Genomic DNA, 118,613 nt, shown 5'->3' on the forward strand with positions numbered 1-118,613 from the left:
GGGGGGGGCAGGATCCGGCAGCTGTGGCTTGCAAGGGAATGGACCAATCAGATGCAGATGTAGGGGAGGGACCAATCAGGAAGCAGTCCAATTGGGGCCAGCTTGTCTGGTCTGCAAAAACCCTGGACTTTGCCTGTTATTTTTAAAATCCCTCCCATACCCCCACCTCCACCCCCCGCCCTGGACAGAGAAAGGTGGCTACGAAAAGAGGCTGTGTCTGGGAAAACCCAGATGTATGATAACCCTATGTGTGACACAAGAATACCAAGAATCACAGCAATTCAGGTTACTCATAGACTCATAGACTCATAGACTTTAAGGTCAGAAGGGACCAATATGGTCATCTAGTCTGACCCCCCGCATGATGCAGGCCACAAAAGCTGACCCCCCCACTTTCCCTTAACTCTGCTGTTGAAGTCTCCAGATTGTGATCTAAAGACTTCAAGTCGCAGAGAATCTTCCAGCTTGCGACCCCTGCCCTATGCTGCGGAGGAAGGCGAAAAACCTCCAGGGCCACTGCCAATCTACCCTGGAGGAAAATTCTACTCATAATCCTAAGGACCAGTTACAGGTCAACTGTGTTTTAGTCTCACACCAAAGATGACAGCGGTAGCCAATCCTATAGTAAATAACATGAAAACTTATTAAATAGGAAAAGAAAATTAAAGAGTTATTTATAAGGTTAAAGCAAGCAGACCCACAAATACATTACCATCTTAGGGCATGTCTACACTGTCAGAGTTACATTGCCAGCAGTTACAGTGCCGCTCAGAAAGCGCTGAAGGGAAACTGCTGTTGTGTGTTCACACTGTCAACTGCCTGTGCAATAGCGAGCTCACACTTCCGGCACTTGCAGCGGTATTCAGAGCTTTCCCACAGAGCATTTCTTCCTTGTCTGCTGCTAACAGTTGTGGGAAGACGGACGGGGGTCGCAGGGCATCCTGGGTCCTGTCCCAATGCCCCATGATGCATTGCTTTGCATCCCAGCAATCCCTGTGCGTCCATCCACATTTGGCGCCATCTTTCAACGGTTTGTGTACTGCACGCCCTGCCTCTTTGGGCTGCAAGAATGGATCTTGAACTGTTGACCAGTATGCTGCTCGCTCTGACCAACACTTCACGAGTGGCAGTGGAATTATTCCTTAAACTACAAAGGCAAGAGGAGTGTGACATTGATCTCGCCACACATAGTAGCTGTGACACGAGGTTGCTTGTGGCATTCACGGAGGTGTTGACCACAGTGGAACGCTGCTTTTGGGCTCGGGAAACAAGCACTGAGTGGTGGGATCACATAGTGATGCACATCTGGGATGACTAGCGGCTGCAGAACGTTTGGATGAGGAAAGCCACATTCATGGGACTGTGTGTTGAGCTCGCCCCAGCCCTGCGGCACAAGGACACGAGAATGAGAGCTGCCCTGCCGTTGGAGAAGCGCATGGCGATTGCACTGTGGAAGCTGGCTACTCCAGACTGCTACCGATCAGTCGCTAACCAGTTCAGAGTGGGAAAGTCAACCATTGGACTCGTGTTGATGGAAGTGTGCAGGGCCATTAACCGCATCCTGTTCCGAAAGACCGTGACTCTGGGCAACATGCGTGACATTGTGGATGGCTTTGCACAAATGGGCGTCCCTAACTGCGGAGGGGCATGCACATTCCAATTCTAGCACCAGACCACCTAGCCACCGAGTACATTAATCGGAAGGGGTATTTCTCTATGGTTCTCCAGGCACTTTTGGATCACTGTGGGCATTTCACAGACATTAATATAGGCTGATCCAGAAAGGTGCATGACACATGCATTTTTCGGAACACTGGCCTGTTCAGGAAGCTACAAGCAGGGACTTTCTTCCCGGAACAGAAGATCACTGAGGGGAAGTTATAATGCCCATTGTGATCCTGGGAGACACCGCCTACCCCTTAATGCCGTCACTTATGAAGCCATACATGGGGCAACTTGATAGCAGCAAGGAGCAGTTCAACAACAGGCTGTGCAAGTGAAGAATGATTGTTGAGTGTGCTTTTGGCCATTTAAAGGCCCTATGGCATTGCCTCTATGGGAAGCTGGACCTGGCCAATGACAATATTCCTATGCTTATAGCCACGTGCTGTACGCTCCATAATATTTGTGAAGGGAAGGGTGAAAGCTTCACTCAGGGCTGGACCACAGAGGCTCAGCGCCTGGAGGCTGAGTTTGAACAGCCAGAGACCAGGGCTATTAGAGGGGCACAGTGCAGGGCCATAAGGATCAGGGATGTCTTGAGGCAGCCATTTGACGCTGAAAGCCACTAATATTTGTTGCTATGCTTGGGAGTGCAGTCCTTGTAATGCTAGGAGGTGATTGTGATTGGTGCAGACGATGCAATATGAAGGTTTAACATAATTGTCTGTTGCTTTGCAGGGCTCTGTTTGCTTTCAATTAGTAGAATAAAGATTGCTTTCAAACCCACACAATTCTTTTATTAAAAAACAACAACCGGAGGAGAGAGTCAAACAAACAAAAAACCATCAGCAGTGAGGGGGATGGGGGAAGGGAATGTCCCAGGAGGAGGTGAGGTCCCGGGATGGCTAAAGATTTGTGTATGTCCAGGGATCATATCCAACCTTCTCCTTTGGAGTACAATGCAGCAGGTGCTGTACTTCACCAGGGCCAAACTTCAGAGGGATGGGTGTTGAGTGTAGTGGGAGTCCACAGTGCTGGACTGTGAGGGGGAGAAGTGGAATGCCGCAGGTATAGACTGGAGCCAGGAGGTTGATAAGAGTGTGTTGGTGGTGGGGGGGGGGGGGGGGGGCAGGGGAAAGAGTTTTGCAACAGCAGCTGCAGGGGAGGGCGGGTGTGGAGCTGCTCGGTTTGCAGAGCTAGTATCACCTAGAGCATGTCTGCTTGGCACTCCATAACCTTTAAGAGACGCTCCGTGGCTTCATTCTGGTGTGCCGCGTTCTCCTTTCAGTCCCTCTTCTCATTGTCCTGCCACTTCTTCAATTCCTGTTTCTTGGCGGCGGAATGCATCATAACATAACATAACGCAGAAAGTCCTCCTTAGTTCTTCCTGGCCGCTTTCTAATTCTGCGCAGCCATTCAGCCGCTGATAAAGAGGGAGGCAGGGCTCCCAAGGTCATCTCTGTGAAGTTTAAACACAACCTTTTTTCAGAAGCAGTATTGTTTGCAACACAGAGAACAGTGATTCAGTGATTTAAAACACAGCCAGTACTCACACACCTGTCACTAACTGGCAGACCCCAGACAAGCACACATGAGCCACAAGCAGGGCTGGCTCCAGGGTTTTTGCTGCCCCAAGCAGCCCCCCCCCCCCAAAAAAAGCCGCGATCGCGATCTGCGGCGGCAATTCAGCGGGAGATCCTTCGCTCCAAGCGGGAGTTAGGGGAGTGAGAGACCCTCCGCCAAATTGCCGCCGAATAGCTGGACGTGCCGCCCCTCTCTGGACTGGCCGCCCCAAGAACCTGCTTGCCAAGCTGGTGCCTGGAGCCGGCCCTGGCCACAAGACCCCTAAAATGGTGAGTAGCCGCAGGGGCAGGGAAAATCACTCTTCCCAGACCCTGCTGTACACTGGGCACGTGGCTGTTGGGGAGAGCCAGCACTGTAGGGGCAGCCTAATAATCATTCCTGTCCCCACACTTTCCACAGGATGTGATCATTATGGAAGATATCTCGCTGCTGAGGGTGATCAGTGAATCAAGGGAGGGTCTTCTCCGAGACTGCGGCTTCCGCCCTGGCCCCTATGCGGCTCGACCTTGTGCAGCAATGGTCCCCGCCCCCGTGACAGCACAGTGGAGCAGGAAAGTTACCGTTAATGGGGCAAGAAACAAAGCAGCTCTGCCAAAGAACCTGCAGCAGCAGATTCTCCTGGAGATACTGGGCAGTTTCCTGGAGATCTCTGAGGGAGATTCCCATGAAGTGAGGGAGTCAATCAACAGCTTGTTCCACTGCTCAGACTAGGCATGCAGTGGGAGACAAGCCTGCTTCCTGCAACCCTCCTTCCCCCAACAACTCGCTTCAGCGATTCCCAAAATCAAATCCACTTACCAGAGGCCTTCTCTCCTTTTTGCGCTTCGCCAACATCCGACAGCTGTGACTGGCTAACCTCCTCTGGGGTAGAAAAGAGCTCCTGCTGCATGCATCTCTGACCTTTGAGTCATCCTCTGCCTCTGGGTTCCCCTCCCCCTCCACATCCTCATCCAAGATTTCCTCTTCCTGGCTCGGTCCACTCTCGACTGGCATATGAGCCACCGAAATATCCACAGCGGTCTTTGCAGTGGAGGTGGGGTCGCCGCCGAGTATTGCATCCAGCTCTTTGTAGAACCGGCGGGCGCAGCACCAGAGCGGCGGTTTGCCTCCCGTGCCTTGTGGTAGGCATTCCGCAGCGCCTTCACTTTGACCCTGCACTGCAGTGTGTCCCCGTCATGGCCCCTTTCTGTCATACATCGTTAAATCTGTCCATAGGTATCATAATTCCTACGGCTGGAGCGCAGCTGGGACTGGACAGCCTCCTCTCTCCAAATGCTGATGAGGTCCAGCAGCTCAGCATTGCTTCAAGCAGGGACTTGCCTGGTGCATGGAGCAGGCATGGCCACCTGGAAAGATGCGCTGACACCACTGCATGCATTACTGAGCAAACAGGAAGGGGACTTTCAAAATTCTAAAGGAATTTATGGGGTTGGGATGACAGTTGGTCACCTGAGGGCAGGGCAGTAGAGTTCAAACCAATGACCAGAAAGGCAAGAACTGGCATTGTGGGACACCTCCTGGAGGCCAATCGCAGCACTGTAATGGACCATGGTGTCTACATTGGCACTGCAGTGCTGTAGCCCCTACGCAGAAAGCTGTACACCTCTCATTGGGGTGGTTTTTTTAAAGCGTTGCAACTGCGCAGTTTCTCTGCACTAAGTAGCTTGGCAGTGTGTACACCTCGGGAGTTACAGTGCAGAAAGCTGCTTTACTGCACAGAAACTTGCCAGTGTAGACAAGGCCATAGGCTTCAAAAGGTAATATAACTTCTTTAATCAGACAGCTCTATTAAAGCAGCTGGGGACCTCTTGCTTATGCCTAGAAACACCTTGCCTCCCCCCACCCCGAGTCCAAGCAGCACAGAGATCCTTAGTTCCTTTGGTTTCAGGTTTTTATCCCCCTCCTGCCATTCATGTGCTCTCAGCTGACTGTAGGAGTCCACTTGCATGACTCATCTTCAGAGGGAGGAGAGCAGACCAATAATAAGAATCTTAATTCTTTTGTTGATGGTTTCTCAATCCAGATGCAGGGAGTTTCCAGTTGAAAGATCCAGCCATAGCCTGGTATTGATAGGTCTCCTCTTTCAGGGCAGGTGTGTGTGTGTGTAACAATTTCTGTAGAAGAGCAGCTCTTCACACTAATTAATCTCCCTCTCCTGTGCGGCAATTCATACAGTCGCAGAGGCTCACAATACAATCACTCAAATATTACATTACAATATGGAACACAGAAGTTACAAGTAAGATCAATGCATGCAATTCACAAGCATTCAGAGTCTCAACAATAAACACTTTCTTGTAATTCAAATACCTATTTTATCAATATTAACCCACAAGTTAGCCAGACAAACTCCAACTATGTGTCTGTTAGTGTCCAGCTGAGACTTGGGGACCTTGGCATGAGCTGGCACCTGGTCTGCCAGTGTCACAATTTTGAAGTGCTTTCTCCTCATTTAAATTGTCTCAATCGTATCCAGGTTAAGAATGAGCCAGCTACTTTCCAGTTTATTGTCTATTACAGATATTGGGGCAATTGTGTCATGATATTGTGTGCTCCTGATGAGAAAGATATATATGGCTGGCAGGGCCGGTGCAACCATTAAGGCAAACTAGGCGGTTGCCTAGGGCGCCAAGATTTGGGGGTGCCAAAAAGCGGTGCCCCCAATTTTTTTTTACAGCGTTCCTATGCCCCCTCCCCCAGCGCGCAGTCGCCACTCCACTTCTCCCGCCTCCCAGACTTGCAGCGCCAATCAGCTGTTTGGCTCCACAAGCCTGGGAGGGGAGGAGAATTAGCGCGGGGGCGGCGTTCTCGTGGAGGAGGCGGAGCAGAGGTGAGCTGGGGTGGGGAGCTGCCGCATGGCTCCCCGGGCCGGGGGGGTGGGGAGCTGCCGTGGGGGTACCTCAGGACGGGGGGAGGAGCTGCCGCAGGGCTCCCCACCCCAGCTCACCTCTGCTACGCCCCCTCCCCAAGCACGCTGTCGCTGCTCCACTTCTCCTGCCTCCCAGGCTTGTGGCGTCAATCAGCTGTTTGGCTCCACAAGCCTGGGAGGGGAGGAGAATTAGAGCGGGGGTAGCGGCGGAGCAGAGGTGAGCTGGGGTGGGGAGCTGCCACACTGCTCCCCGGGGGGGGGGGGGGCGGCGGGGGGGGGGCGCCTGGGGGGGGGGGGGGACGGGGAGCTGCCGCAGGTCTGGGGCGGGGGCACGAGGTGGAGGTTTCACCTAGGGCATGAAACTTCCTTGCACCGGCCCTGATGGCTGGACACCATTCATAGCCTATTGGCATTTGAGCTCATGATCTGATAGTTTCCCCTGCTAGTCTGTCTTGGATGTGAATAGCCAAAAAGCTATGTTTAGGCTTGGAAGGATTAGATTTTTAATCGGTAAATGTCAATTTCACTGTACACACACAAACTGATCAAAAATATTTCCATTGATGATCATCAACATTTACAGCTAAGCAAAGTAAGAAAAATGCTGCTTGAAAACTTAGCGTTTGATTTAAGGCTATTAACGTTGCATATTTTGACATATTATGACTATTTACTTTAATAGTTATAAAGCTTTAACTTTCTGAATCTCAGTATATACTGTAATTAAATAATTAGTCTGACCTCTTTCCATTATTTCCCACACCTGTCAAAATTTAAATTGATAATAAAAAATGCTTAAAACCCATAATTTTTCACAGTGAAAATTTAAATTGATAAAAATTTAAAAAATGCTTTAAAATCATCATCAAATTAACTGTCAAAATTATAAAAAAAATAATAAATGAATTCTGCCAAACCTACGTACATTCAAGCCTTGTGGGACTCCACATGTAAGAACGTTCAAAGTGAAGAAGCAGCTTCCAGTCAAAGCCTTTGGGATTTGTCAAAAAGGAATAAACAGAATCAGTTTAACTTCATCCATCCCTGCCATATAGCACAGGGATTGGCGGTGTTAAAAGAGGTTGAAAAGTCTAGTAATATCACCATGAGATTTTGGTGGAGGGAGGGGTTGCCTTCCCTCCATGGCTTGAGGTCATTGCTAGCACATATTCTGCATGGCACAATCTGTAAGGGCATCCAGCATAAGGAAATGATCAATGAGCTTTTCTGATCACTTTGCCATCTGAGATAAAGCTTGCATGCCCTTACCATTTATGAAATGGCTCCTGGATGTTGAGAGAGCTCCTGAAATATTATGGTCAAGTTGCAGCTGGTCCTTTGCTAGTGAACAAGTGTGGAAGAGGTCATCAGGGGTCCTCATGACCCTGTCCCTTGTGCTGGCACAGATCAAGAATAAGGGGCAGTGTTAGTATTGCCAGATGCTCCAAAAGAGGTATGGGCATGGCCCCAACTTTTTCTACAATAGCTGATGGACTCAAGGGGAGGAGCACACAGTACTCCTCAAAAAGTTGTAGGAGCAGCCTATTAGAACACTGTGGTGGAGGGCACAGTGGTGCATAAGAGTTACAGGGCTCCTCTGCGTCTGCTATTTACATACTTGCTCACCAAAGAGTCTCATGTAAGGTCTTTATTGTAAGTCTGTGTTGCACTGGTCATTGTAATCTTTGCAAAATGTACATGCAGATAATATGTAAGGAGATTATATATATAGGAAATTATGTTCTTAAATCCTTGAAGTTAAAGGCAGGTCACCCAGAGGTTCCACCAGACAGGAGGAAGGAGACACTTATATATTATGTGTATAGTATGTATCTTAGAGTGGAAGTCTATTTGCATACTGAGTCAAATGCAAATAAAGAGATTGTGGGACTCCATGAGAATAAATTAACAGGAAGAGGAAAGAGGTGACCAGCCAGGACGGGAGGAGGACAGTTTATAGGTGAAGAACAAAAAACTGGTCTAATATAGCTAGGGGGGTGCAGAGCAATGCCTTGGCTTCCTTCTTCTGGGGAGACAAGCTGCCAGTGGGCTTGGTTTTATGAAAGGATGGTCTCAGCCATCTTGTTGAAAACATTATGAGATGGCCTTTGTGTAAGCAGTATTTTATTAGACAAAAGGGCATCTTGTTAGATAAGTTTAGATTCTAGAGTGCATGTTATGATTTTGTTTTATATGTAACCATTTGTTTCCAGTATTTCTACTTGCTATCACTAGTATCTCTGAACTTTGTTCAATAAACTTATTCTTGTTTTTGCTATAAACAAATCTAAGTGCTGTGTGTTAAGCGGAGCTCTGTCCTTTGGTGTAACTGGTAAACTGTGGTGTACTGTTCCTTTGGGAACAGAGGATCTGGAAATTCTGAGTATCTAGTGCAACAGGGGCTGGGCACTTTAGGGAGACACTCAGAGAACTCAGGTGTTGGAGTGTGCCAATTGCTTAACTGCAGCACTGCCTGGGCAGTGTTTGTGTAGATTGTAGATGATATAGTCATCCATATGGATTACTTGAGATTCTAAAGTGACCAGGGTGTCAGTCTCTCTCATTAAGCTCCACAAACATGATAAAAGACTTCTTCCACCCACATAATGCTCCATTACAAAGCTTTTTAATCTGAGCACAACCATCCTTGTGTCAACACTTCAGCATATTATATTAGCCACCTCATATCTTTACTCTCATTAGTACACTCCCACCTTCCCATTCATTTTCTATTTGTATAGTGCCTATGTTATCATACCAGAGTCCTGCCAGTTACATAGATTGGGTTTTTTTTGTTTGTTTTTTTAATGGGCCAAATGTTCTCATGGCTTGTGTACTGAAAACTGTAGTAATTAATTTAAAACATGCCTCTAAATTCTTCACAGAAGCCCAAACCACCTGGTTAGTATATTATTTATAACACAAAGAAGGTCCCTCTCAGAAGAACTGAAAATTTACTGTAAAATGAGGATAATGATACTACTTCCTTTGTAAAGCACTTTGTGATCTACTAATGAAAAGAGCCATAACAGCTGGGTAGTAGTAGTAGTATGTATTTATTTTCATTGCAAGAATGTTTAAATCTTGAACAGTATTAAATAAGTAACAATTCTAGAGGTTATCATCTCAAGAAAAAGAACTGCAGGCTTGTAAAAAGATTAGTGGTTGAGCAGTGAAGCATGTGTCTTACATGTTTGCTATTCTGGAAAAATAATACAAGAGATTACAGGAAGTAGAGCCCGTTCCTATAGCTGTTACACACATTGAACTCTTGTTGACTTCAGTGAGGACTTTGTACACGTAACAGCTACAAAAGGAGGACCCAAGCAACATTAACCTCCTATCAACCGAAATCCACCTTGGGTGTGGCAAAATAGAGTTTGATTGTGGCTGTCTGAGTCAGAGCTGTGCTGGGGGGGAAGACAGTAGAAGAGCCACTGTACTACTGGTAGTTCCTGAGAACAGGCAGAGTATTTTTGCTAGCAGGGGGATGTGTGCGCATGTGTGTTTGTGTGTGATGCTTTCCAGGGATACCCAGGGCTGAGAGGCACCTCACCACCACTTGCCCTTGGCATGATTCCTTGTCTGCATGCCAGGGATCAGCTCCCTGACTATATTTCATCTTGAAATTGCACTGTCTCTTCTAATCTTTTATTGTATTCTGCAATCTGTAGGTACAATTAACACAGCACTTTTCTGTTTTCTTTTTTTTTTTTTTAAATCAGGAGAGAATCTTGCTCAGATCATCTTTGGAATTTAATGAGACTACAATCAGGCCATGAAAAACCTTGAGATCTACTATTAACAGTTGAAACTATCTTGCAGAATAGATAAAAGTTATGCTGTATGGAATGCAGAGAGTTGTGGGTTTGTAAGTTGTTTGGTGAGGTTTGAGTGGAACAGGTTTTTGAAAAGCCTGGGAAGGGTGTGTAAAACTGTATGATAAGACATCTAAAAATGTATTGTTGTATATGTGTTCCTAGAGAAGGAAATGGAAGGAGTGAATTAGGGTAGATTTCAATATGAAGAGAGAGTGATATTTTCTTGGGAGTATAACAGATACAGTAGAACCTCAGAGTTATGAACACCAGAGTTACAAACTGACCAGTCAACCACACACCTCATTTGGAACTGGAAGTACACAATCAGGCAGCAGCAGAGACGACAAAAAACAAACAAAGATATACAGTACAGTACTGTGTTAAACGTAAAAGATTAAAAAAATAAAGGGAAAGCAGCATTTTTCTTCTGCATAGTAAAGTTTCAAAGCTGTATTAAGTCAATGTTCAGTTGTCAACTTTTGAAAGAACAACCATGACGTTTTGTTCAGTGTTACAAACATTTCAGAGTTATGAATAGCCTCCATTCCCGAGGTGTTCATAACTCTGAGGTTCTACCGTAACAGCACAAGGTCTGGTATGCATAGTTCTGTATGCATTTATTTATACATAATTATACTTTTCCTTCAGACTGTCTCACAGAACACCTGCTTTAAAAATTTGCTGTGATCATGCAATGAGTTAAATGGAGGTTTTCTTCACATCTTAATGCAGTAAGAGAGAGATCATTTGATTCTATATGGTTGGCTCTGCTGGTAAAAAAGATGAAATAATACCAACTGCTCCATTGCAGAGGAGCCTGAAAGGGGCATGTATGGAACCTCACAAACTATTATTGCTTGGACAATGTGGAACTCAAATGGAGAGTTTTTCTTTGCATTTCCCCACCGTAAATGATTATCCAAGGAAAGTGTATGCTGTGGAGGGACAGACGGACAATTTCTACCTGAAGGCCTATTTACATCAAGGGGAGCAAAGTTAGGCCAATGCTGAGCCCTCTTTACAATCCCATCCTACACATGCTGTGCCTTAAGATTGAAGTTTTTTTGAGGCAGGACCTATAAAACACAACAAGCATATTGTCTCAGGGTAGGTCTACACTACTAGCGCTACAGCGGCACAACCACTGTAGTGTAGACACTACACTACTAGTGTAGCGTAGACACTACAGTGACAATGTGTTTTTCCATTCTTGTAGTAAATGCACCCCTGCAAGAGGGGATAGCTAGGTCAACAGAAGATTTCTTCCATTACTCTAGCAGCATCTACAGTGGGAGTTAGTCGATCCAACTACATCACACAGTGTGAGACATTTTTCACAGCCCTGAGTGATGTAGCTAAGTCAACCTGGGTTTTAGGTGTAGACCAGGTCTCAGTAATGTAAAGTATAAATCGTTTAAAAAATATAAAGTACTGCACATTAAGATCAAGATCAATCCATATTAGGCAATAATGGACAGGGTTTTATCCCAGCAGTGTCTGGGTTCATTCTGGGACTCCTATTTTACAGATGGGGAGCTGAGGCACAGAGAGGCTCAGTCACACATGATGTCCCTGGTGGAGTAGAGAACTGAACCCAGGTCTCTCACATCCCCGTCTCTGGATCAGAGACCAATAATACCTTTCTCAAATTATTGCTCCCCTTGGCTAATTGTATTGAATTAACTTCCCATAACTTCCAACTTTTTTGCTACAAAACTATTCTAATGTCTTCTGTAGATTTTTACTTTGGTATTGTTCACTTCCATTTACATCTGTAGTATTCCACTGGCCCATTTCTGCACTCCTTGAACACTGAAATGCCCACTGACGTCAATGAGAGTTTTGGAAGCAAAAGGAATGCAGGATTAGTAAAATGCTACCATCTACATCTAGGGTTATAAAACTTGACAGGAATAGACTAATCTCAGAGTTTATTTGAAGAACCCACACAGAAAAGTTTAAGCACCACCTCATGAAATTTCATTTGATGTCAAATTGTTTGTTTAGCTCTTGGATGCAGTAGACTCCACCTCCTCTCAAAAATCCCTTTAGCCCCTGTAGAAAATTTATAACACAGAGAGATGACAACAAAATACCATCACTCCTACCAGAGTCTTTGTATTTCTATCATTCTCTAATATCAAGGATTCACTTTTCAGAACCAGAAGGATTTCCATTTGGATTAGAACTTTTTATGATTTGACACTTTACTTTTTTTTTTTACCTCTGAAAATCTAAAGAAAGAGATTCTCAACCACAGGTCTGGAATTGTTAAAAAATACAAAAGGATCTCAAATCACCATGGACTTTTTTTTTTATATATCTTTTCAAATATGTCATAAATTAAAGGGCTGGATAGGAGGTATTTCATATATAACATTTCCTCTTGGAACTATATTATATTACTTGTAAAACAGGGCAAAAGGATGTTGTGTTTTGAATTCTGATACATTTTGTTAATTACTTCTAATTATTACCTAAATAAGGAATTCAGAACACCAATGTCTATTGTAAGAAATCATCAAATGCTAAACAGGTTTTCTACATTTAGTTGAATAAAGAAATGAGCACAGCTTCCTTTTTAAACTTTAACAATATTTCGCTGGCTGACTCTCCTGAGGATGATGGCAATTGGACTGCAACAACGTTTACCCAGCCTGGATGGCAAATAGCCCTTTGGGCTATCACTTATTCTTTCGTAGTTACTGCATCAATTATTGGCAATGTGACTGTCATCTGGATTATTGTAGCACACAAAAGAATGAGGACTGTTACCAATTATTTTATTGTTAATTTGGCTCTTTCTGATCTACTTATAGCTGCTTTCAATACACTTTTCAATTTTATTTATGCCAGCCACAACGTCTGGTATTTTGGCAAGGAATTCTGCAGGTTTCAGAACTTTTTTCCTATAACTGCAATGTTTGTGAGTATTTATTCTATGACTGCGATTGCTGCTGACAGGTAAGAGATGCAATGGAAAGGTAAATAAAAAAATTAAAGATAAAGGAAGATTATTTTATTGCAAGACTTTGATTATGGAACAGTTTCACAACTGGCCACTTCAGTGGTTTATTAACAAAAAGGATTAATATCTACATATTTACTGAGGGATTGGATGGTTTAGGAGATTGGTAATGGGATATAGACCCTTTCACCTCGAGGTCACTGATCTGACTCAAACCTGGGTTAATGTAATGAATGAAAGTGGCTTGTACAGTATTTCTGAGTTTTGCTTTGTTTTAAATGTTAAATATCACAGGAGGTTCCTAAATCTTCATGTAAATATAAATACTTTTTTCACCCCGAAAGACCCATCATTTGTTTGGAGGTGGAATTTATATGATCTCTTACTGAAAATGTCATAATCCACAATGCTATTTCTGAATCAAGATGCAACTACAAAGAAAAGGCAAAGAAATGTACTTCAGATACAAGACTTAGCATCCACAAATTGTTAGGATTTATTTAGGATTTAGGATTATTCAAGAACAAACCTTAGATTATATTCATTGTGATTTTGAATGTCTCTGATAAGTAAGAGGCAATTTAATATTTTCAAAATGCTCCATTAGATTTGCAAAATTTATTTCACAACAGGAGCAACTTGCAAGGTTTGGGTACATTCATGGTCCACATGCTAAATGAGTTAACATTTTTCTTTACTAGGAAGTAGTCTAAATTCAATTGAAGTTATTTTTCATTGTCTGTAAGAAAGGAAAAGGAGTGAAAGCGGGCTAAACGGACTCCCAAACTCTCCAGTTCCTTCCAGGCCTTCTCCAGACCTATTTGATCTTCTCCTTGATCCTTTTTTGATCAATCTTCTCCCCAACCTCCTCCATTCTCCACCAGGCACTAGAAACACCTTTAATCTTTCCCCTCCTACCTTCTCTGAGTCTCCGATCTTCCCCAAGTCATCTCACGGCAGTGACTCAGAGTCCACAGTTCAGGAAATATCTGGGTTTCACTGATTCTTCTCAATGGAACTGCGGTGTCTGACAGAATTTTTCCGCCTATCAAAGAAGGGCAACATATAAGTTTCCTGCCAACTGTCTCTGTCAGAAACATTGTTTATCTGCAAGGGTAAGACATGCTTCCCTCTGGAACCCTTCCAAAGGCATTATTTAATTAATCACCAGGAGCTGCTTTTATAGCAGCTTCTGCTGTTAGCAGTCCTGTTCAGAAGTGAGAGCAACTGTTGTGACACACTCAGTCCCTGCCAACCTCGTGATAGAAAAATCAAGTTCAGGATAAACAGATTTGCTTGCATAATATCCTGCAAAATAAGTCATTATGCCCTTGCAGAACATTACACATGCAATGTATGCTGAAAATTGTACTTGAAAATAGAAACATGTCCTGATTAAGAGTTACCAAATTTTAACACAGAATGGTGCTGTTGATAATTAGCCCGTAGTTAGTACAAATAGAAGTAAATATGATTTAAGAGGGAACAGTATTTTGATTTTAGAATTCAGATACAGGTTGCTTTTCTGGCTTTAAATCAAAGATTTTTGATAACTCTTATGTACATTCTTAGAACTTGTCAAAGAACATTTAAAAAAATCCATTCCACCTTAGCCCATTCTCATCTGTATCTACTTTTACTCCTTAGGGATTCTTGGTAAAAATATTTATAAAGCTAAAAACCTTTTTAGTCATACGGTAAGGTTCAAAAACAAAACTTGGCAGCTCTGCCTAACCATGTTTAGCTATCCTTTACTTGACCTTAAATAGATCCTGACACTGTCGCCTGGAAACTGAAAGATTCTGTTTCCGTTTATTGTTATAGATGTTAATGTCTGCTCAAGCTCAGTTGTCTCACCTCGATGAAACACACTAATTTAAAACAGTTCATCCTAAAGTAGCAAGCTAAAAGTGGCATGTCTAAAAGTCACTTACCATACTGTTAGTCATTACTATGGGGGAAGATTCCAGTCATTTTGCCTTTGTCACAATGATTAGCATTGAGCTGTTTCTTTCTTGCCAGCCAAAGGATCTGCTAATATTTCCAGCTGCACTGTATATTATAATACCTGTAGAACCTGCACAGTATCACTAATGCAGACAAGCTACACGTAGGCCTCCAGACAGAGGTGTATGAGTAGCTGGAGATTCAAATTCCAGATAACAAGGCCCTCCAGGCTCCCTTGGAAAAGTTCATAAGCACATAATGTTCATACTACAGTTTGTGCAATTGATCCAGTTGTTTTGTCTGAGTAGGGAGGAAGTCACATCGAGTGGGGCATGATGGAAGCCTGTAGGGAGTGGGGGAAGAGAAAGAGAAGGGGAGCTCAGGGACATAGCAAGGAGGGAGGGAGAAGAAATCTCTGGATTTGAATGAGTGTCCAAACTTGTTGGTGCTTATCTAAAACCATCGTCTCACTAATCTGCTCTGCATTGCTGTAATACCTTCCTTAGCTCCAACAGTTGGTTCAATTTCAATTCCTCATTGACAGCTCAGTCAGTGCATTAATTGACAGTTATATTTCAGAGTTGCTTTTCATCATGAGAAATGGAATAGAACACAGATAGATTCATAAACTTCTGTAAGCAAACACTTAGGGGATTGTTTACTGTTTTACTCTTTCCTGGCTAGGTTCTAGCAAAGTATAACTTAATATACTGTAGATTAAAGAAAAAGTATCACAGGAATTGTACATTACTTCTCGCTAAATAAGGCTCTACAGATATGCAATACTTATGGTGCTTGTGTTCATGTATACTTTATCATGTCTATATTATATGAAGACCTGGACAGAATTCTCTTCAATAGCTACAGTCTTCCTTTGCTATGAAAACAAGGAAGTAATTGGCGTTTTCCACTCTGGCTGGACTTTGAAACAACCATGATAAAGAATAAGCCAGATATGAATAATTGATTATATAGTCTCTAGGATACAACTGCATTTTTTACAGAGAAGTTAAAAACAAGGCATTGCTCTTCCAAGTAATTTTACAGTCAGCTAGATACCGGACATGATTGTTCTGAACAGGTGTGGGAGAAAAGGATCAACACTATACCACTTAAACTGCTAACACAAGTGCTAGAGTGGTTACAGAAAGAGGAGGAGGGTGACACAAGGAGTTTCCAATGCTAAAATCAACAATTCAGATCCATGGCAAATGACTTGCAAGACCACGATCTGCGGTTGAGAATAAAATAGGAGGCTTTGGTGGAGACCCTGCTTTAATTTAATCCTCCCCTGATAGCGGGAAATAGATTCCATGCAACAAAGCAGTATGTAACTCAAAGCTTTAATAGGAATAATATATATACACATCTGCTACTGAAAATGTTAATGCAATTCATGCTACCAAGATTCAGACCGAATACATATCACAGTTTCAGTACTTTTTTCTAGCTTCAGTGAGAGACAGCTGCAACGATGTAGCAAATCATTCTTGTGGACTGAGCTGGCTTTGCAATTATTCAGCTGGGCCTAACATCAGTTCCACAACAGCAGCACATTCAGCTGTCTTCGTTATTTAAGGTGGACTGTGTTCATTCAAGTACAATAGTTTGTGTTAGTCTTTGCAGAAAGTTTTTTATCTTAGTTCATTCAAGCTTTCCAAATTAGTAAATTATAACATACAGCGAGGAAGCAGTAATTAAGATTAGAAGGAAGAAGGATCACTGCAAACCTATTATGCATGAACTCTTACACAAAAGGATTGCTCTCTCTCTATGAATGTTATTATACTAACTAAGACCCTGTTGATACAAGGTATAAGAAGTTTCACACACAATAGTGCATTCCCTTGGGATAAACTAGCAGTGACTTGTTATAAAATGTTTTAATTTTTCCTTCCAGTGGAAGATACTAAACCAAAGCAAAACTAACAAACAAAAAAACCCTGCACCAATTGAAATATGTAGTTTTGGTTATTTATTGATAAATGATTTGGGATGTTTTTGCCCTCATAATTTTTGACTAGTTTATTGGTAAAACAATAAAAATGATGTTACCCCATTTTTCTCCTAGGTACATGGCTATAATTTATCCCTTTAAGCCCAAACTTTCTGCTGTGAGCACCAAAGTAATTATAGGAATAATATGGTTGGTGGCTTTTGGACTCGCCTTCCCACAGTGCTTTTATGCTGAGATCATGATTGATAATGGAATGACTAAATGTATTGTTGCCTGGCCAGATGATGTTGGACGGAAGCATCAGCTCATGTAAGAACTCCTCAATTGTATAAAATAGAAATGAGAAATCTATGCAGCATCACTTGAAAGTTTACTGAACATTTTTCTAATTTCAGTACCCTTGGTTACAAGAGCTATAAACAATGAGGAAGTAATATCCTTCTGACTCCATGAGGCGAAGGGGAGGACAACTGTAACCTTAAGCACCCCTTGTTAGCCAGAAATAAAACAGCATTGCAACCTAGGAGAAGGTTATTCATCTCCTTGATCAGAGAATTTGTGCTGTAACCCAGCTGATGTTGCAGAGGGAGACAATCAAGGGGATGGAAATGGGGGTTATATTGTGTGAATGTGAGAAGAGAAAACTGAATGTAAAGTCTGCTAAATAGACAATAAATCTTGGTTCCAGTGAATCCCCTGCACCCCCTACTTCAGGCAGGAAGAACCCAAGTATTTTTATAATCTGAGGACCATATAATTAGCTAAACATGTAATCTACTTTGATGTAGCAAATAAGTACATAATGTCATCATTCTGAGAAGACACACATACGTAGCCTTTTGTGGTTAATGCCAGAAGCGTGTGCCAAAGGCTTCACGCATAATCCTCCTTTTACAGAGTTTATCTGAAAATGACATCTGCTGTAACTGAGTAAATCAGTTGTTCCCTCCCCATAAATGGTGGTTGCTTAAAATAATCATACCAAGCATAACATTTATATTTTCCTTACATGAGATGAAGCTTGTTGGATAACATTAGATAGTGTTCTCATATACAATCGAAGCAGATGCTATTGGTTTGGGTAGTAGCGACAGCTGGGTAGCCTGCTTTGACAGTTGGTTTAAGTATTTATTTTTGTGTTTGTAAATCAAAAAACAATATATATAATAATATATTCACTTAACAAAACTTTACAAAGAAATATTCCTGGTTATCTTTCTTAAAAATCCAGCCACACTTGCTTCCAATACATTGAAATTTGAAGTACTTAATCCAACAAAATTCCCATTGACTTCAACAGGAGTTTGTAGGATTAAGAACCTCAGAATTCAGCCCAGTGTCCTTGTGTACTGGAAGGTACTTTATGATTTTATAGCATTTTGATTTTATATCTTCCATAATTTGTGGCTAACTTTTTTATAGCCACAAATGCTATAAATCCCTCTGTCATGACCCAAGTAAGGCAGTGAACCCTGAACAAGATGACATGAAATCTAAGTCACTGTTAAAAAGATAAATAATGTTGTCCTTAAAAAGAGCCAAGACTTCAGTTCAAGGAAAGATCACTGGAACATGAAAGAAATGCATTTTTACAGTTTGTGGAAGTTCCTTCCATCTGCATTGAGGCTTTAAGGTGAAATTCTGTTCTCAGATGCAGGTGCACAGCTCCCATTGACATTAATGGAAACCATGCAGACACATCCACGGCAAGTATTTGACACTTGGACAAAAGCTCTTTGAGACACACATTAAATGTGAAGATGTATCTGTTTTTCTTTTTCAGGTATCAAATCATAGTGATTGCCTTGATTTACCTGCTGCCTTTAATAGTGATGTTTGTCGCATATAGCATTATAGGAATTACTCTTTGGAGTAGTACAGTCCCCGGAGACCACACTAATAGGATCTATTATCACCGTCAAGTTACTGCCAAAAAAAAGGTTAGAAGTGAAACTTAATAATTATCTTTTATCTTGCCAGTGGTTCTGATTTTAAGGATGTATGAAAAAGTGGCAAAATATTTTAGAAGGAGGGTGTGACGTTCCCCTCTGGTGTTATCTGGACCGGTGATCTGCTAGGTCACTCTAATCCTTGACTCTGGGAGCCAGCCTTACCCTGCTCTGCTGTGAGAAGCCCCACTCCTGGGCTGTTCATGCACAGCCTCTAACATGTAAGCTGCTCCTTGGATTTTCAACTGAATGACACTAGCCAATATCCCATACACAACCCTAGGAACCTCTGTTTTGCAGTGTCCAGTTATGCCCGCTGGATGCTGCAAGCTTATATGAGTTCGTCAATTTAACAATGAAATTAATATGTACCAGCTTGTTATTCCAAAGGGAGTCTCTGACATGCTTCAAACCAAATGCACTGCTCCAGGTAGAATAAACAAACAGATTTATTAACTATAAAGATAGATTTTAAGTGATTATAAGTCAAAACATAAGTCAGATTTGGTCAAATGAAATAAAAGCAAAACGTATTCTAAGCTGATCTTGATTGTAATGTCCTTACAAACTTAGATGCTTCTCACCACAGGCTGGCTGGTTGCTCTTCAGCCAGGCTCTCCCCTTTGATCAGCGCTTCAGTCGCTTGGTGTGGTGTCTGTAGATGTAGGTGGAAGAGAGAGGAAGAGCATGGCAAATGTCTCTCCCTTTTATCATGTCCTTTCTTCCCTCTTGGCTTTGCCCCTCCCACCCTTCAGAGTCAGGTGAGCATTACCTCGTTGCAGTCCCAAACTGACCAAAGGAAGGGGGGTGACTCCCTCCAGAGTCTAACAGATCCTTTTGTTGCTGCCTAGGCCAGTGTCCTTTGTTCCTGTGAGGCTGGGCTGGGTTTGTCCCATACCTGCCCTGATGAGGTGTGAACTGCCCCTCTGTTACTGGAGAGTTTTTGCCTGCACTTGCTTTAAGCCATGAGGGTACATTGTCAGCCTCATAACCATACACATGAAATTATAACCTATACAATTACTATAACAATTACTATAACATCACTATAACAACCATGCTCAGTGCATCATGAGCCTTCCGAAGACAACCAACATGACAAACTTTTCATTGGATACCACACAATCATTTTATAAAGATGAACATGGGGGTGTAGGGTGTTCCCCCGAGATACAGAGTGTCACAGAAGGGGTGAGGTGCTCTTTTCACAGACCTCCTAACGAGTGTGAAATGCAATAATTTGTCATAAGACAATCTCTACAGGAGAGAACTTCCAATCAGGAGAATGTACTGATTTGCCCAAGGCTACATTGAGTGGAGGCGGTAGCGTCCAATGGATTCATGCTTCAAGGAATAGATCTATGTATGCTGCAGACAGGAAGAAATTTCTCTTCCCATTATACACCACCACCAGTTCAATTGATGGTCTCATTACCTACCTTTCCCTAATATTTCCAATTTGACTGTAAACAATTCCGATGGAGCAGGCTACCTTCATATGCTAAAATGTATTAATGCAAAGAAACATATAAAATCTACAGTCACTATATGCCCTTGCACTTTCTGCGCTCAGAACTCCTATCAGCATCAATAGTGTAAGAGTTCTTCTCATTGATCTAAGGCATAATAAGGCCCCTAATATATGATAAAAATATGCACTGACTTAATAATTCAGGAGGAAGAACAGTATTGTTTTAAATCAGTTAAACATGAAACTTCAGATAATTGCACAGAGGCAATGAAGTAAAATATTCCTTTTATTTTTCTAGTTTGTGAGGACCATGGTCATTGTTGTGATAACTTTTGCTGTCTGTTGGTTACCTTATCACCTCTACTTCATCCTGGGGAGCTTCAGGGAAGACATCTATCAGCAAAAGTATATTCAGCAAGTATATCTTGCAGTCTTTCTGCTTGCTATGAGTTCTACGATGTACAATCCAGTTATTTACTGCTGCCTTAACCAAAGGTTAGTAGCAAAAAAATATATATATATATATATCCCACCATCCTATAGACAACTGGCTAAATTCTCTAGTTGTGAATGGGAGGAATTTAGACCCACAGAGAATTTAGTCTGTTGTTCTCTGAACACGCTTTGCATGTTACTAGCCATTTTAAATCAGCTTTAAAACGTTTTGCCCTCGGGAAAGTTCAGAAAGTTACTATGTGATCAAATGATCAGAACTTGCATCCACTTCCGGGGTGCAGGATCATTCCATAATAGAGTAACAAAAGGCATTTCTATTATCTGCCTCTTGTTTGCCTACCTGATGCAGTAACACTTGACATTGGCGTGTCTAGCTGTGGGCTGCCTACAGCATAAATCACAAACAATTAATTCGATAACAAAGCTCTTCACGTTTAAAATTAATTATTCGTTTCTTCTGACTAGCAAAAAAAGAAAACAGGCAAGGGCACAGAAGCGGTAGTCACTCTGATTGCTTATTCAGGTACCCACGTAAGCAGGCTTGCAAAATAAAGACCTAATGAATTAATAACAACTCTTCTTTATTCAAAGCAGCTCCTCTAATGTACTGGCTGTAACTGGAATTTTCTTAATACAGCTCATGGTCATTTAGCATTTATTAAGAGTGACTATATTAAACACACAACGGACCTACATGAACATCCCATCTGTAAATGTCAGAATGAAAAACTAGCTAACAAGTACAATCTTGCCACAGCCCAAACTTGTAGGGGTTTTTAGGGGCTTCTGTGTCGGGAGGAACACTCACTTTTAGGCTCTGATAGTGCATTGCGTAAAATAGAAAGAGACCTGATCACTGCCTCATACTGCTTTGTCCATCTGAGCAGTGAAAGTGTCTCTCTCTTTTTATGCATTCAATCCCCCAACTGCCAAATTCTTCCCTCAGACAAGTGCACAGGGCTCTCATGGACTTCAATGGAAGCCTTTCATATCCCCATGCTCATTCAAGGGTGGAACACGCCCCATCTCTCTCTCTCTCTTTGCAGTTTGCATGATCATTGTAGCATTTAATTTCCTTTTCGTATTTGTGCACGTTTGCAGGTTTCGTTCTGGCTTCAGATTAGCTTTCCAATGGTGCCCATGTATAAAAGCAACGGAGGGAGACAAACTTAAACTTATTTACCCATCAACTTCACAGCTGATCCGCAACCAGCCAGCCAAACAAAGCTAATTGAAAAACAGACACACACTGAAATGAGAAACAGAAGACATCATTAACCTGCATGCATTTAACACTTGGATTTTTATTTTGATGCTCTGGAATATTGTTCAAAATATAGTTTCTAAAAAATAGTGTCGGTGATTTTAGAAGCCTGAGATCGATTCTTAATTGATTATTTTGTGCCATGCTGTGCCAGGTGCCATCAACATTGAAAATAGGATAAGAGTAGTCGGTATTTATCGGTTTCAGAGCTGGGTGGACTTTTTCAGCCAACCCTTTCCTCCTCCTTCCCACCAAAAAATGCAGGTTTGAGTCAATCAAAATATATCAGAAAATTATGTGGCTTTTGTCAAATTGTTTGAGCTGAAACAAACCAAAAAATATGTTGGAAATGTCTAAATAGGTTGTTTCAGCAATAGTGAAACAGAGGGGATTTAGGCATCATTCACAAAATGGAGATGATGGCAGGGGCAATGGTACCCTTATGCTCACTAGTTAGGGCACTCACCTGGGATGTGGGAGATCCCACGTTTGAATCCCAGCTCTAGAGAAGGGATTTGAACCCAGGTCTCTCCCACCAACATGTGAGTAGCTACCAGGCTATACAATCATTCTCTTGTGTTCTCTCACTCTCTCTCTCTGGCTAGTCAAGTATTTCATACAAAGTGGGCAACCAGTTGCCTGGTGTTTAGCTGGGAGAAAGCAAACCTGGGTTCAAGTCCCTGTTCCAGAGTAGGGATTCAAACCTGGGTCCCTAGGTAAGTGCCCTAGCCACCTCCTCCTCTCTTTTGTGAATCTAGCCCCTCGCTTTCTTTGCCTTTATCCAAATAAAATAAATAAATAAATGGTTAAAATGTCTGAAATCAAAACGAAAATTTCATTTTGTGTCAAACAAAACATCTCCTTTGCCCCAAAACAATTTTTCTGACTTTTTCCATTCACCAAAAATTCTAAAAAAAGTCAGTCTTGGTTTGACCCAAACTGAATTTGTTTTTTATATTTTTAAACTCCCAGTGTTACTGAAAAATCCATTATTCACACAACTCTACTTGCACCATGATACAGTGTCCGTAAGCTGTACAGGCACGTATTTTCCAAATACCATCATCAACTTAAGAATTTATATCAGCCCATCCCAGGATTGAAAATCATAATAGGAAGAATTCAATAAAAAAAAATGAAAAAAAATAAATAAATTGGGTTAACAAAAGGGTTAAATAAAAAAATCCTGATGGAAATGTCCTTCCTTTTTCTGTTCTTTAAGAAACTTTTCTATGGAAAAGAACCAACCTACAGCCTTCGGTCCGTTCCACAATCAGATCCATTCAGCAGGACCCTCACTCACACAGATCAGGAGTACACCCACACAGATGAGATTGCAGGATTGGGCCATAGGAGGTATTTATAACTAAAACAAATTATAAACCATAAATTAGAGCTTGACCCAGGCTGCAAAGTTTGGCTTTGAACTTTTCCAGAGATCTGGGGTGTTTGGGCTTTTGTTCTGATATGGCCTTATAGTTTATCAATAAAAATTGGGAAGCCATTCCTTAAAGAATCTTTATTGGTGGAATTCTTATTTATAAGAAGTAGGACCAAAATCTCAGCATCATTTCTTTATAAACTTATCACAGAAATTAAACCTTTAATAGACATTATTACACAAGCAAAACATAAGTTATCAACATGGACATTAATTAACACCCATGTTAACAGAATAAAATACCTGAGCCTCTGAGATCCTCTATAGATCTAAAAGCATTTTGCAAATGAAAATATAATTATCCCCAATTTACAGGTGAAGACATTGTGGCACAAGAAGGTTTTACCCACAGGCACACAGCAGGTTCAGTGGCAATGCTGGATACAGATCACAGATCTCCTAACCCCCTGTCCAGTGCCCTGTGTATTGGCCATGCTGTCTCCCATGCAAATGTCATATGGGCTTGTAACAGTACTTGTGCATTGAAGGAAGCAGATGAAGCCTGAGTGACATTGGCTGTTATCTTTCAGTTTAACACTTCTCAGGAGCACAATAGTTCTGTCTGAGGCCTTCACAACTAGAGGAAGAAACCTCTCTAAGCAGAATCTGTACAGTTAGATCATCTCCCTCCTTACTAGCAGTTATTTCAAATGTATTTCATCTGATTCATTGGCTGATAATTGCTTGTTAGTATGATTAACAACATTTAGTAGGGATGGTATGTTCCCAGCCCATGCCTCAAGCTAACACATACATGCAAATGCAGCCACTGCTAGAAGCTAGGTTTAATATAAAATGAATAGACCATGCAGAGAACTGTTTTAATCCTTCTAACCCAACATGGCACTGTGACAACTGACAGTTTTCTACAGTATCCTGAATGAACTTTATTAGGTTAAACCTTATTGAATTAGGGTTCATACCTTTGAAGTCCATTGAATTAAAAATACAATTGTGTATGTACTATTGTGGCATTGTATGTACCTGCTCTAGTAGGAGGGGGAAACTAACCAGAGAAATTACATTTTGGCCCTTTAAAGCCAGCCCCCTGGAGAGATTTGCACATACACCTCTACCCCGATATAACGCGACCCAATATAACATGAATTCGGATATAACGCAGTAAAGCAGTGCTCTGGGGGGGCGGGGCTGTGCACTCCTGCGGATCAAAGCAAGTTCGATATAACGCGGTTTCACTTATAATGCAGTAAGATTTTTTGACTCCCGAGGACAGCGTTATATCGGGGTAGAGGTGTACTAGGTTAAACTTGATTCTCCAGCGACCAACACACAGAGAAAGGATTTTTAGACAAATAGCCTGGTTTTAAACAGGCTAAGGAGCTTTTTCCTGATCTACCCAATGGACAGGACCCCTATCCACAGAGATCCCCAATCCTTAGGGAAGGTGTGGCACGACTTGGCCAACTGAGGCCCCATTAGACTGTGTGCTTCTTCTGACTCCAAGCTGTAATAAACTTGGAACCACAAGGATGCCCCTTGCGTGGGGCGTTGAAGGTCTGCTGCTGCCAGCGTCCGTGTTAGGGTTGGGGTGATCTCTGGTAAGCTTATTAGCATGTGTGTAGGTTCTTTTTACTGTTTTTAACCTTTGCTCTGTAATCTTTTTACCTTAAGAATAAAGTAGGCTTGCATAGGAAGTGCTGTATGGTAACTTGTAACTGTAGCAATTACACCTGTTAACTGTCTCTGAAGAGAAAGCAAGCAGTTCTATCTGTCTGTCTCTGCTGGGAATAACACAGTGAAGGCAGGGACCTGTGGGGCCTGGAAATATCCCAGTCAGAAGAGAGACAGACGTGTATCTCTACCCAAGAAAGGCACGGCTGCAGGAGCAGGAAGCCTGAGAGTGGGTGCCCATGCTGGACCACTGAGGGGAAATGCATGTGTGGTTGCCCTGAATTGGCACAGCCACTTTGATCATCCAAGCGCCCTGACTGCCTAACTCATTTACTCCCACCCTTACACACATCTCAGCTCCCTTCCCACGTTAGTTATCCACACCATTTCTCCTCCCCCATATTAAAAATAAAAGCAAGGGTGAATAGGGGAATGATGCTGTGTTAAAAGTTTGAGAAATTAAGCACAATAAATTGAAGACATACAAACATGGTGAGTGACTGATCAGGGTTTAGAATAGACGCACCTTCTCCATCATAAGCACAGCGTTCTACAATATTAAAGAGCCTTACCGTGCCTGTAGATGGAACACCTGGTGAGACTTAGCTCCTTTTCTATTACACCCTCCATTTTGTCAGTCATTTGGAAATATTCCACCTTTGCTCTAAGAGCTTGGTAGCTATGAAGTGTTGGGCTGGATGGGCATTAGAGGACTAGCACTTCCCCTTCCTCCTCTGCTCAACTAGAGCAATGGGAAGAGAGAAAGGAGGAGAAAGAAAACTTCAAGGCTTAGTGCAACTGAAAATATGAAGATATATTTCCTGAAGCCCCTATAAGCAGTGGAAATAGGACACATACCTAGCTGGAGTCCCTGAATGTGTGGGGAGCAAAGAAAAGATTTCTGATGTACTGCCAGGTCCCCAACATTCACAGTGACAAAAGGTGACATCAGAGATGCTCGCTTGCAAGCAGTGTTTGAAGAGCAGTTTGAAAACAAGGTAGTTCCAGGAGGAGGGTTGAAAATCCACATCCTCAAACAGTAGGCTAGTGAAATACTTAGACTTCACTATACATTTCATCACACACTACATTAATCTGTAGTTTCATTGCCTGTTTATAAAAGTCAATATATGCAACTGTCTTGAGTAATGTTCAGATTTTCAGTTACTTGTCCAATCACCATTTTAGAAATTTCGTGAAATATCAAACATTTGAACAAATGACTAAATGTTTCATCATTTAATCAAAAGACTAGTTTGAGAGTGAATGTTATACAGATATATATTGTTTATATTTATATAGACACGTCCAGTTACATGCATGATATTTTTTGGGTGTTTGTTTCGGTTTGCTTATATCATGTGCAATGAATGGATGGATGTTAACTTTGGAAAATAAAAAATAAGAAAGGGGAAAAACAATCTCATTTGCTACTTCAGTTTGTGTTACCTCCAAGTTTTACCAATCTCTTCATTCCGCAAAAACAGAATTACTAAGGCCTCATCCAAAACCCATTTGAGTCAATGGGATTTCTTTCTATTGACTTTAGTGGGCTATAATCAGGCCCATGAATAAAGAGTAATAAAGCCATGTTTGTAAATAAAATTGAAAGAGTAACAGGGACAATTTTCCTTCCCAGTTTTGTTTTAGGCAGGGGAATGGATGGTACCTCTTCAATATCTGCCTAATAATCCCACTTATGCACCCTGTAGAAAATTCTGCTCAAAATTACACTGGTGTGACCCCATAGTTCTGTGGGTTCCCATCACTGTAATGCAGTTTGGCACTGTCTCTTTCATCTTTCAAAGGTTCAGCTTTGTTTTTAAAGATTTCAAAAAATTACCAAAAGCTGTTCCTAGTCCTGACACTAGTCAACTATCCCTTGACTGTACAGCTTGATTTTTCCAGAGACAGCATTTCTGATCCACATGTGGCAGTCAGGGCTATTTCTGGTGGCATTAATTCCCAGAAGACTGTAGCACATGATGGGTAACTGCAGTAAGGAACAGGGTTTTTAAACAGTACAGTACTATTCAGATGTTTAATCTGGACATTATTTAGCAGGTTTTGGGGGGCATGCAAGGGTTTACCATTATTTTAAGAAAATGAATGGGAGTTGGAAAAAGAAGCCACCTATAGTGATGCTACTAAATATAGTACAACAGATAAAAAAAATGAAAGCTCATTTTCTCTTACACACACACACACACACCTTGATAAGCAGTCTCTGAAAGAAACTGAAATGAAGACAGCTTTGTTTAATAAGAACCACCATAATTCCTTCTGCTACAGGAAATAAAAGCAATTTAGGAGAGATTCTCTGCTAAAGAAATTTGTCCAGTGTTCCTAGTCACTGTAAGCCTGAGTTACACATCATTATGGGTCTATCCCTAGATGATGCAAAAAGGTGCTTTTTTCAACTAAGTTAGATTAACACTACTGGAAAGCCCCATTAACACCCTATAACCCCTTTACAACTGTGTTATAGTTGTCCATTCCTCAGCTACAATATGACCCAGCTAACTTAACTGGAATGATGTTAAAGTGTCTACACGGATGTTAAGGACACCTTAACCTGAATTGATAAAAGCAACTAAACGGAGAGCACTAGTTCACTTACTGTGCCTGCCAACCATTTCAGATTTCAAGGCCAGAAGGGACCATTGTGATCCAAAATAATTCCTAGAATATATCTTTTAGAAAAACATCCAATCTTGATTTTAAAATGGTCAGTGATGGAGAATCCACCATGACCTGTGTCCATTCTTCCAGAAAGCTAGTTCATCTTCCATCTCTTCTTGACACACAACCAGATTGTTTGCACTTTTGGTGACTACCTTGAGTTCTCCTCCCACTAAACAGCTCTACAATACCTTAGTAAGGAACTGAAGGGTTGCTGTATTGAGGGAGTGGGATATAGATTACCCTTCTGGGCGTCAGGTTGTTCTTTTTCTTGAAGGGCTGGGATAGCATGTTGCAGAGCTAGCATCACCATCCTTCCTTGAACTGTATGGCTATGAAGGTTGCAACTATTTTCTGATGGATCAGATCACTGATGTTTTTTGTTAGTCTGTTTCTGGTTCATATTCGGAGAATGTCTTCTAAAACTGAAGAAATAATCGCTAAATTTCTATGCAGGAATCAGAATATGATCTCTGATAAGATCTGTCATGTCACTGATGCCGTAGTTGAAAGTGGAGACTCTTTCCCCATCGTTCAGTCGGCACAGCAATAAGACGGTGGAGTGTAAGGCAGGTTGCATTATTTATAGCAATTCATGAGGTAACAAGAAGATGGCTCTCCATAATAATAAATAAAATCCTTCATAATATATAGATATAGAAATGATTAAATATTAAACTGCAATTAAAATATCCAGTTACTGAGAACTGCCATTTAAAGTTATTTTTGTTTTTAAATACCAAAAAAAGGAGTCCCTTGTATTCATTAAAGAAAAATTGTCTGAAGAATTTCATCATTCCAACAAAAAGAAGAAACAAAAAGCACAAAATAGTTTCAGAAATTAGGAAACTCTTTATTTTTACCTTCTGCTAATTTAAAATGAACAAAAATTGCTTGTTTTAAAACATTAAAATGCCGATGAGACCATTGTAAGAGAAACACTAAAGGACCCTCAAATCAGTATGAGCAGATGACAGCATAACATGGGGATGTAAATGACACTTTTCCCATGAAATAAGGTTTATATGATCATTTTTAAATAACAAACATCTTACAAAGTAAGGATCATAGTTTTATTCTTCAAGCCACAAACCTTTAAATAATGCACTGTAAGACATCTCAATTACTGCTTGGTCAACATGGAATTTAAGACATTTTTAAAAATACAATCAAGACTTGCACTTCACTCTTAACACACTTCTTATGGGTAAGAAGCAGTTTAGAGATTAAAGTTCTGCATACATCTATCTTCTGCTTAGAAAAGAACTAGGGCTTCTCATCTCACATCAACTATCCTCCATTACAGCGAAAGTTCCACTGTTATAAACACAAAGCCACCTCCATGCTTATTGTCATCTCCTTTTTGTTTATTATAAATTATGAAGATTGGCCCAACCAAACATCCACATATCCAAGCACCTCCAAATTTAGTGGGAAGAGGTTTCACAATCTAAACTTTGATCCAGATTTGAATTTTGCTGCCATTCAGCCTCTCTTTATTGAACCAAATTCTCAGATTCAAACAGACCCAAATTTACTAGTGCTCAAAAGTCAGATCCAAATTTTATGGCTCAAGCCATCTCCAAAAAATTGCTGACATCATAAATAAGATTCATGCAATTAAAATGATAGAAAATGTAACTTACACTAACAAGCAAATAAAAACCTTGTTCAGCATAGCAAGCTTCTCACTTTATTTTGTCTATCATTTTGGATTACAGATGCATATCTGGGCCTTGGCAGGCTGACAGCTGTGCAGAGATTATGAGTTGTAGTTTCAACTAGAGGCACAATTGGCACACCTGCGAGAGCACAACATTTGTGCACACAAACTGACATTTCAACATACAAATCAGGTAACTGCATATGCAAACCAGTGGATGTGTGTAGTTACCCGACATATGTGGGTGTACAAATGTCAGATGGTGCGCACAAACAAACAAGGAGGTTGTGGACTCCATAAGAGTATGTGCAGTTTTGCAGAGGTGCATCTATCATATCCTGGACTGAACAGCTGGCCAAATGTATTTCTAAGCAGGTTTGCTTTAGTACAATAGGCCAAGTCTTTGTCATGCCTGTGGACTCCTCCTTAGTAATAGAGTACATAGGAATATAAAAACCCCTGACATTGCTGTGATTAGGTTTTATACCTTTATAAAACAGAAGAGCTTGGCAAAGTACCAAGCCATCATCCAACAGAGCCTCTTCCAGAAAGAATCACGGGACACCAGTTAACACACATCAAAAAAAGTTTAATATTTTCACAAATATCACTTAACACTAGTATAACTATTACTAGTGTGCAAAGTAAAAAGACTTTCTACCTTTGCAAAACCAGTTAGGCATGCAATTCTTCAGGTAGACACACACACACTTACTTAAAGCTGCAAGTACTGTTTGTGACTCACATGTTACCTTACAACATTCAATCACAGTGCATCATAATGCATACTGAAATGTTATCAATAACTAGGGCAATCCAAATCTTGGGGGTGACACAAGAAGAGGGAAGAGCAAGCTGCATATCCAGATTTTCTGCAGGAAAAAAACCATGCAGAGACCTCAATTCATTTCTGGTAGAAAAGGAGGAATTAACTACAAAGAATGCTCCTTTTTTTGCAGGAAAAAAAGTGTGACATGCAAAAGTTATTTAATGTAGGCTGGCTTAACTTGCTTCTGGGTTTAAAAAAATAGATGTGCTAAATACTTACACTGACAGAATCGATTCAACATAGGAAGGGATACTCAGTATGTATATCATCTTTGTCGTTGTTGTTTTAGTCCATGGAATAACTGGGCCTGGCATTGTTTTTGTGGTTTATTTGTTTTACGCACCTGGGTCCTTAACGTCCAAACCAAAGCCAGACCCTGGTATTTCCTTAGGATCATTAACTTTAGCTGGGTGTTTGTGTTTTGAGAAGATGTTTAAACATTAAAACTTGCTTTGAAGCGCAAAAAACAAACAAACAAAAAAAACCTCTAAAGTAAGAGAGGGAATTTTACACTTCTGTATGATGCTGTTTCAGTCTGTTTAGCTACAGACTCAGCAAAACAGCAGCAGTGTGCTGATTTATTTAGTTAAAAAAAGGATAGAAAACTTTTACAAGAAATCTTAGACTCTGAAAAATACAGCAAAATCTGCTAAAGACCACAGATTTCCCATGTCCAGAGATTTGGATTACCCCAATCAATCACTTGATTTTACTAGTAAAGATTTTCCTCTTTAAACAATACATATTGTAGTTGGTAACACAACACTATTCACAGAAGCAATGGGAAATGCCAGTGATACCAGATTTGTGGGACAGAGCCATTACTTTTACTGTAATAAAACATGAACGGAGGAGGCAAATAAGTCATATTCTAAGTCCCACTATAGAGTTACATAAGCACCCAGTGCTGACACACTGTAATATTTCCAGAGTCATTTTAAGTGAAACAACATTAGACAGAAATGCAGGAGGGAATTATTACTTCTGCTTCTATAAGCATAAACACCTTGATTTTATGTTCAGCATAGCAGTGGTGCATTTAACATGGACGTAGTATCTGCTGGAGAGAATACATTTCATACAAACTAACAGTAGCTCTCATTAATGTATATCGTTTGGCTGTAATTTTATCTCAAACAATAACTTATTTTGACAGCTGCATAAATAATAAACTGATTTTCATGACCTAGAGATGGGGAATGTATGTACCAACCAGGTGGGAAAAAAACATGCAGATTGGGGGTCCAGAGATGGGTGATATTATCAACAGCACACACTCTATTTTGTATCCTATTTTTTATGTCATTAGTTGTATTTTTCAATAAAGCAGTGAATTCTGGTCTTCTACCAGTTCAGACTACAGAGTCGCAGCTTTGTAAGAAAGTGCTCGAAAGGCAGAATTAAAGCCAGTGTTCTGGAGTTTAGTTTTGCTCAGCATCACGCAGTCTACATCCCACAGCAGTAATGAGAGCTGCCCCTTTCCCACTGCCATCTTCCGAAAGGAGGAATGTCACATTGCATTTTGGTGCGAGATCCTTTACTGTTTGGTGCATGATCCTTGAAAAGCTACAAAACAAACAGATAGGGATGTAAGTGTAATCCAGTAGCATCGCTACAGGATTCTGCCATGAGGAACATAGTCCCAACAAAATTCTGAACACTGGCTAGGCACATAAAGAGAGATGAAGAACATTGCTGGAGAGTGCAAATGATTGGGAGACAATATAACAATGGTTGTTATGAAAGGAAAAAGCTGTTTAAATGATAACTATTTAGTTCTACCCCGTAGCTGTAGGCGCATGGTTGCCTGAACCTATACTACCTTTGCCCTTCCCTCCTACCATCATTAATGCGAGACTGAGACTCAGGAGTTTATCCTACCTCTCCACACACTCACTGGCTCTGGGAAGTCTATGGGGAAGCTCTCTTAAGCCCCACAGCTGATGAAGAGTTGTCTTTACCACCTGGACTGCTTGCTCCTGCCTCCCACCACTGCTGCTACGAGGTAACTGTACCAAATGCACCCCTGCAGTCACACCCTACACACTACTATAATAAGCTTTGTACAAAATATGCCTTATGCGGTATCATTTGAAAACTTATAACTCACTGGTCATTAATATCATGATGAAATGTGTGTAGTAACATTATGTGCAAAGTTATAAACAGAAGCTGAAATTAGGTCTGAAATGTGTTTACCAGACAAGTCTGAGTAAACCAGTATCTCAAAAAGAGAAAGAACAAGCTGACGTCTCTAGCCAGGTGTCATCCAAGTTGATGAGCAATCACCTATCAAGTGGCCATTTTTTGGCAAGGAGGGGAGTTCAGGAACAAATGGGTCTGCATGAAACCTCTTACCACAATACTCCATGACTTCAACCTCACAGCGGGAATGAGCTTTATCTAGGGGTAACCCTTGGAAAAATGCATTTCAAAGGAGCACTGGACTATAAAAGGGGGGGGGACGGACACCCCAAGGTATCTCTCCCTATCCATCTCTCTCTCTTTCACCTAAGGCGACAAAACAAACAGCCACTGGACTTTGGGAGCAGGTCCTGGCCTGAGAGTTTTGTCAGCAACGTTACTGGAAGCATGTGGTATTAGACTTCACCTTGAAACCAAGTCTAGTTTGTTAAGTTTTAGTCCTAGGAAGAGTGTTCTCTATTTCTCTGGTAAGCATTTCTGAATTTAATGCCTTACACTTGTACTACCTTAAAATCTCTCTCTTTGTAGTTAAATAAATTTATTTTATTCTTTAATCAAAACGAATCCACTGTTGTGACCTGTGTGGGTAACTCCATTTAGAGACACAAACTGTTGTATATGGATCCCCTTAGAGAGGCAATAACCTAATATGTCTGGACTGCCGAGGAGAGGGCTGGACAGTGCAGAACACACATTTTGGGGGAAAACCCGGACTGGGAGTATGTTCGGGTCACCCTGCAAGTGGTAACCAAGGCTGGTGGAAGCCAGAGTGTGACTGATGTGTGGCTGGCAGGCTGCAGCTATACACACTCAGGGTGTTACCTGCATGCTGGAAGGCTGTTTGTGGACAGCTCAGGTGGGAGCTACAAAGCATTGTGAGGCACCCAAGTTTGCAGGGCAGGGGTGACAGCCCCTCATTGGTCTGGACTGCACCCCGGAATGTCACAGTAATCCTAGGAGCTCTCCTCTCTGATGTCACAGCAGGGAGTGGGGGGATGGAAGCAGGGGATTTGGGAAACCCATAAATGTATATATATTTTCAAAAGTATACAAGTTATGGGAAATATATGACCTAGACCAGGGGTAGGCAACCTATGGCACGCGTGCCGAAGGCGGCAAACGAGCTGATTTTCAATGGCACTCACACTGCCCGGGTCCTGGCCACCGGTCCAGGGGGCTCTGCATTTTAATTAAATTTTAAATGATGCTTCTTAAACATTTTTAAAACCTTATTTACTTTACATACAACAATAGTTTAGTTATATATTATAGACTTATAGAGAGAGACCTTCTAAAAACGTTAACATGTATTACTGGCACGCGAAACCTTAAATTAGAGTGAATAAATGAAGACTCGGCACACCACTTCTGAAAGGTTGCCAATCCCTGACCTAGACCCTAAACTACATGTTTACATAAAACATGGGTTGAGAATCACTAGCATTTTACTAATTTATTATCTACCCCCATTATTAGATACTTCATATGATAATCTGTCAGGCCCACATTTGACTGTTGAGATATACTGAATCTACTCGTTCCTCACAGCCCTGCAAAAGTCATGACATTTTCCAACACAATTTATCTTTCGCAAATCCACAGTGACTTACACACTATTATCTCTAAACCTTTTCCTAATATATACATTAGACTTGCAATGTGCAATGTTTAGCTTCTTTTAAATATTGGAACTATATTTACCATTTTCCAGTCACCTGGAATATTCTCAATATCAAATGATTACTTAAAAGGCTCTTTGGAGCAGGGACCGTCTCTTCATTCCATATGTGTGGACAACGCCTAGCACAATGGTGTTCCAAACCCTGACTGAGGCATCTAGACACAACTGCAACACCATTATTAACTTAGCAGCAGTTAATGGTTGAGTTATTTGATAGCTTATGCCATATCTTTCATGGAAGTAACCTGATTTGTATTCCTTTATTTTTGCCTACCACTGTTTCATTAATGTCAGTCTCTACAGTTCTTCCTCACTACTACACACAAACACCCTCCAAAGTTGCAATATCAAACTCTGATGCAAAGAAACCATTTAATTCTTCTGTCATTTCTTTTTCAGGAAGCAATAATTCTTTGCTTTTCTCCCCTATTTAATGGCCCTATTGCTCTCGCCTGTATTTCTGACCTCCAACTTATTTAATGAGTTTCATTACTTTTTATTTGGCATTGTAGCAGGGTGGTTACCTGCTCCTGCCCTGAGGGGTTTAAAGACAGCCCTGAGGGAGGGCTGTAGGAAGGGAAAAAGCTGCTAGGCTGATTGGGGAAGTAGCCGCAGCTGGGCCATGCTCCAATCAGGCCTCAGCTGGGCCTATATAAGAGGCTGGGAGCCAGGAGTGTAACAGTCTCTCTCTGTTTGTAGAGGGAGATGGGCCAAGGTGCAGGGAGCTAGAGACAGGGTACCTGAGTGGAGCAGGGCTGGGGAAAGGCAGAGGAGACGGGGAGCTCCAGCCTGGAAAGCCCCAGGCTGCGGCCTAGCAAAAGGCAAATAGGTACTGGGGGTTGCAGAGGGCAGCCCAGGGGTAGGCAAAGGCAGCAGGTCCAAACCCAACCTTGCCGATGATGAGTGGCTTATACTGCAGTCTGCCCCAGGGAGCGGGGGCTAGTTGGTGACTGGCAGTGGCCTTATTCTGAGGCAAGGTGGGGATAGTGGGTGGGGGTTCCCCGGGGAGGAGAGACCCAAAGAGAAAGGGGTTACTGCCAAGGGGCAGCCCCCCAGATAAAGGGGCACTGGGTCCTGGGAGGGACACAGGGGCCAAGAGGCAGTGGGACACCAGCCTGCAGAGGGCGCTCCGGAGCTGGGACAAGCTAATTCCCATGGATGACCAGCAGGAGGCGCTGCAGGGGTGAGTCTGTACCCTTACAGGCATACTACTGCTAACTATTTGTGCTTTATTATTCCTTTTACAGTCTCTTATTCCCCTTATAAAGCTCCAACCATAATTGTTTTTCAAGCTCTGTTTTTGCTTGCTATTAATTTAAATGACTATTCTTCCTCTAACAGAGAGCAGTATCTGACACTTCAGAGAAAGGCCAAACCTACAGCAATGTAGCACTCATTACAAACAAATGCAGAAAAAAATAATACTTACTGTGGATGTAGTTTATACAGAGTCCCATCTACACCAACTGTTATATCCAGGTGGTCTAATCCTCTGTTCTCTCTTATTTTATCTACAACCGCAGCCATTCCAGCTCCACACACCTGAGCTCCTCTTCTCGATACTGCTCCACAAACCATCTTTACAATTATACTGTCATCACAGGTACAGTTCAAGCCCAGCTGCTGGAGGATTGTTCGTACCTGAAGCAATGCTAACCTGTCACTGAAAAGAAAGGAGAACAAGATGTTTGACCAGGTCACTGAATGAAGCCTTTAACAATATTTAGTATTTATACCACAATTAACACCTAATAAATTCTCACAACCCCTCTGTGAGGCACAGTGAGCTTAGGAGCCCATGAATGTCAACGGGCAGAGGGCACACCATACCATGACTTACATTAGGCCTGACACACTCATTGCCCCAACACACTATTGTCATAATCTGTATCTAAAAGATGTTGTGGAAAGTATCATATGCAAACTGGTGACACATTGGTCCCAAAACCACTGTGTGATGTATGTATGGGGTGAGTACAATGAGTTATAAATGTAGGATGAAACTATGTCCTTAAAATGTGTTTGACAGGCAGCCCATAAATCCCAGCCTGCCCTAAACAAAGGAACATGTATTTACTTGTCTGACCCGCTTGATCGCAGAGGACAATGAAAAGAACATTTACATGTAAGGTAAACAAAGCCACCAAACTAGAAAGTGGGGGAGATGACAATAGGAGATAGAGTCCATACACCCAGGAAGCCTTCCTGGCTCTTGAAAGAGAGACAAGGAACTTTGGGGTAATATAAGGGGGGGAAGAAACATTTGAATAATCCATCACCTGAGAAAACAAAGAAGTCAGTGCTTTGTATCTGTAAAAGCTAGATCCTCCTGTTAAAACAGGTCTGAGAATGCTGGCAGTTTGGAGTGAGCAGGAAACTACATAAGGCAGCGCTATTTCTTGCTAGAATTAGGTGTTATTTTTGTTTTGTTTATAACCCTTTGCTATCTTTCGCTCTTACTTGAAAGCACTTAAATCCATGTTCTTCGTTAATAAACTTATTCTCAGTTTTACTACAAGCTATCTCAGTGTGTGTATAAACCCAGCTCGGCTAACAAGCTGTTGTGTGTACTGGCTCTTCAGAGGCCGCAAACTTTGTGTTACCTTTGTGAGCACCCAGTAAGAGGGACAGGACACTGCGGGGGAGACAGTTTTGGGGAGACTCAGGACCAGAAGAATTGTTGGTGTCACTCTGCAAAGAGTAACTGGGCCGGTGGAAGCCAGGATGAGACCACTGTGCTATGGGCATGCTGCTGGTGTCAAGGCTCTGAATCATAGCTACATTAATACAGAGGTATCCAAGGTTACAGAGCAGGGACGACAGAGCTGGTCTGGGTGAATCCCCAAATCATCATAGGCACATCTAGCAAATATTTGCTGTTGGAGCCAGGTTAGGACTCACGAGAGTGTCTCACAATCTTGAGCTCATTTCTCCACCCTATGCTGCTGCATTCAAGCATCAATCATCATATAAAGAGTCACGGCAAACACTGAAACATGTTCTATTTAGAAGTAATATTGGTTCAACAGACTGGATTTTTTTTGCATGTCTCTTCCCTCATCATTTGTTCTAAAGGATATTTCCATGAGAAAAGTATTTATAAGTCTCTATTATACTAGGAAAAAGAACAGGAGTACTTGTGGCACCTTAGAGACTAACAAATTTATTAGAGCATAAGCTTTCGTGGGCTACACCAATACATATGCATCCGAAGAAGTGGGCTATAGCCCACGAAAGCTTATGCTCTAATAAATTTGTTAGTCTCTAAGGTGCCACAAGTACTCCTGTTCTTTTTGCGGATACAGACTAACACGGCTGCTACTCTGAAACCTGTTATTATACTAGGCTTTTCCTTGAAACATCAAATGGCCTTTAAATTACTTTACAATATACTATCTTGGTACTAATAGTACAATACAAATAATCAATGAGTAGCTATTGCTAGTGTAGCTTAATAATTATCTCTCTACTACTACATACTACTGTATGTATTCAATAAGAACAAGGAAATTGTTTGTTTTTGTTTTTAAACATACAAACAATAAAATTAAACAGCAAAAACATCTTTGATTACTATCACTATGACTCAGGCTATGTCTAAACTGGAGAGCTTACAGCGGCAGCTGTACCGATGCTGCTGCACCACTGTAAGATCTCTCGTGTAGCCATACTATGCCGACTAGAGAGCACTCCAGTCAACATAGTTACAGCATCTCCTACGAGCAGCAATAGCTATATCAGCGAGAGAAGTTCTCCTGGGCCGACATAGCGCTGTGCACACTACCATTTATGCTGGCGTAACTTACATCGCTCAGGACAGTGTGTTTTTCACATCCCTGAGCAACATATGTTTTGCCGACATAAGGGGTAGTGTTGACATGGCCTTAGTTGGAAATACTCCTATGAACTGAGAAGACATTCTAAAGAATTCTTCTTGCAGCCTTTATAGGCCTCCGGTACAGATAAAAACAAAATATTTTCCCTCGTATTTACAGAAGTATTTGAGCACAAAATCATTTTTCTGTTTCCTGATTTCTGATCCCATTATTTCCCTACGTAAGTCATATAGTTCTAAGTGAACTTCCCATTTCATTATTGTGCTCTATAAATAGTTTTGCTAATCTGGCATGAATCTTTTTTTTCCTTCCGGGTTATCATGTGCACATTCAGTTGGACAGGTAAAACTACTGTATGACACTTAAAAAGGAAAATGTTGCATTTTATAAATGTTAGAATTCCTAAATTCCTAGAGGATCTTACTTTCAGAAAAGGTAAAAGAAGCCAAAACACATGATTAAGCTTTAAACGTATGTTATAAGGGCAAGTTAAACAGTTTAAAATTTTGCGAGCTGAGGCAATTAGCCTGAATCTCACTAGAGTACAAAAAGGAAAATAGTAACATCTACCTTACATCAATATTCACAAAAGATATAGGTCAAATATGTAAGGCTATCCACGACCACTGACATTTGTGCCATTTAACAGTTACCAATGTGTATAAGTTTTGACATCAAAGAATCTGAGAGCTACACAATTTAGGCCTTGATCCTGCAAACACTTGCCTAGGGGTCAATTTTACTCATGCAAGATGGGATACTGAATTCAGTAAGGCTACTCAAATAAAATTAAACACACACGTGAATGTTTGCAAAAGCAGGGCCTTACAGTTTACAAACCAGTGTGTGCTTCAATAAGAATTGAATGCCAAGCAGTTGCTCAGATTTAGTTAATGAGGACACGTGTTGTATAATCTATCACAGTTTAATTCTAGAAAAATTCGATCTGCTGATATTCATCGCTCTTTAATGAAGATCATGGTACAGGTACCTTCCAATGACAAGCAGAGTTGAACTGCACTCCTAGATGTTTCCTCCCTTCAAACACCAGTACTAAATTAGACATGCACTATTTCAACTGGAGCAATTCTACCGGGCGTCAATCTTACCTCTCAATCTGTGAAAGGAACTTGGTTTCAAAGATACCTCTGGTCTTCAGCGACTCTGAAATTTGACCTCTAAACAGGAATCCCCTTTTAGTGAAGTCAATCAGAATATTGCGAACGATTTCTCCCAGGTACATTCCACTAATCATTTTCTCATACCTGGAATTAAAGACAATGGTACAGTTCAGACGGAATGTTATTTATAAATAATCCAGCTTGTTTACATGGATATGCCGAACAGTAGTGAAGAGTTTGGTCACTGTCTCATAACTGGAGTCTTAGAACATTAAATGGAGCTGCCTCGGTGTTGGTAGGTTACACAGACAATGTGCGTTTAGAGCTGAGTTTCAGTCCCTGGAGCTTGACCTTTTTTCATAGAGGAGTTCTACAAAGAGCAGAAACTACTGGGTAACACACTGAAAAAAGTAAGTGCATGAACAGTGGTAAAAGTAATATTACGTGTTCATAAGTATTTCCAGGAGTATAGCTTACTTACCCATTACTTATTGGTTTCATTTTGGATGAATTCATCAGTACAGAGAGTAGGGCTATTTATATTGTATCACTGAAGATTTTATTTCAATGTCTTGCTGCACTTAATCTGTTGCATGTGTCCAGATGTGGAGGCAACAGTAAATGTGCCAAAATGCATAACAAATCATTGAGTTAAAAGAAACCCAACACATCTTGATCCAAACATTGCATGTTGGGACTTGCAATTTCTTAAGGACATGCCTCTATACTAAAGATTATGGAAAATGCAATGTGTTCCATTTTATCCATATCTTTGCCGCCTTAGAATTCAGGCCAAGTTGCTAAGATCATGCTCAACTGGGCAGAGTTTGAGCATCTCTGTCCTAAACTAGCTCTTTAATAATATCTTAGCTGTTTACAATAAACAGTTGTGATAGACCTTGAAAAGGAATAACTGAATTCTCTGAGGAAACTTTTGTATTAAATTTGATCCCCCTTTCTTTGGATATACACACAGCCAGAGCAGTATTTAATTTATCCTCATCCTTCACACGGGTGTTGTGAAGTGTAATTAGGCGTACTCAAATCATGTTAGGTTCTTGAGATGAAAGGTGTTATACAAACTCAAATACTGTATACTATTGGAATCTATGCTTACCAACCCTCTTTGCCCAGCTCCTGTAACTAGCTGTCAATTTTGCCCCCAGACGTGAGTACGACAATTCCTGTTAGCTCTCCTAGCTATTGTTGAATTGCTAACATGATTCTCAAACGTTTAATATATTTGACAATTACTAATTTGTTAGAATTTTGCTAATTCACACTTTGTTCAAATACAAACACAGAAGTCGGTGGTCAATTCCCATTTCTCAGCAGTAATACAGTAACAGAGACAATGGAGTACTGAGGTCCCATATTAATAAACTTTTCTTTTAAAATGCAGGGGATCTGATATACATCTCTCGATTTGTAACATCATTTTTATTGCTATCAGGTGCTCAGTGATGGACATTGATAAACATTTCTAAATGAACATTTATTGGTTTAGGATGAAGTATTATTTTAATAATTAAAACTAAACATAGGAACACAGGACATAGCACTGGATGGGACCTCCTGGAAGGCCACTCCCATGCTATCTCAGCATATAATCCCATTCATAAATTTATCAAGCTCTCCCTCAAAACTAGTTATGTTATTTGCCCGCACTAGTCCTATTGGGAGGCTGTTCCAGAACCTCATTCTTCTCATAGTTAGAAACCATCTTCAAATTTCCAGTCTACATTTGTTCATGGCCAATTTATACCCATTTGTTTTTGTGCCAACATTGGCCTTTAGCTTAAATAGCTCTTCTCCCTCCTTGGTGTTTACCCCCTACCCCTTGTGTATTTATAGAGAGCAATCATATCCTCTCTCTCAGCCTTTGTTGTACTTGGCTAAACAAGCCAACCTCTTACAGGGTAAGTCTACACAGCAAACAAAGGTGTGATGGGGTGTGAGTATACCGACGCTACCTTTACTCCAGCTATTATCAGTAACAACAGTAGTGAAGCCATGGCAGCACAGGCCTCAGCATGGGTTAGCTACCACAGCACCAGTGCACTGGGGACCCTGGGTATGTACTCAGGTTGCTAGCCCATGCAGAAGCCTGTGCCACCAAGTCTTCACTATGATTGTTACCCATGCTAGCTAGATTAGCACTGGTATATTTATTTGTGCTACAATCACACTTTCATTTGCTTTATAAACATACTGCCCAGTCTCCTCTTGTAGAATACTCTCCATTCCCATGATCATCCTAGCAGCCCTTCTCTGCAGCTGTTCTAGTCTGAATTTATCTTTCTTTAACATGGGTGACCAGAATTATACACAGTACTCCAGGCTCCACATCTGTTAATTCACTGCAAGGTACATTTCGCTTTTTTTTTTTGTTTAATCAATAATTCACTACATTATAGTGTCTTTCTCAGTCCTTTGTGCAAATCTGAGATTTTACTGGCTTCTCTATCCAACCTAGGTACAAAGTAATATTTCACATTGGAAGGGGGCCGTATAGTCCAATTAGGTCCATGAACAGTCTTGTATCCTATAAATGGCCTAAGTGCCTAACTCTCTCTGAATTATATACTCCTTTGGAAGTTCATTCCATGCTCACTTTGCTGTCATTGCAAAAAAGCGTCTCCCAGCTTCCTCAGTGCCTGATCCTTTATGGACTTCAAATTGTACCCTCACATTTTGGAGCTTCCCAAGCAGTCTGCCACCTTCTCTGTATTCCTCGTGTGTTTTTACACTTCAATCATTATTTTTATAAATATATTTATATGATGGCTTGTGTACACAGCAAGTTAATGTGCAGCAAGCTGCAGCGTGAATCGCAAGCGCACTAGCTTGCCACGTGTTAACTCATTGTGCAGACTCTGCTACCATGCACTAAGAGTTTCAAAGCCTACTCTCCCTTCCAAGTTCTCACCAAAACCTTTAATTTAAACTGGTCACAAATAAGAGGCCAGTACAGCATTCTGAGCTGATGTTCTGGACACGTAACAGCTCACCGCACTTAAAAAGCAGACAGCTGCATTCTCAGGTAGCTGAAATTTCCAGATGATCGTGAGAAGGTAGTCCCAAGCAAAGTGCGGTGCGGTTTAACAGCTTGGAGGTGACAAAGACAAGGATGACCACCGCAGAGCTGACATTAGAGAAAAGACTGCAACCACTTGATCTGTCAGAGATGGAGAAAGTCATCCATCTGGGAAATCAGGAACAAGGGAGCTCCAACAGGGGACAGTGATGGTGCAAACTATTATGTCCTCTTAATCCCTCCATTTTCCGTAAATGGAGATCTAATTACACCACTTTTAAAATCAGTTGAAGGCAATATCACTTATTCCTAGCACATCAGTATTCCATAAATTTTGCATCAGATTTCTTGCTAGATTTCAGTATTAAATACCTTTGTTTTCCAGCATTTAACGAATAATCATCGACAGCTTTGTCATAAATTGTCCTGATGTCATCCAGGCATCCATTGTCTCCAAACGCACCCCATTCCATGTTCACACACATTCGTCCTTGATCTCCCTCTACCATCTCTACATTTCTCATTTCCTCCATGTAACATGCATTGCTGCCAGTGCCTAAAACAAGTGAATAAACAGATTTAGAAAAAAATAAAAAAAATACCAGAACAAGCATGAGAACCCCTTATGGGCTTTTTCACCTGTTTTTTCATATTTATAAAATAATTTCATATTGTAATAATGATAAATCTTCAGTACTTATAAAGACATGGAACTAAATAATCCGCTCGCTGGTACAGTGAGGTGCAGGGATATTACCCATGCAGTGCCTCCTCTGCAAGAAGTCTCCGGCTGGCCAGGGCTGAATTGCATATGGGAAGGCGGAGAGGAGCACACTTTGTTCAGTACAGGGCACAGTTAGCAGCAGATGAACCTGGGCTCTTCAATTCCAATTGGGCTAGTACTTCCTAAGAATTTTTAATACAAGAGGGAAGCAGCACAATACCTGACAGAAGATTATCATGCAACTCTAATTAATGTGCATCTGAAACCAAAATCGCAATCCTGAAGTTATTAGTTAGCTTTGATTCACTAAGCCAAAACTCCCACTGGGTTCAATAAGAATCTTGCCTGAATAAGGACCTCAGTATTCGGCCTAATATTAGGATATTTTTCCAAAGTTCTGACATCCATCTAAATTTAAAAACAAAAGAAAAATACAGGGATTGTACACCTGCCAATGTTAATGGCTAACTGTTCAATTATTCTGTAGCTGCAACCCCTCCATATTGCTGTCCAATTCTAATTTGAGAAAGAAGAGAAAAAGCCATATTTTCAAAAAAAGCCCACTGCTCAGCGAAACAAAAAAGAAACCCATTTCACATGTGGTAATGTTTTACTGATGCTCATAGAATACAATATGCCATAAATCCCATACAAGAGAACGCCATGGTGTTAATGTTTCCATTTTCTCTCTAGTTAGCCTGCCAAAATCACAATATTAAACTTGACCTGCATAACTCTAAATATATTAATAATTTGTCTCTGATTCATCTAAACAATCTTTCTATGGGTCTGCATGACCCACTGAGATTTTATAGTTCTCCTAGCCTCATTGCACTCTTTTATTGTGTGAATCATCTTTTTTTCCTCTATCATATTACTGACCATTTCTTGATTTTTTTTTTTTTTTTTTTTAAGAAAAACAATCGTAGTTCCAAAAGCAATTGAGAGGCAGTTCCACCCTATTCTCCCATAAAGCTCCACTCTCCAAAAGCTTCCACCTGCAAAGAGTATCTATCTTGCGATTGCAACCCATATTAGTTTCCATATTAAACAATCAAATTGGCAACACCAGACATATATGGAAGCTCAAAAGGTCATATCAATATTGAAAGAAACCTGCCCTATAGGTCTGTCCATTTCTAGTTCTGGAAACCACACATTTTACTATACATTCAACCACATATTTTACTATACATTACAGAATGACTTGACAGAGGAAGTAATCTGATTGGCAGATGGGACTGTATTAACACAGATGGAATGAGTTAATTACATTATGCTGCCCCATAGTCCAACCAACACTGAAGAAACCCATCCTGGATACTAATTCTAATCAGTTCTAGCCTACTAATGTCCAGTATCAAACCTCCCCTTCCTGAGCAAGCTAATAGAGATGCTAGATAAAGGCCAACTGCAAGCCCATTTAACTTAATCTGATATTTTAGACCTGGCACAATCTGGATTCACACAAGGATATAGGATTGAAACCATTTAGTGGCATTTAGGGGAAAAGGCGGGGGACGGGGAAGACAGCTAGTGTGTGTGGGGGGTTATTAGTGGGTTATAGATTATTGTTATAAACCATAATTCCAGTGTCTTTATTCAGTCCATGATTTTTAGTGTCTAGCAAAGTTGTGAATTTAAGCTCCCAGGCTCATCTTTTGAAGGTGTTTTGCAGGTTTCATTTGGTGTGCTTTGCTTTACAAGTCTGTCTTGGGCAGACCACATGATCAAGGCAAGATGCGGGTCATCATACTAGTGAATTAGGGATACATATTACAGAATAAACTAATGGGTAACCAGATACTGGCAACTTTATATGCTCACTTTTGCATTAATTCTGTGAAACAGATTGATTTTCAAGTTAAAATATTCAGTATTGGTTCATATTTATTAGACAATATTTCTAATGATCAAACAAAAAAGAATATATATGTTGATTTTTTCCCACCTGACTTAAATAGATGGCTCTGGGGAATGTCTATTAGTCAAATGCTATATTTCACTTGAGTATTCTCTGTATCAAAATGAAACTGGCAAAAAATAGTAATGGGGGAAACAGCACATTTCTCCTGTTAAAATAAAAACAGGAGAAATGTGCTGTTTCCCCCATATATATATATATATATATCCAGGTCTAGGTTTTAAAACTATCGGATGGATTCAGATTACACTTTTCAAGGAAACTATTATCCTATTCATCATAAGAAGAAACGTTAAGTCAGGTTTGAAGAAACTCCACAAACATCCCAAATACAGGCTTAGTTAACAATAGGAATTAGAGGAAACACAGCCGATCGTGTGTCCTAATAGTCTTAATTGAACAAAATTATTTGTTTATAAGGATATACTACAGTTGAAATAAAATAAAAAGTAATTAATACCTACCCACAATGAGTCCTATTTCACAATTTGGCTCTTCATATGCACAAGTCATCATAGTGCCAACTGTATCATTCACCACTGCCACAACATCTAAGTCAAATTCCTTTGAAGAAAAAAAAATATTTCTATAGAAAAAGTATTGCTTTGTTTGCAATATATCAAACCAACCCTTGCAATGTTTGTTAGACTGCAAGGAATTAACCAACTGTCTAAAACGTGTTGAGTACAAATGAATAGAAATACAAACTTAATATTCAAGAGTCAAAAGTTTTTTTCTTTTAAAACAAGAAGTAATATAATTTGCATGCAGGTATCATGACTTACTGGTATACTGTGCTGGAGCTGTACATTATACTACTTTATTGCAGTGCAAATACCAATTTAGGTTAGGACATTTTTAATATTAACTTCTTATATAGGGATAACACTCACTATTCATACACACTCACTCACACACTCTATAGGCAGTCATATAGTGAATGTTGCTCAAGGCTTTTCATTATAAGACTCTCTTTTCAGTTGTTTGTAACTGTGTCAAGCTTAAAGCATGCAGGCTGAAACTTTCCATGCCTGCCGGTTGTCTCAGGCTGAATTGTTCTGGAAAATTTTTCCTAGAAAAGTTCTGCCATTTCCAAGAATACAATAGGGGAAAATATGTTGTTTTGCCTAGTAAAAAAACAAAAAAACTCTTACAAGCATTTTGTTGAGAAACTCTAGTATCTCCATTCTTTGGAGCAGAGACCTGAAATTTGACAGGGGTATTGCCTTGGTGTCAGGGATGTGCCTTTTATCATCCCAATGAAAACTCACCTAAATTTGGCCAAAGTACAAGCCTCTGAAAAATGTCAGTTCACACATGCTCAGTAGAGATGTGTTGAAGTTTGACAAATAAATTCCCTGAAGATTCCATCTGCACTGAGCATCCTCCATCCCCTCATAGCTACTACATACCAACTGGACTCCACATACGCTATCCCCACACAGCAACCAAGCATGGAGAAACAAGTGGTTTTGTTTGGCAAGAATCTTTCTTTTGTGTATTTCCTAGCCCCTTTGTAAGATGTGTACCATTTGTGTAAATACAAAAGCAAAGTGCATCCAAATTCAGTGACAGAATGCCAGAGGCATAAGAATTCTATCACACACAATCAAGTTAACAAATACATTCAAGAAAATAATGAAATGTCACCTCTCGCCTTCTAATTCCTTCCCTAAGCAAATACACGACATCCTCTCCTTCACAATCTGTCGCTTTAAAGCCTTTGGTCCAGTTGAGGAGGATACCCTAAAAAGAAGAAATTTTCATTACTACATTTCTGAGTATGTCTTTCATTAGAACGTAAGAGAGTTTTTAAAAACCCATTCTGAAACACGTACACAGGTTTAAAAGACTGAATGCAGACACATACATAAAAGCACATACATTTCAAACTGCAGTTAAACCCATGGCTCAAAACAACAGTGTTCCACTGTGAGAGGTTGTACATTCTAACCCTGATGCCACATTATATGCAGATGGCAGTGGTGATCTCACAGACATGACCATGACTCTTACAGATTGGAACCCAGTTGTTGGATTGTACACCTGTGAACCACAGATATGGAGCGCTGAAACAAGGAAGAGCATCTCCAGCGTTCTCTGGGAAAATACAACACAAGTATAGGAATGTACCACAACCCTCTACTGAACAGCATATACTGTGTATTTCAGTCATGCTCAGGTTCCCTCTCCTGGCTGGAACAGCTCTTTTAAACTCATTTGGTAAAAGGACCATTTTTCAAGCTGAAGGTGATTAATTCTATTTCCTGATACTGTAGGTGGTTCACCCTCAACCATAGTTTCTGGACAGAGCTCACCATGTTATGGTTTTGTTTTTAATGTTAAAAATGCCTACCTGACATAGACAAATACTCACTTTACAAACTGTAAAGTATGCACTTTAAAGTCAAAGATTCAAAAGGAGTCATGGGGCACCTATTATTGGTGCGCTCCTTTACATATGAATATTACTCTTATTTTCAATAGGAATGTTATATATATTTTCTACTTATTCCAAATTTCAAATATTTTACTGTGAAGCTACATTTAGAGAGAAGGTCTCTTTGTGTCTTCAAAATTTGCATCGGCTTTTTAATTTGGACTAAAGCAACGAATTCTAATTGAATGACAAAATCTCCAGAATTAAAAAGCAACTCTGCTAATTAAATCATTCCATATTCTGCTCAACTCTGAAAATGCAAGACAAAAAGTGAAATAGGGGGTGCCATTGGCCCAGAGAAAGGACCATTTGCACTTTGAAGATGCTACAACCTTAGCCAAAGAAAAATCACATTACAGGGAAAGAATGCTACTGCCCAGAATGTAACCACAAGCGGTAGATGTTGAATTCTAGATGAAAATGTGGTAGAGAAAGCCATCTTTCTAAAACAGTGTTGAATAGAAAAAGGTTACCCTACTATAGAAGTCAATATTACATTCAAGGCACATAATTCTGCAACTCTTTCCACAGACTTACTCACACAACCTTTAATAGAACTACTCATGTGAGTAAGTATTATGTAGCCTGTGTGAGGGTGGAGAATCAGGCCCAGAAGAAGCACTAAAGGACAGATTCAAAAGATACAAGATATTATAAAAAACTTACAGCATCTAAACTGGTCTGCTTGCAAGGGAAGGAAAATGTAAAGCCAAGGGGAAGTCGTGCGCCTTTTATTCCCATGTAATCCAGGAAGTCTGAGATACAGCTAACAATGTGATCAAACAGCTTAAAAAAGAAATATATAAACATTATTACAATTAGTCATATTCATTTAAATATATATTTATACATTCTTTGAAAATAAGTGATAACGCTAAAAAGAAATAGAAATGCTCACTTCTTCTCCAGTACCCTGCATGACCTCTATAGGAATAGCGTATATTTTATTGTGCATTTCAACTGTTCTCCTTTTACCACTACGGATCTTCACAAGCAAAACTCTGAAGTTTGTTCCTCCCAGATCGAGAGCCAGAAAATCTCCATTCTCTGTAACAAAATATTTATACATTTTAGGAACACAGAAACAAAGTGTAGGCAGGTGTCCATTTTTCAAGCAGGCGTTTTGGCATAATGCTCTGAAAGTTCTCTCTATCATCTGAAGGCTTTAAAGATTTTTCATGTTCATTCTAAGCCTTCTCCCTGCTTATTGAAAAGAACAGAAGAAATACATTGCCACATAGCTGCCGCTCCTTCAAAAGACAACAACGACTGGGTGGTCTTTGCCACTGCACGTGCTCAACTCAACTACACATTCTCTAAAAAGGGAAGGATTCTCCAGGAAGCCAGCAGATGGTGCTATGTTCCTGCTTCAGCAACTGCAGAGTGTGGTCTTAAGCAGTACCCGTGCTTGAGACAGGCATTGGGAGGTGAGGGAAGAAGAAAAGGGAGTGGCCATTCTCTCTCTGCTATGTATGGAAGACAAGAGAAAGCATGAGGCTGCCTCTACTGGTTGAGGTATCTATTCCTATATATAGGGTGACCAGATGTCCTGTTTTTAGAGGGACAGTCCCGTTTTTGGGGACTTTTTCTTATATAGGCGCCTATTACCCCCCACCCCCCGTCCTGTTTTTTCACAGTTACTATCTGGTAACCCTACCTATATAGGAGCGATGAGAATGGAACCAGCCACTTTTCATGAACTGAATTCAAAGCTCTCTGAAACACTCCCACTGACTTACAGATTTTGCACCAAGTACTAGATGAGGCAAAGGCACCTGTAAGCTCTCAACTAGTGGAAAGCAGTGGGGCAGGGAGCTGCATTTATATTTATGTATAGACTCACAACTGCCACTCTAACTTACAGAAGATGTGTTAAAAGAGGAATTATAGCCTTGACTCAGAATTTCCTCTTTTTGGTGGTTTAAGAGTTTTGTAGTGAACACAGACTCTACTCCAGACACAAATCCATTAGCTGGATCCAATTCATTAAATTACAAACTAGCATTTCAGCTCCAAGTTTATATTTTTTATTTTCTTGCACCACAGCATCCTGCTTGGCTGGAAGTACAGTCTGCTATGTAGGGCTTTACTAGGGCTGTCAAGCGATTAAAAAAATTAATTATGTGATTAATTGCACTGTTAAATAATAATAGAATACCATTTATTTAAATAGTTTTGGTTATTTTCTACATTTTCAAATATATTGATTTCAATTACAACACAAAATACAGTGTACAGTGCGCACTTTATATTTATTTTTACTATAAATATTTGCACTGTAAAAACCAAAAGAAATAATATTTTTCAATTTTACAAGTACTGTAGTGCAATCTCTTTATTATGAAAGTTGAACTTACAAATGTAGAATTATGTACAAAAAAAAACTTCATTCAAAAATAAAACAATGTAAAACTTTAAAGCCTACAAGTTCACTCAGTCCTATTTCTTGTTCAACCAATCGCTCAGACAAACAAGTTTGTTTACATGTGCAGGTGATAATGCTGCCCGCTTCTTGTTTGCAATGTCACCTGAAAGTGAGAACAGGTATTCGCATGGCACTGTTGTAGCCGGTGTTGCAAGATATTTATGTGCCAGATGCACTAAAGATTCATATGTCTCTTCGTGCTTCAACCACCATTCCAGAGGACATGCATCCATGCTGATAACGGATTCTGCTCGATAACCATCCAAAGCAGTGCAGACCGACGCATGTTTATTTTCATCATCTGAGTCAGATGCCACCAGCAGAAGGTTGATTTTCTTTTTTGGTGGTTCGGGTTCTGTAATTTCTGCATCAGTGTGTTGCTCTTTTAAGACTTCTGAAAGTATGCTCTGCACCTCATCCCTCTCAGATTTGGAAGGCACTTCAGATTCTAAAACCTTGGGTCGAGTGATGTAGCTATCTTTAGAAATCTCGCATCGGTACCTTCTTTGTGTTTTGTCAAATCTGCAGTGAAAGTGTTCTTAAAACAAACAATATGTGCTGGGTCATCATCCGAGACTGCTATAACATGAAATATATGGCAGAATGCAGGTAAAACAGAGGCGAAGACATACAATTCTCCCCCAAGGAGTTCAGTCACAAATTTAATTAACGCATTATTTTTTTAATGAGCGTCATCAGCATGGAAGCACGTCCTCTGGAATGGTGGCCGAAGCATGAAGGGGCATACGAATGTTTAGCATATCTGGCACGTAAATACCTTGCAATGCCGGCTACAAAAGTGCCATGCGAACACCTGTTCTCACTGTCAGGTGACATGTAAACAAGAAGCTGGCAACAATCTCTCCCGTAAATGTAAACAAACTTGTTTGTCTTAGCGATTGGCTGAACAAGAAGTAGGACTGAGTGGACTTGTAGACTCTAAAGTTTTACATTGTTTTGTTTTTGAGTGCAGTTATGTAACAAAAAAAAACCCCTACATTTGTAAGTTGCACTTTCACGATAAAGAGATTGCACTACAGTACTTGTATGAGGTGAACTGAAAAATACTATCTTTTTGTTTGCCATTTTTACAGTACAAACATTTGTAATAAAAATAATAATATAAAGTGAGCACTGTCAACTTTGTATATTGTGGTCTAACTGAAATCAATATATTTAAAAATGTAGAAAAACATCAAAAACATGTAATACATTTCAAATGGTATTCTACTGGTTTTTTTTTAAATCGTGATTATTTTTTGTGAGTTAACTGCAATTAATCAACAGCCCTAGTATTTACCATGCTGCTCTTGCATCAGTTATAATGAAACTACCTGTTCCATCTGGTGTGCTGCGAACAAAGGTAGGCAGCATTTTTACTTTTGCATTTTCATGAGTTTTCTTCCTCAGCCCAGCTTCTATTTCTGATCGCATCCTTTTTTTAATCTGCAACAGCTGCTCATGAGTAAGCTTGAATTCAGCCAGAGTCTCATCTATCAGCCTGTGCTGCTCAGACAACCTGTACGCTACTGCTGTGACCATTGCAGCACCCTTTCCACTGCCACTCTCAGACAGAAGGAATCGCACGTCAGAGTCAGGAACTAATCGCCTCGTTGTTTTCTGTAAGCGTCTGGCATATCTGTAAGAGAAAATTGTAAAACCGTAATCTCTCTCGGGTCAGCTCAAAAATCTGCACTGGTCATCACTGGCTATAAAACATGAAAGGAGCATGGGAAATAGGTTAGCTTTTCTGTCTTTGAAATTGTCCAGTCCCTGTTTTCTGCTGCACAATGAGTTTTTCCTTGCAAGTGTCCCAACCAAGCATGCACCAGCCCCAAACCTCCTTGGGCAGTGCTTTCCTCATATCACACAAGCTGAAGTATGTCTTCCCATGTAAAAGGAATCATCATGACGAAAGGGTAGAGTGGAAAAGTATTCATCTGACAGACAGATTTTTTCCCTGAATTCAGATAAAATCCTAGCAAAAGCCATGGGAAAAAAACTCTCAGAATATCATCCTCTTAAGAGGACATATCAGGGTCAAACTGGATCACCCTACAGTGTGAACCACTATGGCATCTCTTATGTTATTGCAGATTCCTTTTAGCTGGAATCACAATATTCTTGATTTTTCTTTTTAATACTTAAGGGGAAACATATAAAAATTAATTTAAAAGCTCAAAATATCAGCTTACAAATTAAAAACAACAGAATAAACAAACAGCATGCACTAGATACCTGATATCTAGTAGAGGTGATAAAAATAATGGTGTTTTTCCCATAAACATTTTCAGGGAATATTTTCATTTTGAACAAAAAAAATTAAAAAAATATTCACCAAAATACCAGAAAATTTCCACAAAAAGATTTAAGAAATGCAAAAATTTTTTGTTTCTTCCAAAAATACTCCACACAAAATATTTATTCTTCTCCTTTATGTTCCATCTACAATATATCTATATTATATGCTCCACCCCCAAAGCAGTATCAAAATATTTTAAGTAACTAACTTTTCCAACTAGATACTGTTCATTAGAGGTAGTACACGCTTCCAGCTTTTGTGTACACCAAAATTCTGATGTGTGACAACAATGGTACTACAGAGTAGAGTAAAACCATTTGTTAGGACTAATTTTGAACTAATTTATGAAACAGATCACCTCATTATGAAAAACATTCTAGCCTCTGCACATGAAGGAAACTAAAGAAATCATGCCTGTACCCTTGTTATTTCTGTCAGTTTTGTGGTTTTGGTGCTGATCCTGCAAACACTTATGCACATGCTTAACTCTAACCCAATGACTTCACAGGTAAGTGTCTGCAGGACCAAAGCCTTTGGTCATTGGTTTAATTGTTAGAACTAGAATATCTTCAAGTGACTGTAAACAAGCTACATGGTAACTTTGATACACATTAAAAAAATAAGACTGCCTCCTCTATGAAGTTTACATCAATCTGAACTAGTACATTATAAAAATGCAGTTTAGAAACAGAGAAACAAATAAGCTGCTTTTATAAGGACAAGGAAAGGCAGACACTATTTTTTCCTTCTAACTTCCAAGTATAAGCAAGGGAAGACTGGAGAAACGGGGTTATCAAAGTCATTTTCAAAACAATTCAGTTTAAACGGGTAATAAGGAATAACATTCTATTACTGGGGTTTCCTCCTCAGACCCCAGTCCATAGGCACAAAAGTACAGTCTTTGGATATTTAACTGTATTGTTGAGCAAATAAATTGTCCTTTACAGCTGGGACTTTCAAAGGCACATAAGGGAGTCAGGCATCCAAACCCCAATTACTTTCGATGAGAGTTGGTTACCTACTTCCCTTAGGCTCCTTTGAATTACCAATGTAGTCCTACAGTTATAGGCAACCACATTTCTCCATAGAGATTTTTACTTCTCAATATACATATGCGTGCACACAACTTCTGTTTCCTTATCTCATTCGTGACTGCATGTCAAGATGCTGGCCTCATATTACATGTCTGACCTTTGCAAAAGATGAATCCTAACAGATGCCAAATGTTAATTATAGAAACAGCAGGACTTACTGTGGATGCATCTTGTAAAGGGAACCATCCACACCCACCGTGGTGCGCAGCCTGGTTACGCCTTTATTATCACGCAATTGATTCAGAATCGCGCCCAGAGTACTAGCCACCAGATTAGCAGAACGGAATGAAACAATTGTACAGACGTGCTGGACAGCAATGCAGTCTTCATGGGATGGTTCTACCCCAAGACGTGTCAAAATTTCTTTGGCTTTATTCAGACCTTCTTTGCTTCTACAGACAGGAATTTAAACAGTGAACTCTTTAATATTAAATTATAAAATGCATAATTAAGTAACATGATTTGATGTCAGGTGCTTTGCCATATGACAATGTTCTGAGAGTCTGAGAAGGGTCTTAGAAAAAGCAGTTGAGGGCAATATCAGCCCACGTCAATCTCTCTATTAACTGGACTACAAAATCACAAAGTACAAAACAAGGGAGAGTAAAGCCAAAATAATGTTTGCTAAGAATATAGAGCTTTTCAGTAAAGCCCAATGGAAATATACAGTCTATGAAATCATTTCTATCAGTGGTACAATGTAGTTTCAACAATTCTGTTAGCACCAGTTCTGTCAGTACTATTCTACTCACGTATATATATTTAAAATGCTGTTCATCACCTCAAAATTTGTTTGCCATTGGGCATCAAGTACATTTTTTGACAAAGTGTATCATGTCTTAATTAACATGAGTTTATAAGATTCACCTCCAACAGGGAGCAATTTTGTTCACTGTGCCAGATTGTCTGAGCAAGTCTACTTTCCAGTGACTTTGCCATAATTCAAACAGGTGTGAAGCCAAACCAAAACTGCGGACAATAATATTTATATTGCTATTGCCAAGTGTTACCTGATAACATGGCATATACATGTAAGAGCAGGATGGTAAAAAGACATGGAGAAGCCTGTGGAAGCCAGTCATTTGTAACCTCCAAAGCAAAAAGAGAGCAGCAATGCCATTAAAGTTCCTTTGGTTAATTGCCCCAGGGAACTAGTAAGCATCTCAGCTGTACATCTCTACACGCCTGGAGAAATTAAATTTCTTTATGCCTTGTTGACTTTTTTAAATTATAAACTAATTCACAATTTTGAATGATAAGCAGAGGCCACCATTCAGCAAGCTACTTAAGCATGTGCCTAACTTTGAACACACGAGTAATTCCATACTCACATGCTTTAAATGTCACCTGAATTAGCGCCAGGGTAAACAGAGATGGCTATAGCTAAAGGTGTCTAAGCATTTTTCATTCTAAAGCATGTTTTTCAGATTTTTATAACTTTGTCAAACTTTTACCTTTTTTGCTGAAATTTTCTACAGTGGTTCTCACTGATGGTTTTTAAACACCACAATACCTTAATTCTCTTCACTCACCTTTCTATTGACTATACATGCATGTGAATGTAAGTTGGATCCATTTTCACTTTTAATGTGGAGTTGCTTATGGAATAGGATGTAGGGAGATGTGTAGGGAAAGAGGGTTGGCTCCACAGAAGTTGCAGAAATTACTGACTGTTCCCACAATATTGCACCAAAAATTGTAGACCCAAAAATCAAACAGATTTTTAAAAATTTGGCTCAAGGAGAGTATTATACAGTAATACAAATTCTAAAAATCAGTAGTGAAAGCCGTAAGTATCGACTGAAAAGGTGCTGACATTGTCATATTCAACACCTCATATTTTACAGGTCAGTGTAATATTTATTGTTGTTTACTGGATGGGATGCTCTGTATACTTTTCACATTTATTTATTTTCTACATGACAGTAATATGGAGATGGGAGAGGGTGTCACAGAAACATTTACTGGTATGCACTAAGCAACACTTAACAGGTTTAATTACATGGTAGGAGAATATGTTTCTGGTACACCACGGTGGAATACATGGTAGTTGCAACGTTCTAGATAGTAAAGATTGGTGTTTCTACTGAAACCTATCACCTGCCAGGACTTGATAGCACTTCAAAAATATTCACACCTCCACAGGCATGCCGACAGACCATGCGTCACTATCATTCCTACCCCAGAAAGCACAGTGGTTTAGAATGGCAAAGTGCATCAGCACATCGGTATTTCTAGTTTCTATTTTTGACCTCTCATTCCTGAAAGGATGACAGTAAGCAAACTGCCAGGAATGCTGTCAAAAATGCACGATGCCAACACAAACAAGAGGAGGCACTGGTAGCAAACCACTCACTCGGGTAGTCAGGTCTGGGAAAAGGCTCTGTTTGGAAATAGAGGAGTGCACAAGGCAACAATAGCTATTGATGGCAGTGGTGCTTGAACTCCCAATGAGATTAATAAATGCCCTTTGAGTTAACAAAGTATGTTAGTAAACTGGAGCTCCCATATTAAGTTGGTGAACAGATTTGAAGTCTGATTCCCATTTACACTAAGGTCCCCTTTACACCATTCTGGCAACGTAAATGGATTTTAAAGTGGATGTGAATATAATTACCTTTAAACCAACTTTAAGGTCCCTTCACACTGCCCAGAGTGGTGTAAAGGGGGCCCTCGTGTAAATAAGAATCAGGTCCTGGATCTAAGTTTATACTTAAGTTTTAGGTTCATTTGAAATCAATGTCCCAGCTTCACTTTACACATTTGGCAATTGCGACCCAGAATTCTGTAAGTGTAGGAACATTAGCCAATAGGTTGGGGGATGCAAGACTAAGTACATTTATAGTCCACTGCTATTGGACACACTACTTGTTCACACTGCAGTCAGAAAGCGGCTGTTTGCAACAGGCCATCTAAGAGCCCGCCCTGAAACTCCTTGTTCACACAGCAGCCACCAAGATTATTTTATCCCACTTTCCTAGCCACTGCCAAATAAGAAAGGGGCAGCAAAGAATTAAAAAAAGAAGAGGTGGCCACAAAACTGCACATGTGCTGATGCCTTTACAAATCACAGAAAGAAAGAAAGAAAAAAAGAGAAAGAAAGCAAGAAATGAATTGCTCACTTTTCTATGGCAGACACATGTTTCGTTTCAAATTTTCCTTTGGTTAAAAGCTCTGGAGTGATTCTCCCCTCAAACAGTAGCCCCTCTTTGGCCATCTTTACAAGGATAAGCCTGACCAGCTCACCCATGTACTGTCCGCTGACCATCTTCTCGAACCTGTAACAACAACAACAAAAACACACAAGTTAAAAGTTTTCACAGTGAACTCTCAGATTTAGACTTTTTAATCTAAAGTTCAGAAGTAAGTCACCTTGGATGCTTTTCGACCTCCCATCTTTTCTACTAAGAGGGGAAACCATATTCTGCTATTTGCTACAACTCTGGCAATATCATTTATTGAATTAAGATCATTCAAATATGCAACAGACACAGGATCAGGGTTATGAATGGAAAGTGCCCTCATTATACAGAGAAACCTCAGAGAGGCCAAAAACACATCTGCAAATAATGGTGGGTGAAATTCTGTCACTTAGATGTCACTAAGTACAGTACCTGATTTGCATCTATAAGTCACCTACTTGATTTATAATGCTTAGTGGTATGGTCTGCACCTGCAAATACATGCAAGAGTAGAACTGGTCTTGCTAGAAGAGAAGCTGGGCTAAGGCCTGGCTGAAAATCTGGACCGTTATTTACATAAATGCCCCCACCATATGACAATGAGAATTTCAGAGTCATCAAGTAATAGTTCTGAAAATAGCACTAATCATGTCACTGGAGAACATTCAAAAAGGAAACTCAATAATTTCTTACATACAAATATTAGTTTCAGGCCTTTATCCACTTGTCTGCTCTGCAACAGACCAAGCAGGAAAAGCCAAAAGACTGACAGTGCTGCCTAACATACTAGTTTCTTTCCTTTTCAAATAAGAATGCCACTTTTCAAGAAAAGTGACAAGTGCCACTGCTACACAGAGGTTGCAGCAGCCGTCAGGGCAAAGTAATAAATGTAACCAAATACCCCATTTTACATATAAACTTAATCTCCCCTTCTTACTGAAATGCACAAAAACAGTTCAGAATGTAAATCTGAAGATGCTTCAGTAACATGACATGTTGACTGTGAACTTTCCACTGTGCTCTTGTATTTATGCTAGTCTATGGAAGGGACATGTCCCCCACCGCAACTTGGTAAAATCTTACTGACGCCCAACTCAGTGCACTCGTGCATACTCGTCACCTGATCCCACCTAACTTTTGGATGCAGTTGCATATATGATCCAGTGTGTGTACACTGTACAAGACAAAAATGTCAAGCACCACCAAGAGCAGAAGTTCCAAAGGCAACATCCGAACACATCAGCAGAACAGACAAGGAGGATCAGGATTCAGGATAGGCAGTGCTGGCTAACTATGGACTCTAAATGCAGGAAATAATACTAAATTAGAGCTGACAAGAAACAGTCAGCACAACATGGTAACATCTGATGATATTGAGGATAAGAAGCACTGGAAGCAAAGCTGCGACAAAAGCAAGTGTAGGATTCAGACAAGATTCAGGGTAAAGTAGCAGCAGTGGGTGCTAACAGAACCTCACAAAATCGTCATGAAAAGGTACCTGCTCAGGCATAGTGTCTACTCATCCACCCTTACCAGCATGATAATTAAGATAATGAACAAGCTAATATGATTTTATTTTAAATTAGCTGCCTCAGACAAGACGGGGCAAACAGAATTTCACAAGGTTGTGATACAGGCTGAATGCAGGAAATTAGACTGAACTGAAACGGACAAGTAAATTCAACATCAGCAACAATGATATCCATAACTCATGCTACGTCTCCACTTCAAACGCTACAGCTGCACTGCTGCAGCTGCGCCACTGAAGTGCTTCAGCGTAGATGCTTACTACAGTGACGGGAGGAGTTCTCCTGCTGCTGCAGGTAATCCACCTCCTCGAGAGGCGGCAGAATTCTTCCACTGACCTAGCGCCATTTACACTGGGGGTTAGGTTGACTTAACTACATCTCTCAGGGGTGTGGATTTTTCACAGCCATGAGAGATGTAACTGTGCCGATGTAACTTTGCAGAGCAGACCAGCCCTCAGACAAAATCCTGCACCTCAGACTCACTGGGAAGTTATCCTTTTCAATGGCCTACAGGATAGTTTTGAAGTAAAGAGAAAACTAACTGGGTTTTATGTGATCCAGTTCAAATACTGATCTGAGTAGCTTTAAACAAAATGACAGAGGCAGAATTTACTGAACTGTCACTGTACTCTTCTAGCAAAGAGACAAGTGCTTCTTCGTTCCCCTTTTTAACTGTTGTTTAAACCCTTCCAAGTGCATGGCAGTATGCAAAATGTTTCTCTAACCTCTTAAGCCTAGACTAAGTGCCAACTACCAAAAAGAATTTATAAATATCATTCTTCCATATTAAACCAAATAACTTAAGTGTCATTCTGGTTAACTTTAGCACATTAGCCAGCGTTCTATACCAAGTATTGTACTGTAATAGGGCTGTTTAATACTGTAAAAGGGACTCCTTCAGTGATCACTGAGACAAGCCTGGAGAATGAGCATGCCAAGACAGAAATAAAGTACTATAACCATTACTATTTATCAAGGACCAACCCTGACAATATTGCTATTACCAAGGTGGTAGTAAAATGAATGAATAGTCTATTCCAGTAATAAACTCTCGAACAATCAGGCTGGATGGGGTGCTGTAACCACACCCATCTAGTAAAGCTACTTGGGTGGGTGTACGCACGCTTGTTTACAAGGAAAAATCTCAAGCAATAGGATTCTATCTGGACCAAACCATGATCAATACTGAGAACCAAAAGACTTAGAGACCATACAGTAATGAAAGAGAGGAAAGGCATGGCTTTGTGGTAGGGGGTTTCCAGGCTACAGTACAGGGGAATCAGAGATATTCCTGACTAAAAATGATGCTGAATACAATGGTGTCTCAGGCAGTGATTTCACAAGTGCTAACGAAACTTCAGTGGATGGAGTGTCCCCTCCTCCTTTTCTATGGTTCACAAACATGCAGTGCTAAACCTCCCTTAGCCCCCCTACTCAATGGGTATATTATCAGCATAGATAGCTCCAGTGCCTCCACCTACTGCAGTCCCCATCTTAACAAATTAATTACCAGGTAGTAAAACAGAGCTATCTTGCTTCCCTCTGCCCAGTTCAGACAGCCCACATTTGTTTTACGAACCATGACCCAAATCCTCTGCTGCACCCAGTCTCTCCTGGGAGTCATAACCAGCTGGGCAAGTTTAGAGCAGCCAGCAGGCAGCAATAAATTCCAGCAGGAAAGCTGTAAATCCAGCCCGAAGATCAGAGAGACATCAAAAGCTAAAAGACCTTAGAGTCAGACAACGTACAACTCGATTTGTTCTCCTTCACCAACCTTAGACTCACCGAAATTCTCACATCCTGCTGCAGAGAGGTGATTTACATGGGACAAAGGTCCAAGAGCCTGCTGAAGGTGCAGGAAGTTTGAAAGGGAAAAAACAGTTATGTGAGATAAGCCATATACCTGAGAGAAGAGAGGTGGTGTGGGGGATGGAGAAGAAGAAAAAAAAAAAATCACTGGTTTCACTGAGATCTCACAGTACACGATATTTAAATTCATTGGAGTCAAAGCACAGCAGCAAGTGTCTGAGTTTTTGGGCCTGTAAACCAAACTTTAACAGGTTAAGGGTGTGGTGAGGTGGGAATTTGGGCCTATTGAAGTATTAAGGGAAGAAAGGAGTCAAGACCTGTTGGAAGTTCACAGCGAGGGAAGAGGAAAAAAGGGGAATTTGCTTGGAAACTTCTGGACTGGAAAAGAATGAGGCCCAATCTTACTGAAGACCTGTGATGGTGGGGACAGCCAGTGTAAGAGCAGAACTTTAGAATAAAAAGGCTTTGGATCAATTCACTTGAGCCACGGGCAAGAGTCCAGGGGCGGCGGGAGGGGGGTTATATTTCATTTTGTCCATCCCTTAGTAAGATCTCAAAGCTTCCCCTGGCCTATGGTTTGTAGACCACAAGGTGGAATAGTTTTAAATGTGACAGACTTCACAGGGCTGCTTCCTATAATTGCCTCACTAAATTGCCTAATCCTGAGATTGCTCTACTATGAGTTTATAGATTAATCTCAATCATTTTGTGCCACTAAATAAGCAAATGAAAGTCTCACTTACAGTTGTTTTCCAGGATTGAGGGATCCACGGTCAATCTCCTTGTCAAACTCAGTTCTGATGTCTTCTAGTGACCCATCATCTCCAAAGGCTCCCCACTCAGTGTTAATGCACATCCTCCCCTCATCACCTTCCACCAGATCAATATGCCTCAATTCTTCCATGTAGCAGGCATTCGTGCCAGTACCTTTAGGAACAGATACCAGCAGATATTAACAAAACAAGCCAACAAAAAACAAAATGCAATATGTCCACTGTAGCAGAGGAATGAATGTCACCTATAATCAAGCCAACTTCACAACGCTGGTCATCAAACCCACAGGTCATCATTGTTCCTACTGTGTCATTTACAACAGCCATGATGTCTGCATCATAGTCCTGAAGGACAAAACAGAATTTTACTTATATCACACACTTAAAAAAAATTAATATCAATACGTCAATGTAAAACGTCACTGACCATAGAACTTTGAAAAACATTATATTTAAAGACAACTCTGCTTATACCAATCAATTTCTCTATTACTACAGATACAGTATTTGCTTGTAAACAGGAATTTTGTTCTTAAGAAATCACCCCTACTCTTCCTATTGTCCATCTGAAGTCACAATCTTGCGTTGGTAATAAAGTTTATTTGGAGAAGATTGCAAGAGCGCTAGAAGCAGATTAATGTTCCAGGTGAAGAATAAGTAACAGTAAGAGTAATTCCTAAGGAATCAAGATTCTGTCTTTATATAAAGTCTCCAATAACAGAAAAGCAGAGATCAAATTGTCTTACAATAGAATGTTTTGCTAAGGTTTTCTTGAGGAGTCCATGAGTCTCCAAGTGTCCTTTTGAATGTCTGATGTAAAGATTTCTTTAATTAATATTAATTGAAAACTTTGAGTAAAGATTTTAATGTATGCATGTAATCAGTAAATAATAAAATAAAAAGAATTTACCAAAATTACATAAAAATCAAAGCATTTCCATTAATCAGTTAATTTGGTGTGTTATTTATCTTTCCCAAAGTCTGAAAAAGTAACTGATTACATACTGGCATGTCTTGGTGAAGATAAAATCAGCTTATCAAAGGTTTTCCTGCTGCTGAAATAGAACAAAAAGTGTCCAGTTTCAACAGAGAGTCCCATTTTCAGACCAAGTCACACTTTATGACATCAACAGGCTCACCTGATTGTAATAGTCATATGATTTGTAAGTAGTTGCTCAGGAAGAGAATTTACTGAGCTACAGGGTGACATTGCTAGAGAACTAGCACGGTGATACACATAATTTCACATTTAATGAGAATGATAAAATTGCTTGAGCTTTCAGGTTAACTATTGTGAGAGACAGTAACTTAATTTTGCTTCATGGGACAAATGGTGTTATGATGAGATGTGTAATTTTATTAAAGTTATTGTAAATTTTCACATAGTAACTATGAAATTATTCTGTTTCCCCACTGCATATCACATTATGGGCTCTAGACAATCTCTCTCTCTCTGTGTATATGGGGGAGGGGGGGGAAGAGAGAGAGAGAGATTGTCTAGAGCCCATAATGTGATATGCATATGTGCATATGTGCGTGTGTGTGTGTGTGTACATATGTATGTACTTATGTATGTAAAAGACTCAACAAATTTACCCCACGTTTCTTGATTGCCTTGTTGAGCAGCTTTACTACATCTGCTCCCTCAACTCCACTTGCTTTGAAGCGTTTTGTCCAGGTTATCAGAATACCCTAATAAAAAAGGAGAGTAACATTAAGTACAATATTAAACCAAACACAAAAAGATTATCTTTTTCTCTAAAACAAAACATTAGCACTCCAAATGAATCTACAAATCCCTGGGTTTGGATGGTCAATCTTTTCCCCCACAATGCCATCTTAATCTGACGTGACTGGCAGTCTTTGTTTCTTACTATAGCTGGTTGAAAAATGGGGAAAGTTTTCATCAAAGATTTTGTGTGAGAGAAAGAGTGAGAGAGCTTGCTGAAGTTTCAAATTTTCTATAAGCGCCACTGATTATTATTGTTCCTGAATGGTTTCCTTCTCTAAGATCCAGTCCAGTTTCCCATTTCTCCCGTTAAGGAACTGGGACCCTGCAGTTCCCAGAGGGGGTTCACCATGCAGACATGACTGAAAGAGGAATGACAGTAAACTCATGTGGAGGGAAAGAAAAAGACTTGATCAGTGGAGATGGTGCCAGGAATCAGACTGGTCTGCATCCGTCATCACTGATTCGCATCAGGAGGGAGAGAGGAGGATGGGCATCTTGCAACTGTAAAGAAAATGTTCTTCAAGGGTTGAAATAAACTGAAATGTTAGAAATGTGGCAAGGGTTAAAAACAATTTTTAAAAAGGTAATGGGCTAAAATAGTTTCAGAAAGCTAAGTATGCAAGGATCAATTATAAATTTTTTTAAAAAATCACAAATGACTATGCTAAAAAAATCATTTAGAAACATAACATGCAAGGATTAATTAGAAAGAAAAGCCTTAAAACAAATAGGGTTAAAATAATTTACACACTGAAAAGGAATGGACTCAAAAGGAATAAAAAAAATAAGAAAAAAGGCAAGGGTTAAAATAAAAAAAATATTAAACAAAATTAAGCAAAAATAATGTATAAAATAAACAGATACATTTGAATAAATGTTAGGGTTAAATTACTTAATGTACAATTGTCTAGGCTCACTAAATAATCAAGGCGGTGATGGCTAAGTATGGGATAAAGTAACAAAAGTGGGAATGAAGCAAGAATCAAATAATAATAAATAAATAAATATATAAACCCTCCCTTGTATTGCATTCCATAACCCATCACCTTGTCTGCAATTGCGTTAGACTGTAAGCTCTCCTGGGTAAGAACCATGTCTAATTTTTTGCATCTGCATGGCGCCTAGCTCACTTTGGGGCATTCAATGAATAAATAATAAATAATAATGAAAGGAAGGAAGGAGACAAGAGCTGCTGATCAACAAAAGAGAAAAGGAGATACAAACTAGCACCATTTATTTTCTCTCTCTCTCTCTCTCTCTCTCACTCACTCACTCACACACACACACACACACACACACCCACCCACCCACCCCCAAGCTATCCACCCATCCAGGCTTTTATAACAGCACTCACCACAGCAGAGTCTGAGTGCCTTCCAAAGAGTTAAAATACAAATCTACAAATGGCCTCTGATCTAATACTCCTGCATGTCTGCAAGGTTCTCCTCTTAAAAGCTGGCTACCACTTCTTCCTATAAATTCTTTCAGAAGGTTAATTTTTCTCCCCTCAAAATTGGACAGTATTTATTTCAGTGGATACAGGAGAAAGGTTTGTCATGGCGGCTCTGCTTACATCAGTGCTCTTTTCACAGAAAGATGTATAAAGTCTGTCTCTAACTCCTAAATAATTGCTCTTGCCCACAAGTCATTAAGGAACCTGTGTGCCAACAGGCAGAGGGCACAGGGATGCATAAGGGTTACAGGGATCAGTAGCGAGGTGTCTCAGAACCCTAAGAAGCATCACAACCTGCGACAAAATCCCCCAGAACCGAAGTCAATAGGCCGCCATGTGAGTGCAGGGGTCCAGCCTTGCATATTCCAATGCAAGACCACAGCCTGCAAGTATACGATCTTCAGTACAGGTACTCTGTTCTTGGACTAGTCCATTTTGCCTGTTATACAGCACCATGTACATGTACGACACTATGTAAAAATAATTTCACCACCCTCTGCCCTTGTGTTGTCTCTCATGGGTTATACATTCCTACTATCCATTTTATTCAGTCTCTTGCCGTGGGAAGCACTGATATACAGTTGACATTTCTGAAGCTCAGATACTATCGATGGGACTCTTCAGTCACATGCCTGCTTCTAATTCTCATTTGATGATTGACATAGGATACAGCTTGATGCAGTTGCTTCTTTTATTGACGGGCTTCCAGCTGCTGTTTGAACTCTATAAATGCCCTGAAGACTGCTCTCATTACAAGGACATTATCTGGTAAAGTATATTCCTTCTGAACCTTCTAATTATACCTAAACTCAGAGACTAAATGATCCTCTGCCTGCAAGCACAGGCCCCATTCTGTGATGTGAAATGCACTATGAATATTAAAAGTAGATGCTTTACATTGCTAGGGCAACTTCCATCCAAAGATCTCTTAAAAACATTAGTGAATAACCTTCACAACAACACTGAGAGATAAATATTATCCCCATTTTACAGATGGGGACATACACAGGAAGAGTAAATTACTTGCCTAAGGTCACACATTGAGACCAGGTCTACACTACAAACTTCTGCTGGAACCTCTACGTCCATGAGGGATATGACAAGGTGTGTGATTTGTTGTATTCTCCATAACATTTAGCCCCTTAGAACTAGTACTGATGTCATGTTTAGAATATTGAAGGCCTATCAATATGTGCACTCTCATTGCTTCTAAGTACATCAGCATTAGTACACGGTTTCTATAGCAATACTGTATTAGCAAGTCGCTGAGTCATTCTACTTATCTGAAGTAAAAGATGGGAAATAATGCAGAAATACAATACTGCAGAGCACTCTGTGGTTCAGGGAATCACATAATCATTATGCATTCAGAGTAACAACACAGCCAGACAGATTTCATTTTGTAGCCATGTTTGTTTTCAAACCATCTCAAATAGGTTTTTTTTCAATCTAGTGGTCTGATTCTAGGCGGTGCTGAGCACCTTACACTCCAGTTTTTGCTCAATGAGAGCTAAGGGTGCTCACTACCTCTCAAGATTAGGTCCTAAATTAGGACCAGTTTCTGCAATTTTTACTCACAATGAGTAAGTGCTAGTCACTATGAGCAAGCATTGGTGAATTGGGTCCTCAAAATTATAACCTGTATACTATACTTTACTTTAAATTAAAACATCATCATTCAACCAAAATGTTAACACAAAATAGTAGAAACTGTTCATTTGTTAAAAAGCATTTTTAAATAATTTTGAGATGAAGTACTACAATGAAATAGGCAATAATTGATTCTTACACTGAAAGTCAGGCCAGCTGGAATACTGCTTGTTTGCTGACACGGAGGAGAGGAGGGAAGGGTTAATAGCACAGTGTCTCTGCTGTACATTAATAAAATTCTGAAATATTCTTACCTCATCTAGCTTGGATTGTCTACATGGGAAAGAAAATGTAAACCCAACTGGCAATTTCTTGTCCTTGATTTGTTGCTTCTCCATGAAATCTCCCAGGCATTCAGCAACATGATCAAAGAGCTGTAAGAAAAATAGGAACATAAAATGACAATAGTCAGAAAGACAGTTTTAAGAAAAAAATATGCCTTGACCCTCACAGGAAACATTGGAAAGAATTAAAGTGACTATTATAAACAACCAATTCCAAATTTAAAGAGACATTTTCCATGTGTCATTTAGAATTGATAACACGTTAAAATTAAGGCAACATAGATAAATACTTCAATATTTAATAAGGAAAACATTGTTCTTTTAGCAAATTCTACTTAACTTTTTTTTCACCGCTCTTTAAAAAATGCAAAACCTAAAATGATGGTAAGTGCTACTTTAGTATATTATAACACATCTATTAATAATTTGATGAGACAAAAAATCAGTTTCTTTTAAGAGATTATTAATAATATATTTATTATGTAAATGCAGCTACCTGAAAGGGCTTATATTTGGCATTTGATCATACAAGAAGCTGACCCAGCAAATCAACACAAGCTTAACTTTAAGCAGGTAAAATAATCGTATTAGTCAATTAAACTATTCGTATTCCTTGAAGCGTTGCTAGATTGAGATCATGAAGAGAAGAACCTTGCAGGATTGAACCCTCGAGTAACATCATCTCATTTAAAAAAAAAAAAATAAAAACAAAAAAACCCATGAAAAAACAGATTTTTAAAATACTGCACATGCTCCAAGGGACAAAGGGCAGGGTACATTCTGTGAACTGATTACATCTCCAGTACTGTAGCATCTTAGATGTGACGAGCACTACAGCATTACTGCAGACCAAAGAGAAAAGCCAGGACAGCACAGCAAGACAAGGTGGCCAGGGCAGGCAACACTAGAAAACCTCTCTTCCCCCCTTAGTGGGGTTCTTACTCTGGTAGTTCAACTCTCCAATCTCAAACCAGGTAACAGCCAAAGCACTTCATAGCCTTTTCAAAATAAAAAGCACTGGAGCTCCAGTCTGGCTTGAGCATACCCATACACCCGCTCCCTGTGCTGCAAATCAGGCCAGTGACTGATGCTCCATCTTTTAACAGATCTCTCCTTTAAAGATGACACCTAACAAGAGAGCCCAGAACACTATCGGTGGCCAAACTCCATCTGCATGCTGAAATGATTGGCCAATCGTATCCGTGGTCAGTCAGTTACAAAGAGGGTATTATGAACTTTATTGGTTTGAGTGTCATTTTTGGCAGCAGCAATGATATCAACAAACAAATCTACATCTAATTGGCTTAGCTGCTAAAATGACAGTCATTTGGGGCTGCTAGTCAGGATGCAGGACACCATAAATGAACATTCAGGTTTGTTTGTCCCAGAAAAAGCCAGAAAAATAGGAGTAGATGGGCTGAGAGGTCAGCTAAGAGGTGTAGCATTAATGAAAGTGGCTCTGGAAGCTTTAATTTACACTGGGCTTTTTTGAGGGGATAGTAGGAGACACTTGCCGTTGCCATCTCCATCCCCCCCTTGGCTTTACCCACTCATTCTTGTGGCTATTCACTTCTGGGTTTACTGACATCAGAAGGGGTGTGTGTGTGTGATCACTCTTTAATTACTATGAAACCTCCAGTTATATTGTCAAACACACAGTCTACTAAGGACAATGCACCAGCCAGAGTGATAACTATATAGCAATACACAAAGCACACCATAGGGCTGACTTAGGCCCCTTGGATTGAAATGTTTAAAAAAAAAAAAACCACACAATATTCATATCTACCAGTACAAAAGGCTGCCTGTGCCTCAAACTGACCTATTATAAATCTCTCTCCTTGTACCAGACGATTATATTTCTTTCACATTGTGACTCAAACATTGTGACACAAACCTGGAAAAATACCAGCATTCTAGGGCTACTGACTGAGACTACAAAATAGCCTTTTTATCACCCGTAGGTTGCCATGTATTTACCTAGCTCTAATCAAAATAATTTACAAGATCCCACAATGATAGAGGAAATACTATAGACAGCAGCAAATACGAAACTTAAAAGGGTTGGGTTTTTGTTTTTTTTACAAGACTATTCTGTTCAGAACTAAAAAGTGGTTTACATGACATTTCTACTTACTAGACTATATTAAACCCATAACTAAAATAAGAGCTAATCTGACTAAGCATTACTATGGTAATTTCAGAGAGGAAACTGCAATTTATAGTCTTTTGCAATTGAGAACACCAGTACCCTCATACACAACCAGAAAGCGAAGGAAATGAAAGAGGCTTCACTTTTGTAACATCATGCTCAGCTGTCCAAATGAGAGATTAAAAGAGTTATAAAAAGAGGAATTATAATTAAACAAAAAAGTATGACAGTTCATATAAAATGACAGGTTTCAGAGTAGCAGCCATGTTAGTCTGTATCCGCAAAAAGAACAGGAGTACTTGTGGCACCTTAGAGACTAACAAATTTATTAAAGCATAAGCTTTCGTGGGCTACAACCCACTTCTTCGGATGCATATAAAATGAGTTGTTACAGTAATAATACATTATACATCTATATAGTGTCTTCCAAGTGGAAGTGCTTTGCAAACTACACATACCATCGCTAAAATGTTGCCCCCACTAGGGTTAAAGGTGACAGCCAGGTGAACAACAAACAGAGAATCCATTAAATTACAGTCCAGGAAGAGGAAACTTTAGCCAAGGACACTGGTGCAAACTTAGGGTGACCAGGTGTCTGGTTTTCGACCAGAACACCCCGTTGAAAAGGGATCCTGGCAGCTCTGGTCAGCACCGCTGACCAGGCCATTGATTGTCCGGTCGGAGGCGCCGCGCAGCCGGCATGTCCCCTCTCTGGGAAGCAGCCGGCATGTCCCCCCTCCAGCATGTCCCCCCTCTGGCTCCGTAGGAGCAGCCAGGGGGATCTGCACACTGCCCCCACCCCAAGTGCCACCCCCGCAGCTTGCATTGGCCGGGAACCGCAGCCAATGGGAGCTGCAGGGGCAGCGCCTGCAGACAGGGCAGTGCACAGAGCCGCCTGGCCGTGCCTCCGCGTAGGAGCCGGAGGGGGGGACATGCTGCTGCTGCTTCCAGGAGCTGCTTGAGGTAAGCACTGCCTGGACCCTGCACTCCTGAGCTCCCCTTCCCCCTCCCCCCCGTGCCCCAACCCCGTCCCAGCCCTGATCCCCCTCCTGCCCTCTAACCCCCTTGCACCCCCCCCCGGGGGCCCAGAGGGTGGGGGGGGGGGGGGGGGGAGCAGGGGGAAACGGCCGCTCCCCCCGAGCACATTTTCTAAAAGCGGTGCCTTTCCGCACAGCCAGCACTGGGCTCCGGACTCGGAGTCCGGAGCCGGGTTTTGTATGCGGCCCCGGCTGGCTCTGGGCTCCGCACCGCCCTCCTCCCCCATCCCCAGCCCGGCTTGCTCATTTCAGGCGGCGTTGGCTGGTTGCCTAGCTCCCCCCCGCCCGCAGCTGCCCGGCTTGCTAAGCCGAGCCTTGCTTGGTGCACGCTGCCCAGGCAGGGGTGGGCTCTGCCGGGAGGGGAAGGGGTGGCAGCGCAGCCCCCCAGCGCAGCGGGGGGGCGCTGAGGAGCAGCAGCCCCGTTGCAGGGAGCCCTGAGCCCTTTAAATCCTGGCTGGCCAGCCCCAGTCCTGTTTTAAATAATTTTTTTATTAGCGTTTTAAATAATTTTTTTCAGTCCAGAGGAAATTCGTCACTTATCTTTTTTAACTTTATAAAGTGCTGTGCACAGCTATAGCAGTATAAAAATATAAAACAAGGAAACCAATTATTTTCAGGTGTGATTAATAATTCAAAGGCTTAGAGTCAATGAAGATCACCAGATATATACAGGCGAATGTATTTGATTGCTCACAAACCAACTATGGGTATTTTTATGATCTAGCGGAGACCCCAACAGGTATCAAATACTTAGTTACATTTGTAGCTTGGTATATATTTTCCCTTTCTCTCTCTCTCTCTCTCATTCTCTCTCTCTTTCAGGGATGCTATTTTAATTTTGTCGTCTTCTTTTTCTATTGCCAACTATAGTTACCACACAAGAGACCAGTACAACTAGTAAGTCTTTTCTCACTCTTGCCTTACGGAATGTTCTTTTCAATGTGTGATCCATGTTTACATGCCTATTGAAGGGTAGCCCTTAAATTCACAGCGGATTTCTTGAATTCTCACTTCCATTTGTATACATACACACCTGTATTCTCATGGACATAGCAGATATCTGCAGAAGCAAATGCAATATTTCTTAATCTGGCTTTCTATTCTCTTAAAGAGAAAATTATTCTGGGAGCAACTCCGTTTCAGATTTTTTTAAACTCATTTTCTTGTCCCCCAACAAATAATGGTGTGAAAACAGCTGTGTATGGCCTTGTATATAGTATCCATGGTACCTTCCCTACCAGATTTAATAATTTTATATTAAGCTGAATTTATGCGTCCATAAAATCCTATTTGCTCTGCAGGGTTTGGAGTTGACCTCTGGTTCTTTTGCAAGGGGGAATTAAAGGGCAAGAAATGAAGAGGAAACTTGTGGTACTTTCGCCCTTCTAGACCCCTTCACAATGTTTTCCCTACAGCAGCAAGTGATCTAGCTTACTGCAATAGCATGTCAGATGTAATTCTACTTTATTTTTGCCAGTAATTCAAAGTTTATTGAAATATCTCTTTCATAAAGTATTTAATTTTGGCTTTTTATTTAATTTGTTTATTTATTTATTTACCAATTCCTCCATCTACTACCCAGGAGCCCATTACTACATGTAAGTTTGGATTCCAGTTTAAAAAGTGGCCTGTGATTTCACAGGGCATGTACTAGATTCCTGTCTCCACTGCTTTACAGAAATATACCTGCATTCCAATGGAAAGAGCAGATATTTGCAGAAGTAAAGCTATTTTCTTCTTCTGTGGCTTACTTACTATTTTGACAGTAGGAAATTATTCCATAGGTGGCTCCTTTTTCCATCCTCCTAAGCCCTTGTCTACACTGGAGGGGGGGGGGTTGCACTGATGTGCCACTATGTAAGCAACTACAGGTGAACATTCCTAGTTTAGATGAGCTGCACCAATGCAAAACCAAGAAATAAGGGAACCATTGGCTGGAAACCAAGCGTGCAGCACTACAATAGGCACCTGTCACTTGGAAGTTAACACGGCTTCCAAGCTTTCAGTTTTCTCACATCAGGACATCCAAGGAGACCTCGACAGAACAGCACAAAAGCCACAATCTGGTGCCAGAGGAGGAGGTGGAGAAGGAAGGAAAAGGGGGGGAGGGGAGGATTTTTTTTCCCCCGTGGTCTCTCTTCAGCGGCATCTTTTCTCCGTGAGCAGCGGCAGCCCGGGGAATGACTCTGCCGCAGCCGAGCCGCCGCTCTGCTCCGGGGGCGAGGGGTGACAATTACAAACTACTGTATTTTGTGATTTACTTTCTAGAATCTAAAGTATATCTAAGTATAATCTAAAGTTCTCCTGTGAAATGCCGGCTGTGCAAACCCTTCCGTGGCTGGATCATTCTTGTGTTTTTATTTTAAGTACAAATAAATATGTATAACGAATTTAAAAGTATGTAATTAGTAATTTGATATGTCAGGTGGCGCCTTTTTTTGTGGGTTCGCTCCCCCTGATGTTAGAACCTGGGCTACGCCACTGCAGAGCGCCCTCCTTCACCCCAGTTTAACAAAGATAAATGCAAAGTGCTCCACTTAGGAAGGAACAATCAGTTTCACACATACAGAATGGGAAAAGACTGTCTAGGAAGGAGTACGGCAGAAAGGGATCTAGGGGTTATAGTGGACCACAAGCTAAATATGAGTCAACAGTGTGATGCTGTTGCAAAAAAAGCAAACATGATTCTGGGATGCATTAACAGGTGTGTTGTGAGCAAGACACGAGAAGTCATTCTTCCGCTCTACTCTGCGCTGGTTAGGCCTCAACTGGAGTACTGTGTCCAGTTCTGGGCACTGCATTTCAAGAAAGATGTGGAGAAATTGGAGAGGGTCCAGAGAAGAGCAACAAGAATGATTAAAGGTCTTGAGAACATGACCTATGAAGGAAGGCTGAAAGAATTGGGTTTGTTTAGTTTGGAAAAGAGAAGACTGAGAGGGGACATGATAGCAGTTTTCAGGTATCTAAAAGGGTGTCATAAGGAGGAGGGAGAAAACTTGTTCACCTTAGCCTCTAAGGATAGAACAAGAAGCAATGGGCTTAAACTGCAGCAAGGGAGGTTTAGGTTGGACATTAGGAAAAAGTTCCTAACTGTCAGGGTGGTTAAACACTGGAATAAACTGCCTAGGGAGGTTGTGGAATCTCCATCTCTGGAGATATTTAAGAGTAGGTTAGATAAATGTCTAACCGGGATGGTCTAGACAGTATTTGGTCCTGCCATGCGGGCAGGGGACTGGACTCGATGACCTCTCGAGGTCCCTTCCAGTCCTAGAATCTATGAAACCCCTCATACCCAGCCCCACCCCAGATCCCGCACCCCCAGCAGGAGCCCTCCCACACCCCCGCACCCCAACCCCCTGCCCAGAGCCCCCTCCCACACTCCGAACCCCTCAGCCCCAGCCCAGAGCCCCCTCCCACACCGTAGCCCCTGAAGCCAGCCCGGTGAAAATGAGTGAGGGAGGGAGGGTGGGTGGGGAGAACGAGCGACAAAGGGAGGGGGGATGGAGTGAGAAGGGGCGGGGCCTCAGAGGAGGGGTGGGGCAGGGAAAGGGTATTCGGTTTTGTGCAAGTAGAAAGTTGGCAATCCTACGCAAACTCCTGCTCTCAGGCAAACAGCCAGGGCCACCAGGAGGAGACAGGCCCTGTTTTTTAAATTTTAATTAAAAAGAGATCCCCTATTGTACACACAGTGAGTTTTGTGGAACTCTGTGCATTGTCTTGGAGAAGATGAAGGGCAACCTGACAAGATTTAAACCTGTGGTTCCAAGAAGTATAGATCTATTGTATATGAAGGTTAGACTGCTAAACTATCCACCCTCACTTAATACCTGAATGAGCTGAAACCACAAAATGTGTACTAATGACTCAGAGCACATCCTTACAGCATAAGAGGTATTTTAATACATAAAAACTAGACAGGCAAATCAAGTGAATTAACTAGCTATGTTTTTATGAGTATGAAAGCACAGTCAGGAGTGTCTTTAATTTATATAGTACAGGATTACTGTACCAGATTAAAAAAACAAAACAACAAACTATAGGAGAGAGAAATGGATTGTTAGGCAGAGCAACGAAGCGAGAGATACATGCTTACAATTTTTGTTACCATCTTTATTTACTACTGGTTTTATGATTTTTTTCAAAGTGTCACTGTGACTCATACACAAGTCCTCCTAAGGATTCATTTGGCTGGAAGTTTGCTAATTGATATTTTTTTAAGGGTTAATGTCTAATTGGAAGGAATTTACAGATCTGATCGAGTCAGGGAGCTAGAGTAAACTTCAGGAGGAAGGAACCCAGCAGAAAAACAGTTAAATGTGCATTGCTCAGACTCAAAAACTATTTCAATAGAATGTAGAGTACAAAGATTAATGTAGAAATCAGGTTTTAAATTAGCTCTAGCTCTTTAGACTGACTTGGAAGAGTCTCTAGAAACTTTGGGCCTGATATTGCACAACTGAAGTAAATGGAAGTTTTGCCCTTGACTTTAACGGGAGAAGAAATGGACTTATATCAAAGTGAAATACGTTTGTATCTGACAGATGGGGGAGGATAAAAGTCTGAATACACCAACATGGAAAATCTCAAAATAAACTCTGCCAGCTAGACACAAGGTCATAATTCACAATTCCTCCACTGATCTGAATGGGATTTAAGAGGATAAATCTTTGAGGTTAACGAGTGTTAGTAACCAACCCTGTTCAGAAGGTCAATGGAACAGCTATTCAGGTAATTGTGACAACTGGTTCACAAATTTAAAAGGAACCACTAGCATAAGAATCAGTCAAAAGCATTTAATCATTAACCACCTGAGTACCTATCAGTTTCCTCAGGTGCCCTTGTAGAAGAACAGCACGAATTCTGCCACTAACATACCACCATAGAAAATTTTAGTCATGTTTACATTGTCATACAAGAACTAAGGAAATGGATCTAATTCTGATGATCTTTCCAGCTTATTTCTCTCTTTACCAGTATCTAGATACTAGAGGGTATCTAGTCATTACGGAGTAGAATTGTAGCTACCGTTCCTACCTCTCTTCCCAGTTTAAAGCCCTCTTGACAATTCCTTTTAGTTTTGAGCCCAGGCAGCTGGTCTCATAATATATGTAGGGACTTCTAATATTTACCTTGTTTAACTTATGATTTATTTTTTAAAATCATATTTAACTGGCCTGAACCATCTCACCGCGTACACCGCTAGCCCAAGTAATAAGAATACACATGTAGTATTTCCTTTGCCCTCTGTCCCCTATTTCTTCCCATTGTTTGCAGCACCTGCTTGTAGAATCTTGCCTTAAATTAGACTTCATTCCCTTCGGGGCAGGAACAGCCTTTCACTATGTGTTTGTACAGCATCTAGCACAATGGGTCTCAATCCTCATTGAGTTCTCTAAGGGTATGTCTACACATACCCTTAGAGCCGCAGGTGCAAATTCCACATCATGGAGACATCTGATCAAGCTAGCTCACTAAAAGCAGAGAACAGCCGCAGAGGAGTGACGGGCAGGAGGAGCTAGTCACCCCAAGTACGTACCCACCCAAGATGCTAAGCATGTACTTGAGCAGTGTGACCCTCCTGCCATTCATGACGCTGTGGCTACACCCTATTTTTAGTGTGTGCTAGTTCGATCAGCATCATTAAGTGATAGAGTGCTTCCCAAATCCTTCCTCTCATCTCTCTTCATCCAATGGTTCCTCTCCACAGGATTCTAAAAGGGCAACAAATGTAAATGTCACCTCCGGCATTCCAGAAACGCTTAGAGTCCCACAAGACCAGAAAGCCATGTGGTAGTCACTGTGACCACAGGGAGAAGAATCAGGCTCTGGCCAGTCTCTCATTGGCCTCTGAGCAGGGCCGGTTCTGGCTTTTTTGCCGCCCCAGGCAAAAAAGCCTCCGGCCGCCCTCCCCCCGGGGGGGAGGGCGGCGAGCCCCGGCGGGGCTCCGCTATCCCCCCGGCGGCCGGGGGGAGGGCGCCCGGAGCCCTGGGAGGAGGGCGGCGCTCCCCCCGGCAGCCAGAGCGCAGGGGGCAGGGCAGCGAGCCCCGGCCGGGGGGAGGGCGCCGGGGGGGAGGGCGGCCAGAGCGCCGGGGGGAGGGTGGCGAGCCCAGCCGTGGCCCCGCTCTCCCCGGCGGCCGGAGCACCGCGCCGCCCCCCTCCAGGTGCCGCCCCAAGCACAAGCTTGGTGGGCTGGTGCCTGGAGCCGGCCCTGCCTCTGAGTAAGGGGCAGAAAGGGAAGCAGCAGAGGATGCTGGAGAGCAGAAGATGAGCAGTCTTGTGAAAAGCTGGCAATTGCCCAACTCCTCCACATAAGCTCCTCCTTCTGCTGCCATGGGGCCAGGAAAGCAGCTGATAGATTACATGAAGCCGCCCAAATCCCCAACTTCTGTAGCACACCCTGGAGCAATAGGGTACCCCGATAGCAAGTATGAAAAATCAGGACAGGGGGTGGAGGGTAATAGGCACCTATATAAGGCTAGGTCTACACTACGGTGGGGGGGGAGGGGTGTCGACCTAAGATATGCAACTTCAGCTACGTGAATAGCGTAGCTGAAATTGCGTATTTTAGGTCGACTTACCTGGCTGTGAGGACGGCGGCGAGTCGACCGCTGCCGTGCCGCCATCGACTCCGCTTCCGCCTCTTGCCGCGGTGGATTTCCGGAGTCGACGGCAGAGCCATCAGGGATCGATTTTATCGCGTCTTCACTAGACGCGATAAGTCGATCCCCAATAGATCGATTGCTACCCACCGATTCGGCGGGTAGTGAAGACGTGCCCTAAGACAAAGCCCCAAATATCGGTAGAGCCCTAGCAGATACAAAAATGTGGATCCGCATCCGCCAGAATCAACCTGCGATCCAACCTGCAATCCGCTAGCCGTCTTTTGTGTGTATCCGCACCCACAGCAGCAAGCTGTCTCACAAGGACTAGTGATGGGGGAGGGGGGGAGAGCAGAGAGGAGCAAGCAGGGGAGTGTGTCTTGCAGGGAAGAGCCGGTGCGAGGGGAAGGGGCATCGCATCACGTGCTGCTCCCAGGGGCTCGCAAGTGACGGCAGCAGCAGTGCATGTTGCATCACAGCAGGGCAGAGGGGTAGGGCGCCAGGGCCCACCTGCTCCAATCCCCATGGCTGGGGGTGGGCCCCGCTGCGCAGGCGCCGGCAGGCCGGGAGCGCAGCCAGTGCTGCCAGGCCGGGCCATGGTGGGGATGCTGGCGCTGCCAAGGGGCCCGAGGTGCTGGACGGGAAGCGGTGCGGCAAGTGGGTGCTGGACAGCCCCAACTTCAGCCTGCTGCCCAGCCCCAGCCACTGGCCCTGAGCGCGCTGTGCCCCCCAAGCTGGACACCGCAGGCCAGGCGCTGCTGGTGAGCAGAGCCCTGCATGATTGTATCCGCATCCGATCCACTATCCGCAAAAATGGTCGGCAGACAGCCGCATCTGCGGATATCCACGGATATGAAGTGGATATCCGCAGATTTGCAGGGCTTAGGGTGACCAGATGAGAGGAAGAAAATATCGGGACACATGGGGGGGGCGGGTCCGCCGAGAGCTGCCAGCAGAGCAAAAAAAAAAAAAAAACCAAACAGTGCTGCCGGCGGAGCGAAATATTGGGACAAATTGCGTCCCGACCAAAGATCGGGGGACAAACACCTAAATATCGGGACGTCTGGTCATCCTAGCAGGGCTCTAAATAGCGGGACTATCCCTGTAAAATTGGAATATCTGGCCACCCTATCGAGCAACACATTTGAAAAGCCACCCAACTGATCACACAGGAAGTAACAGGCAGCAGCATTACTCTTTAGCTTTTTTTTATTTGTCACTGTTTTGTTAAAAAACAACAACACAGCCACCGGTGTAATGTGGGGCTGGGGTCAGGAGAATGGCAGAGCCATCATCAAACTTGGGGAAAGTGATAAGGAGAAAGTAATGTTGTATGTGTTAAATGTATACTGCAGACTGTCTATGGGACTACCCATTTCTCTTGGTACTTTTCCACCTGAAACCTCCCATCAGTTTTAACCCCACCTCTGCACAAAATTGTAACATAAACCAATTTACAATTTAAAAATGTACATGAACATTAATGTATGCTTTTAGATAAATCCCGACCTGTTCAATCTAGCCAAAGTAATAAAATCCACAACTTTTTAAATCTTTGTAATATTAGTATAGATCAAATATCACTGCAACTGTTATATAAATTAATCCCAGTAATTTGAGTGATTATCAGATGATACTGTATATCATAACTATGTAGCAATTGTCATCAGATCTGAAAAAATTAAGGATGGAAATCCCTTTGCAACCATTTCTTCAACTTTTTAAAAATGGACTTTGAATTTTCTGAATGGCAATCTTTACATTCTTCAATGGCTCCTCATTCTTATCAAGAAATAAAAGAAGTGTCAAAAACTGTATTTGCCCAAGGATGAAAATCCCATAACGTATGCTACACTTGAGCAGAGTATTTACATATGTAAAATATTCTCTGTAATGCCATTTCCTGACCATATACTAAATGTTTCTCCATAGGCAAATTTGTATTCCAGGAACACAGGAGACTGAAAAAATTACACCTACCTGGTTTCAAACAGCATTCACCACCAAGTCAGATTTATGTGGTGGTAAAACGCTTTGCCACCTACAGTATAATTAAAAACAAAACAAACAAAAAACAACACTACAGTCCTCATACTCTTTCATGCAAGAGTCCTCTTGTAGGGGAATGAATACTTGGTCTGGTCACCAATCTTCATCTGTTTCTAGGCACAGCCCTACATTTCAATTGCAAGCTAGATTGAATTAATCCATTACAAAGACTGGGAGGTTTTTCAACCCTCCGTTCCCATACATGGAAAGTGATTTTTAGAACATGATAAGACAGAGAAATTGGTTTAGAACTGTAAATTCAAACTCAGCAGGAAGTGACTTGTGCAGTGAAGGCTGCATTCTAGTTCCCTTGGCTAATTACCAAGACTGCTTATTTATTCTTAATATCATTAAGAATTATAGATTTCAGAGTGGTAGCCGAAGGAGGAGTCCTTGTGGCACCTTAGAGACTAACAAATTTATTTGGGCATAAGCGTTTGTGGGCTAGTACCCACTTCATCAGATGCATTGAGTGGAAAATACAGGAGCAGGGATAAATACATGAGAAGATGGGAGTTGCCTTACCAAGTGTGAGGTCAGTCTAACAAGACAATTCAATTAACAGTAGGATACCAAGGGAGGAAAAATAACTTTTGTAGTGGTAATGAGAGTGGCCCATTTCAAACAGTTGACAAGAAGATGTGAGTAACAGTAGGGGGAAATTAGGTTTAGGCTTTGTAATAACCCAACCACTCCCAGTCTTTATTCAGGCCTATTTTGATGGTGTCCAGTTTGCAAATTAATTCAAGTTCTGCAGTTTCACGGTGGAGTCTGTTTTTGAAGTTTTTTTGTTGAAGAATTGACACTTTTAGGTCTGTTATTGAGTGACCAGGGAGTTGAAGTGTTCTCCTACTGGTTTTTGAATGTAATAATTCCTGATGTCAGATTTGTGTCCATTTATTCTTTTGCACAGAGACTGTCCAGTTTGGCCAATGTACATGGCAGAGGGGCACTGCTGGCACATGATGGCTTGGGTCATTACAAAACCTGAACCTAATTTCCCCCTACTGTTACTCACACCTTCTTGTCAACTGTTTGAAATGGGCCACTCTCATTACCACTACAGAAGTTATTTTTCCTCCCTTGGTATCCTACTGTTAATTGAATTGTCTCGTTAGACTTACCTCACACTTGGTAAGGCAACTCCCATCTTCTCATGTATTTATCCCTGCTCCTGTATTTTCCACTCCATCAGGGCCGGCTCCAACTTTTTTGCTGCCCCAAGTGGCGGAAAAAAAAAAGAACCCGATCGAGCTGCCGCCGAAGTGCTGCCGAAGAGGAAGACAGCGAGTGAAGGACCCGCCGCCAAATTGCCACCGATCCGGAGCGGGCCGATTGAGCTGCCGCTGAAGTGCCGGTGCCACCAATCCGGACGTGCCGCCCCGACAAGGCACGCACTGCCGCCTCTTTCTATTGGCCACCCCAGGCACCTGCTTCCTTCGCTGGTGCCTGGAGCCGGCCCTGCACTCCATGCATCTAATGAAGTGGGTTCTAGCCCACGAAAGCTTATGCCCAAATAAATTTGTTGGTCTCTAAGGTGCCACAAGAATTATAGAGTTCAGTAGATAGTTTTGAATATTAAAGCATTAATAAGAATTTTCTTTCTACACTTTAAAATGGTAATGTAAAACTTCTAATATTTAGATAAGTATCTCTGAGAAAAGAAACCTACCCGGGTTCCAGTGCCATGCATGATATCTTCTGGTGTGTCATAAATCTCAGTTTCCATTTGTACTGTCTGCTTTTTCTCATGAGAGACCTTCACTCGCAGAATTCGAAAATAAGATCCACCAAGATCCAATGCAATGAAATCTCCTTTCTCTATTTGGGAGACAAGATTCAAGTAATCAAAATTGTTAAATGGCTCTGACCTATGAAACATTGATCTATGTATAAAGTATAAATACATGTACTGTGCTTATAGCAAGTAAGTTCTATCTACTGCATGCCTATACACAGTATGTCAAGCTAATTCACTGTAATTCAACCTAAGATTAGTGCTATAGCAACACTGAACATCAGTGATGTAAAGTAAATAATAGTGTGGCTTATCCAGAGAGAGGGCAGTGGAGTAGTGGTCAACAATCAGGGTTCAGGCATCATGACTAAGCTGGCTCACCAGACTCAATGAGGAAGATCTGAGGAGCAAGCTGCAAACATTGTAAATCTGGATGGAATGGAATCATGGTGTGTGGGAAATTTAAGAGTGTTTCTCTGGGGGAGGGCACAGACTGAGAGGAAGAGTCTTTCCAGGGGGACCTAACGTATTTCTGGGAGAACTCTGAAGTTTTGATGGATCTGGATACAATTTAGCCTTAAATCACCCCAATTTACACGGGGACACAGTTAACTATAAACCAAGAGTTTTATTCATGGGAGCTAAATTTCAGTGAAAACTACAATAATGCAATAGATGTCAGACAGAGAGAAGTCATACTAAAAACTGTCTCGACAAACCAATAGCTGTCACAACAGACGAGTTCAAAATTTGTGACTTCTGCTGAATCTGACACAGATATAGCTGCCTAAAACAATTTCCTCCTGAGAACCAGAGAAAATATTAGGACATTTCCGTCTCTATCTCAAGGGAGAGGAGATGGGTTTCAAAACTTTGAAGCCAATTCAATTGATCATCTACCTCAAGAGCAGTTCAAAAAGCCTTAAGGATGTGACCCAGTCAGGCTACAGAGACTGGCATATATCTGAAAAGTAACACTTTCAGTGCTTGTTTTACTGCAGAGTAAATATACTTGACTGATCCAGGTGATGACACTTGTGCTGTCTTGTCTTATCAGACAATGGAACAAATAAGGACAGTGATCATTAACGGTTTGAAGAAGAGATAACGATGGAAACACTTACACTATCTTTATAACAACAAGCTACAGGCCTGTGTGTGCAATACATGAACACTGAAGCCCTTGAGCCCCTCTCCTCCTCCCCCCTACCCACACACACAGAGAAGCCAGTGGATTTTAGAAGGCTGATCGCAGTTTAGCAGCACAGTTAAGGTAACACTGCACTTTCTAGTGTTCTCCCAAATTCCATCTCTTCACTGATTTGTCACTTTGGTTAAACTTCAGAAACTACACATATACTGGGTGAAATCCTGGCTCTGTTGAAGTCAATGGGAGTTTTGCCACTGACTTCTGTTGGACCAGGATTCTTTGCTACATATTATACCATTCATTGCGGTTAGCACAGAACCAATTGTACCACTTGTCCTCATTACTATGATGCCCCACGGGATTCAATCCTTGATCCATAGAAATATCTATCTCACCTTCCTTTCGAATTCAACCTCTTGTATAATTCCTATGAAGGAAATTCCCAACTCTCTTGACATTGCTTGTTTCAGCCATGTGTCTGTCTAAAATCATACTGATGCACTTTTAACTGCTAAGTATCATCCCCAAAACTTCATTATCTCTAGCTTCTCTTCAACTCAAATCTCACATCCATCTGTATAGTCAAGAATCTAGTTTGACTGACCCCAAATCTTCGTCCTACGACTCATGGGTCTGTAATTTGCCTACTGCTACCTTCAAACCAGAACTTGCATCTGACGTTATTTTGACCACTCCTCTGCAAAAAACTAGTATAGCCTTATTTATACTTCCACCTCTCCTCATCTGTCCCTCTTTGAGGTTATGTGCACAGACAGAGTCTTCCAGAATATTGTCCTGCCTAGTAAGCTTCCATAGGCAGTGTAACTTTCAAGAAGGAATGATCCCACTGTGATAAAGTGGGATATGACTGCATCAAAGGGCACATCTTCACTGGCAACATTAAAGTGCTGCCATGGCAGTGCTTTATCGTGGCTTGTGTAGCCACGCGGCAGAGAGCTCTCCCAGCGCTCTTAAAAAAATACCCAACCTCCACGAGGGGCGTAGCTCCCAGTGCTAGGAGCGTGGCTCCAAGTGCTGGTGCGCTGTCTACAATGGCACATTACAGCGCTGAAACTTGCAGCGCTCAGGGGTGTGTTTTTTCACACCCCTGAGCGAGAAAGTTGCAGCGCTGAAAAGTGCCAGTGTAAACAAGCCCAAATTGTGAAATCTGTTTTGTACCTGTGTTGATATATTGGCACCGTAGCTGCATTAGTTCAGACTTGTCCAGGGGCAGCCTACTCTGCTGCATTCCAGGCAGCTGCTCTGCCTAGGAAAAGCATTTGACACCTTGATGACCAGGACCATCACTGAAAGTCATTGAGGCTATAACCTGGGGCTGTTGACTTGGACTCCCCACTACTGGCCCACCCTCATGGAACAATGGTCTTTCCAGAGAGGCTGCAGTGGGTGGGCAAGCAAGACTGGTGAATACAGAACCTCACAGTTTGAGCGTACCGCACGGAAACAAGGCCCCATGTAAGAGTGGGATTCTGCTCTGTGGGGGTTGACCATCACCACACATAAGGAGGACTTGCAGGAGAGAGAGGGCAGGAGGGACTCTGCCCCGTCTGAAACACTGAGCCCTGGTCTACATTACAAATTTATGTTGGTATAACTACGTCGCTCAGGGGTATTGAAAATGCACATCTCTGTATAACTGTGTTGCTCCAACCAAACTCCTGGTGTAGACAGCACTATGTCAACAGGCGTGCTTCTCCTGGGGAGGTGGAGCTCTTCCATCAGCATAGGTTGCATCTTCACTGAAGCACTACAGCAGCATAGCAGTGTAGACAAGCCCTGATGAACCACAGACTCACGTGAAAGGATGAGCTCAAACTAGGAGAGCAGGCATGGCAGCACTTGTTATTTTCAAAGATCTTAATGGCTTGTCTACACTGAGTGTTAGTACACAGCAACATGGGTATAAAGCTACAGCACACTAGCATGCTGTGCGCTAACTGGCTACGTGGACCCTGCTACCACACACATTGTCCTTCTAGACAAGGCCTCAAATGAGCAATTCTGCTGCTACGCTTCGGTTCCTTGCTTTTCTGCCACACTGTCTCTCAAGGGGTTAAGAGACTAGAGGTAACTCTGGGGGGGAGCATGTGTAAGTGACTCGGGGAGGTCAGGAGGTCTCACACACTGGTTTCAGCATCTAGGGTGGTTGGATAGCAGTGTTCCATATCTCAAGGAAGGATGTCAGACAAGAGGGCTGACCCTAGCAGCTCTCTAGAGTCCCAGAGCTAGAAATAGTGACTAGATTCTACCCAGACCCAGTTGACTTGGAAATGACTGGGTCCCAATGACTGGATCCACTTGCAACAGACTGGTGACTGTACAGGGGTTACTGGGCCAGTCTAAGACACCTACCAGCTGTCAATTTCCATCCTGGAAATTAGGAACTACTGAAGGGGGAAATAATTTCCCTATAGAAGTTGTTATAGGTCTCCCAAGTTGCAGCATATAGCAGCAAGCAAACCACCATATGCGAGACACCAAAAACAACTCATGCATAAAAAATAAACTATAACTGGTAAAGTTGAATATTAAAGACAAAACTTAGATTATAAGTCTCTTCTAATACTTTTACCACATAACTTTAAGCTCTCTTTTTCTGCTGCCTCAAACATTGGGCTGATCCTGTTTCATTTACTGGAGGAAAGCTCCCTTAGTACTTTCATATGTATTTTAAATCTACACAGTTTTAGAAATTATATTTTTAAGTTGTGCAAATGAATATAATTTAAAATCTGAATATATCCTCAAAATTCTGCATGTAGCTTCTTTTATCATATTTAACACAGTAAACAGGGTTTTCATAGCTCTCTCCATTGTCACAGAATCAGAAGTTAAAATGTTCATCCCGGTCACCTCATTAAATGAAATACCTGAATAAGCCATAACATAAGAGAACATCATTTGTCCGGTACAAGCCATTACCTTCAGTAAATAATGATAAACAAACACTAGAACAGATGGTCTTTTTTCAAGCTTAAATGCACCTTGGAATATACTTCAAACAAATACTGCACTTCAGAAACGTCTATTCTGGCAATAGGTAACAAATTAACACATTTATTTGCAAATATATTTGGCTGTCCTTACAAACCAAAAGTTTAATGAGAAATTCATGCTTTTCACTTAAAAACAAAAATCAACAAAACAAAACCTAAAACATTCCATGAGTATATTAACGTTTCAGATTTAGATTATTTCACGATTTAAACAAATCTAAGTAAAAGTGTTTAATCTAAGTTTTGTAACACAAAGATGCAATTAAGCATACCAGAAGTTAATTCAGAAAGATCTTTTTGTAAATCATTTTAAATAGCTTCAGATGCTTTCCTGACCATTATGGCCAAGAAAATTTCTGTATTCTCAAATTAATGACTTCAGAATTTTAAAAAATAATAATAATTCTAAGAACAACATCTCCACAGTCTTTAAAAGATATTACTCAAAAGGTTAACTGTTAACAGTACAGAAATGTAGATTACTAACTAAAAAACAGTATTTCTTCAGAATATTCAGCTTTCATTCATCCTTCATGATTTAGGCTTTACAGCTAATTCATGCACTGAAATTATTGTCACTAAATTATTTTCACAGTTGTTACAAGATAGCAAGATTGTTCCCACAGGACTCCATTCTGATCTTAGGGCCTGTCTTCATTACTGGGGAGATTGACGCTACTGCAATCAGTGCAGCAGAGCAGGGCCGTCCTTACCCATACTCAAAGTGCGCAGCTGCGTAGGGCACCAGGAAATTTGGGACACCAAATTTCCTGGTGCCCTGCGCAGCTGCGTGCTGCTCCAGCCCCTGCTGCGGCTCTTCCTCAGGGCCCCCGCCTCTGCTCTGCCCCGCCTCTTCCCCGTCCCCACTCCTGAGGACTCCAGAAGCGGTCAGGCCTGCACTCACCAGTAAGTAGAGCGACCCAGCCCCAGCCTGCTCCGCTCCCCCCAAGCCTGGGAGCCAGGGGAGCAGAGCAGGCTGGGGCCAGGTCACTCCACTTCCCGCAGGAAGTGGCCAGCCGCCCTCCCCGCCGTCCCCAACCGAGGCCTGGGGCCAGCCCCCCGCGCTGCCCCCCACAGAGGCCTGGGGCGGGGCCCCACACAGCCCCCCCGCGGAGGGGCTGTGTAGGGCACCAAAATAGCTAGGGACGGCCCTGCAGCAGAGTGTGTCAATTTAGCGGGTCTAGTGAAGACCTGCTAAATCAACGGCAGAGCGCTCTCATGTTGACTCCAATACTCCAGCTCCCCGAGGGGAGTATGGGAGGTCGACAGGAGAGCGTCTCCCATTGACGCAGCGCAGTGAAGACACCGCGGTAAGTCGACCTAAGCTACGTCGACTCCAGTTACATTATTCACGTGGCTGGAGTAGTGTAACTTATGTCAATTTACCCCAGTAGTGTAGACAAGGCCTTAGATATATGTGTCTCTGGTCTGACTCCACTAGCTTCTAGGCCCCAGAAATCTAGGAACTGCTCAATATTTTCCTACTTGCAGTTTCACCTGGTATCGCTTTTTATTGGCTCATACAATGGGTGAGTTCTTATGTCCAGCATCTTTTACTAGAGTCTAAACAGCCACTTTTCAATGACTGTGGTAAAGGATTTTGTACAGAAGAGCCAGGGCAAAAATCTTCATACAGCATTGTATCGTTAAAAATGAAAGGGGCACTCTAGTCTCATTAGTTCAATACTGGATTTTTCATTTGTGGGGAACGTAAGACACGTGACGAACAATGTATTTGCAATTTCAGGAACCCAGATCCCAACAGTTACGTACAGAAAATATTGTATTTTTCATATTTTAAGTCAGACATGCATTTATACAAATATTGTGCAGCATAATCATTTAGTTTTTCAATTATTATCCAAAGATAGATACTAAAAACCTGCACTGCTTCAAGAGTGCACAGTCTCCTTCTGTGTCTGAACTGGATATAGACTACAAGCTCCTTGGAGAAGGCTGGTGTCATCTTCTATGTTTGTACAGCAACACACATACTATCACCACTTGCTTTGTGCACCAATGAAGTCAATGGGAGTTTTATCATCACCAATTTAAATGGGAACAGAATTGAGCCATAAAAGCACTCCATGAATAATATTCGCTGTTTCTTTTTGTAAGTCATGTAATATTTATGATGAAACTGATATTTTAATTCATTTGTACTCCTGATGGGGGGGGAGACACTAAATTTGACATTTTTCCTGTCTCGGCTGTGCCTAAGGATTGGATTTTGATGACACTATTTTATTGTATTTTATTTTTTATTGTGAGTTAAGCTACTGTTTATGAAAGTGAGACGCTAACAGCACTGCCTGGAACCAGGCTTATTGCACCAGGTCCAACCTCGATGGTTGTCAAGTCTTGACGCCCAATACCTCCCACCTATTCCAGGCCTAAGCCATCCTGCAGCATGCTGCATTGTGTCTAAAGGTCTCCTGGTTCTGTATTTACATCTTTTAATAATTCATAATGTTATTTGTTTTACTTACTCAGTGTGCTAGCGACTGAGTGCTGGTGGGATAGGGGATATATTTGTGCTTGACTGGAAGAAGTGAAGATGCAGGAAAATCTGAAGCTCAGGGTCAGCAAAAATGTTAGAACTGCCATTGGGCACCAGGAACATACATTCTCTGCACCAACAAACAGGAGAACAGAATGCACGGCCAAAGCCATGTCATTGTTTCCTTCTTAGGCCAACATACAACCCAACATGTGCACATACAGTGAAATTCACTCCCTCTGTAGAAAGTCTAAGTATTTGGCTTCAGTATGGTAGTGTGCAGAGGGAGTGGAAAAATGAAATCCATTCCATCCCTTTCATAGCCAGAGTGCGGAACTACTGAATCACCCCTCTATGGCAGCCATGTACTCTCCATATCCGTTGCATGAGGCATTGGGGCTACTGAATCCACATAAACATGGACCCCCAACCCAGGATCACTCCCACTACCCTGGCAAAACCCATTCCCATAGCAACCATGCATGGTCACTTCACCAAGGGTCTGCCACAGCAGCTTCTATGCATGGCTTAAACAGATAAATGGCTTTGGGCTGGCAATCCGCACACTAGTAAATTTCATCATAGTAGCCAACAGCACACAAGTGGGGGACTTGAAAAATATGCTTATCACAGTTCTCTAATTTCAAGCATAAAAAAATAGTATTAAGCTACAAGAAGCGAGAGCAGAGCAGAACCATAAAAGATTTCCACTCACAATACAGACTAGCGTTTCACTGCCTAATATTAACTTGTTGGTTTTAACCCAACCGGTTCTCCCAACAGGACTGCACCACTATGCTGCAAACAGAAATTTAAAACAACTGCAGAAATGCAGTGTAATTACTAACTCATGTACATTAAATAACGCAGAGATTGAAAATGAATCACTGAGAGAATCAAAGTAAGGGCAAAATTTGCTATCAACACACCATCTCTTTGGGTTGTGAAGGATATGTGGTATTTTTATAAGACTCTCACTCATATGTCCACTTTTAAAACCCCTAGTCCACTATAGATCACTGCTAATCATTTAAAAAAAAAAATCTGTAATTTTACCAACAAGAATTCTGTAATGAAAACAAGGTTTTCAATCCAATTAACAGTGTGGGAGTGTTGATGGATAGAATATCTAGAAAGAAGTGAAAAAAAACCCTCTTTTCCAGCTTTAATGTGACCCATTTTGCATAGGTCTGTAAAGAAATTACACAAATTAGTTCCATGCATTGGAATGAATACATGCATATGAGGCTCTCAAGAGAGTAAAATGCTTTGTTTGGTTTCAGTAGTATTTAAAAGGACATTTTCATGCAGTGTGTTACATTAACACATCACACAATATTCTAATCCTTACCTGAGCCATCAGGAATTGACCTTACAAATGTAGGAAGCATTTTTACTGTGGCTGTTGGATTGAAGTCTCTAGAAAGACCATTGTGCATCTCTCTCTTGAAGCGAGACATGATATCCACTAGTGTTTCATCAGAGAGCCGCATGGAATAAAGATATTTATCAATCTAGAAAAAAAGAAAAGAAAAGTTAAAATCCTGCATTTGCTTGTGTGAATGCAGATACTCTTTTTTCTTTAACTGGACTTTTCCAGCAGATTAAATGTTTATATACTGAACATGTGACTCTTCTAGTTTGATTCTGGGATTCTCCAGTCAAATGAGAAATACAACCAATACCAACAAGTTTTCTATTCTTTTAACTCAAAAAGAAAAAGAAAAGAACACAGTAACTGACATACCAAATAAGAGCAGAGGCACTTCTAGCCCTGCATCCTTCTTCAGGTTTAAAACTAGGTGAAACTCTCCTCCTCCCCCCCAGCAAAAAAAAAAAAAAAAAAAGTTAATGCACTTCCTTGTAGTGTACAATATTAAACATTTGGGGGGAGAAGGGAAATTCCTTCCTTTCCTTCCTCTCTGAAGGTAATCAGCTTATGCCCTGAAGCATGGGACTTGTTTATCATCACCATTAGCCTAGCTTAAGGACAAGGAGTAGTTTACAGCAAAGAGGCTCTAATTTCCTTATGAAAAGGTTTCACTGCAATTTAGGCCCCATAAATACTGGGCTGGGTAAACAATGGGGACCAAAGGAGAAAGACCTGTGAAAAAGAGAATTAATGTGTGGAAAATACTTTGAAATCCTTGGATAGGAGGCTGTGACCCTGAGGCTATGTCTACACTACGCACCGTTTAGCAACACAGCTGTTCTGCTACAGCCATGCTGCTAAAAGGTGCGCAGTGTAGCCGCTGTTTGACAAGAAACGTCCACCCCCAATGAGCGGCGGTAGCTTTGTCGGCAGGAGAGCTCTCCTGCCGACAAAGCGCTGTTCACACTGGCACTTTTCGTCGGTAAAACTTGTGTCGTTCAAGTGGAATGTGTTTTTTTCACACCCCTGAATGAAAAAAGTTCAGGTTCCAGTGTAGGTAAAGCCTAAGAGCACCTTTTATGCCCACTGGCAACATACAGTTGATTTAGTGCCTTGTAAGGTGTCATAAGAACTGGTGACATGCTGGTCATGAATTTCATTGCCTGATGTATGTACGGGTTGTGTATAAAGAATTATGTATGTGTACGGGAAATAAATTCTTAAAATATGTTTTAGAGGCAGTGGATAAACGAGCCTACAAGGGAATGCGGATTTATTTGTCTGCATGGCTTGACTACAAGCTAAGGACAAGTAAAATTACACATAAGGTAAACAAAGCAATCAAGCTAACAAGCAACAGAGAAAACAGCTTGATGAGCACGGGGGGGGGGGGAGGAGAGACACCAGATTCTGAATTTTCAGGAGGTTTTCCTGGCTCTTGAGACAAAGACAATGGATTTTGGGAAATATAAGGGGAGCGAAAAGACATTCGAGTTATCCAGCACCTGCGGGGGGGAAAGGAGGCAGCACCCTCTGATTCTGTGAACACTAGATCCTCTTGCCTGGAGAGCTAGAGATGCCGGTAGCTTGATGCAAGTGAGAAATCATTTTAGGCAAAGACATAGCTTGCTAAAATTAAGTTGTAGGCACCAGAAAGTGTGTTATTTTTGTATTGTTTGTAATCCTTTCCTATCTTCTTAATTCTTCCTTGGTATCACTTAAATCTGTTTCTTTATTAATAAGCTTATTCTTGTTTTAATACAAAGCCAGCCCAGTGCAGGGATTTCAGCCAAACTAACAGACTGGTGTGTGCTCTGGCTCTTTGGAGGTAGCAAACAATTTCTGTGAGTGCTCAGTGAGATGGAATGGACACAGCAGAGAGACATCCCTGCAAAACTCAGGAATTGGGGCTCACTTATGAAAGGCACAATTAGGACTGGCAGAGTCTCAAGGTATTTGTTGGTGAGGCAGACAGACTGGTCTGTCTCCAGCAAAGCGCTCTTATTAAGGTAGTGAGGTAACACAGGGTATGTCTACACTACAGGATTAATCCGAATTTAGATAATTCGAATTTGGGAAACAGATTGTATAAATTCGATTGTGCGCGGCCACACTAAGCACATTAATTCGGTTTTTAACCACATTAATTCGGTGGTGTGCGGCCACACTACCCCTAATTCGAATTAACAAAATCGATTTTGGTGCTACTCCGCTCGTCGGGGTGGAGTACAGAAATCGATTTAAAGCGCCCTTTAATTCGAACTAAATGGCTCTGTTGTGTGGACGGGTGAAGGGTTAATTCGGATTAACGCAGCTAAATCCGAATTAAAGTTGTAGTGTAGACCAGGCCACAGTGGCTTGCAGATCTGGGTTCCCAGAGGAGAGTATCACAAAGGCATTTAAATACATTGTGTAGTAGCAGCAGTTCCAAAAACCTTTGGAATCTGAATTCTTCATGATTTTGTGGAGCATAGCTCAGAATGAATCAAGGGTACGGAATACACTACTCTCCAATTCACCAGAGTATCTACCCAGAAGCCACAGGACCGTAGACTCTATTATACACATTTTGCAGAAAGTTGACCTGACGTAGCAGGGTTGTCTACAGCAGGCTCTTAACAAGGTTAGAAGGCTCAAACAGATCATTACTGATTTGGTTAACATTCACAAAAACAACATGGAGAAAATCTTGCAAGATCACTTATCACATCCAAACTATAACCATAGTATATGTCCAGTCTGGTTTTGAATCCAGAATGGAACCAAAACCACTGGGACACATTTAGAACCATGGAAACAAACCCAATACCAAAGAGGTACAGAGATTTGAATTCAAGATTCCAGATTTGGATCATTTCTAGATTCAGGTATGCACTTCTCTGAATACAGATATCAGTGTTTTAAATTATTCTGCACAGAAATGTTAATAAATAACTCTCTCTGCTTTGCTGCTTCTTTTTAAAATCTTTTCCCTCGACCACAAAAGCACCTGCCCCAAAGACATGAAATAAATCCCCAACAGGCTTCAAATTAATTCTTTTACAATTCAACGATTACAATATTTATTCAGCTGAGCAAGAAAATAATCAAAAGAACTATTCAATAGCTTATTTGATTAGAAAATATCCAGTGAGCAGAGTCCTCATTTCTGATTCTCTCCCAAGAAAAAATGGAGTAGTGCAGTAAACTACAGTAGCATTCAAGGCAGTGATAACTTTGACAGAGACAGAGTCACAATTTTTGCATATCCACACAATAAGGAATACTAGCATTTCCACATAATAGACCCAATTTTGCCCTCAGTCTACGACAGCTGCACACACAACTGCTGGAAGGATTGAGTCCACTGTTCAGCATGCAGCACTATATGGGCTTCTGCTCCCATCTGGTATGCCAAAGATATTATTTGTACAAACATTCCCCAGAGCAAGAGATGTCAGGAGACAACAGCAACCCAGACAGCTAGACAAACTGTCAGCATTTGCCATGTGATCCCAAGACAAAATGTGTGTAGCATCAAAGAGCAACACATTCAGACTTCTATGGGAACCACAAAGGAGTCAGTCTGGCTAAGCTTCATCCACCCTGCAAGACTCAGGGTTACAAAACTTCCTGGCCACAACTGCACACAGCTATGAGCTGGCATTGCCAAACAGCAACAGAAACATCTGTAATTATTAATGAAACCACCTGGATTAATCTGAAGAGGCACGGAAAGCTCATTCCCAAGCTATTTAACTCTTTGGACTGTTGAACTGAAAGTTTAGGATAAAAGTCTCCCTTTTTAACATCTATTCTCATCTCAGTGGATGGGGGGATTTATTTCCTGTATATATTATCCTCTCATATTTAGTGCCTTTCATCACAAAGGATCCAAAAATGTTTTATAAACACATTTATTGTATATTATATAAAAGCATAAGAACACATCTAATATGTGGAGGCAATATGATCAATTAATTTCATGGATCTGCAGTTTATCATGCACCCTCTGACTGACTCATCTGCCCTTGCTCACTAATCCACGTCTCCAGAATTTATTCGAGCATTCTAACCCCTGAGCAACTTCAAAGAGCCACATCTCCACACACCCCTCTAAAATTACCCCAGCCCAAGGCCGGGGGTAACTCAGCCCAGGGTCATTGCCAGCTTTTCAGTACACAAAAATGTCAGTTTTACAGTTCATTGTTTCACAACCCTAGATAGTTAGAAATAGGAAATTATACCACTGGAAAGAGGCAAGAGTTCCAGCTTCCCCTGATGCCCAGCACTGTTTTGTTCACAATATTACACAAATCCTCTTCATCTTCAAAGAGGATAACAGCAGCAGTGATGCTTCAGAGAAACAATTCAACCTTCAGAGATCTGGTTAAAAGACATCTGTGTCCCATTCCTGTTTACCATCAGCTTCTAGTCTAGCCCAGTTTACTGTCTGGCTTGTAAATATTGGCCTAGAAATTCATCAGCCTGAAGCAACACTTTCCACATCACATGGCCTCTTTTACTCGCTGTACTAAGAACAGCTTACTATATGGTCCAGAGCATTAAAATGCAACCCATGTACCTGACAATCAATGTGCCTGCAGTGGCAAACACATGTCAGATACATGAGGTTCCTTTGTCAAGACCCTCTCCTTTAATCTTGTATATAATTAGGTAATATTAATATCTATCGTTCAAAAACACGACTTTGATTACCACACCAGCACCATAATGTACTCTCCCACATCATATATACATATGAACAGACACCCACACACTAAACAACAGTTTAAGGCAGGAAGTGACGAAGAATACTCTACTATTCTTCAGCTTAAGGAGAATATAGCTAGTCAGAATGTAATTAGGGCCCAAAATGCAATTTGGCCAGGAAACCAGTCCCAATGCAATTACTCCTGCAAAAAGTATTTCAATCACAAGTGATCAAAATCTCAGTTTGACATCTCAACTGCAGATGGCACATGTGACAGAACAAGGCACCCTAACATAATGACCAAGCATTCATGTACCAGTGCTCTGAACTACTGAACCACCAAAAACACTTCCTGCAACACTTTACATTTCTCTTGCACTGAGCAGGTCTAACCATATTTAGCTTGTCAGATCTCACTTGGTCTCATCTTAAATTGATAGGGCTGCATCCTAATCCCTCTGCGTCAAAGTTAGGTTGAACCTTTTTTATTATCAATCCTTGAATATGTTGTAAAGCATTTAATATGAAGCTTATCAGAAGAAAAGTGAAAAGTTATCCAAAAATAAATTGGAAAAAAAATTAGACACAGCAATTACAAGAAATAATATCATACACTAGCCCATAAGTGGCAATTATATTAATTTATCCAGGGTTCTACCTAAACTCTAGCCATCTGATCTTGAAATCATCTGTCTGAATCCAGCCCAGATCAGTAGCGGGTGGATGCTGTTACAATCTCATGTTCAGAACGTTGGAATGAGTTGGTGCTCAGTCCCGCTCCTAGTGGAGGAGTATCCTCATCACAGAAACCACCACAGATGGTGCTCTCGTGGGCAGTTTCAATAAACAGACCAAGAACTCAATGATTCTGGAGACTGCGCAAGGCTGTCTCTCCAGAACAGCTGAGGCATAATGGTGAAAGGGTGAGGTGCCCTGCACTGCTGCTACCCATGCCACAGGTTTTCTGAGAATAAACAGAAGGCATCTGTCTCCAGCACTCAGCCATGCAAGAGGTCTGATGTATTGTCTTTTTAAAATGGGAGGGGGGGCACTAATTAAGGCTGCACTGTCATTCTGAATCTTGACTGTCCATAATCTCCGTGCTCATGTAATGATCTAATTGGCTGTTAGATGCTTTATAATATCTTGTCATGCATCTAAAATAAACTCTGTAGACGCTCCACCTCCTGCCTCCCATTTACAATAATGTGTTGAAGGCTAAAGAAGTGATCCACCGATACTGTTTGCATGAACTTTAGTGAGGGTGTTCGAAGAAAGGAAATCAAGACCAAACTAGCCTGAGCTGACCACCTCTGGGACAATGTACATAAAGCTAAAACACCATGTACAGTAAAAGGTGGAACTTTTTCTCATTCTGAAAAACCAATGGCAACTTTTCCTGCAGTTACACAATTAGGGTAGGGATCTTGGGGGTACACAGAGATGCCCACTGAGATCCATGGAAAATCTCACTTCAAAACAGATCGCTCCAATGCATTCCACTTCTAACAAACCAGCCAGCTCTCTTTGTTGAAGGAAAACGATTACAGTCCTTCTACCAAGTATAAGGGTGTGGCGGGAGGGGAAGGAGATGGGCACTGCTTTCTTGAATTCATTCCCCTTACGGAGCTACTAATTAAGCAGGAACTACAAGAAAAATCACTACAAATACATACTCTCCTTTTTCTGGTTAAGTATCAAATATAGCTCATGCACAATATCCAGTTAAAGGACACTTTGGAAAATGTTTTCTGAGAGGCCACAATTAGGAAAGTGCCACTTTACTGAATAGGAGGTTTAATAAGGTGTTCCCAACCAGAGCTCATCTGGAAACTATTTAGACCTTCTCTAGACTGGCGATGAAGCAACCTGTGTGGAATTAGGAGGCAGGAGCACACGCAGGGCCAGTTGCAGAGACAAACATTAAGGGTGGCGCCAAATGAACACCTGGGGAGGTGCTGGTCTGATTTTGGTTTGTTTGGGTTGAGAGTTTTTTGTTGGCTTTTTGGGTTTTGTAGCTCAGCTGTAGGGGGAAACACCAAAAACGTTTTGCGCCCTGAGTTGCAAAACACTGAGGACCAGCCTTGAGCTCAGGTTGCAGAAGAGTTTGGAGGAGGCATCGGCAAGTCAGTCTGTATGCACATGGCTTGACAGCTAACTGAAGCTGCAGCATCTCTGTAAATAGGTCTCTCACTAAAGAGCCTGTTTAGTTTTACAAGCGCGGCATCCTCTCATTATTGCCCAACATACAATACTTGAAAGAGGATTTGCCCAGATTACACACCCATTGGTGCAGCTGCCTGGCACAATCCCTAGTGCAGACAGGCAAAGCCCGTACTTGCACCAGTGGAGCTTATCCAGATTTCAAGGAGGGAAGACCTTCTGTGAAGATCTGGCTGCTGCCTGGGCACATTGGGAGATGGTCCTGAGAAACTTATATGGAAGGGAAGGGAAGTAGCCTTCCAAAGGTTTAGCAGAGTACATCTGAAGTTTTGAAGTGAATGGCTGCACTGATGCAAAACAGCAGAATTTGTCCCTTTACCAACAGCTGGCACGTCCTGAGAAATGCCATAATTCATGATAGTGGAAGCATGGAGCCCTACAAAAGGCTTAATAGTTTCCATTTGATTTTAAAAGTATATTAACTATTTTTTTTAAATGGAGAGTGCTATAAACAAAATAGTACACATGTAATTTTTCTTGACTAAAACATGTAATGCGGATTCATTTTCATACATTAGAAAAGACTTCTTGAATTCCAAGAACTGCAGGAATCATGCAGTGGATTTGTAGATAAATATAACTAATTTGTACAGTATGTGCTCACATTTCTATGTAAACACCTACTCAGCTACTAAGGACCAATAACTGCCCTTAGATGCATGTCTAGTTTGCATTGACACCAATGGAAGTCTCATGCATACCCACGGACAGAGAGAGGCCTCCTTCTTATAAAGATTTCCAAAAATCATTAGCACCTATTTTAGTCACACAGTCCTTATAGGGAAGTCATTAACTTATGCATACACTCCTACCATACAGTTGTTCATGCAGCATGCTCATTTAAATGTGAGGAATATTCATCAGGAGTAAAAAATGCATTAATAAAAATAGTTTAAACATTGCAAGACTTTTCCCTTTTCAATTACATATTGCTTCAGTTTGTAACTCCTATACAGCAGTGATTCCGGGTAGTTAATTCTATTAATTTTATTATAGCCAAACTATTGCCATTTACATCACATTGTCTGCATTTTTAAGAAACAAAATGCTTTCCAGAGTTTTTTCTTTTTTATTTCATTATCTATTTTGCGATTTTGTCAGGCACCCAATGAGTAAAAATAGAAAATTGGCAAAATCTTAAACTTCACACATAGATTTACAAATGCACTGGTAAGCTAATAGAAAACAGAAGTACTCAGCCTTTTGAAGACCAGGCCCTGATCCTGCAAAGACTTATACACCTGCTCAACTTTATGTACTGTGAGCTGTTACACTAAAGTCAATGAGAATGATCACAAAGTTGTTTGCAGTGTTGTTGTGGCCCCAGGATATTAGAGACAAGATGGATGAGGTAATATCTTTTATTGGACTTAGGGTTGCCAACTTCCTAATTGCACAAAACCGAACAGACCTGCCCCGCCCCTTCCCAAAGGCTCCGCCCCTACCCTGCCCCGCTCCGTCTCTGAGGCCCCGCCCCCACTCACTCCAGCCCCTCTCCCTCTATCGCTCGTTTTCCCTCACCCACTTCACTGGGTTGGGGTAGGAGGTGAGGGCTCCAGCTGGGCAGCGCTTACTTCAGGCAGCTCCCGGTCGGCAGCGCAGCAGCACTAAGGCAGGCTTCCTGCCTGCCCTGGCTCCGCGCTGCTCCCAAAAGTGGCCGGCATGTCCGGCCCCTAGGTGGAGACGTGGGCAGGCGGCTCTGCACAGTGCGCGCTGCCCACACCCACTGGCGCCGCCCCCACAGCTCCCACTGGCCACAGTTCCTGGCCAATGGGAGCTTCAGAGCCGGCACTCGGGGCGGGGCCAGCGCGCGGAGCCTCCCTGGCCCCTGTGCCTGGGGGCTTCAGGGACATGTCGCCGCTTCCGGGAGCTGTGCACAGCCAGGGCAGGCAGGGAGCCTGCATCAGCCGGGCTGTGCTACCGACTGGACTTTTAACAGCCTGGTCAGCGGTGCTGACCGGAGCCACCAGGGTCCCTTTTTGACCGGGCATTCCAGTCGAAAACCGGACGTCTGGCAACCCTAATTAGACTGCCTTCTGTTGGTGAAAGAGTGATGCTTTCGAGTGACACTCTCTCCACACTGTCATCAACAGAATGTGGTCCAATAAAATATATTACTTCACCCCCCTGCTCTCACAGTACATAAGAACCTAAGAATGGCTATACTGGGTCAGACCAAGGGTCCATCAAGCCCAGTATCCTGTCCTCTGACAATGGCGAATAACAGGTGCCCCAAAGGGAATGAACAGACAGGTTATCATCAAGTGATCCATGCCCTGTCACCCAATCCCAGCTTCTGGCAAACAGAGGCTAGGGACACCATTCCTGCCCATCCTGGCTAATAGCCATTGATGGACCTATCGTCCATGAATCTATCTAGCTCCCTTTTGAACCCTGTTATAGTATTGGCCTTCACAACACCCTCTGGCAAGGAGTTCCAGAGGCTGCGCTGCATGAAAAAATACTTTCTTGTGTTTGTTTTAAACCTATTAATTTCATTTGCTGGCCCCTCGTTCTTGTATTATGAGCAGGAGTAAATAATACTTCCTTGTTTACTTTCTCTCTACCACTCATGATTTTATAGACCTCTATCATAACCCCCCTTAGTCACCTCTTTTCCAAGCTGAAAAGTCCCAGTCTTATTAATCTCTCCTCCTACAGAAACTGTTCTATACCCCTAATCATTTTTGTTGCCCTTTTCTGAACCTTTTATGCTTAATTCTTTGCAGGATCAGGTCTTAATCAGCATATGTGCACAGAGACAAACTTGCCATACGTATCCTAAAATTTTGCCCTAGAACTGCCACCAGAGCTGCTATCAGCAAAAGGCTCGTCAATACCAATTATAAGGAAAAAGTGAGTTTTCAAATTCATTTCACAGTTTATCCCACATGGAACAAAACTATATGCATCTTATATACCTATTAATGCTACTGTATACTTTTAGCTTGGTTTACATATTGGACTTGCATGAGATCATATATTGACACATGATTTTATATGGAAGTGGCTCCTTTTTCATATATTACAGCCCCACAAATTTTGTTCACATATAACATACTATTTCTGCCCATGAAACACACACTATCTTCTTTCCACATCATGGTGATTCCTGCCTTTAAAATTTTCCAGACACTGTACTAACCAAAATTAGTGGATATCTCCTTCAAGGGCCTGTCATAAACAAAGAAAAACAAATTTTATATCTATATTCAAGTTAAGCTGGAGGCAGTATTCTTAACTCATTATACCTAGGTACTCCACATGTCTCAGAACCATATCATCTCCATACTATATCTAGCCACAATGAATTGCACTATGCGAAGGTAACTGCTATAGCACAGATCCTTAAAGTTAGTGACTCTGAGGAAACTGGTTAACTACCAGGTGAATGACACTAGAGTACTGCCTGTATTACGTGACCACAAAGATTCTGTGGAGGAGGGAAAATTTCTAGTCACTGGGATACAAAGCAATGTGGGACTCAGGCTGAACAAGTTCCAGCTTACCTTGTCTCTTCTTTGCTGATAATCCTTCCTTATCCCCCATGCCCTATGGTGGCATTCTCAGTGTGACTCACCACCTGCACTACCAGCTGCCGCCTAAACCTCAGGCCAAGAACCAGTGCAAGGGAGACTAAGATTAACAGTTCAGGCCTGCATTCAGGGTTAGAACTATATGGATGTGGAGTAGTACGAAGTTATAGGGGAGGCAAGTAATAGAGGGGTGGTCAGTGGGGGTGGAAACAAATCAGTCTGTAGTGGAATAAAAGAGACCTCCCCCTTTTGAGGAGGAGGAAGCACAGCTAGGAGGGAGCTGAAAATGAGAACTGAAGACAAGTATTCTTCTGTGCAATATACTGAGGATAAGTACATTTGTACCACTATCATGGGTCAACATGGGTCACCTTCCAGTATTTTGAGGGTCAGAACAGGACTAGAATTCTAATCCAACCAGCCCCCTCATAAACCTTCCAACACTGATTTTTTATTAATTTATCATTATTTTTGTAAAGGAGGCCGGGAGGAAGGGGGGTTGTTCTTAGCTTCAATATCAATAGATTCTGATTAGGGTGCACATATAGAAATATTTTACTTATATGCTTAGATTTGTGTACAATCTAAATGGGATTTTAATTTATACAATAGCTATCTATATTTCTAAAATACCCCATCACAATGGTTTCCAGTACAGTCAAATAAAATTATGTTTCTCACTGTAACAAAATTTACAAACACACTGCCTATATTTTTATAACAATATCTGTGAGACAACACCATAGAACTTCCCCTATATCAGCATGCATCATAACAAACATTTCAGATGCAGTAAATGTAAAGCTTGTGACATCTTGTGTATGAACCACCTCCGCTGTGATTGTGATTTTTTGTTTATTTTGGATTGTTAAATATAACAACAATAAAACAGTTTATGCTTTACACAGGCTTATAAATCTGGAGCAGTAAGTGGCGTGTAAAAGTGTTTCAAGAAAACAAATATACATATTGCACAGATTCAGGTAATAGAAAAATTCAGTGAGAAGGCAGCTTTAGGATCTTCCTCCAGACTAAACAGTTATTCCTAATCCTCCACCTCCTACAGGGATTTTTGATAGGGAAAACCCAATGGAATAAACAAGAGGCCTAAAGCTGCAAGAAGCAACTTTTAAAAATAAAGCACATTCTTAGGCCCCGTCTAACTGGGTTTTCTGTCCAAGTTTGGAGTCTTTGTTGGTGGTTTTTTTATTTTATTTTATTGTGGGGAGAGGGGGAATAGCTTTTTGAGGGTTTTGTTTTTTGCTCACTAGTGTAGTTACCAGTGCCCTGATGTAACTACACAGGAGAAAACCCCAGCATGGATGTGATACACCAGTGTAAGATGTGGTATGCACCAATGTGACTCATCTTGGCTAGTTGCACAAATGCAGTGCATCTAGGCTGAACATTTACACCAACGTAGCAACATCAATCTAGTCACACAGGTGCAAATTTCCCTAGTCTTAGGCAGACAAGCTCAGATATTACTACAAAAATGCACATTTGTAACATTAATAGAAAAGGACACGGCCACATTATTCAGAGTTTTACAAAAATCTTACATGCACCTTTAATAATATTCCTCTCTCCTTCTCCCCATTTCTCCCCTCAAATCCACATAATATGGACAAATGTGGCATAGAAAGGGTCAGCAGAATCTTCCAGGTTATGGCACCTGTTTGTGAAAAGCCACTGAGCTTCTTCAGAAAGTCAAACTTTTTTTTTTGGCCTAGTACCAAAATCTCCAGCATTGCTAACTATTCAACTAAACTACCCTGCTTTTCCTTTTCATGTTAAACCACCACGCCCAGGCAACTAGTAGTACTCAGAAATAAGGTAATACTGTTTTACAATCTATTTACACAGAACTCCACACCCATTTTGTACTATGCTGTTAAACAGCAACACCATGCAACTAACTGGCACACAACAATATTTCCCCTTAACTGCTTAAAAATCATGCTTTTTAACACAACGTCCAGCCTCTGTCAATTCACTATAAAAATATTACTGTTGCCCCATACATTCATAAGTCACAACAACATAAAATCCAAAATTGTTTGTGACTTGAATTTATTTTTAACTCACATTCTTGTAAGACATGTCTGTGCAAGCACTAATAAAAAAGGAGTGATCGCCGCTATATATGCTGTTGTTTACAAAGAGCAAGAAATAAAAAGAAACATATTGAAGTGATGTACTGGAAGTGACTTCCTGACGTGGAAATGACTTCCTGATAATTAGAGCTCTTTTTGTTTTTAAATGCTGCTGCAATAGCACACTGACGACAAAACTACATCAAATGTAGTTAAAATACCTTACAGTCATTACAAATTCTGCAGCATAAGGAAACTTTTATATTTTTTCTTTAATATTTCTGCAATCTCTGTTTTTATAGCCTACACCCACAGTGGCACTACACCTAGTATAATGAAATGTTGGGCCTCCTCCCGTAAGAGGCCTAAGGACATTATTCTGATGATACTAAAAACAGAATATTTCATCTCTATATAGAGGCCCATCTCGATAAGGGACCACCTACGAGACATGAGGACACAGCATAACTGTGTAAAATAACCTTAGGGGAAACTAGTGTGACCCCTATTTGTCACTTTAATAAGAATATAAATAAATTGCTTCAAATTTGTGAATAAATTATCAGACTACATTTTAAATGTTACATTCAACTCAGTTCTTTCACTCAATTGCTAGCTAAAAAGATTACTTTAATTAACAGCAAGAAATAAGCAGATTTTTTGGTTAGGACTCTACTTTAAAAATAAATAAATTACAGTTAAGATAACTTAATTTTTAAATAATAATTGGCTTGGGCCTTGAATTCCCAGTGTAATAAAACATATTTGCCGTTCATTCAGTTACATATTATGAGACAGACTGACTGACTCTATTCGTGTATTTTAGTCTATTCTACAAAGGCCCTGGAGGGACTCTCAGTGGAGAAATGACATCTACATCCTTCTTTCAAGGACACTGCAGCATATTACTCAGCTTTTCAGGGGTTATACCCTTCAAATTTTACAAACTCAAGGCTCCACTGCTTTTCTAAAACACCCCACATGCACTAGACAAGATAATTCATTTTATTAGAGCAAATATTTCCGATTTTGCTACATTCAGCTTTTCTAACAAATATTTTCATAAACTGGAAGCACACGTCGGACACTGACAACACAAAGACATCTTTATGAAAAATAAACTGGCCATCGGGGTGCAAATATTCGGTTTCTGACTTACCTTTTTGAGCTGATCATCCTTCAATTCGGTGAAGAAATAGGCCAGAAGCTGGGCAGCTATCATCCTGTCTGATTAAGTAAAATAATTAAAGGTTTTTGCTGAACACCAGAGCAGTCAGGACACAAACACAACTCTCACAGGAACGATTTAAAGGCTCTGTCTTTTTTTTTTTTTTCCTTCCTTGCACGAAAAGCTTCTAAACTGCAGGAAGGCTGCTTCTTCCTCCTCTCCCCCCACCAAGCAAAAAAAAGATGCAGAGGCTTTTTCCATACAGGGGATAATGACAGAGTAAAACCTGCCCACTTCCTGCGCTGGGATTGGCTGTTACGGGAGGGCTCTGCAGCATTGGGGAAGAAACAAACAGTCTCCTAGGCACCGTGATGGACAGTCTGTGTGCAGAAAAAGAAGGTGGGTTTTCCATCGCCCCCAAAATGAGACATCACTGCACGTTCCCCACGTACGTTACTTATTTCAAGTGCGCTGGAAAACCGTTTGTTTGGTAGTAAGAGGAGATCCAGCCAAAATTACCGAACCGCTGCCATCACGCCCTGCAAAGGGCAGGGCAGGGAGAGCGAGAGCACGCAGCGCCAGAGGAATTCCTGCACTTGAAGAGCGAGCGGTTCCTGGTATTCCTCGCACATCAGTAACCGGGCCTGGCGGGAAGGGTTTATGGACACACACACACACTGTAGTAGCGTTCGGGGTACAGGGATGCTTCAACCCCAGAAAGAGCCGATTGTTCAGCATCCCCGTGGAGTGTTCACATTGCTAATGTTCTAACACGCCTGCTTCACCCAAGGCACGTTGCAAACGCGGGCACATGGGGCTCGGTGCGGGGGGGGGGAGGGGGCTTGTCTTTTGCAGTTAGCGGAAAAGAAAACTGCAGCCCCGCTAACGCCCCACGCCGCCTCGCACAGGCTGCGCCACTCCCTGGCACGTGACCCGCTGACGCTGCAGCATCCCCTCCCCCTCTCTCTCGGCCTGGACGTAGGGAATCATTTGCATCACTACTAGGCCATATGCTACTTTGTATGGGCCGTGGTGATCACGTGCCCTCACTCTAGGACAGTGGTTCCCAAACTTTAACAACTTGTGAACCCCTTTCAATAAAATGTCAAGTCTCACGAACCCCCTCCTAAAAATGAATATTTCCAGGGATTTTCTCCTTTACCTGAGTATAAATTATAAAAGCCGTGATCTTGGAAATATAAAATGTGTTTTTATGACATGCTTATTACACACTATTAATTATTATTTATCATTACAGAATTTGTATTACATTATGAAAATGGCAACACTCTTCCAAGATCTCACTTTCGTAGCTTGTATCACTTTGAATAAGCCTGTTATAAGACAAGGCTCCTATGTTTCATCAAGGAGTATCAGATGTGAAACAGCATGAAGGTATTTAAGAAGACAAAGAGTTCCTCCTACACAAGCATTCAGGTCTTGAGCAGTCCAGGCAAACAACGCACGTTACAACAAAGCTTAAACTTGTTCTTCATAATAATTTTAAAAACAATACTAGCTGCCTATTTAATTTTAAAAACAGCAAAAAATATCCACCTCCCTTTCCATTTCTTATAAGGAATCTTGACGTTTAAATCTCCTCAGTGTGATAGAAATGCTTGCTTTGATCTTCTTAGCTCTTGGACGTTCAGGGGCTTTGGGCAGCTGGCCCTGTGCTGCCTGGGGTCCCTAGGGACAGCTCTGTCCGCCATTAGGGAGTTTTTTCCTGAGAACCCCCTGTAACATTTCACGAACCCCAGTTTGGGAACCACTGCTCTAGGATTAGGGCTGCTGGGTGTGTGGGGAGATATTAAATGGGATTAGTATGATACAGGTGTAATCAAATAGCAGTAAAGTCCCTAACATGGATGTTTACCTTCCTGTGGGGTCCCTAAGCATCACACTCCAGCTCTCAATTTCAGGGCTGTCTTCCTGCAGCCATGTAAATAATTACAGAAAAGAAATAAATACATAAACCCTTCAAAATAAAAATATTACTGAAAATATTTCACACTACAAAACCATCATTGCAAAAGTGAAGTATTTTAGAAACTGCATGAAAATTACTCCAAAAGAAGTATTCTTCCTAGCCAGTGAATGAATCTTGGCGGGTTTGCAACCATAGTTAGTCACACTTGATAGCTCCTGCAAGTCATTTAGCTAATTCTGAATAGTTGCTAAGCCACATTCCTTTGCTCCCTCATTTATCAAGGCCTTGTATTCAATTCAGAGGGCAGCTACGTTCTTATGCTGGACACATTTTACAATCAAGGAGACGAATAATTACAGTCTTTGTCCTAACTAGCAGTGTTAAAAATCTAGCTGATACTGTGAAACATGTAACTAAAACCTCACACTGTCTGCTAGCGCCTAATGAGTGCAGCCTTCTAGCCTCTAGTCAGAAATCATTTGTCAAAGATTATTTTGGGTATTTGTTCAGATAGTATTTATAAATAGCACAGAGCAGACCAGCTAATGTAACCAACAAAAATCAGATATAAAGATGGCTTATGTCCTCAGGTTATTCCCAATAAAATGGAGAACACTGCAATGCAATTTCTAGAAGAATTTAAAAGATGACATTTGCATGTCTACAATAACTTTATTTTCAAAACACAGCCAACTCTAAGGTAGAGAGAAGCAAGCAACCAGCATAAGAGTTTGATGTAAGAGGGAGTTTTGGCCAAGGACAGCAGGACAAACCCCTACCATTATGGAACGTGCTGTAGGATCTGTATGGACCACAGAAAGCAGACAAAACTTGGATTTGTAATGCCTCATATGACCACCACACAGTAAAATAGCACTCTAGTGGCCAGATTATTCACCAGTATGCTCCAGTTTTGCACCAATCCAGTGACACAAACCAACCCTAAACTCAGTTTAACCAGATAGACTGGATTTATGGCTGCTTAGGCCAGTTCTTTCCTGTTAACTTTTGCTAGCACAGCTGTGTTGGTCAGAGATGTGATGAGGTGTGACGTGACCAACATAACTGTGCCAGCAAAAATGCACTTTTCCAGAATAGTTTATTTCACTCGGAAGGCTGGAAAAAGCTGCACCGCCAAATGACAGTTTGGAGCAATTTGCCAGTATAGTGTACTGATACAGCTATCCCAGCAAATCTTTCCACACGTACACCTGGCCAGCTGTAGAGCCACTAGAATAGTGCAGAGCAGCCAGAGTGCACAAGCAAGTCTAGCCCAATGTACCTAGCTCCAAGGATGTAGGGCTGGAATATGAAGCTGAAGCTCTGGAGAGTCTAGGTATTTGAAACTTGTTGTTCAGACCTGTGTCCCAGCCCTTCAGATGTTATCAATATTTTTACAACAGCACAGAAGAGGGTAATCTGCTTGGGTTTTTTAATAAAGTTTGCCTCGACATCAGAAGAGTAAAAGTACATGTTAAAAATGAACGGTCAGCTATTTTTAGAAGACCTTCTTCACTTCAAAATCTTTGAAGGAGATAGCAGGGTTTCAGTCAGTTGGAGATTGTGCTAGAGGAAAAATAGCCACTAGAGTTAATTTTATACTCCACTGTGTTTGACAGTTTGCTTTGCACCTGCACACAAGGCAACGTAGTAGAGGCTGCTACCATGAAGGAGTTAATGACAAAGAGTGAAAGTTGCCAAGCTGGTGGCCTAATGCTAGTGCTCTGCTCCTCATGGTGATTGATTCCTAGGGCCAACTTCTTCCCTGGATTAAAGTGGCACTATTCTAAAAATCACTGGAAGTTGTGCCCACTTACTTAAGAGCCCTTCATTATTGTCCCTTGTTCTGGCAGGGACTAGGGAAGCTGCAGAGTTGGAAGCTCAACTTTGTTGGGAGCAGGCTGCTTGTATTCTTCATCAATGACCAATAAACCAATTTAAGAACAGCCGTAGACAGACTGAAGAGAATCCTGTAGACTAGAGTCATCAGTCAGAGACACACTGGCTGCAACACAAAGATCTGAAGATAAGGAAGCTTAAAATGAGCTGGGGGAGACTTGAGGAATATATAGCCAGGACTTCACCAAGGAAATGAACAACTGCCCTCCCATCCTGCAAGAAAGAGTGATCCTTATCCAAAAATATAATCTAAAAAGGTGATTTTCAGATGTACAAATGGAAGCTAAATATATCTAATCCTCCTCCTATTCCCCTACACTGAAAGTCAATAAGAGTTAGGCATCTAACTGTCATTTATGCCTTTTAAATATCTCCCCCTAAGCTATTAGAATGGTTGCAGCAACATTTAGCAAGCATATAAAGAAAGGTCAGTAAGCCTCCATTACACATGCATGCTCACAAACAAGCATTTAAATGGGTGACAACTGATACCTGACTTTGTACTCAGAGATCTTACTACATATGGAAATGAGAAGCTCACTTAAATTTATCTTACAGCAACAGCATATCTGGCCTTGTGGCTTGCTAGCAGTATGTTGCTCAGCATGAGACAAAGATTTGAGAGCAACACTGTGACTTCTGCTATGGCTGGGGGAATTGCTGGTGCATTACAGAGGCAATGTATTCTAGTCCAAGGAAAAGAGTCGAAACTGTATCCTGCTTCATCACTGTCTGCAGGTTGATTTTCCAAAGCAGTATTGCTAGTCGGGTCCTGCTCTGCTAGGCAAAGCAGAGCTTGCCTTTGGTGGCCTAGATGCCACCATTGACCAGATAGGAAAGGAAATGAGAAGAAAACAAACTTATTTCTCATTGTTCACTATCTAGTGGAGGTCATTATGTAAATAACCCCAAATACTGGCCATTGATAGAACAGCAAAATGAAATGAAAGGGCTATAGGAGGGGACATAATCCCAAGCTCATTTCAAATTTTGTGAGGCTTAAAATGTAAGCAATCAATGTTTACAAAGTCTTTTGAGATCTAAAGGCACTATATAAGCTACATTAATTACTAGCTAGCTAGGTTCTTATAAGCTCCTATCACCACAGTATCTGAATAATTCACAGGTTATCCATACTGAGGAGGAAAAGGTTTCAAACACAGCAAAAGTCACTGATTTACTTATTAATAGATGCTTCAGTCATAATTACTTAGATTGTGAGCTCTTTGGGGCAGAGACTATATTTTGGTCTGTGTTTGTACAGCACCTAACACAATGAGGTCCTGGTCCATGACTGGGGCTCCTAGGTGCTACAGTAATACACATAATAATAATTGTGATTTGAAAAACATTTTTAGAAAGAGTATGTTGGAGAGTCAGAGCCTTTTTACATGCTGAAGGGCAAATTCACTCTCCAATGTGCATGCACAGCTCCCACTGACTTTAAACTAGACCAGCCTCCAGTCACTGAAGCCAGAGTGGGTGTATTGAATTGACTGCTACAAGAGGCAGAAGGAGATTCCCTGCAATTAACAACATGGGGACATTCACTGAATACATTTGTTATTGAGAAAGCCTGTAGTTCCCTAAAGACAGCCTTGACATTGAAACAGTGCCTTGACAATGTTTGCATTAAAGTCGGTTACTGCACCCAAGTAATTAAATATTTGGCCTGCAGGTGTTGGCTTCCTTTTCAGAGCTATTCTGGTGAAATCAGTTGTTTGCATTAACCAATATTCTCAGGCTCCTTTGCAAGGCTTATCTTCCTTTATCTTGGGCAAATCAGCCTCAATGAATGGGATTCCATTCCCTAGATCTCTGTATTTATTTAAGCTCAGTTCTTGACATTTCAATCAAGAGTTTCACTGATCCTCATGTTATTCCTTTCTCTTTTGTTTGGAGGGGGTGGGGCAAGCATCCTTGATTTCCCCTAAGCATGCCTAGTCCCTGCCCAGTCTGCAGCTGTACAGTATTACTGAGCAGCCAGCAGCAATCTTGTGTTTAAGGAACAGGGGATTCTTCTTTCATTCACCAGAGCTTTCTTGTTCCTACTTGCTTACATGGACTTGTAGAGTCTCCCCAACTCTAGAGCAGTTCCTCTCCCAAAGACTCTGCTCTAGCTCAGAATTTAGTGCCAGATAATCAGATTTCTAAATTTGCAAAAGGAAGTGATCTTTCCCCTTCTGCCCACCCATTTTGTTGCTGCATTTATAAGTTCCAGTAGAGGGAATATAATGAGCTGCTTCACATGTGACAAAATGTTTAAGAGTGGCTAGCTGAATTAATCCTTCTCTGTTCAGATAACAAGACTGGCACATTCACTATCAGCCCATTTCCCTCCCCCTTTTTTGAGTTTGATAAGTAAGGACTCCAGGCAACCTCAACAACAATAATAACAGTGAGACAAGAGCTCTGTGTGGCTCAAAAGCTTGTTCTCTAACAAACAGAAGTGGTCCAATAAAAGATAGCATCAGGGGGTAGTTGTGTTAGTCTGTATCCACAAAAACAACAAGGAGTCTGGTGGCACCTTAAAGACATACAGATTTATTTGGGCATAAGCTTTCATGGGTTAAAAAACCCACTTCTTCAGATGCATAAATAAAATAAAAGATATTACCTCATCCACCTTGTGTCTCTAATACCCTGGGACCAACATAGCTACAGCTACACTGCATGCAATAATAATAATAATAGCACTTAACAGGTTATTTTCCTCTTTAAATTATACTCAACACCGGGTGAGATAGGTGCTGGAACAAGAGGACTGGTTTCTGGATCACCAACACAGCATTCAGCACTGTTTCTGGAACCAGGAAACCAGCATGGACTGGTGGGAGAGGATTGGTCTGCAAAGCTAGGAAGACCAGGTGAAGCAAGAGAACTTCAGAATGGGGAAGGCTACCTTTTTTGAGATCTGTGCAGAACTGACCCTGAAGCTTCAGTGACAGACTGCCAATATGTGGTGTCCTGTATCCATGGAGAAACAGATTGCCATAGTCATCTGGAAGCTGGCCACCTCAGAATGTTACTGGTCTGTAGCCAACCAATTCTGGGCAGGGAGATCAACTGCTGGGGCCATTCTTATGCAGGTCTGCTATAGCATTGATAAGGTGCTGTCTAACAGGTATTGAGGCTGGGTAATACTCAGGAGATTACTTATGTCTTTGCACACATGGCTTCCCAAACTCTTGTGGGGCAATTGATGGAACCCATGTGCCTATCATTCCCTAGCCCACGATGGTAGGATGCTTCAGAATTCAGTACTATTTAAATTAGAATCATAGAATATCAGGGTTGGAAGGGACCTCAGGAGGTCATCTAGTCCAACCCCCTGCTCAAAGCAGGACCAAGCCCCAGACAGATTTTTGCCCCAGATCCCTAAATGGCCCCCTCAAGAATTGAACTCACACCGCTGGGTTTAGCAGGCCAATGCTCAAACCACTGAGCTATCCCTCCCCCCTTAGTCGAGAAAGGACTGTTTACCCAGAGTTGCAACGTGGACATTAATGGTGTGAAGGTGGGTTGAGTTATTCTGGGAGGCCCAATTTATTCCCCTGATGCCCTGGCTAATTTGAAGCCACATACAGGCTGCTTGGACAGAAGGAAGGAACATTTTAACTATTGCCTGAGTAGCTGCAGCACGGTAGTCGAGTGTGCACTTGGCCATTTGAAAAGCAGATGGCGCTGATAATGGAATAGGTTGGAAGTAGCAGGGGGAAAAAATGTTCCACTGCATGTTGTGTTTTACACAATAATTATGAGAGTAAGGAGGAAAGCCTTGCCAATGGCTGAGGTGCAAAGACTTGCTCGGAGGTTTGAGAAGTCAGCAATGCATCCTACAGAGACAAACACCAGGGGGAACTCTGTCAGAGATGCCTACTGTTCATATTTTGAGTCTCCTGCATAAACCTGTCAGCCAATAGTGGGTGTGTTGGGATGCAGACATTGGGTGCACTGTGGTATTGTGTTTAAACTTCCCTGTGTGCTTTTGTAAAACCCTCTGAATTATTTCAGCTTTATTTAAAGGATTTTCTGTGTTAAGTGCAAAGACAACTCATAGTGGATGTACTGTAAATAGTTTTATTATGAAAGAACAATAAAAAATAACATTTTAATGACACCAATGGAAGAATATATCTTTGTATTTGGAAATGTATTTTATCAATTGTCTTCAGTCACCAACTATATGCAAACCTTTAATTTCTGCAACAGTGCAAACAAAACTCAGAGTACAACAGTGAGAACATCTCAAAAACAACAATTGACGGGATAGGGCATCTCTAAAGTTAAGAGTGAGTACACACCTTGCCTCTGGCACTTCTCGTCTGCATGCGTTCTGGGGTTGAGTGCTGTGGCTCAAGAGTTGGACTCCCAGGTGCTGGTGTTGTCGGTGCCCAGAGGTTGGATCTGAGAGGTGAATGGGAGCCTCTGAGAGCACTGTTGTAGGGGTACAGAGGTTACAAGTGCTGCTGGTCCCAGTAGCTAGCATTGTCTGGAGGCTGAAGAGCATGACAGGGTCCCAAATTACGGGTCTGCAGAGCCACTGGCCTAGCAGCAGCATATTTGCAGGAGAGTGTTTTGCAGGAGGGTATTTTGGCTTATGAGTTGCCTCTGCATCTCTCTGCCTTTTTCCATGTTCTCTTTCGCCATAGTGATGCTGTCCTTAGCCACAGCCACGCTTTCCCTGGTCACTGCAACTCCGTCTTTGGCCACTGCCATGATCTCCTGGGGGAGGTGCATTTCTTTCTCCTGGGTCCTCATGTACAGCCTTCAAACTCTGAGCCAGCCTGGTTTGCTTCTGACTCTGCCATGAGTTCTGCCAACACTTCGTCCCGAGTCTTCCTTTTTCTCTCCTTCAGGTTGGCCAGTCTGTCAGCAGTAGATAGAGGTTCTGTCCTTGACGGCTTGGCTGTTGCAGGTGCTGTGGCTGTGGCAGTAGCGGGGGAAATAGTTTATGGTTCATATCCCAAACAAGTCATGATCGCTTTTTTTGGTATGTATATGTGACTTTACCTCTGAGACTCTTCCCATTCTTTGTGGAACCCAGAGATAAGTGGTCTTATGTGTACAGAGGGTGCTGGGTGCATTGGGATTTCAGTCTATTGTACCTGTTTTCATGCTGTTAGGGGTGGGGTGATTGGACCTATGTTCCAAGTTTGGTTTTGCAGCTTTGTTTATGCACTGGAGGTGCTACTATGGCCTCAGAGGCATAAAGGAGGGAGATTATGGGGAGCAAGCTGGACAGTAATCCACTCTACATCCCCTTTAAGCTGTTCTGACACTCGATGTTACGCTGAGGCATGTAACTAGGAGACAGAAGATGGTCTTATTTAAAAGGCAGACCACCAAGATATGCTGTGAAGTTATTCACCAGGATTGTCGCCCAGAAGTGCTGCAGGAGTGGGAATGGCTTGCAAGCTATACTGGGCACATGGCGGGGAGAGGCTATTCCCTAAAATATGCAAAACAAAACCAAGCTGTTTCTCAGTGTTAAAAGTTTTGCTATATCTCCCCTGCAGACACAGAGAAAGTGCAGAGGAAAATAGATAGGGCCCTGCAATGACTGTCAACTATAATGTGTGTTACAGGGCATTTGTACCCAGGGGAAGCAGCATTGTCTGTGCCTTGACCAGCCGTGCAATGTGCACGGAGACCTCATGTAAACTACGAAAATTAACCACATTTCTTTCCCTGTAAGCTCTGCCTCCATAAACTGTTGAATTTTGCACAAATGAATGCTTTGTTATTCAAATCTGCCACAGGGTGGGGCAGGAGGAGGGGCCACAGATTGTTGTGCCTGTGCCATGCTGGGGGAAGCCATTTTGAAGCAGCAAAAAGGGGGAAGGGAGGTGGGACTCCTAGTTCACATCTGCCAATAATAATAATATAGGGTTACCATTCGTCCGGATTCCCCTGGACATGTCCGGATTTTTGAGCTAAAAATAGCGTCCGGGGGGAATTTGTAAATGTCCGGACTTCCCCCCCCACCCATGCAGAGCGCGCGCGGCTAACAGGGCAGCCGGCCGGATGGTGCCACTTACATGGGGCTCCGACAGCCAGAAAGAACCCCTCCACCTCCCCCCTGCAGCTGAGATCACTCCCTCCCTGCATTCGCAGATCGCCTCCGGCAGTCTGGAGCTCCTCCCCCGCTCCTCCTCCCCTGCCAGCCAGCCTGCCGGGACGAGCGGCTCAGGCCGTTCCTGAGCAAGTTCACAGAGACATTAGGCGAAGGCCAACAACAAGGGGGCCAGGGGGTCAGAGAAGGGGCAGGGAGGTTTTGGATGGGGCAGTCAAGAGACGGGGGGGGGTCGGGAGTTCGGGGGTGGCTTTCTGGGGGAGGGTGTGGATAAGGTTTTGGGCAGTCAGGGTACAGGTAGGGGGTAGGGTCCTGGGGGGCAGTTGGGGGGGGTCTTAGGAGGGGGCAGTTAGGGGATAAGGAACAGGGAGGCTTAGGTAGAGGGTGGGGTTCTGGAGGGCAGTTAGGAGCAGGGGTCCCAGGAGGGGGCAGTCAGGGGACAAGGAGCGGGGGGGAGGGTTGAGGATTCTGAGGGGGGCGGGAAGTGGGAGGGGCAGGGGCGGGGCTAGGGCAGGACGGGGGCGGGGCTCCTCCCGTCCTCTTTTTTGCTTGCTGAAATATGGTAACCCTATAATAATAGGTACTTACATGCCCAAGTTCACTCCATGGGATCTGATCCTTCAGTCCCAGCCTGGGTTTCTGGCTGGGATTCGGGATCAGTTGATGCAGGACAGGAATCAGAGTCTGTTGTAACAGGGCAGGACTGGGGCTGCCTCTCCACTTGGCCATCAACAGGTTCCTGAGTCCCAAAAAGATCCTGGCTCTCAGAGGGTAGCTCCTTTCCCACATCCTCCTGCTCATCCTCCAATGCAGTGGTCCCCAATGCGGTGCCTGCGGGCGCCATGGCGCCCGCCGGGGCATTTATGTGCGCCAACCTACTGACAAGGGAGCGCTTCAGCAAAACAACCCGCCACCGAGGAGCACGGACGCCGGACAACCAGCCGCCGAAATGCTGCCGAGAAGCGGCAACGCCAAGAAGCGTCACCGCCAAAATGCCACTGCTTCTTGGCGACATTTCAGCGGCGAGGCTTCTCGATGACGCCGGTTCTCGGCGGCATTTCGGCGCCACACTCTTCTGGAAACTTGAATATGCTATTGCAACAGAAAGGTTGGGGACCACTGGTCCAATGAGTCTAGTTGGTCATTGGTGGTGTGGGGAGAGTGTGGGCAGCAGGGTCTGAATAAGACCTGAGTGGGGTCGTACTATAATTGTGCAGCATCCTGAACGCTTGGGGTTGGCAATTCTGCACTGAACTTGGGCAAGCCAATGACCCTGGCTGGCCTTACTAAAATGGTGCCAGTACTTACTTCACAGGGTGAAGAATCTTAATGTTTGTTTGTATCTTACTTTAATCTCCTTGGATGAATGGAGTTTATTGTAGTGTCAGGATTGAGGAGAGAGAGAGTAATCCTGTCCTTGAGCACTGAATTAGCTCACAGGTAGAAGTACCACCCTGTGATCATCCTGAACTCTGGTTGGGAATTAACCTCCAAAGTCCCAAGTCATTGTGGTCAGCAGCCCTCCTCTTAGGTGCACCACAAGACCAGGGCGGCAGGACTGCAGTCTGCTCCATTGGGCACTAAGCACTAAATCCACAGAGACCTAGGCCTTGGCTACACTTGCGAGTTGCAGCGCTGTAAAACCGCCCCCAGCGCTGTAACTCACTCCCCGTCCACACTGGCAAGGCATTTGCAGCGCTGTATCTCCGTGGTTGCAGCGCTGCATGTACTCCACATCCCCGAGAGGAATAGCGTGTATTGCGCTGCCGCTGCAGCGCTGCGGCGCCAGTGTGGCCGTCTAATGCGCTGTGACTGGCCTCCAGAAGTATTCGGCAGTATCCCACAATGCCTGTTCTAGCCACTCTGGTCATCAGTTCAAGCTCTACTGCCCTGGCCTCAGGTAACCAACCATGTGACCCACCCTTTACATTCCCGGGGAATTTTAAAAATCCCCTTCCTGTTTGCTCAGCCCGGCGTGGTGTGGAGTGCTTTCAGCGAATCTTTCCAGGTGACCATGCCTCCACGCGCCAAGCGAGCCCCAGCATGGAGCAATGGCGAGTTGCTGGACCTCATCAGTGTTTGGGGGGAGGAAGCTGTACAGTCCCAGCTGCGCTCCAGCCGTAGGAATTATGATACCTTCAGGAAGGTATCAAAGGACATGATGGAAAGGGGCCATGACCGGGACGCCCTGCAGTGCAGGATTAAAGTGAAGGAGCTGCGGAGTGCCTACCGCAAAGCCCACGACACAAATGGCCGCTTGGGTGCTCCCCCCGCGACCTGCCGATTCTACAAAGAGCTGGATGCGATACTTGGGGTTAACCCCACCTCCACTCCGAGCACCACCATGGACACTTCAGAGCCGGTGTGAGGAGGAGGAGGAGGAGGAGGAGGAAAACGGGAGTGAGGGTGGTGGGCCGGATGGAGACACCCCAGAATCCCTGGAGCCATGCAGCCAGGAGCTCTTCTCGAGCCAGGAGGAAGGTAGCCAGTCGCAGCAGTCGGTACATGGTGGAGGACAAACAGAAGAGCAGGTTCCCAGTAAGCGGGTTTTTTTTTTTCGGGAAGGAATTTTTGCGGTGCGGGCTCTTTGGGAGAGGAGGGTTAGGCATGCATGCCTAGATGCAGAATAGTGCATTGATGTGGTTTATCACATCGCGGTAATCGGCCTCGGTAATCTCCTCGAATGTCTCATCCAGAACGTGTGCAATGCGCTTGCGCAGGTTTATCGGGAGAGCCACCGTGGTCCTTGTCCCAGCCAGGCTAACGTGTCCGCACCACTGTGCAGCGAGGGGCAGGGGGACCATTGCTGCACACAGGCAAGCTGCATATGGGCCAGGGCGGAAGCCGCATTGCAGTAGAAGACCCTCCCTTGCTTCCCAGGTCACCCTCAGCAGCGAGATATCGTCCAGGACGAACTCCTGTGGAAAATGTTGGGACAATGTTCAGTGTAGGTGCCCCCTGAAGCTGTTGGCTCTCCCCAAGGCACAGAAACCAAGAGGACAGTGCAGCCCTGAAACAATCAGTCCCCCTTATTCACCATTTTGAGGCTCCCGTGGGATATGTGTGCTCTGTTTCGGACGGGAAAATTATGCAATTGTGTAGACCCTGTGTGTTTTCTACTCCTTAAGTGTGGGGGGAATCATTACTCTGTCTGGTATAAACAATGCTGCCTCTGTTAAATGTTGCATTTTGCCTATACAGCAGCATCAACCTTGAGACCTCAGCCGTCCCTCTTATTGCCTGCTCAGAGACTGCAAAGACTCAGGAAGAGACCGCGAAAAAGCAAAGAAGACATGCTGCAAGAAGTGATGCGGCAATCTATTAAAGAGAATGAGAAAGCACAGAACTGGAGGGAGAGAGAAAGTAGGATCCGCCAGGAAAACGCAGCGCACCGGCGGCAAAGCACGGAGCACCGGCAGCAAAGCACGGATCGGCTCATAAGCATCCTGGAGCGCCAAGCAGACGCTATCCAGGAGCTCGTAGCCATGCAGAAAGAGGAGCAGTACCGCAAACGCCACCCCCCTCCCCCCACAGCCCTTGTTCCAAACTCTTTCCGTTGTGCCCCACTGTCACCTTCAACCCACTTTCCCCAACTTCCGTGTTCTTCACGCCACCCGCTGCCTCCAACACCAGTATCTTCACCACCCAGCCCTAAAAACCACGACCCTTACCCTCTGCACTCAACCCCCATCACCATGCAGTATAGCTATCCTGAAGTGCAGCACTCACTGCACAGCACACCAGACAGGACATACGCGAATCTGTGATTGTACCGTTCCCCACTCTACCCCCTTGTTTCTTTTCAATAAATAATTTTTTTTTCTTTTCAATAAATGGATTTTTTGGCTTTGAAAACATTCTTTATTATTGCATAAAGTAAAAGACTCCTTAGCCCAGAAAATAAACAGGCACTGCAAGTCTGCTTGTCTGCTTAGCAAACACTGATTCCCAAAGATTGGAACTACTGCACTTCACTCCCGTGCAGGGCACCAGATATCACTGCTGGTTTTCAGCCTCAAATTGCTCCCTCAAGGCATCCCTTATCCTTGCAGCCCCGCGCTGGGCCCCTGTAATAGCCCTGCTCTCTGGCTGTGCAAATTCAGCCTTCAGGTGTTGAACCTCGGAGGTCCATGCCTGAGTGAAGCTTTCACCCTTCCCTTCACAAATATTATGGAGGGCACAGCACACGCATATAACCGCGGGGATGCTGTTTTCGGCCAAGTCCAGCTTCCCATACAGAGATCGCCAGCAGCCCTTTAAACGGCCAAAGGCACACTCCACAGTCATTCGGCACCAGCTCAGCCTGTAGTTGAACCGTTCCTTGCTGCTGTCAAGGCTCCCTGTGTAGGGTTTCATGAGCCACGGCATTAACGGGTAAGCGGGATCTCCAAGGATCACAATGGGCATTTCAACTTCCCCTACCGTGATCTTCCGCTCTGGGAAAAAAGTCCCGGCCTGCATCTTCCTGAACAGCCAAGTGTTCCGAAAGATGCGGGCGTCATGCACCTTTCCGGGCCAGCCTGTGTTAATGTCAGTGAAACGCCCACGGTGATCCACAAGCGCCTGGAGAACCATAGAGAAATACCCCTTCCGATTAACGTACTTGGATCCTAGGTGGGGTGGTGCCAGAATAGGAATGTGCATCCCATCTATCCCCCCTCCACAGTTAGGGAACCCCATTTGTGCAAAGCCATCCACTATGTCCTGCACGTTACCCAGAGTCACGGTTCTTCTGAGTAGGATGCGATTAATGGCCCTGCAAACTTGCATCAACACTATTCCAACGGTCGACTTTCCCACTCCAAACTGGTTTGTGACCGACCGGTAGCTGTCTGGAGTTGCCAGCTTCCAGATTGCAATAGCCACCCATTTCTCCACTGGCAGGGCAGCTCTCAATCTCGTGTCCTTGCGCCACAGGATGGGGGTGAGCTCTTCACACAGTCCCATGAAAGTGGCTTTTCTCATCCGAAAGTTCTGCAGCCACTGCTCGTCATCCCAGACTTCCATGATGATGTGATCCCACCATTCGGTGCTTGTTTCCTGAGCCCAAAAGCGGCGCTCCACGGTACTGAGCATGTCCGTGAATGCCACAAGCAATTTCGTGTCGTACGCGTTACGCGGCTCGATAGCATCGTCGGACTCCTCACTCTCACTGTCACTTTGGATCTTAAAGAATAGTTTGACAGCCAAACGTGACGTGCTGGTGAGATACATCAGCATACGCCTCAGCAGTTCGGACTCCATTTCCCGCAGACAGATCGCGCTGCACAGAAACCGCTGAAAGATGGTGCCAAAGGTGGATGGAAACAAAGGGATTTCTGGGATGCGAAGCGATGCATCACCGGGTGTTGGGACAGGACCCAGAATGCCGCGCACCCACGCCCCCTTCCCACAACCCACGGTGCCAGAATGGGAAGAGGTGCTCTGTGGGATAGCTGCCCATAATGCACCGCTCCCAATAGCGCTGCAATTGCCGCAAATGTGGCCACGACAGTGCGCTGGGCAGCTGTCAGTGTGGACAGACTGCAGCGCTTTCCCTACTCAGCTGCATGAAGTCAGGTTTAACTCACAGCGCTGTACATCTGCAAGTGTAGCCAAGGCCCTAGGCACCTACGTCCAATGTTTACATGCCACTGAGATCCTCAAAACCCCCACTCAGCTGCCATCTAACCCTGGGGGTGCCTAAATTCCTGCCAGTAAAATCCCCTAGATGCACAACATTTCAATCGGTGGGTACGTGCAAAACTGCCCAAGTCCTGACAACGCCAAGCAGCTCAGTGTCATCCTAGCTCATGCGTAGGCCCCTACATAGTTCTTAAATTAGGTGTTCCCCTGTCTGCCTGCCTCACCTGTGGGGTCCAATCCAACAAGTGTTCTCAGAGCATGCCTACCGGACTGGACCTCACACACAAGGCAACCAGAGGTGACCTGTTCAGGAATTTTTGGGGCTGACTGACTGGCACGATCACATGTGCATGTTTATCCACCAGAATAACCAATAGCCCACTGGATAGGCACTCACCTGGGATGTGTAGGCTTGTTTGCAAATTCCCACTCTGCTTCGTTCGGAGCAGGGACCCAGGTCTCCTACATCCCAGGTGAGTGCCCAAACCACCAGGCTATTGGGTATTCTGGCACAGGTCTCTCTCAGTCTCTCCTATTGAAGTTGGTCCACTTCGTATAAATCATTAACTAGTCACTGGGCCAGAACAAGACTAACTGTATATGCCAGTGGTTAGAGCATTCCCTGGGAAATAGGAGATGCAAGTTCAAATCCCTGCTCCAGTGAATATTTAACATATACAAAGTGGAAAAGCTTCAACTGGAAAGTCTGAGAGAAACTCACCCCAGTATAGCCAATAGCCCAGTTGTTAGGGCTCTCCTCAAGATAGGGGAAACCTGGACTCAAGTCTCTGTTCCAATTAAGGCAGAGTGGGCATCTGCAAATAGGTGAGTGCCCTAGTCCTGGGTTATTGGCTATAATTGGGGGTGGGAGGTGTGTGTGTGTGAGGGGGGGTGTCTTTCTGTCTTCTTGAGGAAGGGCTGACCTGGTTTAGGTGCCTAACTCCTACAGAGGGTTCACAGCTGTGATTACCCAAGACGATATGGGTGCCCAACTACCTTGGTGAGACAGGGCTTAGGCCATAACCTTTTCTCCTCAGCATCTCCTACTTGCTAGCTTTGGCAGCTCCCCACTCAGCTTGCTGGCTGGCTTCTGAGAGTCCCTTATGTCTTGTTTTCCTCATAGATTCCAAAGCCAGAAGGAACTATTGTGATCATCTAGTCTGACCTCCAGTATAACTCAGGCCATAGAACTTCCCCAAAATAATTCCTAGAGTAGATCTTTGAGAAAAACATCCAACCTTGATTTAAAAATTGTCAGTGATGGAGAATCCACCACAATCTATAGTAAATTGTTCCAATGCTTAATAATCCTCACTGTTAAAAATTTACACTTTATTTCTTGTCTGAATTTGTGTTGCTTCAACTTCCAACCATTGGATTGTGCTACACCTTTCTCTGCTAGATTGAAGAGCCCATTATTTAATATTTGTTCCCCATGTAGATACTTATAGACTGTAATCAAATCACCCCACTTTGATGTTCTCTTTGTTAAATTAACTAGATTAAGTTCTTTGAGTCTATCACTATCAGGCATGTTTTCTAATCCTTTCATTAGTCTCGTGGCTCTTCTCTGAACCCTCTCCAATTTATCAACATCCTTCTTGAATTGTGGGCACCAGAACTGGACACAGTATTCCAACAGCAACCACACCAGTGCAAAATACAGAGGTAAAGTAACTTTTCTGCTCCTATTCGAGATTCCCTGTTTATACATCCCAGGATCACATTAGCTCTTTTGGCCACATCATCAAAATGGGGTCTCATATTCAGCTGATTATCCACCACAACCCCCAAGTCTTTTTCAGAGTCACTGCTTCCAAGGATAGAGGGTTAGGCACCCTATGCATTGTACAGGAAGCCTGAAAGTTACATGTTGCAACACTGAGCATTGTACATCTAAATCCTGGTGTGGATCTAGGCCTAAAAGACCTGCAACACCTATCTCACTTCTCCAAGCCCTCGCATTCTGATTAGAAAGGGGGAGGGGGGGACAGAACTCCCTGAAATAAAATTGTGTGCAACAATCACAGCTTCCATACTGTATAGCAAAGCAGGGGCGGCTCTAGGCACCAGCAAAGCAAGCACGTGCTTGGGGCAGCCCATTTGCAGGGGCGGCAGGGATCCAGCATGGGAGCTGAGAACCAACAGGGGGCCCTGGGAGCTGTAGTTCCTTGGTTAGCTCCCTGCCTATAGAGCCAGCCCTGGAGCAGGGAAAGAACTACATTTCCCAGCATTCCCTTGGCCACTACCAACAGGAAAGAGGAGGAGGGAGTGAGGAAGCTGAGACCTCATTCTACAGCCTGCTTTGAATGGAGAACTGCACTGTCCCCAACTGCCCCCTCCTGAGACCCCCCCCC

The 118,613-nt window shown here is 42.3% G+C and overlaps 2 protein-coding genes across 2 annotated transcripts; one reads left to right on the top strand and one right to left on the bottom strand.

The window, feature by feature from the left end:
* Positions 1–12,499: 12,499 nt before the first annotated feature.
* Positions 12,500–23,895, top strand: TACR2 (tachykinin receptor 2). Its single transcript, XM_024198156.2, has 7 exons — positions 12,500–12,900; positions 16,923–17,117; positions 18,592–18,748; positions 20,527–20,723; positions 21,786–21,860; positions 22,127–22,212; positions 23,705–23,895. The coding sequence occupies exons 1-7, from the start codon at positions 12,500–12,502 to the stop codon at positions 23,893–23,895; spliced, it is 1,302 nt and encodes a 433-aa protein (XP_024053924.2).
* Positions 23,896–31,509: 7,614 nt separating this feature from the next.
* On the bottom strand, positions 31,510–101,134 carry HK1 (hexokinase 1). Its single transcript, XM_024198121.3, has 18 exons — positions 100,718–101,134; positions 86,990–87,152; positions 78,906–79,054; positions 65,367–65,486; positions 61,874–61,969; positions 60,523–60,622; positions 60,248–60,431; positions 56,107–56,262; positions 53,143–53,376; positions 50,923–51,227; positions 48,062–48,210; positions 47,830–47,949; positions 46,374–46,469; positions 45,188–45,287; positions 42,448–42,631; positions 39,027–39,182; positions 35,511–35,744; positions 31,510–31,761 (listed from the first exon to the last, which is right to left on the bottom strand). Exons 1-18 carry the CDS (start codon positions 100,778–100,780, stop codon positions 31,617–31,619), a joined length of 2,754 nt encoding a protein of 917 aa, XP_024053889.1. The 5' UTR covers positions 100,781–101,134; the 3' UTR covers positions 31,510–31,616.
* Positions 101,135–118,613: the final 17,479 nt, after the last annotated feature.

This window comes from Terrapene carolina, unplaced genomic scaffold, assembly GCF_002925995.2.
Source record: "Terrapene carolina triunguis isolate 2854851 unplaced genomic scaffold, T_m_triunguis-2.0 Scaffold95, whole genome shotgun sequence".
NCBI lineage: Eukaryota > Metazoa > Chordata > Testudines > Emydidae > Terrapene > Terrapene triunguis.

Excerpts from the sequence above, each read along its gene's own strand:
- TACR2 (XM_024198156.2), top strand. The coding sequence starts at position 12,500 with ATGAGCACAGCTTCCTTTTTAAACTTTAACAATATTTCGCTGGCTGAC. Across the intron at positions 12,901-16,922 it reads ACTGCGATTGCTGCTGACAG|GTACATGGCTATAATTTATC; the intron begins GTAAGAGATGCA and ends TTTTTCTCCTAG. Across the intron at positions 18,749-20,526 it reads AAGTTACTGCCAAAAAAAAG|TTTGTGAGGACCATGGTCAT; the intron begins GTTAGAAGTGAA and ends TTATTTTTCTAG.
- HK1 (XM_024198121.3), bottom strand. The coding sequence starts at position 100,780 with ATGATAGCTGCCCAGCTTCTGGCCTATTTCTTCACCGAATTGAAGGAT. Across the intron at positions 61,970-65,366 it reads GACAATCCAAGCTAGATGAG|GGTATTCTGATAACCTGGAC; the intron begins GTAAGAATATTT and ends CTTTTTTATTAG. Across the intron at positions 31,762-35,510 it reads CTGTATAAACTACATCCACA|CTTTTCAAGGATCATGCACC; the intron begins GTAAGTATTATT and ends TTTGTTTTGTAG.